Source organism: Gobio gobio (assembly GCF_949357685.1).
Source record: "Gobio gobio genome assembly, chromosome: 6".
Taxonomy (NCBI): Eukaryota; Metazoa; Chordata; class Actinopteri; order Cypriniformes; family Gobionidae; genus Gobio; species Gobio gobio.
Window position 1 is genome coordinate 39606937 of NC_137102.1, and position 144179 is coordinate 39751115.

The 144179-nt window shown below is 40.4% G+C and overlaps 4 protein-coding genes across 6 annotated transcripts in view; all 4 read left to right on the top strand.

Annotated features, from left to right (window-relative positions):
- Positions 1 to 14954: 14954 nt before the first annotated feature.
- dspa (desmoplakin a) lies at positions 14955 to 48083 on the top strand. 2 transcript variants are annotated; one of them, XM_079820385.1, is made up of 24 exons: positions 14955 to 15443; positions 16814 to 16904; positions 17020 to 17141; positions 18325 to 18493; positions 24323 to 24448; positions 25126 to 25185; positions 27311 to 27478; positions 27728 to 27832; positions 29005 to 29100; positions 31062 to 31187; positions 31343 to 31495; positions 34351 to 34505; positions 34590 to 34716; positions 35404 to 35590; positions 35705 to 35982; positions 36091 to 36269; positions 37927 to 38065; positions 38232 to 38425; positions 38539 to 38701; positions 38907 to 38990; positions 39084 to 39191; positions 39511 to 39609; positions 42979 to 44805; positions 45067 to 48083. In XM_079820385.1, exons 1-24 carry the CDS (start codon positions 15199 to 15201, stop codon positions 47518 to 47520), a joined length of 7455 nt encoding a protein of 2484 aa, XP_079676511.1. In that variant the 5' UTR covers positions 14955 to 15198; the 3' UTR covers positions 47521 to 48083. The 2 variants fall into 2 exon arrangements, with proteins under 2 accessions (XP_079676511.1, XP_079676512.1); XM_079820386.1 differs by having other exon boundaries at positions 42979 to 43476.
- Positions 48084 to 54025: 5942 nt separating this feature from the next.
- On the top strand, positions 54026 to 59844 carry higd1a (HIG1 hypoxia inducible domain family, member 1A). The gene is made up of 4 exons (XM_079820229.1): positions 54026 to 54186; positions 54907 to 54987; positions 58740 to 58874; positions 58956 to 59844. Exons 2-4 carry the CDS (start codon positions 54912 to 54914, stop codon positions 59039 to 59041), a joined length of 297 nt encoding a protein of 98 aa, XP_079676355.1. The 5' UTR covers positions 54026 to 54186; positions 54907 to 54911; the 3' UTR covers positions 59042 to 59844.
- A 4389-nt stretch (positions 59845 to 64233) lies between these two features.
- Positions 64234 to 108548, top strand: ccdc13 (coiled-coil domain containing 13). Of its 2 annotated transcripts, XM_079819442.1 has the most exons (15): positions 64234 to 64401; positions 64752 to 64947; positions 67539 to 67687; positions 68795 to 68937; positions 69021 to 69101; positions 69191 to 69304; positions 69382 to 69486; positions 74043 to 74204; positions 74295 to 74471; positions 74656 to 74862; positions 74938 to 75020; positions 86330 to 86470; positions 89517 to 89644; positions 89779 to 89875; positions 106777 to 108548. In XM_079819442.1, the coding sequence occupies exons 2-15, from the start codon at positions 64754 to 64756 to the stop codon at positions 106931 to 106933; spliced, it is 1938 nt and encodes a 645-aa protein (XP_079675568.1). In that variant the 5' UTR covers positions 64234 to 64401; positions 64752 to 64753; the 3' UTR covers positions 106934 to 108548. The 2 variants fall into 2 exon arrangements, with proteins under 2 accessions (XP_079675568.1, XP_079675569.1); XM_079819443.1 differs by lacking the exons at positions 86330 to 86470; positions 106777 to 108548 and adding an exon at positions 98048 to 99081.
- A 29161-nt stretch (positions 108549 to 137709) lies between these two features.
- tmie (transmembrane inner ear) overlaps positions 137710 to 144179 on the top strand; it is a gene marked incomplete at both ends in the record, with an annotated part of 68539 nt that continues 62069 nt past the window's right edge. Inside the window, one exon of the mRNA XM_079820456.1 lies at positions 137710 to 137856. Coding sequence (XP_079676582.1) covers positions 137710 to 137856 — 147 coding nt within the window. The remainder of the gene's footprint in view (positions 137857 to 144179) is intronic.

Here is a 144179-nt window from a genome sequence, read left to right on the forward strand (position 1 = left end):
ACTTTAAAATGTAATTTATTTCTGTGATCAAATCTGAATTTTCAGCATCATTACCCCAGTCTTCAGTGTCACGTGATCCTTCCGAAATCTTTCTAATATGCTGCTTTATTATGATTGTTGGAAACTGCTGTGCTGCTTAATTTTTCTTATAACCTGTCATACTTATTTTATTTATTTTATTTTATTTTAGGATTCTTTGATGAATACAAAGTTAAAAAAGAGCAGCATTTATATTTAAAATAGAAATCTTTATAACACTATACACTACTGTTCAAATGTTTTGGTCAGTAATTTTCTTTTCTTTCCTTTTTTGAAAGAAATGAATACTTTTATTCAGCAAGGATGTGTGAAATTGACAAAAAGCTATAGCAAAGATTTATATTGCTAGAAAAAGATTTCTATTTTGTTATTTTTATTGTTTCATGCATTAATATAGTAATGGCTGATAAAAATTCAGCTTTGATCACAGAAATAAATTACAATTTAAAGTATATTAAAATAGAAAATCTTTACTTTAAATTGTAATAAAATTTCACAATATTACTGTTTTTGTCTGTATTTTTGATCTAATAAATGCAGGCTTGATGAGCAGAAAATACTTCTTTCAAAAACATTAAAAAATAGTAACGTTTCCAGACTTTTGACCGGTGCTGTTATGTATAATTGAAGCCGAAACTGTTGGACTATTTGTGTACTAACATAATTTAAATAAGCCTGCCATCTAGTGGTGAAATAGTGTTACAGGAATTGTTTTTTTTTTTTTTTTTTTTTTGCAGTTAGTTTATCGTGGTTATGACTCTTATTAACACATGCTTACGCTTTATTTGGAGAATTTTACTTGTATTCATGTTCACTATGCTCAATTCATTGTTGCACTGCCTCTTTATTCACTGATTGAAAGACACCACATTAAAAAAACAAACAAAACAATACTCCCTAGTATTCCCTAGTCATTTTTAAAACATGATTTTTTTTTTTTATCTCACAATCATGAAAGAGAGCCTCGGGATCTTATTTAAATTTGGGATGTCAAAATTAGGAAGCATATATTTGCTTGCTAGTTTGTTTCACTTTCTTCAGTCCTCTAGGGACTTTGTTTATCGCTTTAACATTAGCCCCAGATCTTATGTTTGCGGTCAATGTGTGAACATTCACCTCCGATGATAGAAAAGAGAAACTGGTCACACCCTTTCATTAAAGTCTTCAACCTTCGATCCCAGCCGTGAGTCATAAACGCAGTCATGTGATAAAAAGCAGACACTGTGCTTATTTATTGACTTATTTTATGGTTTTCTCAACAGTCTCTGATTAAAAAAGACAAATACTGCATAGAGGAGGCTGTTGCTATTTGTCACACAGGGAGATTTGTATTTTTGATTCTTATTATTACGTCTCAGTGATGATAAAGTTTTGATTTAAACATCCAAATTAAATGCTTGTGGTTAGTATGTTGTTGATATTTAACAGATTAACACAATAAAACCACATTGGCAATAAGACAAATTATTTTTGTTTTTTGTTCTCAGGGCAAGGGTATTGCAGGTTGAGTATGAAATATAATTATAAACTCATTCATTTGCAACTACATGTCAACTAACTCTCATTCATTTGCAACTGCATGTCAATTAACTCTCATTCATTTGCAACTACATGTCAACTAACTCTCATTCATTTGCAACTGCATGCCAACTAACTCTCATTCATTTGCAACTACATGTCAACTAACTCATTTATTTGCAATGGCATGTCAACTAACTCATTAATTTGCAACTACATGTCAACTAACTCATTCATTTGCAACTGCATGTCAACTAACTCATTCATTTGCAACTACACTACCTCATTCATTTGCAACTATATGCATTTGCAACTACATGTCAACTAACTCTCATTCATTTGCAACTGCATGTCAACTACCTCATTCATTTGCAACTATATGCATTTGCAACTACATGTCAACTAACTCATTCATTTGCAACTGCATGTCAACTAACTCATTCATTTGCAACTGCATGTCAACTAACTCATTCATTTGCAACTGCATGTCAACTAACTCATTCATTTGCAACTACACTACCTCATTCATTTGCAACTATATGCATTTGCAACTACATGTCAACTAACTCATTCATTTGCAACTACATGTCAACTAACTCATTCATTTGCAACTACACTACCTCATTCATTTGCAACTATATGCATTTGCAACTACATGTCAACTAACTCATTCATTTGCAACTACATGTCAACTAACTCATTCATTTGCAACTGCATGTCAACTAACTCATTAATTTGCAACTGCATGTCAACTAACTCATTCATTTGCAACTGCATGTCAACTAACTCATTCATTTGCAACTACATGTCAACTAACTCATTCATTTGCAACTACATGTCAACTAACTCATTCATTTGCAACTGCATGTCAACTAACTCATTCATTTGCAAGTACACTACCTCATTCATTTGCAACTATATGCATTTGCAACTACATGTCAACTAACTCATTCATTTGCAACTACATGTCAACTACTCTAATTAATTTGCAACTACATGCCAACTAATTCATTAATCTGCAACTACTCATTAATCTGCAACTACCGGTCAACTAACTCTCATTAATTTGCAACTACATGTTAACTACTCTAATTAATTTGCAACTGCATGCCAACTAACTCTCATTAATTTGCAATTACATGTCAACTAACTCATTAATCTGCAACTACCGGTCAACTAACTCTAATTAATTTGCAACTACATGTCAACTAACTCTCATTAATTTGCAACTGCATGCCAACTAACTCATTCATTTGCAACTACATGTCAACTAACTCATTCATTTGCAACTACATGTCAACTAACTCATTAATTTGCAACTGCATGTCAACTAACTCATTCATTTGCAAGTACACTACCTCATTCATATGCAACTATATGCATTTGCAACTACATGTCAACTAACTCATTAATTTGCAACTACATGTCAACTAATTCATTCATTTGCAACTACATGTCAACTAACTCATTCATTTGCAACTACATGTCAACTAACTCATTCATTTGCAACTACATGTCAACTAATTCATTAATTTGCAACTACATGTCAACTACTCTAATTAATTTGCAACTGCATGTCAACTAACTCATTCATTTGCAACTACTTGTCAACTAACTCATTCATTTGCAACTACATGTCAACTAACTCTCATTCATTTGCAACTACATGTCAACTAACTCTCATTCATTTGCAACTACATTTCAACTAACTCTTATTCATTTGCAACTACATGTCAACTAACTCAACTCATTCATTTGCAACTACATGTCAACTAACTCTTATTCATTTGCAACTACATGTCAACTAACTCTTATTGATTTGCAACTACATGTCAACTAACTCTCATTAATTTGCAACTACATGTCAACTACTCTAATTAATTTGCAACTGAATGCCAACTAACTCATTAATCTGCAACTACCTGTCAATTTACTCTCATTAATGTCATTAACTTGCAACTACATGTCAACTAACTCTCATTAATCTGCAACTACATGTCAATTAATTTGCAACTACATGTCAACTAACTCTCATTCATTTGCAACTACATGTCAACTAACTCAACTCATTCATTTGCAACTACATGTTAACTAACTCTTATTCATTTGCAACTACATGTCAACTAACTCAACTCATTCATTTGCAACTACATGTCAACTAACTCTTATTGATTTGCAACTACATGTCAACTAACTCTCATTAATTTGCAACTACATGTCAACTACTCTAATTAATTTGCAACTGAATGCCAACTAACTCATTAATCTGCAACTACCTGTCAATTTACTCTCATTAATGTCATTAACTTGCAACTACATGTCAACTAACTCTCATTAATCTGCAACTACATGTCAATTAATTTGCAACTGCATGCCAACTAACTCTAATTAATTGGTAACTACTTGTCAACTAACTCATTAATCTGCAACTACCTGTCATCTAACTCTCATTCATTTGCAACTAAATTTAAACTAACCCGCATTAATCTGCAACTACATGTCAACTAACTCTCATTCATTTGCAACTGAATTTAAACTAACCCTCATTCATCTGCAACTACATGTCAACTATCTCATTAATTTGCAACTACATGTCAACTAACGCTCATTCGTTTGCAAATACATGTCAACTAACTCTCATTCGTTTGCAACATGTCAAATAACTCTCGTTAATCTGCAACTACATGTCAACTAGGCCTACTCATTAATCTGCAACTATGGCAACTTTCTCATTAATTTGCAGCTACATGTCAACTAACTCCCATTCATTTGCAACGACATGTCAAGTAACTATCATTCATTTGCAACTACAAGTCAACTAACTCTCATTAATTTGCAACTACATATCAATTAACTCTTATTAATTTGCAACATGTCAAGCAACTCTAATTCATTTGCAACTACATGTCAACTAACTCTCATTAATTTGCAACTACAAGTCAACTAACTCTCATTCATTTGCAACTAAATCTAAACTAACCCTAATTAATTTGCAACTGCATGTAAACTAATGTCAACTAACGCTCAATCATTTGCAACTGCATGTCAACCAACTCTCATTTGAGTATTATTAGAGGGTCCGGGTTAGTAGAATAAATTGACTTGTAGTTGCAGAGTTACTTACAGTCAGTAGAATGTATTGATGAGCATCAAAATAAAGTGTTAGCAGATATTAGGCAGACAATCTACTAATACTCTAATGACTGACATGTAGTTGCAAAGTTACTTGTACTGTAGTTAGTAGAATGTCTAATGTGGACCAGCGAAATAAAGTAGCTAAAATTTAATAAAATGAGCTAAAATAATGGCTTGATATTTTTGTGTGCTACCTTTACCATGTGCTGCTTCGTGAAGTGTTTTGTTTTAATTTGTAATTATGCGACTACTAATGGTTTACATTGTAGAATAGCTGTTAAATAGGCAATATAATTAGCTTTTTAATGGCAGGTTCCCATTGTGAATCCAAAAGTCAATGGGTCTTAAATTAATTTTCCTCAGTTTTTTTCTTATGTGATTGTGTTAGCGCGATATTCCACAGGTGAAAATGGGCTAGTCTTTGGTACTGTGGTTGATGAAATCATTAGGTGTGTGTCATCTTCTGAGATATCTGATGAGTTAGCAGCTGCTGGGAAGTTTTGCTGTCAATCACTGATTGGTTTATTCAAATGTTTCATCTGCATTGTGTCTAGACATATTCTGTACTTTGACCTTTTCAAGGTCCTCAGATACACAAAGTCACTCTTGCTTGTGAAGAAATCGCATACCTCCTTCAGTTGTCAGTCTCTAGTGTAATAAAAAATTAAATTAAATCAAAACCCATTCGAAATGCATGTATGTGTGCTCTTGCCAGGGAGTTTTGACGAGCAGAATTCGCTGCCAAGGGTGTGTCAGAATACAGTATGTATGAGTAATGTGTTGTCATGAAAAGCCTTACGCATAGAAAGAAAACACAACAAGTGGTAACAGAGCAGCTGTAGACATGGGGGTATTTGAGCAGCCACACCTGTATCGTAGCGACGCAGTGGGAAAGCAAGAGAGAGGCGTTGGCTCACCTTTGTGACCCATCCCTCGTGATTTCTGGAAGTTATGTTCTGTAGAGCAGTTACTGTATGAACATGTGTTTGGATAACGCAGATCTAAAGGGTTGATTCAGGTCCTACAATTAAATTTTAAAATAGTCTAAATGAATCAACTTTCTTTTGAATACCAAAATGTCTCTATTACCTGAGAAATATTACTGAAATGTTTACGATGGATAAAGAGTGTGTGGTTGAAGTATGCAAAATGATGAGCGTTAACAATTGACTGAAATCATGTTAACCCTTGCAGGTTATTAAGGGTAGTCACAACACTCTTTTCATTCCATTAGGCTCACTTAACATGCCAAATGCCTTGCCTTGAAAGTAGGCGAGAGTAGGCGGCGGCAGTCATGGGAGAAGTGAAATAAGTGCACTTAAAATGGACAGCTCTCACTTTTGGTAGTGGATTAGCCACCTACTGTACAAGACAAAAGACAATGTTCAAAGACAAATATTGTGTGATTCATGCTCTACACTGAATATAAATTAAATTTTGTTTATATATCAAAATAAATATGACAAGAAACCCAACACACCGGTTATTTAATTGACCCCTCCCCCCACCCCCCACATATTTTACTTTTGTTATATAATATGTCCACTATTCCACTAATTAGGACACACATGATATGATATCTTGTAATTTATTGTGGACTAAATCGATTCATACCAGTGTGTACCATCCACAGACAGATGGGCTAGTTGAACGGTTTAATCAGACCTGGAAGAACATGATCCGTTAGCTCATTCACAAGGTTGGAAAATCAACATTCTGTACATCTTCTACCTGTGAGCAAAACTCCACACCCTTAATTAAGAGACTTTTTGCCAGGAGACAAAGTCCTCATATTACCTCCCACTTAAAGCTCTATATCACTTACCAAGTGACGAGGGCCCTTCAAGGTTACACAGGGTGTTGGCAATCTAGATTATAAGGTTGTGTGAACAGATGTCAAATGGGGGTGTGCATGTCAAATATGCCATCTTCTCAAATTATGGAGTGTGGCAGTCCCTGTGTCTCTGTTGACATTGTCAGTGATGGAGAAGACGGAGCTCCAACCTGAGATGTGTTCCAACCCGAAATCAGTCATCCTGATCCCTTTTGCTTCTTTCCCTGTCCCAAGTCACGGAGATAGCCAAGTTGCAGAACAAGTTTGCAATTATATTCTCCTCCTTGCCTGGCTGCACACACCTCATACTGCACCACATCAAGACAACCCCTGGTTCATAGTTGAGCATACAGATTGCCGAAATATGGTGGATGTAGAATTAGAGGCCAAACCCGAAGAAGTGTGCAATTGGACGGGTGAAAGTACAGCATCTGGGCTTCCACTTGAGTCACAGGGAAGTAACTGACCAAATTAAAATACTGCAGTGATTGTGGCTTTTCCAAGGCCCAAGATCAATAGGGGGATGAAGCAGTTCCTGGGGCTTTAATACCTCAATATTCAGATATCACCAGCTCCTTGACTGATCTCACTAATAAGAGAGCGCCAGACCTGGCTTAGTGGATGGAGCTGTGCCAATAGACTTTTCCCAAAGTGAATGATGATTTGTGTTGCATACTGTCAGCTCATTCGTGCGGATTGCCCAACATCTTTCAGTGGCTGTGCTGCTCCACTTTGGAGTGAGAGACTTCAGTCAACAGCCTTGAACATTTAGTTCTAGGGGATGATGAACTCCTGAAACTGAGAAGGTCCTCGTAGTCTGGATATGTAGATGAATGGACCCATAGCAACATAGTGTCGGCCCAGATCCGGCCCTAATCCACATGTTTGAAGGTTTGAAGTCGGTGCAGAAGGTCATGGAGTCGTTCGGTTCTTTATCTTAAAATAATGTTACATCATTGTGGTTCATCCTGACTTACCAGCCATGCTCCAATTATGGGAAGCCCTACACAGTTAAGTCTGCATGTTGGAGTCCGTCGCCTGGGGCATTGAGGACTGCATCTCACAAGCCCCGACTCACTCCAGAGGGATGTCTTGCGGGCCTGAAGGAGAAAAAGAGAGAGAAAACAATATGCAATGCATTCTTTGAAGTAAACTCACAATAGGCCTATATGCAATCAGATATATATATATATTTTTAACTAAATGACAAAAAACTCTAAGCTGTCACAGTCGTGGAAAGCAGTGTTAAGGACTGTCACTTGTGCATTATAAGTACATTATACATGTACATATAATGAAATTGTTAAAACTACAACATTAAGTGTTTTCAAGTTTCCAGTTCACAAATACACATACGTTCTCAGAGAGAGTGTTTTTCTTTTGTCTAATCCAAAAACTTTAAAAGTACAGCCAAGTTGTGATATGCTCAATGCTAGTGTGGTATGTGAGGCTTGGGCGGTGGTTTTGTTTCTTGTTTTGTCAAGTGTTTCTTGTTTTGTCAAGTGTTTACTGTATTTGAAGCTTCTTAGTCGTTACATTTATAGTAGAGGCAAGTTTGTTCATGTGCAGGTTATTTCCAGAAGTGCAACTATTAACTGCACTAAAAGGAATTAAATCATGAAATTATTATGGGCTTGACTGGTGTGTCTGTATAGGTATGTGCCACTCTTGTTAAATAAGATTAAGAGAAACACTATGTCCCCAGTCAGAGAAAACAAGCCGTAGCATACAAGTATAAGTTTGCTCATTTTGTTTTAGGAAGTTTTTAGAATGAAACATTTACAATCTGAATTAAACAGAACAAATTATTTGCCAGTAAAAATAAATTACCTGCAACAGTGTTGCACAAGTCAAACCATTTAGTGTCTAAGATGTAAAAAAATTATACACATAACCCAACAGAGAAGCAAGTAAAGTTGTATTTATATAGGACCTTTTCAAATGGGAAAAATAAGTTAGTAAAAACAAAATACTTTATATTGATTCTTTACACCAGCTAATTAAAACCACACCAATCAGGCATAACATTATGACCACTGACAGGTGAAATGAATAACACTGATTATCTCTTCATCAGGGCACCTGTTAGTGGGTGGGATGTATTAGGAAGCAAGTAAATATTTTGTCTCCATGTAGATGGCTGCATCCAAAAACATAGGCAGCTGACTCGTTGCCTCGCTGCCTTATCAGACAATGGCTTGTAAGGCAGAGTTTGTGCATGAAGGCACCTCACAAAACTAATTTTGGACAGACTTCGTAGGCAGTGTAACCGTTTAATGATCTACAGCCAAATAGAGAGAGCTTTGGTGAGAACTAAACAAATATTTAATTACTACATTAGTAATTTCTTGCTAGAAATTACATCAGAAGTGGAAAATGTTGGTAAAAAAACGTAGGCTACATTTATACACAATCTGACCAGCAAATGCAACTTTCGGACGCCATCTTTTCCCCCCCCCTCAACTGTCACTGAATGGAAAGCACAGGATTGTGGGATATCAAAGGCAGAGAAGGATACGTAAATGCTGCCTTCGAAAATCAATCAGATGAAGTTATCTCAGGAGACAAGAAGTGAAGCAAATATTAGGTTTGGACGTGCCTTGATGCCTTCCTGCCTTGAAATGTGTCCTCCAAAGGCAGCATTTTCCAGGTTTCGGACACAGACGATGTGTTAGAAGCAGGAAAAATGGGCAAGCGTAAGGATTTGAGTGAGTTTGACAAGGGCCAAATTGTGATGGCTAGACGACTGGGTCAGAGCATCTCCAAAACTGCAGCTCTTGTGGGGTGTTCCTGTACTGCAGTGGTCAGTATCTATCAAAAGTGGTCCAAGGAAGGAACAGTGGTGACAGGGTCATGGGCGGCCAAGGCTCATTGATGCACGTGGGGAGCAAAGGCTGGCCTGTGTGGTCCGATCACAGACAAGCTACTGTAGCTCAAATTGCTCAAGAAGTTAATGCTGGTTCTGATAGAAAGGTATCAGAATACAAAGTGCTTCTCAGTTTTTTTGTGTATGGGGCTGCATAGATGCAGACCAGTTAGGGTGCCCATGATGACCCCTGTCCACCGCCGAAAGCGCTAAAAGTGAGCACGTGAGCAACAGAACTGGACCACGGAGCAATGGAAGAAGGTGGCCTGGTCTGATGAATCATGTTTTCTTTACATCACGTGGATGGCCGGGTGCGTGTGCGTCGCTTACCTCGGGAACACATGGCACCAGGATATACTATGGGAAGAAGGCAAGCCGGCGGAGGCAGTGTGATGCTTAGGGCAATGTTCTGCTGGGAAACCTTGGGTTCTGCCATCCATGTAGATGTTACTTTGACATGTACCACCTACCTAAGCATTGTTGCAGACCCTGAAAGGGTGTACATGGTCTGAAACAATGCTTAGGTAGGTGGTATTCTTTCAGTAGGATAATGCGCCCTGCCACAAAGCAAAAATGCTTAAGGAATGCTTTGAGGGGCACAACAACGAGTTTGAGGTGTTGACTTGGTCTCCAAATTCCCCAGATCTCAATCCAGTCGAGCATCCTTGGAATGTTCTGAACAAACAAGTCCGATCCATGGAGGCCCTACCTTGCAACTTACATGACTTAAAGGATCTGCTGCTAACATCTTGATGCCAGATATCACAGCACACCTTCAGGGGTCTAGTGGAGTCCATACCTCGACGGGGTAAGGGCTGTTTTGGCAGTAAAAGGGGGACAACACAATATTAGGAAGGTGATCATAATGTTATGAATGGTCTGTGTACTCTGTACAGATTAGGAGATCAGGGGTGTCCAAACACCTGGAGGGCCATTGTCCTGCAGAGTTTAGCTCCACCTTGCCTCAACACAGCTGCTGGAAGTTTCTAGTCTGCCTAGTAAGATCTTGATTAGCTGGTTCAGGTGTGTTTAATGGGGGTTGGAGCTAAACTTTGCAGGACAGGGGCCCTGCAGGAGCCGGATTGGACACCCCTGAGGCCCAGGACTGAGCCTTGGGGGACACCACGAGATGTCACATGACGCCTGGAGGTGTGCATACCCTCCATACATAGTTGTCCTTGTAGGACTGAAATCAGACAAATACAACACAACAAAATGTTCTGATCTATGTAGTTAATCTTGCCTGGAGAAAAACATATTCTGGAAAAATGAATGACATTTAAACATGACATACATAAGAAAACACACCCACAACATAGCAAAATGATTTCCTTATACTGTGTTAACTTACATATTTGATAAATATAGCGATATCATAGTACATAACCGTTTAGTTTTTCGACTAATGATTAACAGGTTATAGGTAAAAGTATAAGGGCTATATCTTGAGTGAGGCTGGATGAACCTAAATTTCAACGGTTAACTTAATTTGTTGAGATTTGAAAAAAAGGTTTTAAGTGTGTGTACCTGATAAACAGGAGTGGAAATAAAACTAAACTGGTTGGTTGAGATAAGTTTGTGTAAGATCCTTGCTGTGTTGCAAAATGTAATGATTAGAATACTAACAATTCATATTGCGCTATGTAATACGTAGTATTGCGTACATTTGGTTTCAATAACTAGTTTAAAATGCTGACATAAGCAACAAAATTATGACTCATTTTCATCAGATATAATATCTGTTCCTAACTTTCCCACACCAATGTTAAATTAATGCAATATATCATTATGAGTAGTACTTTACACTTGTCAACCAGGCTAATGGTCAATTATAAACTTTTTTGTTCTATCGTGTACTACACTTTTTTTCCAACATAAGAATCAGACTAAAAGAACCTGACGAACCTCCCTGTGCTCACAGAGGAGTGTGAAGGGTGTGTGATTTTGGGTGAGGCGGGTGTGGTGCTCTCCAGTGGAACACACACACACATGCAGGTGACGAAAGTCCTCCTCACACTGTGTGTGTGTGTGTGTTTGAGTCAGACAGGGCGTGCTTCTTCTGCTTCCCTGCGAGCACGTCATTTTCTTGCAATTTCATTTTAAACAAATGTAAGATGCGCATGCTCACAATTTCACTGATTATATGGGATGCATATATTATTATGGGATGCCTTGGATACAGGGTTGGGGAGTAGCATTTTCAATTTTAAATGGGTGGTAATCAAATTACAGTTACATCTGAAAAGTATTTTAAATTACCTAAGTGATTCACTTGAATTTTAATGTAATTTATTTCATTTAAACATTAATGTAAACTGTCACGGGCAATTAAACAGCAACTGGTGATTCTTAGACTCTGACAGTCTGCAAAAGCATCCTAAGCTACAGTCGTGCTCACAAGTTTCATACCCTTTGCGGAATATGCACATTTTTTATAATTTTAACAATATGAGAGGTAAAATTGCATGTTACTTTTATTTAGTACTGTCCTGGATAAGCTATTTCACATAATAGATGTTTACATACACTCCACAAGACAAAATGACATTCAAAAATGTACAAACCCTTGAATCTGAACTGTCTGTTGTTACCTCGCTGGATGATCCACGACTGTTCTCATGTTTCATGTTTAGTCATTTGTTTAGGTAATTGACTTTTTTCCTTGCAACTGCGAGATTATATCTCACAATTCTGACTTGTTTTCTGAGAATTGTGAGACATAAACTTGCATGCAATGTATAATTATGAGGGGGAAAAAAGACTAAGAATTGTTTTTTTCTAAGAATTGCAACTTTAATTTAAAAATAAAAAAGGTAATTGCAACTTTTATCTCACAATTCTGAGATGCAAACTCACAATTACAAGGAAAAAAAGTCAGAATTGTGAGATAAAAAAAAAACGCAATTACACTTTTTATTCACATATATGTAGTGGCGGAGATTCCATGAAACACTATGCATTAAGAGCAGGGGGTGAAAACTTTTAAACAGGATGATGTGAAGGCTACATTTTTCTTATTTTGTTTAAAGATCATATTTTTTCATTTAGTACTGCCCTTCAGAAGCTAAGTACATGTTTCCCAGAAGACAAAATAAGTACAATTTACCATGTTCATCCAATTCAAAAGTTTTACACACCGCCAATCTTAATGCATTGTGTTGCCTTTTTGAGCATCAATATATATATATTGCATCTCAATAAATTAGAATGTCGTGGAAAAGTTCATTTATTTCAGTAATTCAACTTAAAGGGTGAAACTAATATATTATATAGACTCATTACATGCAAAGTGAGATATTTCAAGCCTTTATTTGTTATCATTTTGATGATTATGGCTTACAGCTTATGAAAACCCCAAATTCAAAATCTTAGAAAATTTGAATATTGTGAAAAGGTTCAGTATTGTAGGCTCAACGTGTCACACTCTAATCAGCTAATTAATCCAAAACATCTTCAAAAGGGTTCCTGAGCCTTTAGATGGTCTCTCAGTCTGGTTCGGTAGAATACACAATCACGGGGAAGACTGCTGACCTGACAGTTGTGCAGAAAACCATCATTGACACCCTCCACAAGGAGGGAAAGCCTCAAAAGGCGATTGCAAAAGAAGTTGGATGTTCTCAAAGCACATTATTAGAAAGTTAAGTGAAGAAGAATAAGTTTTATTTATATAGTGCCTTTCCACAGCTCAAGGCCACTTTACATAGTGTTAGACAGTACATTTGTCCATATACACAATAGTACATTAACACAACACATATACAATATAAGCACGGGTCTTATAATCCACATTATCCAAAATAAAAATTAAATAGATATGTCTTTAGCTGGGTCTTGAAGGTAGACAGACATGTGGTATTTCGTAGAGGGGGGAAGTGAATTCCATAATTTAGGAGCATTAACACTAAATGATCTACCACCTACAGTGGACAACCGAAAACGAGGAGTGGACAAAAGACCAAGCTCAGATGATCTGAGGGACCGAGCAGGAGAGTAGTGGTGGAGTAAGTCAGACAGATATGGAGGTGCAAGATCATTTAATGCCTTAAATGTTAGAAGTAAGACTTTAAAATGAATGAGGTAAATTTGAATGTCATCAGCATAGCAATGAAACTGAAGTCCATGAAGTGTATGATGTTACCAAGTGGATGTATATAAATGATAAACAGAACTGGACCAAGAACTGAGCCATGAGGAACACCCTGTGAAAGTGGAGCATTGGCAGATGTATAGCCTTGTATGGTGATATAATATTTTCTGTCACTGATGTAGGAGATGAGCCAGGAAAGAGCTTAACCAGTGATACCGATATCAGAAAGGCGAGAAATTAGTATGTCATGGCAGACTGTGTCGAACAGAGCTAAGATCCAAAAGAATCAAGATGTTTATTAACCCTGAATCCATAGACAGAAGAATATCATTAGCCAAACGAAGAATAGCAGTTTCAGTGCTATGTGACGAGCGAAATCCAGACAGAAAAGGTTCAAATAGGCCATTTGCAAGTGGAAGGGAAAAGTGTGGAAGAAAAAGGTCCACAAGCAGCAGGGATGACCGCAGCCTGGAGAGGATTATCAGGTAAAGGCCATTCAAATGTGTGGGGGAGCTTCACAAGGAGTGAACTGAGGCTGGAGTTACTGCATCAAGAGCCACCACACACAGACGGATCCTGGACATGGGCTTCAAATGTCGCCAGAAGCATCTTACCCATGGGCTAAAGAAAAAGAGAACTTGTCTGTTGCTCAGTGGTCCAGTCCTCTCTTCTGATGAGAGCAAATTTTGCATCAAGTACTGAGTACATATGCATGATTATACTTTTCAGAGGGCCGACATTTCTGTATTTAAAATCCTTTTTTTTTTTATTGATTTCATATGATATTCAAATTTTCTGAGATTTTGAATTTGTGGTTTTCATAAGCTGTGAGCCATAATCATCAAAATGATAACAAATAAAGGCTTGAAATATCTCACTTTGCATGTAATGAGTCTATATAATATATTAGTTTCACCTATTAAGTTGAGTTTACTGAAATAAATGAACTTTTCGATGACATTATAATTTATTGAGATGCATTTGTATATTATTATTATTTATAAATACTCTTTTTTTTCTCCAAAGATTGTCTGCATTTTTTTGCTTCAAGAAATATTGTGGAAAACTGATGTTGTTTAAAATAATATGCAGAGGAAAATAAAGTCCTAAGTTTGGCGGACCCTTTGTGTTACATACCTTATTAGTATTCCAAAGTACAAAGTATTTAGATTAAGTTACAAAACGTGTATAATCGTTACAAATTACTTTTTAAATCATGTATTTTGTATTCTGTAGTGAAATACATCTTTAAAGTAGTGTTCTATACACAGTATTTGAAGCCTTGAAAAACGAATGAATAATTAATTAAAATGAATAAAAATAGGGAAATGCAGTAGCCTACATCTTCTATTTCATCTTAACAAAGTTGGGTGAAGTTTAAGTGATGAAAAAAAAATGTAGCAAGAAAAAAAAAAAAATTGACCGTATGAGAGAATTCCGTGGGAAAGTGGGGGGGGGGGGGGGTTGTCAGAAACACCTCACGAGCCGCACCTCTCATGGAAGCATGGGAGCTCAAGGCGAGCGGCAGTGAGTCTGTGCAGGTGTGGTCTAACTGCAAAACCGGAACTATCCAGCGCGCAAGGGCCAGTATCTCGAGACTCACGGACGGGCAAAGACGTGAAAGAACAGGAGAACTGGAGAGTAGGACTTTTTTACAGCTTTCATTGCGCTTGTTTCGCTGACACTACTCGTTGACGTGCTGCTGCAGTTTCTAAAGAGATGAGTTTGTCCGGATCTCAGACCAGGCTCCACCAGCTCAGCCGCAGATCCAACTCCCGGCCCGACCTTACCTCAGTGGGCTACGGGTTTCAGTCTATGAGTTTACCCCGCAATGACGGAGCGCAGCTGTACATGAGTGGAAACGGATACCATTCCGAATTCAACGATGGCGGCTACACACAGACCACTTCACGCACTTTCTCCAAAAACTCACAGGGAGGAGGAGGAGGAGGGGGAACAATTGGGTAAGTTTCCATTACTGAAGTATCAAGTATCAAGTGCTATTTATTAACAAAGTCTGAAATAAACTCGGATGTACAAGTATGAACTCGAGTATTTCTTATCTTATCCGAGTTATATATTCACCTTTACTGCATGTCAACAAGTGTTTATTTTATATTTTGCAATATAAGGAAAAAATGGTGAAACATCTAAGAGGTGGATACTTAAATGACACAATTAAGTGTCCAGATACTGTAAATGAAAGAGTAAGATTTTAACGATACAAAATATGATTATATTATAGCGCGAGACAGGAAATGCAGAGGAAAGCCAAGTCCTAAGTTTGGTGGACCCTTTGTACATACCTTATTAGTATTCCAAAGTATTAGATTAAGTTACAAAACGTGTATAATCGTTACAAATTACTTTTTAATGCATGTATTTTATATTCTGTAGTGAAATACGTTGTAGTCCATTAATCACACTAAGAAACAAATGACAGAAAAAGGTAACACTTTATTTACTTTTATTTAGTAACGTTACATGTACTAATAACAGTGAATTGTGCATAATTACAAGTAACTCTAATCAGACCCTATAGTAAGTACATGTAGTTATTAATATTAGCCTACTAGCAAGTAGGCTACAATGTTACTACACCACCTTAAAATAAAGGGTTACACTTTATTTTAAGGTGTCCTTGTTACAGTGTAATTATACATTAAAGTACTGTGCAATATTAATTAACTACATGTACTTACTATAGAGTTACGGTTAGGGTTAGTAATTATGCAAAATTTACTGTTATTACTGTAGTAAGTTCATGTGTGTCACCTTAAAATAAAGTGTTACCAAATAAAGTGTAATCCCAGAAGATGGTTAATGCACGGTGCATATGGACTTTGCATGTAAATGCATGTATTAAAATGAAATGTAAATTATGTAATTCATAAAGTATGGCTTTACAACATGTCAACTACTATTCCCATTTGAGGAAATGTTCTGTCTTCTAATTATGGAAGATGGAAATGATACATCTATTCAACAGAACATGAAATAGTCACACTTTAGTTTAGGGTCCAATTCTCACTATTAACTATGACTTTTTTTTTCAACTTAATTCCAAATGACTGCTTATTTATAGCTAGTAAGGTAGTTGTTAAATTTAGGTTAAGGGATGTAGAATATGGTCATGCAGAATAAGACATTTATATGTGCTTTATAAGCACTAATATCCTAGTAATATGCATTCTAATAAGCAATTAGTTATTAGTGAGAATTGATCCCTAAAATAAAGTGTTACCTATGAAAATGGAGTTTTCTTTTAAATACCTTGACTAATGCATTCCTGCCAAAGTGTAACCTCTTAAGAATATTATTTCTGTTTTCTTAGCATGTCATCGATGTCTGCTCAAAAAAGAGCTCAGATGCTTTCCCAGGATTGTTTTGGCTTCCTGACGCGAGCGCAGAACCTCCTCGAGAATGTGAGTGTGGTTCACACACACTTTCACTTTTATGCATGCGACTCACACACACACGCAGACAGTGATTGGAGCTTTTATTGACTCTTCTGGTGTTTTTATATGTCTTTTGCTGCAGATGGGACCGGCAGCTGAAGTGGACAAGAACATGATGGCGGCTGCAGAGGCCATAGAGCAGATGAAGATTTGTGCCATCGAGTTACGCAACGCCGGTCTGCCCTATGAGAACATTGTGCGCAGGTACATCAGTGTGTGTGTGTATATATGTTGTGACAAAAACAAACGGAACCGGCTCACTTCAGTAGATGCAGCCCAGCCCACTATGAGTAAACGTCAGTAACCAGGAATATATTGTGACATCTGTTCAGCAAGAATGGGTGTTTCTTCAACGACAGTTACTTTTAGAAAATAAACTTGAAATAAATTTGTCCAACAACAGTGGATTTACATGAATCATAAAAATAACCACTTTTTTCTGAACCAACAAATGCCATTTCCACAACATCTGGAATGATTTATGATGATATAAAAATAATATGGTAGAAATTACTTTTATTTTAAGAAGACAATGTCTGAGCCACTTGCTAACCCTTGTGACAACTTTAGCATGCTTATTATAGAAATAATACACTTTATAAAAATATACTTATATATAGTGTGAACATGTTATTTGCAGTTGAAATTAAAATGTATTATAGTTTAAATGTATATTATAGCCAATTAGTTGAACTTTAAAAGTGTTTTTTGACCCACTTAAGTACATGCATGCATATATATATATATGCATGTATATATTTTTATATATTTAAGAAAAATATATTGAAAAACACACTACAGTTCAAATATAATCAAATACACTACATTGGGCTTTAGTATGTTAGTCAACACATCAAAATAAGTGCACTTCTTTACAGCACGACAAATTATTATTACAACATAATGATTTAAAAATGCTTTAAAGTATTTTTTATTTGAAATTATTAGAAAGTGCACATTTAAAAAAGTCATGAAAGTGAATTTAAAATGTTTTTTGTTTGATTCATATTACATTATTTGCAAGTACAGATTCAGTAAATATTATATTTGAACACTCAATACAGTTAAATGCACTTCTGTTTCACAAGGGAAAGCTAATTTCATAGCTAATATTTTCACATTTTTGCATAATTGTAAAAATGACTTTTCAAAACATTTCAATGCATGTGTCATCATTCATCTTGCTACCGACACAAGTGTGTTCTGCTACAAAGAACGCAAAATATATAGTTTTGGTGGAAATTACATCACTAATGAGGGAGAGTCGTGATTGGCAAAAAGAAAATTACAGTTGTGATTCACAATGATAATCTCTTATTTTTAACGCAACTTGTTGAACAAATACCCAAATATTTTTGACATGATTGTTATTGATTGTGTGTTCCAGTGTGGACGAGTGTACAATCTTACACACAGAGATCCGTAACTCCATCACGGGCACGACTCTCCGCAGGACCAGCGGTATGGGTGGGATGGGTGGGATGAGCGGTATGAGCGGATGGGAGGATCCCAGCAAGAGCTTCCAAGAGGCAATGTCCTGGATCAACCAGAAAAAGGTCTAAAATAACCTTCTCTTCTCTGGCACAGAGTCATTCACTGCATATAGAAATGAACACAGTCAATCTACCTTCTAACGAGTCATTCATTTAGCTGTCGTGTCGTTTCATTGCATTGCACTTTTATAGGGCACGCAATATAGATTTTAATTCTCACACAGCAATGGCAGTAATCTCAACCTGGAGATATCAGTAGTTTTTTTGGGAAAAAAACACTCATTAATTTTATAGAACCATTGCAGATTATTTGTGATATTGGTACATTGGTGGTACTTGACCATCAGTTGCTACTGTTAACTAAAACTATAAAAAATTATGTTAACTGAAATAAAACTGAAATAAAATAAAATATAAATATTGTACCTTGGCAATAAACTGAAATAAGTTGTACTAAAATGATTTACTGGAAACTCATTAAAACTGAAACTGAAATGAAAATAATAAATGTACAAAAGCACATAACGAAATGACTAAAAAATGTGCAAAAATTAATATGAAAACTAGAAATATAAAGAATAAATGCTCATTCAAAATTCTGATAAAACAAACAAACAAACAAAAAAAAACTAAAATAACATTGGTTGTTAGACTTACACTACTGATTAAAAGTTTACTAGAATTAAGATTGTATACTGTTTTTGAAAGAAGTCTCTTCTGTTCACCCAGGCTACATTTATTTGATCAAAAATACTGTCAAATATTGTGAACAATTATTACAATTTACAATAGCTGTTTTCTCTGTGAATATAAAGTAAAGTGTAATTGTTATTCCTGTGATCAAAGCTGAATTTTCAGCATCATTACTCCAGTATTCAGTGTCGCATGATTCTTCAGAAATCATTCTAATATGCTGATTTGCTGCAAATGAAGATTGCATGTAAAATACATGCTATGCTCTACAGCATCTATTGAATATTTGCCAAATAAGCCTCCAATATAAGTGTAAAATGTTTCCTGTTGATTGACCCAAACCAATTCTAACTTAGAGCTTCCCTGAGCTTCTGTAAAAAAATACTTTAAAAAGGTTAACTCATAATTATTTTTTATGTTGCTGTAAATGTATGTATTTACGTTGATTAAGCAATATTAACTCATATTTTTGACTTTAATAAAACCAGTTAATTTAGATATTTTTAGGGTACCATATTTTTCAGTGTATGTGAACTAGCACAGCCGATCTCCTGAGCCGTCTGGAGATCATCAGTGTGATTTCTCTCACCTCGCTGATGACATGTGTAGGGTTTACAGACAGCACAGCCAATATTGACAGCACTGCTCTGGAATTCACTCTCACCTCGGCCTCCTCCTGTCCTGACTGGTTCAGTGTCTGCCGGAGTAATGAGATTCAGGCTTATCTCAGAGTCTGACCCTCTGAAGTGTGACGCATTTCCACAGAAAAGAGGGAGAGAGGGTAGGAGTGTGGGAGACTTCCTGACTTGTTGTTACTTGTGTTAGTGTAGCGAAGGACACACAAACACACACACACACCCACAGCAGGAGACACTCCCGGCTCTGCTGGGACACTCCCACACCACTGGCAATTTCAAAGTTTTCACTCTTTCCCTTTTAAACAAAGGAGTTACTTGAGCTGTCTGCATAGTCATACATAGTTCCTCCCCAAATTCACTCCAGTGATTAAGCTAGAGTTGAGCTCTTTGCTCGCATGATTGTTTTTTTTAACAGTAACTGTATACACTAAAAAAAATTGTAACCTATAAAGCTGCACAATTAACCTTTAAAAGATCTTGATCTCGAGTCAAACCATCTTATTCCTAAATGACAGTGATTCTGCTCTCTGTCTATTAGACCTTTGATGACTCCGATCACAGCAATTCAGATCTGATCCAGAGAGAGCCGTTGTCATGTATAGATATGAAACAGCTCTTTTCATTCACACAGAATCATTATTTCTGTCTTACAATCATTCAGATTATCACAGAAGAACTGGGATAAAAGTTTATAGTTCAGATATAAACACTGATGTCTACAATAGCGATCAAAGGTAACTCGATGCTTCAAATAAAGATTATATATCGATTACATCATTTCACCAGTAGGTGGCGACAGGTGTTAAAAATGTTTTTGTCATTGAATCATTCTCTCAAGAGATTCTTTTTAAAAACTCTGATTTATCTAGTAATGAAAGAAGTCAAGTCTTTATTAGTGAGTCATTGAATCATTCAGTCAAGAGATTCGTTCAAAAACACTGATTCGTCCAGCAATGAAACAAGTGAAGTCTTTATGAGTGAGTCATTGAATCATTAACTCAAGAGATTTGTTCAAAAACGCTGATTTATCCAGGGCTGCTTTCCACTACACTTTTAGACACGCACTTGCTAACTTCCCTAAGCACTTCCCCTCGGGGGAATCCCGTCGCCATTTTGAAGTGCGTTCCACTTCGTGAAGTGGACGAGGGAAGTTTATATGGACAGACCCTTGCTCCCTCGATTGTGTCTACTTCATATGTACACTTCAGGCAGCTTCATATACCACAATTCAACACGATTGTGACATCACCGCATATCACGTTTAATTTAGCCCACCACAAACAGCTCTATGATATTTAAATTATTTTTAAAAAACATTTAAAACAACCCAAACACCTATATACATATAGAATGCCACATTTAACTATTTCGTAAGGGGGGAAAAAAACCTTTATAGTGGATTCCAAGTGATCAAGGGCTTAGGACGTTCCAGTTCAGTCCATTGCAAAGGTTCCACCAGTAGTGGGCACTCATGCAACGTAAGCAATGACGCACATCGGATTTTAGCGAGTGAAGAGCATAATAAAAACAAACTGGAACGCAGCACAGTAATGAAAGAAGTGAAGTCTTTATGAATGAGTCATTGAATCATTCATTCAAGAGATTTGTTCAAAAACACTGATTCATCCAGTAATGAAACAAGTGCAGTCTTTATAAGTGAATCATTGAATCATTCATCCAAACCGATAAAAAAATTCCAAATGACTTAAATACTCTTAAATAGACTGCAGCAAATAACATTTTGTCAGAACCTGTAGTAAATTGCATGCTATTTTGTTTAGTTAGTCTGTTCAGAATTGTTGGAGAGTCATAATCTCAATTTGAAACAAAAATATTGTGATCAATTTATCCAGAATCCTGCAGCTTCAGAAACATAAAAAATGATACCATCTAAATTTACTGGTTTTATTCAAGTCAAAATTATTATATAATATTGCTGAATCAAAATACATTCATTTATACCAACAACAATTTTTTTTTAATAGCTTAAATCAAGTAAAAAAATGTTGCACATTTATCATCCACCTGTGACACACACACAAACACACACACACACACACACACACACACACACACACACACACACACACACACACACACACACACACACACACACACACACACACACACACACACACACACACACACACACACACACACACACACACACACACACACACACACACACACACACACACACACACACACACACACACACACACACACACACACACACACACACACACACACTTGTTGGGTTTTATGGGGACTTTCCAAAGGCGTAATGGTTTTTATACTGTATAAACGGTATTTTATATCCCCTTACACTGCCCATGCCCCTAAACCTACCCATTACAGGAGACATTCTGCATTTTTACATTTTCAAAAAACATCACTTAGTCTGATTTATAAGATGTTTTCCTCATGGGGACCAAAAAATGTCCCCACAAGGATGAGGATTTCGGATATTGCCATCTTTGGGGGGACATTTTGTCCCCATAACGTAGGGATTACCAGTCCACACACACACACACACACACACACACACACACACACACACACACACACACACACACACACACACACACACACACACACACACACACACACACACACACACACACACACACACACACACACACACACACACACACACACACACACACACACACACACACACACACAGAGTTTAGACAGAGAACACATTGTTTCTCCCGAGCAGGAAGGGGGAGGAGGAAAACAGGGAGTGTCTGCAGCAAAAGAAACAGGGACAAAAGCAGTGAGAGTGAGTCCGGTGAAACTAGCTTGCAGTGATTTAACATTCTGATCTCTGTCAGAGTGAATGCTTGAAATATCTCTGCAGGCTACTAAAACAACAGTGCCGCCACTCACCCGTCCCGCGGACCCTGAGCCTCATTCCCAGACATTATATAAGACACCTCTGACTGCTCTGAGATCAGCGTGAGCGAGCGCTTCAGTCCACAGCTGATGTTAATGAGCACTGACACCTACAGGGCATGAATGACAATGCCATAAAGCGCACTAATTATTAACCTGTTTTCAAACAGCTTTCAATGAAATAAGAGGATGAATCAGGATACATGAGGAAACCCCTACAAAGGAAAACATGCTTAGACAATTCCTGACAGTCAGCTAAGGAAAGGCACGCAGGTGAAGGCAATTTGTGCGCATGGAAACCAGTGAATAACAGGAAGAAAAACAGGACGTGAATATTACAACAACGGAACAGAACACCAGATAGTGCAGCGTCCCAGTTCGCATATTTGTAGTGTGCCCTATGTACTTCTGAGTGTGCAGCAGAAGAGTATTCAAGCTTCAGGACAAACTACCATGTCATATTTGCATCTGTCACATAGTTACACGAATTCTGTCACCGTAAACCGGCCTGTCAATCATCCTGACACAGTTCCCATCCTCATGTACACACTAAATGGTGTAAAGAGAGTAGCATTTTGATCTGCCAGTCATGGGTCTTATGCCCAAACTTACCTTTTGAAAGATTCACAAATGTTGTTGCAGATGACATTTTTCATCAGGTTAGATATTGATTTTTTATAAAGTCCCTTTAAGACAAGTCGTTTCACTCGGCGGCCATCTTTGAATCTCTTTGAATGGGGAAACATCAAATTCTCCAAACTGTTCGCCAAGCTTACAATTAAATTTCATATTTGAAATCCCCAATGAAATCTGACAAGAACTGTCTCATAAATTTGGTTTCTAAATGCTCGAATCATGACAAAAAAATGGACAAAGCTAATGCGCATGCTCAGTCCTAAGCGCATGACTCAGAACACTGCCTGTTTCTATAGCAACCGGAGCTTCTAACGGCAGCTGCAGTAACGCGATGACTTTACTAATCAACGATTGGCTCTTTCATTTGGAAGGTGGGGCTTATTCGCCATATTGGACATTGCACTTTCTCCCATTCATAAGTAATCGGAGTGCACCGTCTTCCTATAGATAAAGTCTTTGTTATTAATAACTCAAACCTCTTTTTCTAAACCTCTCTACTTAACCGTCAATCTCACACATCCACCATGTTTGTAGTTTTTAAACACTTTCTCTTTGTGTTTGTAGTTCTGGACAGATTCTGTAATTACTCTAATAACTCTTTCTGTGGCAACACTGTCAATGCCAAAATCAATCTGCAGTGGTCAGGTGGTACAAGTCGGAGCTTTCAGAAAATTCCCAGTTTACAAGCTGTAATTACGAGTACTAGTTCCAATTTGGGATGCAGAATAAGAGGCCTTGAAACTAATTGAAATAAGTAACAACAAAACAGAAAATACATGACTTGAATATGTAGTGCATTAATCATAATATATAGCAACAAAAAAAGACTTTTGAGTGCAGGTTTGAGATTTGTGAGGATAAAACAGACATTTCTGTAATTATATTGTGCTGTTAGAATTCACTGAGTAAGTTTCTGTGGTTACACTGAAGTTTAGGGTTATTTGCATTTCAAAAATGGAAGATTGCACATCAGATGGTTGTGTTTGTGGGCGTGTGTTGTTTACGTGTGTTTGTTTGTGTGTTGCAGAGACTCATCGAGACCGCACCTTTCGGCGAAGATACAGAGACCATCAGCCAACAAATCCTGAATCACAACAAGTTCCACAGCTCCATCCAGAGAAGCCTGGAGGTGGACAGAGCTCGGGATGAGCTGGTACGAGGACTGAAAGCTCTTTCACACATGCTCATGCGAATGTAGTCGCGCTTTACTGCTGAACAGAACTGAGAATGCCTTTAAAATTACAATTCAGAACCGTAACATGATGTTGTTTGAACTGGGATAGTAAAGGCCTGTTCACACCAAGAACGATAACTATAATGATAACCATAATGTTCACAGCAGGGTTTCTGATTGGCTGTTACTGATTTTATCATTCATTGTCATTCTGAAAGTGATTGTAGCTCATGAATGCTTTGAATCCAGACCTTAGCTTGTTAAAGAAGACACTTGTCAGATTATTGCAGAAGTGAAAGCGCTTACACAAATGACCATGTAAGAGGGTTATAGAAGTTGAAGTTTACTGTAAGGCAAATGTACTAAACTAAAGACAAATTTTATACAAAATATATATTTTACAAAATAACATGCTAGAAAATCAAAGCCAAGTTGTGTTCTAGAGTTGTTGATATCACAAAATTGAACTGCTAAAATGCAGTAAAACCCATGGTAACGCAGTGTCCAATATCAAAACGGTTTTCACAGGATGAATTTGAAGTGTTTAAGCATTTGAAATGAGATGCCTTATTCATGATTTATGATTATGATAAAATATGTGAAAGTATCTGTGTGTTGTTTTACTCTGAGTGTGACAGAGTGTGTTTGTGCTTCAGATGCAGAGCCGAGATAAGGGTGGACTCCACTCTCTGGACCAGGAGTGGGACAATTTACAGGTCAGATAACCAAACACTAAAACACAGATTCTCATTCTGAGCCTTGCCCAGCCATACACACGCTCCGTCTTTGATGATTTACCTTTGTCCATTGTTCTCAGCAAATTCTGAAAATATATACAGTGCATCCGGAAAGTATTCACAGTGCTTCACTTTTTCCACATTTTGTTATGTTACTGCCTTGTTCCAAAATGGATTAAATTCATTATTTGTTTCCTAAATTCTACAAACAATACCCCATAATGACAACGTGAAAGAAGTTTGTTTGAAATCTTTGCAAACGTATTACAAATAAAAAATGTACAAAAGTAGTCACAGCCTTTGCTCAATACTTTGTTGAAGCACCTTTGGCACCAATTACAGTCTGAAGTCTTTTTGAGTATAATGCTCAAAGCTTGGCACACCTATTTTTGGGCAGTTTCTCCCATTCTTCTTTGACCTCTCAAGCTTCATCAGGTTGGATGGGGAGCTTCAGTGCACAGCCATTTTAAGATTTCCAGACTCTCCAGTCTGGGCTCTGGATGGGCCACTCAAGGACAATCACAAAGTTTTCCCGTAGCCACTCCTTTTTTATCTTGGCTGTGTGCTTAGGGTCGCTGTCCTGTTGGAAGATGAACCTTTGCCCCAGTCTGAGGTCCAGAGCGCTCTGGAGCAGGTTTTCATTAAGGATGTCTCTGTACATTGCTGCATTCATCTTTCCCTCGATCCTGACTAGTCTCCCAGTTCCTGCCGCTGAAAAACATCCCCACAGCATGATGCTGCCACCACCATGCTTCACAGTAGGGATGGTATTGACCAGGTGATGAGCTGTGCCTGGTTTCTTTGAGACATGACGCTTGCCATTCAGGCCAATCTTTGTTTCATCAGACCAGAGAACTTTGTTTCTCATGGTTTGAGAGTCCTTCAGGTGCCGTTTTGCAAACTCCAGGTGGGCTGTCATGTGCCGTCTGGCCACTCTACCATACAAGCCTGATTGGAGTGCAGCAGAGATGTTTGTTCTTCTGGAAGGTTCTCCTTTCTCCACAGAGAAACGCTGGAGCTCTGTCAGAGTGACCGTCGGCTTCTTGGTCGCCTCCCTGACTAAGGCCCTTTTCCCCTGATTGCTCAGTTTGGCCGGGCGGCCAGCTCTAGGGAGAGTCCTGGTGGTTCCAAACTTCTTCCATTTACGGATGATGGCCACTGTTCTCATTGGGACCTTCAATGCTGCTAAATTTTGAGTGTCATGGCAAAGGCTGTGAATACTTATGTACATGTGTCACCATTTTACTATATAGAGTGTCTATTTACACTGAGTGCACATGGCCTGCCTTGTTGGCAGAGGCTATTTACACTCTCTCCGCCCACTGATGTCTGATTGGGCCTGACAAAAGACACTGGATTATCAACAGGATCAATAGTGTAGGGGTAAAGTGTTTGAAGGAAAGTTTTGATGTAAATCGACCCGAGTTTGAATCCGCCTTTTGCCGAACTCCCTTTTCCCATCACATCAGATCGGAAAGGCATTTATTTTCAATGAAAATGAAGAAAATATTTGATAAGTGTAAATAAAGTGTCTAAAGTGTTTAATAAATAAAGTTTGTATCAGTTAGGGTTAGGGGTTGGTGTAGGGAGGGCTTTATTGTCTGCTGCGATCATGCCAACATAAAAGAGCTGTCCGAACAGAACGAGCCATTTAAAGGTGACCAAAGCCTTTTGATCAGGGTTAAAGGTTAATTCGGTTAACTCGCTGTCACATAAACTCTAAGAGTATGCAAGTTTGTCTTCTAACCACAAGGGAAGATATTTGTACTTTTCTCTCATTATTTCTGTCCATCCATTGAAAGTCCACACAATAGTTGACGCACTAGAGCAAACCTCATTGGTTTGACCATATTTAATGTGCTTGATGTGTGTGTGTCAATCAGTGTTCAAATGTGAATGAAAGCCTAGAATTTACATTTTTTAAGGTGAACTAACCCATTAAACACCAGTATATTACTTAAGTCAAAAGAATCCAAAAGTAAACGTAAACACTATGAATTTAAATGCATTCATTTAATAAAAGCCCTTTGTTTAGTTTAGTACCTGCTGTTGGCTCAATGACTGCATTCACATGTTTGGATCTTTTCTCCTTCCCTACATGTAGAAAATGTCTCATTTGCGTGTGGCTCAGCTGCGAGACTTGCAGGGCATCATCGAGGAGATCTCCAGAGCCATCATGTGGGTCAACGATAGAGAGGAGGAGGAGCTGGTTTTCGACTGGGGTGATAAAAACATCGACACCTACATCCCCCGCAAGCAGGAGAGCTACTCGGTGAGCAGACGCACTCAATCCACTTACTTTGCATTGTAAGCCCATCTATTGGTGGTGTCGTCTGAAGTCTGTGCAAGTCAGGCTGGGTCTAACTATCTAGTAACCGTAGGATGGGCAATAAGGTTTAATTTGTTAACATTACTTAACTGCAACATGAAAAATACTTGTACTTTATTTATTCATCTATTTATTAAAACTGCGTGCAAGTGCCTGATGCTTTTAGCTCATAAAATGTGTCTTTCCTGCTAGAAACTGATGAGTGATCTGGAAGAGAAAGAGAAAGAGCTGAATAAACTGAAGACGAAAGTGGACAACCTCCTGAAGAACCAGCATCCAGCGTCAGATAAGATCCATGTAAGGAAACCTCTGCTCCATTAGTGATGAAGGAAGAACCGCCCACACTCGAGACACTTTCAGTTTCTGTGGCACAACGAAACCAGTGTTAAATCTTTCACCGTCATGTCAAATTTTCAAATTCCTGTTGAAATGGCCAGAAAAAGAGATTTTAACTTGTGAATCACAGCAGTGATTATTTGTAGCCAATCACGGCTCTCCCTCAGTTGCGATGTCATTTCCAGCAAAACTCTAAATGTAGTGTTCTTTGTTAAAGAAGAGACACAAGCGTGCAGGAGATGAATTATGACACATGCACTGAAATTAGTAGAAAAATATACAATCACTAGCAAACAGAACTGTTCTTATTGTGCGCCATTTCCAATCAATCACCAATCAATTTCCAATCAATCACAATTATGCAAAAATGTGAAAATATTAGCTATTTCCCATTTGAAAAAAAGTACACTTGACTGTATTGAGTGTGTTATATACTTCTGAATTAAAGATAATATAATATTAATCCAAAAAAAGGCCATTTAAGTACACACTTTTAAAAAGTTTTTCTTTAAAGTACATTTTAAATCATGTTTTAATAATCATTTGTCATGCTTTAAAGTGCACTTATTTTGATGTGTTGACTAACATACTAAAGCACAATGTAGTGTACTTGTTTTTAATTTAACAGTACTGTGTTATTTGATATGACGTTTAAATTGAATAGGTTTCAAATGCACCAAAATTGCAACTTCAACATTACAGATGTACAACATTAATGCGGCCACACCTTTAGGCTGTAAAAGCTTGTTTCATTTGTGCTGTAATACATCATATTGTGCTGCTTATCGATTGGAGGTTTGCTAGTGTGATTTTTCTCAAGCAAACAATAAAACGAGAGATAAAAGCCCATAGATGGATACTGAGCCATAAATAGAGGACAGAGAGACACATATAATGAGCTCTTTTCAATTTTTTGACAATCACATAGCAATAATTTTCCATAGTTTACCATTTTACAATATTTTTCATCAAATAATTTAGCTCGGACCTCTTAGTGTGCAGACTCAAATTTGTTTTAGATTGTTGTATTAGGCTTACAAAAGTAGGCTTACGTTAGTGTGTTGTGTTGAAGCATCTGGTTTACATAATGCTTTAGAATTCTGTGAATAAGCTCTTTGCTCTGCTTCTTTCAGGCTTACATGGACACACTGCAAACCCAATGGAGCTGGTTACTGCAGATCACCAAGTGCATCCATGTGCACCTGAAGGAGAACGCCGCCTACAGCCAAGTAAGTCTTTGGCTGGGATAGGGATCTTTGATTCACTGTTGGTCATTGCGAAGGGTTAGAGTTAGTGAATACTGAATCAGTGAATATTCATGTAAATATTCACAGCTCCTTATGAGAATGTGAACTGTAGAGAAACACGTCGGATGTGAGTTACAGCATCAGATCTGTACATTACTTAAAGTGACAGCAGCCTAAAATACCTGCTGCAAGTCCTTAATGTCCTCAACGCTTTTGACTAAATAAATTTGTGAAATTAAATAAGATTTTGGTCTTACTACACACCTCTTCTTAGGCTGAGAAATCTGACTGATCCATTGACTGTGATATTGAACAGATGCTGCACAGCAAACATGAAGTATATTATTCTAATATATATATATATATATATATATATATATATATATATATATATATATATATATATATATATATATATATTATGGGATCAATACAAGCTAAGCTTAATCAGCAGCGCTTGTGGCATAATGTTGAAAAAAAAAAATCTAAATCTTAAAATACGGTTTAAAAATTATAGCCACAAGACATAAACAGGTTTTTAATGTGGGAAAAACACATATTAAACTAATTCAAATAAGTTATATATCCAATTTTATGAATGTGTTGCCATAACAAGGTAATGGATGAGACCCTAAAATGTAAAAATAATAAGAAAAATAGATCAAATAATAAATAAGTTTTAACAGAATTTTAATGTTAGGGATTGTATACATTAGAAGCTACACATTTCTGCTTTTAAGGCGAGATACTACAGGCTGTTCAATTTTGAGATTTTGGCCTTTTTAGCTTTTCATAAAGTTTTTTCTCAGACTAGTGGGAAAAAAAACATCTCAAATACAGTGTTAAGTGTATCTTTTATAGCACTCTATCTATTTGCATCAGATTTCAATTAGAGTACATATTTTTAAAGACCCATTTTCTCAGAATGAGTTTTTCTCCACTTAAGCAGCACTTACAAACACCAAAACTCATATTCATATCATGAAGGTTTTTACCAAGGTGTTTGTTCATATACAATTTGCCTGATTTTATACAATTTATACTATTTTATTCCTACACAAATGTTTTTTTCTGTATTTTCTGATTTATGGAGTGATAAAAAGAGAAATCCCCTAAGTAAAAACCTTTGACTTTTTGTTCTAAAAATATATGCAAATAGTGCATATTTAATTATATAATGCCTCATTATCATATTTAAACATAACATTTTAGACAACTTTTAATACAAAAAGTGTTGGCAATTCCTAATGTAGTCAATCAACTGGGGAAGTATGGTGAATTTTTTTTTTTTTTACCCTATTCTTGCCTTAAGTCCTCCTAAAATTGGCCCAATTTACATGGCAAGTGCCTTGATTTATGCTCAATTATGTTTAGTTCTTTGTTCTCTTCAAGTATATTTACATGCAGTTATAATTAAGCTACTGTCTTAGTATAGATGACACAATGCACAACTAAATATTTGAAGGAATAACGTTGCATATTACAGGGTTACTGTCGTTAACAAAAACTATTAAAAACTTTTCTGTAAACTGTAAGCTAAAATCAAATAGATTATACTTATTAGTTGAAAAGGGTAAACGTTTTGCCTCTGCAATAAGCTTGAAGTTAAAGTGAAATTAACATCAATTAAACCTAGATAGCCATATTAAAAAACACTAATAAAATGACAAAAGCACATGATGAAATTAATACAAATAAACTAAAACATGAAGATATATAAATATAAAACCAAAAGCTAATTTAATATTAATAAAACAAATAATAAAGACTAAAGTCACACTTACAGGATTGTGTGTCTGAAAGCCCCTTTCATTGTAATTGCATGGAAAAGAGCAACCAGTCTGTTATTCAACATTTCTCTTTTTGTGTTCTATGGAAGTAACTAAGTCATGAAGTTGAGTAAATCATGACAGAAGTTTATTTTTGTTGTTATTCCCTTGTAGTTCTTCAAGGAGGCCAATGAGACATACACCAGACTGCAGAAAGACCACGAGGGAATCCGCAAGAAGTTCTCCTGTGACAAGAGCACACCTATGGAGAATCTCACAGACATGCTCCGAAACCTGGAGGTGATGCAGATATGACTGCCGAAAGCAACACAGTTAAACAAACACGTAGCATGTGAAGTTCTGTGATGCCGTTTCATGTGTAAATATGATGTGAATGTGCTACACAAATCCCTCTGTGCTCACAGAAATCTGTGCATTTTGGTGTGTTTGTGTAGAAAGAGAAGGAGAAGATGACGGAGAGTAAGAGGCAGGTGCAGACGCTGGTCAGCAAGTCCAAGAACATTGTGTGTCTGAAGCCTCGTTATCCAGAAGAGAAGAGCAGCGGACAGGTCATAGTGAAAGCTCTGTGTGACTTCAAACAGGATCAGGTGAGTCACATCCCTCATACATACATATATAACTGAAGTCTTTATGAGTGAGTCATTGAATCATTAATTCAATAGATTTGTTATATCTATTGAATATATAGCGAATGATTCAATGATTCACTCATAAAGACTTCACTTGTTTCATTACTGGATGAATCAGTGTTTTTGGACGAATCTCTTGAATGAATGATTCAATGACTCATTTTTTTGAGTCACTTGTTGCCACCTAGTTATTCTTATTCTTTATTCGGATCCCCATTAGCTTCCACAAAGTGGTTGCTAATCTTCCTGGGGTCCACACAGACATACAAGACCAAAAATATACAAATAAAATAAAATAAAACCAAAAATATGATTACACTAATCAAATCATCAAACTATACATCTTAACACCTACTGGTGTAACGATGTAACAATACAATCTTTATTTTAAGCATTGAGTTACTTTTTTAAAGGTGATTTGTTCTATTTTGATCGCTAACGTAGACATCAGTGATTATATCTGAACTATTATATCTGAAAAAACTGCTCGTGAAGCTGTCATATCTATACATGACAACGGCTCTCTCTGGATTAGATCTGAATGTTCGCTGTGATCGGACTTGTCAGAGGTTTAATAGACAGAGAGCAGAATCGCTGTCATTTAGGAATAAGATTGCGATCTTTTAATGATTAATCGTGCAGCTCTACCTTGGAGGACCCAGAGTTGGTGTGTAAAGTCCTCCTAGCAAGTTCGTATTTATGAGTTGGGAAATCGTAATTACGACATCAGTCACTTTCGTTGGAGCAAGATGGCGGTGTTCCTTTTCTTAATTCTTCCACCGCCAATGTTTTTTTTATATACAATTGATAATATAGTTGAAGTGTTACTTCAGCGATTAGCATTAAGCTTTGTATCAGTAGAAACCGGTAGTATATTCGAATTATCGTACTTTCCACCCTCATGTCCCCCTGAGACGAGAGAATTATGAATTACATTTCTGGGAAAAATCCTCCGATGATGCAAATATCGTCATTTTGCGTCATCTGAGGATTTTTGGGCCAGAGGCTAGAGACTACAGCCAGTAGCAAGAGCTAGTTCTGCATGTTTTCAACCTGCCCATAGGGGTGGGATCTCACTCACAGAATATAAATGCGCACGGCCGCTCTGCTCGGCCCGCTCGGGCATTCATAACGGAGTGGTGCGGAGTAAAGTGAGTGTTTCAACTTTTCAATGAATTCCTATGAAAGTTAAGCTTCCATAGGCATGATCTGAAAATGCGCCAGACTGGACACGCGTCTGAATGACTGCCGCGCTTACCTCAGCTCTGCTCAGCTCTTCTCTCTTGTGATGAATGAAATCTGAATCCTGCTGCGTTTGTGCCATGACTTTCGTTCGGCTCACTCACACTTTATTGAAAAGACACGTTCAGTTTTTTAATTGTAGTGTCTATTCTCTAACTGAACAAAATGATTTTATTACTATGAAAACCAAACGACGGTGGGGGCAGTGTCAAGGTGGGCAAGTGATAACCAGTAGCCGTAGCTTTGGGAGTGGCCTCGTTAAGCAGCGAAGCAAGTGCATTCTGGGAGTTGTTGTCTTTCATCCACATGAGACAAAAATACATTTTCTGTCTTTTCTCAGTCTAGAAGGCACCAAAAATTATTTCACAATTCTGCTATATAAATGACCCATTTTAAATACACATTCATCTTCCCAGCGCTGAAGTACCCCTTTGATAATTTTTTGTAAATGTTTTGTCGAATGAAAAATGTATCATTCTAGCTTAATGCATTCTTTTTTTAATCAACACTTGAATGTGGGTAAGTTTAATAAAAAAAACACCAGTTTGAACAAAAAGCTGAGAAAATCACTACACCATGTCTAAGCAAAGCTTTTATAACTTGTTTTTGCCTGTGAATTGATCCAGAGATTCTGTACTATTGCAGAAGTTGCACAAGAGCGCCCCCTACCGTATAAAAGTGAAAACATGAAAAGTTGGAAAATTCCTTCAATGGAACAAAAATAGAGCAAGGTTTATTGGTTTCACGGTTACACTTTATTTTTAGGTGTCTTTGTTACACTGTAATTATACATTTAAGTACTGAGTAATATTAAGTAACTACATGTACTTACTATAGGGTTAGGATTTGTTAGTTTGTTAGTTTCAGGTTAGTTGCATGTAATTATGCATAATTTATAGTTATTACTATAGTAACTACATGTAACGTGTAACAAGGACACTGTAAAATAAAGTGTAAAGCTGTAACTGTACAATTTTAAGGTGTCCATGTTTCAGTGTAATTATGCAGTTAAGTACTTTGTAACTTAAATGCATAATGTACTTGTACATGTACTTACTATAGAGTTAGGGTTAGGATTGGGGTTTGGTTTAGGGTTAGTTGTATATAATTATGCATAATTTACTGTTATTATTACAGTAACTACAAGCAACATGTGTAACAAGAACACTAAAACGAAGTGTTACTCTGCTCCTAGAAAATTGGTGCATATACCAAGCACATAATAACTATTTCAGTTTCTGAGATGAGTAAACATTCAATTTAAACAAAAAAAAAATGTCATCAATTACACGCCCCCAACTCGGAAATTTGAAGCTCATAGAAAATCCACGGTTTCCCACTCGTGATTACATGTTTTGACATGACTTGAACGCACCGTTAGCTCCAGCCCTAGTCCGACACACAGGGCAGGTAAACCCAAAGACCATGGTTAGTTGTTTCAGGTGTCGTTTTAAGCTAGAACTAAGTTCTCCAGAAGCAGGAACCCCCGTTTTGTATGTAACCGCACAGTGCATGTACATATATCTGATGTTTCTGCATGTGAAACACTGACAACCATGTGTGTGTTACAGAAGGGCATTCTGAAGGACAATGAAGGCATTCTGAAGGACAACACGCAGCGCAGCAAGTGGAATGTCACTGGACCTGGAGGACTGGAAATGCTGATACCATCCGTGTGTCTGATCATCCCACCGCCGAACCCTCTGAGCATCAGTCTGGCACACAAGTATGACAAAAACAGACATGCACACAGATCACAGAGCAATTGATAGTGTGACAGAAATGCACTAATTCACTGATTGGCTGACAGGAACGAGCAGTACTATGAAGCCATCATGTCCATCTGGAGTCAGCTGTACATCAACATCAAGAGTCTGATTTCCTGGCAGTACTGCATGAAGGACATTCAGCACATCAACTCCCTCACGCTCTCAATGGTAGGAGAAGCTGCAGCATCAGAGCTTAGTGCCATCCAGTTTCTTTTGGATGCTTACCGTTCCTTTAAATAAAAATACACCTGAGCCTCTTTGGTCAAAAATGACTGAACAATTTTTACGTTTTGAAATTAAATTTTTTTTTGCTTCATTGAAATGGTATGACACTTTTTGTCACATTAGCCATGTGAGCACACAAAACAAATCATTAACATGATTTTGATATGTTAAATGGATCGGAAAAAGTCACACTTGGCTACTTTGCGGTCAAAATTGACTGACATAGGAAATTAATGGGAAATCTGAAAACTCAGGGTGTTCAGGTTTAACTGTAGAATTAATGCAAAAACTGACACTTCAAATCAACATTTCAAACAAAACCTTGACAAAAAGTAGCCTTTGAGAATAAATCCAAATCCACAACTTAATACAGATAAGTATTCATGCCTAAATACACTAGATAATTTATAAGCCAGTTTATATAGAGCTATATAGGAATCTAGGGCATTACATAAGTTTTTATTTTTTTACTCCCACCAAATGACACTAATCTACCTTCAAAAAACATTATTTTAAATGCCTTGTCTCTATTTTAACAAAAAAATAGATTCCCATTCATTTCACATGGAATTATGTTTCACCAATGTCTCAATCAACAGCTGCTTCAGAGAATCATTTGTCTCCTTTTAGCTGTCACAAATGCGTCCTGAGGAGTATCGCAACATTATTAAGAACCTGGAGATTCACTACCAGGAGTTTATGCGTCACAGTCTTGGCTCTGAGATGTTTGGCGATGAAGACAAGAGAAGGATAGAGATGCAATACGCAGGAGCACAAACCTTTTATGACCAGCTGGTGATCCAACTGCCCACCTATAGTAAGACCAAAGACACTTGCACACACATGCTAGAACTAATATACAGGACTGAAGTTGCCCGTCCCTGATTTAGGATGACTGTCACTTTACAAAGGAGTTGTATTTATCTTTCAGGGCAGAATGGAGTGAAAACTGTGGTGAACGTGGAAACAGATTCTGCGCCACCTGGGAAGACGGTGGTGACGACTGGGAAGACGGTGGTGACGACTGGGAAGACGGTGGTGACGACTGGGAAGACGGTCAGCTCGGGGCTGAATGTCAATCTCATGTCAGACCTGAGTGTTCTTAGACGCAAACTAGAGGGAGCGGAGGCCGGCTTGATTCAGCATCTCCACGTGCCTCTTAAGGAGAACGGCGTACAACAGTGCTCCCAAAGGCTTGTGCTGCTGCAGGTACAATCCCACACTCGAACAAGTCTGATTATCAGCCAATATTTGGATTTTCAGCATTACTACATGAGTACATTTACATAATGACCTGTTTCTGGTGTGTTTTGTCAGGGTGTACATCGTGATCTGGACTCCATCCGGGACGAGTACCTGCATCTGAGGGAGAAGATTTTAAGAGAGCTGGAAGGAAGCACTAACCAAGAGCAGACCCGGTACCTGCGCTCTGAACTGGACCTCATCAACCAGAAACTGGGCAGTCTGCAAGGATTCTCAGCCTCATATATCCAGAGGCAAGAACCTATTCTGCTTTTCTCCATGTTCATCTTTCTTTAGTGTGTAATGTTGCTGTTTATGTCCCTCCAGCGGGAGTTCTTCTCTATATCAGTGTCAGTGTTTCCCTGAAACTCCCTGAAATGCCTCTATTGTTGTCTTGAGTTTTCTTTCGGGAACCAAAACATCACAATATTCCACATTTAAATAATTAATACGCATAATAAAGGGGCGGGGCCTGGTTGAGTTAGTTACGAGTGTGTTGAAGCTGATGGTTATGGTAAGGGGCGGGACATTTCCCAAACACCAATCACAACACACTGCTCCAGCCGACCAATCAGAGCACATTGTGCTTTTCAGGAGGGGCTTCATAGAGACAGGAACTAAACAGAGCGAAACTGACAGACTGGGAAGAGAGGAGTTGGAACAATGGAGAATATGGGGAAATAATCAACATTCAAGCAGGAAAACCTGCTCAAGTAGAGCACAAAACAAAATCTTGAAAATCACTTGTCTCTCTTCCTAAACCTGTTGAAATGCCTTGCTGTATTCTGCCTAAATAGGCAAGCTGGCAGCATTCTGAATGGAAATGGAACCTGATAAATGCTTTACTTAGTCATACAAATAGCTCTCATATACAAATAGCTGTCCGCATGTGAAGGGAACAGGAGACTTGACTCACAGATTTTAGTATTTAGTATTAACATGTTGCTGAGATAATATCGTTATACTGTACCATCTTGGTGTATCCACAATTCACATTGAAATGGACTAAAAAAGCAAAAGCAACATAGATGTCTGAGACCCCACAACTGCTTAAAGGGTTACTTCAGCGATTTAGCATCAAGTTTTGTATCAATAGAAACCCGGTAGAATATTAGAATTATCGTACTTTCCCCCCTCATGTCCCGATGAGATGAGAGCATTATGCATTTTATTTCTGGAAAAAAAAATTTTTTTGGCCAGAGGCTATAGACTACAGCCAGTAGAAGGAGCTAGTTCCGCATGTTTTCAACCCGCCCATAGGGGTGGGATCTCACTCACTGAATGTAAATGCACATAGAAGGCACCAAATTTCAAAAATAATTTCACATTTCTACTACACTAATGACCCAGTTTAAATACACATTCATCTTCCCAGCACTGAAGTACCCATTTAAGTGGAGCGAAAAGGATCTGAGTCCTCTTTCAGTCACAGGGACAGTGTGAGCACAAAGAGAACTGGGTCCACTTGAGCACTGGGTTTCACTTGATTCACCTCTTAGTGACTCAACAGACTGGGCCATCTGACCAATCAGAGCAGAGTAGACCAATCACAACAGGCTGAGCCATCTGACCAATCAGAGCAGAGTAGACTAATCACAACAGACTGGGTCATCTAACCAATCAGAGCAGAGTAGACCAATCACAACAGGCTGAGCCATCTGACCAATTAGAGCAAACCAATCACAACATCTGACCAATCAGAGCAGGTTCTCTGAAAGGCGGGGTTTAGAGAGACTGATTGTTGTAAGAGACTCCAAAACAAAACAAGCAACATTTAAAATAGCATAATAGGTGTTTTGATAGCTCTACAGTGCCTATATTTTTCTGGGGCATTAAGATCATGTGATAGGAGAAAGTATTACTATGAGAAATAATGAGTAGTGTTTCATAGGTGTTTGTCTGTTTTTCCAGGCTCACTGCTCTTCAAGCTCTGATCCAGAGCCTCCTTCAGGCTGAGGACATCATTAAAGTCCACGAGGCTCGTCTTACAGAAAAAGAGACTTCTTCTCTTGATCTGAATGAAGTGGACAGATACCGCACGACTCTGAAGGTGAACGTAATATTTGAGCTTATCCCCTGGTTCCACAGATAAGGCTTCAGCTAGCCCCAGACTAAATATCTTACAAACGCATGTCTCTACAAATGGCTCATTGTGACTCAGAATGATGGATCATGATATATATGTCTATTTGAATGTGATGTCTTGTGCCATCCAGAACATGAAAGCAGACCTGGAGCAGAAGAAGGGTGTTTTGAATACGATGGAGACAGAGCTGTCCAAGGCTGTGCACTGGAATGGCCAAATCGACAAATCTTTCCATCAGTGTGACGTTGACCTGTCCAAATACTCAGAACTGGTGGGACAGATGACCGACCGCTGGCGCAGAATCGTGACTCAGATTGATAGCAGGTGTGGAGAGATGCATACATTGAAATACATACATTGTATTGAATTTCAAAATGCTTATAGAAAGCATCAGCACTATGATTATAGTTTCATTCCATTCCTTGCTTATTTGTCAGGGTGTGGGACCTGGAAAAACAGGAGAAACAGCTGAATCACTACAAGCAAACCAGCTCCATGATCAACAAATGGATTCAGGAAACACGTCAGCGGCAGGACGCCCTCCAGACCACCAAATTCAGCAGCGTGGAGAGTTTAATGGGCCACATGAACCAGCAAAAAGTCAGTCCAATACACTCGCCGATCAAACACACACGTTTGGTCAAATGTCATTAGATCTGTTTCAAGACTGCAACATTTGTTTTTTATTCTAACATTCATTTAGGTTTGGGATGCTCCGATTTGAACATTTTAGTTTCAATTAATGATGTAACCCTGGCTTGGATAAAATATGTCCTATTGAGAAAAATATGTTGTCAATGAACAGGCGCTGTTTTCTGAGATAAAAGGAAGGAAAGAAAAAGTGGATGATGTGGTCAAGGACTCAGATACATGTGCTGCCTCCATTAAGGTGAGAATCATATTCTCTGTTTTGATTGTATTGATTAAGTATGTATGTACAGACGGTGCAGAAGGCTGAGGTCTCCGATCATTGTGTTCACAGGACTATGAGCTCCAGCTGGCGTCCTACAGTGCAGGACTAGAGACACTGCTCAACATTCCCATCAAGAGGACGATGCTGCAGTCTCCAGCCAATGAGCTGAGGCAGGAGGTAACCAAACCTTTCACATGGACCACTAAACACTGTGAACTAAAGGGATAGTTCACCCAAGGGGTTTACTCACCCTCAGGTTACTCAAAGCCTGTATGAGTTTCTTTTTTCTGCTGAACATAACAGTGTTTGGTTAACAACATTCTTCAAAATACTTTCTTTTGTGTTCAACAGAAGAAAGAATTTAAAAATTATGTCAAAAATGTAATTTTTGGATGAACTAACACTTTAACATGACAGTTTACTTGATTTGCCTTATGTCGAGTATATATATGAGTATTCAACATACCTTCACTGACTCATAACTATTTCCCTAAAGGCAACGGAGCTGCAGTCACACTACATAGAGCTATTGACACGCTCAAGCGACTACTACAAGTTCCTTGGGGAAATGCTGAAAAGCATGGAGGACTTAAAGGTAAACGTCATGTCTCAGACAAGATGTGTTGTGAATATATCTTTCCAAATAAAAATCTAAATCAGGGAGTCGAGACAGCCTGGAGTTCATGAGTTGCCAGTGCCAAATTACAGATAAATGAATAATTTGTATTATTATACTTAACATTAATAACCCTGCTTATAAAAGTACTAAGACATATATATATATATATATATATATATATATATATATATATATATATATATATATATATATATATATATATATATATATATATATATATATATATATATATTATATTAGTTGACAAACTAAACAAAAATTTGAAATGTTGCCTTGGCAATGGAACTATTAAAAAAAATGGAACCTAAAACCGAAATAAAAAACAAATTAAACCTAAAAATGTATAATGATATTAATAATATCATATATGACAAAAGCACATAATGAAATTACTAAAAATTAAACTAAAGTTGACATGAAAACTAAAAATATAAAAATAAAAACTAATTCTAAATATTAATACAGCTATTATAATACTAAAATAACACTGTAAGAGGTTGACATAATTTAAAGTTTAAAGGTCCCATGGCATGGCATTTTTCTATTATTTTATAATGTTTCCTGAGGTGTACTTATATTGTTAGTATGATTTTTACATCATAAAATGTCATAATTTAGAAATAAAAGGCATTTTTTCAATACTGATGTTTGCCCTGTGGCTGAATGCCCTGTTTCAAGAGGCGTGTCTGCTGTGAGACTTCAGTAAAAACGGCCACTGTTGTGATTGGCTGACATCTTTGCATTTGAAATGAGCGGAGGGGGCGTGGTTTAACGAGGTCTACGAGGCACGAGCTGCTACCAGAGAGACGGATGGACCGGAGTTCACTTCACATCAGTTCTGTCAGTCTCAGTTCAGTGAACTGTTGTAGTTACAGCATATACTTCAGGTTATTAGTCTATTTCTAGTCGGAGGGACTGTCACTCATGTCAGAAAGTTAGTAACTTTAGTAAATTATGGATCAGCGCTGACTGGAGACGCGAACCGTTTAGAACAATTCAGTCCGATTTGGTGAACTGATTCGGTTCACTAAAAAGAACCGGTTCAAAAGAAAGATCGTTCGCGAACCGGACATCACTAACGTACCAGAGACGGAGCTCAGCGATTGCTAACAAAGTTATTTATAGTAACTACTGAGTTATGAGAGCGCTGTCAGTCAGCGCGAGTTTATTGTGTTTGTATCTGAGAGTTCTGAATAAACACGAGTCCCAGTCACACCGAGTCCGTCTTCATCATTATTACCAACTTTGTAACACATGCAAAGTACCATTACAGCTGTCGAGATGAACGAGTTACGAGTAAGTGTTGATAATAGCATTATTTTTTAGATATGTTCCTATCATATGAAAAGCATCAGTGACGCGCATTGAGTACACAGCGCGAACAAAGACACAACAGCATTAATCGAATGTAATCCATTTTATTGTGGGGAAAGCTGCAAACCCCCCTTCTGCTTAATCTCGCGCCGCGTATGGCGCCTCCGCTGTGGGCCAGATGCAGTACTGGGGGTCGGTGATGTTGAAGGCCGACCGGCCAGTACAGCCCGAGCTTCGGCGTGTGTGAGGTTTATCTCTAAAGATGTTACTCTGCCGATGTTGAGCAGAAACGACTGTATGCACATTTTAGAACAGATAGACGCGACGAGGACGTACAAAAACACTGACTCACAAGATAGAAAACACGAAAACACCGTTCTGTCTAGAGAGAGAGAAGCCGCTGCGTGTGCACGAATAATAAATAATTAGCTACACATCAGAAATCACTGATCACAGATCAGAAGGAACTGAAAAAAGACTTCTGTTTTCATTTGTACATCCAAACACTGAGAAACTGCCAGCGTTCACTCGTTCAAAAGCAATGATCTCTCGAGCGTTTGCATGGGCGTGCCAGATTCTCTGGGTGGAGGAAAGGGAGGTAACCGTTCCTGTGTGGACGTCATAACAGGAGACTTCAGGATTGGCTAGTCTGGCCTGTCATTTTCTCAAAGGCAGAGAAAGACAGCCAGAACTCGGGTTTACACCGATCAACATTTCTATCCACTTGGGGACAATATTCAGGCTAGGGGAACTCATATTAATGTTGAAAAACCTCATAAAATAAAAATGTCATGCCATGGGACCTTTAAGTAAAAAATAGTATATGTAGGTACAGTATTAGTATTACAGGCAAAAAAAAGTAGTTTGGGAATCTCTGAAATATATATTTATATATGACTCGTGCTGGCAAAAAGAAAAAAAAAATTAGTTATTGTTATTTTCACATTCTATATTAAAAAAAACTTCAAAATGGTGTATGATTTGTTGGAATCAGACAAAAAAATTAGACAGCCAATATATTAAGACCTACTATACCGCACGGATCTAATATAATGTTACACATCACATGCTTTTCTTCAACAGTTAACCAAATGTTTGCTTAAGACATAACAGATCATGTTTGTGTGAATACTCGTCAAGACAGAGATATTTTGAAATATTGTAATTCTGTGTATTTTTGGATCGCACGCTGTCTGAGAGGCGTCTTTGTGCGCACGCTTCGGATCTGTCAGTCACCGCGAGTAAGAATGTTTTGTTTACATCAGCACTCATGACTTTGATAATTCACTATGAACATTCATAAAGTTGGAATGCTGCACTTTAAAATGATACCAAATTTGAGTTGAGGGAAAGCGGCAGTCGTAAAGAAGCAAGCAGAAAAACTGAATTTTTCATGGACAAGGGAAAGGTACTCCTCTCCGAAAATGTACAGATAAAGATCATTTAGATGTTTAATTGCTATTTGGAGCATTGGGATCGCTAGACGAGGGCTTAATTAACTAATTTTTTGTGAAAACCTCAAATACGTCCGTTTTCACTTTTTAAAGTTAAAATTAGTCAGTGCGCATTCTGACTCATCTTGCCAGCACGGGTCACATGATTTCTTTACATTTACAAGTCTTTGCTCGAAGACTATGAATGTGATGTATACTGAAGTGCACATATAGAAAAAGCTACAAATAGTACAACTGGTGGCTGATCATACAAGGTTAAACCTCAGGGTGCTACTACTATTTTTAATATAGTGCCAAAACTGTCACAGTGCTAGATTCAAGTCACTTTGTTCAGGACACTACAGATTAGTCGCTACATATGAGCCAAGTTAGCAGGTAAAGGGTTAAGGCTGCATATTAGTAGTGCTGATTACAAATGTAGTACAAATAGGAATGCTCAAAATGCTTTTTTACCATTGATAAATATTTGGCAGGGTTAAATTACATTCACTTGTTTAAGACGTGTTTTATTTTGGTTTACTACCACTACTCAACATGGAATTTTATTTTTTATTAGATGCGGAACACTAAAATTGACTTTTTGGAGGAGGAACTGAGACGTTACAAGGACAACCTCAATGATCAAAGCCAGAAGAACAAGTCACTGGAGGACAGTCTGACTAGCTATCGGCTGGAGCTGACTCGGTCCAAAGAGCAGCTCATATCTATGGAGGAGGTGAAGAGAACCCAGGCTAGGCAGTGCAGTTCAGCTCAGGAAAGTCTGGACAGCACCCAGAATCAGCTGAAGAGCTTACAAGATGAGGTGTCCCGTCTCACCTTTCTCATTGAGGAGGAGAAGCGCAAGCGGAGGCTGGCTGAGGAGCGATACACCAACCAGCAGGAGGAGTACGAGATCGCTATCCGCAAGAGACAGAAGGAGCTGGATGAGCTCAGCATGTCCAAAAGCCAATTTGAAAGGGACATCAAAGATAAAGAGCGGGAGATTGAGCGGCTGAAATTACAGCTGGATGATGAGGCTTCCCGGCGCAGTGCAGCAGAAGCTGAGACCTCAAAGGTAAGAATGCAGTTGAGCAAGGACATTAATAGCCTAAAGCAAACTTATGAATCTGAGATCCACATCACCAAGACCAGTGTGCTAAAGTCTACACAGCAGAAGGAGGAGGAATCGGCAACTCTAAGACTTCAGATGGATAGGTTAGCCTCTGAGAAAAGAGACCTGGAAGATGAGCTTAGAAAGGTGCAGCTTTCTTTCTCCCACTCAGAAGCGGCACGGAGGAAAGCAGAAGAGGACGCACTTCAGCAGAGGTCTTCGGTGACCGAGGAGAGCAGGAGCAAAAGGGAACTGGAGTCAAAGATTCAGCTCGTAATGCGTCAAAGGGAAGAGATTGAAACAAAACACAGGGTGGAACTGACAGAGGCCAACAGAGTTGCTCAGGAAAAGGTCCATGAGATTACCGTGTTGACCCAAAATCTACAAGACGAGGCCAGGCGGAGGAAAGCCTTGGAGGTCGAGAATCAAAGTCTCAGACAGTCTCAGGCTGAGATACTCGCTAAGCAATCTTCAACTACTGAGGTCATTAACAAGTTAAAGATCACTGAGCAAGAGATACTCGTTGTGAAGAGAGAGATGGAAATGCAAAAAAATGACAAGAGCAAGTTGGAACAGAATGCCGCCAGACTGCAGAGCAGCATCGGTGAACTGCAGTCCAAGGTGAATATGTTGCAGGCTGAACTGGAGAAGGAGAAGAGGAGTAATCAGGATGAGCTCACGAGGAGGAAAAGGGCGGAAACGGAGCTGGAGAGGGTGAACCAGATGTGCCGGGAATACACCACTACCATCAGCACTCTACGGGTCCATAAAGAGCAGGAAAGCGCTTCTGGACGCAAGTATGAGCAGGAGCTTCGCAGCTATAAAGAGGATTTGGAGAAAAGCAAGAAGGAGTACAAGATCACTATAGAGAATCTGACCAAAGTGAATGCAGAATTGAAGGCTTTGCAGCAGCAGCTTCTACGGGAACAAGCCCTTGTCCGTGAGGCCAATCAGCGAAACGATTCCCTCTACAAGACCATAGAGGAAAAGAGTCGAGCACTAAATGAGAGCACCAGCGAAATTGAGAAGTTGCAGAGCCTCACTCAGAATCTGACCAAAGAGCGTCTACGGCTAGAGGAGGAACTGAGGAGTGTGCGACTAGAGCGAGATGATGTAAAGAGAAGCCTGAGCACCATTGACAGTGAAAGTGCTTCCCGATTGACTGCCATTCAGTTCCAGTTACAAACTAGCAATAACAGAGCACTGGAACTGCAGGAGCTAATCAATGAACTGACTAAAGAGAGGGAAAGTTTAAGGGTGGAAATTGCCCGAATCCAAAAGCAGTTCACGGAGGTATTTTTTTCTGAGCGTCTCAGCTGATTCTTTTTCTAAATCAGTTGAATCAAAAATACATCATTTTAAGTTGTTGGCTTTGCTGGGTAACGCTTTGCTGCCTAATGTTTGACTGACTTTGAAAGCACTTTATCTGCATAACACTGCATGGTGGCAATCTTTTCTCTGGTCTAATTTTTGTTTTATTCTAACCATTTTCAAATCATAATTAAATTGTGTGATGCATACATCCTCTAAATGAATCTCTTTCTTTGTTTCCAGACATCCATGCTAATCCAGCGATCTGATGCCAACTACAAAGAGATTGTGCAAGAGAGAGATAGCCTTTTAATCAAACTGAAGATGTCGCAACAGGACAAAGACAAGCAGCAGCGGTACGAAGAGGAGCTCAGACGCATCAAACTCTCCTTGGAGTCTGAGTCGAAACAGAAGCAGCGTCTCCAAGATGAAGTTGATCGACTTACCAAGGATTTCAAGTACTGGAAAAGCCAATATGAGTTGAAAGAGGGGCAGATCAGACAGAGTGAGGTAGATCGAGACAAAGTTGAGAGAGACAGGGCCTCCTTCATGAGTGAGATCCAAAGATTGACCGCTGAGCTGAGGAGTGTGGAAGAACGCTACAAGAATCGCCTTCAGATTTCTGACAAGGAAATCTCAGAGCTCTCTCTGCGGAAGGAGACTTTGGAAATGGAACTGAGGAGGTTGCAACAGCGTCCATGTGCATCCTGTAAGCATGGACAGACTAATGAGACTGTGGATGGCAGCAAGAAAATTACAGTGAAAGGTCTGCGTGGAGAGGTCTCGCTCACTGAGCTAGTAGATTCCAACTTGCTTGATCAATCAGATTTGGATAAAATAAACCAAGGAAAACTAACAGGCAAAGATATCGAGTACAGACTCAGATCATACCTGGGTGGCTCTGCGTGTATCGCTGGTATCTATGATGAGGCCAAAGATAGGGTCATGCCCTTTTACCAGGCCATGAAAGAAGGTCTAATTCGACGGGGAACCACGCTGGAGCTCCTGGAGGCCCAGGCTGCCTCTGGTTTCGTAATTGATCCAGTCAACAATGTCTGCATGACCGTGGACGAGGCGTGGAGGAGAGCTCTTGTGGGAAAGGAGTTTAAAGACAAGCTACTGTCTGCTGAGAAGGCTGTGACAGGATACAAAGATCCTGCTACAGGAAACATCATCTCACTCTTTCAAGCGATTGAGAAGGAGATCATAGAGAAGGGTCATGGGATTAGACTGCTGGAAGCTCAGATTGCCAGTGGTGGCATCATAGATCCCAAAGGGAGTCATCGAATTGATGTGGAAGTGGCTTACAGGAAAGGCTACTTTGACCGTGAAATGACTGAGATTTTGTCATACGATGGTGACGACACCAAAGGTTTCTTTGACCCCAACACCCAAGAAAACCTCACATATCTGGAATTGAAAAAGAGGTGCATCACAGATCCCAAGACTGGGCTTATCCTTTTGCCTTTGAAGGACAAGCAGAAGCCGAAGCAGGTGACCTCTCAAAAGAACACACTGCGCAAGAGGAGAGTGGTGATTGTAGACCCCGACACCGGCAAAGAGATGACCGTACGGGAAGCGTTCCATCGAGAGTTAATTGACTACGACACTTTTCTGGAGCTTTCTGAACAAGAGTGTGAGTGGGAGGAGATCACCATTGAAACATCTGACGGAAGTCGGCGTTTACTTGTTGATCGCAAAACTGGAAACCAGTATGACATTCAAGAGTCCCTAGAGAGGGGACTTATAGATAGACCAACCTTGGACAAGTACCGTGCAGGGACTGTGACACTCACTGAGTTTGCAGCTCTGATCTCAAGTAAAAGCAATAGTTCGGAGCTCGCCATATGCTCTAGCAGTCCTGAGGATGTTGCTACTTGTCCTTCGCAGATCGCGCCATCATCTCCAACTATCCGCAAACGCTTTGCTAGTGTATCCATCACACTCTCCCCTCCGTCTGATATTTTCGATGACCATAGCCCTGTGGGAGCCATTTTTGATTCAGAGACCCTAGAGAAGATAACCATCCCTGAGGCACAGCGCCGTGGAATACTGGACAACATCACCGCTCAGCGGCTCTTGGAAGCCCAGGTTTGCACTGGAGGAATTGTCAATCCTTCTACCGGCCAGAGACTCTCTCTGAATGATGCTGTACAACAAAGCATCATTGATGAAGACATGGCCATCAAGCTAAAGCCAGCACAGAAGGCTCATGGGGGTTTTGAGGATGTGAAGGCCAAGAGGAAACTTTCTGCTGCAGAGGCCATGAAGGAAAAATGGTTGCCTTACGAGGCAGGGCAGAGGTTTCTGGAGTTCCAGTACCTGACCGGTGGACTTATAGAGCCAGAAAGTGGCCGCCGAGTGACCATTGAGGAGGCCATCCGAAGAGGATGGCTTGATGGCAAAGGAGCACAAAAGCTGCAGGATACGAGGAACTACATTAAGAACCTCACCTGCCCTAAAACCAAGCTTAAGATCTCATACAAAGAGGCAATGGATAACTGCATGGTGGAGGAGAACAATGGCATGAAGATGCTCCAGGCTACCTCTATGTCAACTAAAGGCATAAGCAGCCCCTACAATGTGTCGTCAGGACCAGGCTCTCGCACAGGGTCTCGTACAGGCTCAAGAAGTGGATCGCGCAGAGGCAGTGTTGACTACACCTCCTCTATGTCTTACAGCTACATCTCATCTTAGCTTTACAGTTAGTAGTGATTCCTATGCTTGGTGTGTACAATTTAAATTGAAGTGATTTTTTTTCTATTCAGAATGGGTTTGGGATACAGAGTGTAGATTGAAATATCTTCTTACATTTACTAGCACTGTTATATTTTCTGGGGTGTTTAAGATGTCTTTAGATTATTAATGTAATGGTATTTTTCATTATTTACACAAGGGGAATTTTAGATTTGCCATGCCATTTAATAATGTTTTCATAATTCCTTATTTGCTTTATTCAGTATATAAGATTGTTTTCAAATATTTTCCTTTGCATGTTTCATTTCGATTTTACATTACATGTATTCATTTAGCAGACTCTTCTATCCAAGAAATGTAACAAGCATTGCAGCACAGAGCCAGATTAGGAAACAAGTACTCTTTTATCTGAATCAGCCACTGACTTGGTAACGACATGCATTTACTAATTTCAAAGTAGAAATCATATATTTTGAGATTTGCCTTTAATTAATGAATATTTGATCTGATTGTGTTTATATGGAGCAATTTAAACAATAAAAACTATCAAAACATTAACTACCATTCTCTCTCTGTTACTTATTATCTTATTACTTAACTCTTTTTATAGCACAGCTTTCTTCGGTTTAATGATGGCTAGAATTACATGCAATATAGTGATTTTTGGGTAACACTATGGGTAACATATTTTACAGTGTCCTTGCTATATATGTTACATGTACTTACTCTAGTAATAACAGTAAATTATTTCTAATTACATGGAACTAACCCAAAACCAAACCTAATCATACAATAACCCCATAGGGTTAGTAAGTACATATAGTTAATTATTATTACTCAGCACTTAAATATATAATTACACTTGTAAGGCCCGCCCAATCGTCCCAATGAAGGCTTACGATTCGCAGGTGAAGGTCTCTTGCGCGTTTGGTCTTTTCAGCTGGGCAAAGGGATTTAATTCCAATTTAGTTTTATCTGACTCCATTTTATCATGACCTCAAATTTAGGTTAGAATGCCAATTCATTATTGACCATTTATCTAGACATCTGATTATTCTATTTAACTCTGTAGGCTATTCTTATTTAACTCATTCATTCGGTTCTCAAGGTCGCACATGGTCCTCGCACTGTGGCCATTATGCGGGCCCACCATCACAAATTTGTCAGTCTTGGTCATTTAGACAGAGGTAATTGACTATACTATTTAGAGGGTTGCTCCCATGCTTACTCACTCTACAAGTATTTTATTTAGTCCCCATAGATCTATGTACACTTGACCACTACTTCAGATATAAGCCGACCATCTCTAATTGTAGTTTTGGTATGGTCATGCCATGGTCATTTCCCATGTACACTTAGCTAGAGTAACTTTACATTAAACAGAGGTAAGGCTCACCCTATTTAGGTTGGCCGATCAACATTATTGTCGTCCTAAACGGAAATTCCCCTTTTAGCCTTCACAGTCTAAGTAACGTTACACTTGAACTAATGCCAAGCGTTAGGCGGAGCTCTAAAAATCTCAGTTGGCATGTCCCAATGCTCCACTCAAAACTGGACTATAGTCCGTTAGTAACCTGACACAGATTTGCGGTAACATCGGCGTTATCTACTAAAGTCAATAATTTCAGAGAAAGTCAGAATTAAATCAAATGTAACAATTTATTATTAGTCAGGTAAATGTATTGTGCCAATTACATAATCAATTCAAAGAAAATCAATACATAACATCAAATGCTCTGAAGTAAAGAGTAAAAGAAGCATACCTGAGTCTGACATCTGAAAATTACATAATGCTCAGCATTACGGGCTTGATCTGGTTACAGAATCGCCCCCTGAAGTTTCTGCAACATCTCCTTAAATACCAGACCAAAGATAGAAAACTCTTTCAAATGTAAACACGAGTTCACAGTGGGAATTAGCATTAATCAAGTCCTGTAGACCTGTATTGACAACAGGAGGTAAAGACCATTTGGCCGAAGACACACCCAATACATTTTGTAAATAAAAAGCATGGGAACACTTTATTTTACAGTGTCCTTGTTACATACAATAATTACAATAAATTGTGCATAATTACACGCAACTAACCCTAAACCCCCTAACCCTGTATACAATGTATGTAGTTAAATATTTTTACTCTGTACTTAAATGTATAATTTCACTGTAACACGGACACCTTAAAATAAAGTGTAACCAAAAGCAGCTTCTGTGCCACTTCTGCTGTGCAAAATTAATTTAGCTGATACTGGTTTCATTTGATTGATAACATCCCTATAGTTTCTTAATATTCTATAAAATACATTTATAGAATAAATTTAGGAATTTGACATAAATAATGATGTTTGCCTTAGATGAGGTTAGAAAAAAAGGCCTTATAAAGGTAAAAATACAAATTGGGCTGAAAAAATTGACCTTTAGAGGAAAAGTTGGTTTCTGTCGCTGTTATGAAAATCTTTGAGAGTCAGACTATTTTCCAATAGTCGTGTTTTTTAATAATCTGAAATGTGCTGGAATTTATATTCCAAAGTGACTTATATAATGATTTAACATCAAATAAGCCACATGTAAATAAGTAATGGAGGACACTTAAAGGTTGTTATTGATGTAATTCTCATGTCTGTTTGGCAAGTATTTGCTGAGTTTCGGTTAATTTTTGTTCTCTGAGACCGAAACGGCAGAAAGCGTACACTGTTTTTTTCTTTATTTTATAAAAGCACAAAGGTTTGTTATTTTGAATGTACACAAACATAGACCCTTTACATTTTTGAATGATGTTACTCTTATCTGTACGATCATAAATGATGGAGTATTTGGAAGTTAGCAACCCAGCAATTGGGTTGTTTTGAGCAAACATTTAACCCAAACGCTGGGTTAAAACAACCCAATTGCTGGGTTAGTCCATTTTCAACCCAGCAGGTTTTAAAGAGTACTATAAGGGAAAAAAAAAAATCTGTGCACAGAAAACAAATCAGTTCTAGCATTGCTAACTGGAGATCACAGCGTATTCATCATCAAAATTAAATACAGTCATTAAAACACAAAACGTTATTCGGCTAAATGTAAATGGTCTGTTGTACTATATGTAGGCTGTGAGCACTGCCTTACCATCACACTGGTGTTGTCCCAAACACATTTTTGCCCATGTGAAGGATGTTTACTGTTTTACGTGGATATTGGGACAAGAGTGACGTACAAAGCCTTGTTTACATAGTAAATAATAGTTTAGCACCCGAACACATGCTGAATGAGAGAGGAGCCCAATGCCAGTTTCACTTTAAATAAATTAGTTTAGGATGTAAAATAAATGTTCTTTGTAATGAAGGCCACTATAATTGATGTTTATTTCATAGGCTACTTGTATTTTTCATTCTTGTTTGGTTCTGAATACTTTTGATTCAAAGGATTTCTTGAGGGGGAACTAAAATACATGTACATATACGGTATTTTACATTCTTTTTGAATGTAATAATAAAATGCGACTGATACACCGATGTTTTTTTTTGTCAACAACTTAAGTTGACTTGGTGCTGGTATATTTTTTTAAAAGTCCATATTTAGATGGGTGTGCCAATGAAACAAGCATATTATGTTTATTACTCCCACCCACATTAACTTTGGGTTTAATCGCTGTTATAATTATGAGGAGGTCCTTTAAAACTTTTTATAATATATAATGAGTCCCTGGCCCCAAAAAGATTCAGAATCCCTGATTTAATTGATGTGCTCTGCGTGTGTGCCCGTCCTCTATGCCACTGGAACAACCTGTTTTTGCACATTTCACCATGACTTTGCATCCTATTTTTCGTTAAATCATCCTTACTAATATACACAGATCAGGCATAACATTATAACCACTGACAGGTGAAGTGAATAACACTGATTATCTCCTCATCGCGGCACCTGTTAGTGGGTGGGATATATATTGCCAGCAGCCATATCACCCTGTAGCCCAAGACTGGTTTCCCACTGAAGCTAAGCAGGGCTGAGCCTGGTTAGTACCTGGATGGGAGACCAACTGGGAAAACTAGGTAGCTGCTGGTAGAGGTGTTAGTGAGACCAACAGGGGGTGCTCACCCTGTGGTCTGTGTGGGTCCTAACACCCCAGTATAGTGATGGGGACACTATACTGTAACAAGCACCGTCCTTCAGATGAGACGTTAAACCGAGGTCCTGACTCTCTGTGGTCATTAAAAATCCCAGGATGTCCTTCAATAAAGAGTAGGGGTGTAACCCCGGCATCCTGGCCAAATTTGCCCATTGGCCTCCTAATCATCCCCATATATATATATATATATATATATATATATATATATATATATATATATATATATATATATATACGATTGCTCTGTCTCCTCTCCACCAATCAGCTGGTGTGTGGTGAGCGTTCTGGCGCAATATGGCTGCCGTCGCATCATCCAGGTGGATGCTGCACATCGGTGATGGTTGAGGAGATTCCCCCTTCTATGTAAAAGCGCTTTGAGTGAGTGCCTAGAAAAGCGCTATATAAATGTATTTATTTATTTATATATTAGGAAGCAAGTGAACATTTTGTCCTCAAAGTTGATGTGTTAGAAGCAGGAAAAATGGGCAAGTGTAAGTATTTGAGTGAGTTTGACAAGGGCCAAATTGTGATGGCTAGACGAAAACTGCAGCTCTTGTGGGGTGTTCCCAGTCTGCAGTGGTCAGTATCAAAAGTGGTCCAAGGAAGGAACAGTGGTGAACAGACGACAGGGTCATGGGCGGCCAAGGCTCATTGATGCACATGGGGAGCGAAGGCTGGCCCATGTGTTCCGATTAAACAGATGAGCTAGCTCAAATTACTCAAGAAGTAAATGCTGGTTCTGATTGAAAGGTGTCGGAAAACACAGTGCATCGCAGTTTGTGGCGTATGGGGCTGCATAGCTACAGACCAGTCAGGTTGCCCATGCTGACCCCTGCCCACCGCCGAAAGCACCAACAGTGGGCACCAGTGAGCATCAGAACTGAACCACGGAGCAATGGAAGAAGGTGGCCTAGTCCAGGGGTTTTCAAACTTTATGATGCCAAGGATCCCCAAATATGATGAACCTTTATGAAGTACCCCCTTCCTAAAATCCATCTATTTTTATGTACAAAAAAATATTTAAACTGTTAGATAAATAGTATGGGTGACATTATAAATAGAACATATTGTTTCCCAACTTAAATTGGCTATACTTAATGATGGATGTATAAACCTGAAAAAAACTATTTTCAATTAAAAATGATTTGTATAAGCAACTAACAAATGTATGTAAGCAGCTTACGTACTGCGTTAACAATACCGCCTTACAACCCCAGTGAGTGAGATAAAGGGGACTATAGTGAGAAAAACAAACTAAAGATACAAAGCAAACATATACAACTCTGTAATGTACACTGCAAGAAAGGAGAGAAACATTTAGAAGTGAAACGGTAAGGATAGAATTCAGGAGACTTTATTCATTTTTGCTTTGTCTTTTTATTCTCTGAAATTTTCTGGGGACCCCTTAGAACCTTCTGGAGGACCCCTGGGGGTCCCTAGATCCCAGTTTGAAAACCCCTGGCCTAGTCTAATGAATCACATTTTTCTTTGCCATCAAGTGGATGGCTGGGTGCATGTGCGTAGCTTACCTGGGGAACACATTTAGTACGTGCAGTACTAAATAAAGGCTACTATTTATTTGTGATTTGCTCTACAGGGAAATACCGCAATGAAATAACAGAAATATGTTGCTGCACAACCTTGTGAATTTATAAACAAATAAGAATGAACGTATTAAAAAAAATATATATAATAAAAAAATAAATAAAGGACACGTAGGGACAAAGATAAACGCCCTTTCCTGAAGATAAAATGAAAATTAAAGGGTGTCGTTGATGATGACGCTGATCTTCTGAACTCAACAACGGTGGTGCGTAGATTCTGATGACGCACTTTTACTGTCTGTGGTTGCAACTATGGCAGCTGAGAATGCCATTCTTTGTGTTCTTTTTAAATAATTTTCGGAGCCTGATGAAATCCGTATAAATATGCTACATGTTTAAAAACCTTCAGCAAAACACGCTCGATGTTACAATCACTGCCCTTGCTGTCAAGAATAAAAGAGTGAAGGGATTTGTGGAAACTGTGGTTCCTAATGATTGTGATCCAAAATTTGCCTCGCATTTCAGGATGAAAAGACAAATGTCTTCAAATATCTTCAATTGTTGCGTGCGTACAACAGTTAGTACAAAAACTGTAGCAAAATGTTGCGCACCGGTTTGAGCTTGAACGTTACGTGCCCCAGGAAGACAGCATGCGAGGGTCACGCCCCCTCACTGAGAAGGACTTCGTTTGAATCCTTCAAAATAAAATTACAGATGAAAATATGTGATTTCATAAACTCATAAATGGGTTTCTCAAGGCTCTCAATTTTTGGTAAAATAAATAAAATGTATACCTTGAAATCGTATCGTTATGGTTGTTTGATTTAACAGCTTCACCGGACAGTTATTTTAAAAAGACTTTTACTTTGTAAACTTGCCGGGACTGGAGCGTCATTATGACGTAAGACATTTTACATCATCGTGTTCCCGTGCACGCAGACAGTCACGCACAGTTCGAGAACCGACAAGCAAAAGCACTGTCAGTCCAGGGTGCAGCAGGAAACTACAACAAAATAGGTATGTTATGCGTTTAATCTTTTTGTTGAGTATTTTGCTGGTATAAATAGTATGTTAAAATAACATAGGACGACATTTTGTGTGTTTTCGGAGACTAACTATTTATTGAGGAAACGTCGCATCTTCTTTAAATACAGCTTTTAATTAGATCTACACCAAACGGCTGTCATGGCTGTTTATATTTCATTACACATATACGCTAATTACGAAATAAACCAGTGTAAAGTCACTTTTTAAGTAGCCTTTGTGCGTCATTTGACCTTGTCATATAACATGAGATGAGTATCACTTTTGCTCAGTGAATCAAACTAACTGACTGATTTCCTGGATCTTCACCTTCATACATTATTTGATGTATCATTAACCTCCTTTTGCTAATACTCACAAATTACATAAAGTTACACATCCATCTTTACAGTGGAGGGGATGGTGTCATACGTATAAACGCATATTAAAGTATAATATGGTTCGTATATAAATCTGTTAATATGTGTGTGTCTTTAAGAACTATTCAAAAGGTCAGTTGTCAAAATTAGTAAGTGACTCTTTTATTAGCATGTTTGATTAATTGGCTGATATGTAGCAATTTATCATTAGCCTTTTCTTTTTTTTAGATTACCAAATGTTTTATTACACTTGTCTGCAGTGAAGTATCAGAGAATGGCGCCGTGGCCTTTCATTTATGACATCTATTCTGGTTTTGTTGATTTTGCCTTTCAGCCAAGATGACCGCCGTGGAATACGAAGACAATGAATCCAAGTTCATCAGAAAAGCCAAAGAGAATCCTTTCGTCCCTGCAGGTAAACTTGCATCTTAAACATCTCACTCGCTCACATGTGTGCAATCTCTGTATTAAACCACATGGCTTTACAATTTATTATTTTAGAGATTCAGTTCCCCTCCTTCATTTTTTACTCTTAATAGTCTATTTATAACACATTCTATCTCTTTAATCAGAGGTACTGTTACAATCACGACCGAAAACAAAAGCAGCGTTCAATCTTCGTCCCTCAGCTAAAATGAAACGAGACTAAAACCACGCACCAATCGTTTTCTTAATAAGTGAGTCATTGAATCATTGAGTCAAACGATTCCTTCAAAACGGCTGATTCATTCACAAAGGGACAAAGCAGGGGTGATTCTCAATATCCCTCCTCGTTTCCTCGCTCCTCCATCCTCCATCCTATGACCCGGAAACCGACCGAGCTCAGCCATCTTGTAGGACATCTCAATTCTCTAATTGCACCTCGAGGAGTGAGGATACACAGGTGTATCCCTTACGGAAGTGTTTTATTGATTAAACGTGACGCACATATTAATTCTCCTCCCCCTTCACATCTTGCCACAGTTTATTCATTATAATTATTATGTTTACATGTAAAAGACACAAATGTATGTCAAATAACAACAACTGACTACTGTACAACAAATAAAAAGCAGTTTATAACCGGGAATAATTCGTTTTTAAAGGGATAGTTCACCCAAAAATGAAAATTGTCATCATTTACTCACCCTCAAGTTGTTCCAAACCTGTATGATTTTCTTTATGCTGAACACAAAAGAAGATATTTTGAAGAATGTTTCTAAACAAGCAGATAGAGCAACCATTTACTACCATAGTAGGGGAAAAAATACTATGTTAGTCAATGGTTGCTCTATCTGCTTGGTTACAAACATTCTTCAAAATATCTTTTGTGTTCAGCAGAACAAAGAAACTCATACAGGTTTGGAATTTGAGGGTGAGTAAATGATGACAGAATTTACATTTTTGGGTGAACTAACCCTTTTAATAACTGGTAATATTAGATAAAATATGGATAAATGTGGCATTTTGTGGAGGTTGAAACTATTACAATATAAATAGTCTCTAATGTTCAAGAATCCCGACGTGCAAACTAAATCCAGCGGTGTAGAGTCATCATTAATTGACGACGCTTTGAAGTGACACTAAAGGGAGTGAGGATATATCATTTCACTTGATTCAATTCCTCCGTCCTCGCGTCTTTTCCTTGCCTCCTTCCCTCGCATCCTGAAGGGGTGGAGCTAAGACTCGAGGAAAGGAAGCTAGATAAGGATACGAGGATGCACAAATAAGAATTGAGAAGCACCCCATAACCTGAGTGAGTCATTTATTAGAATGATTCATTCAGAAATGTGAATTCATTCAGCAGGACTTAACATTAAAGGGTGGGTTAGTTCACCCAAAAAAGAAAATTAGCCCATGATTTACAAACTATCAACTCATCCTAGGTGTATATGACAATCTTTCAGACGAACACAATCTGAGTTATATTAAAACATGTCCTGGCTCTTCCAAACGTTATAATGGCAGTGAATTACAGCCCAAAATTTGAAGCCTACAAAAGTGCATCATAGTCCATTATAAAAGTGCTCCATACGGCTCCGGTGGGTTAATAAAGGCCTTCTGAAGCGAAACGATGGGTTTGTGTAAGAAAAATATCCATTAACACGTTATAACTTCCGACGAACGGCCTTCCGTATTCTACAAAGTGTAACACTTCTCACAACTCAAAACGCTTAGCTACGTCCGATGTCATCGTTGCGCAATTGCTGTTTTCCTGAATAACATCACAATTAAAAATGTGACACTGTTTTCATACAACAGTTCATTATACAAGTAGTTAATTTTGAATCAAGTACACAATATTGACCGTTTTTGTTCTATTAGCAGTGAAAATAGTTCCAAACAAATATAGCACATCTCACATCTTGACCGTGTTTTATTACTGAATGATTCAGAGTTTTGAACAAATCTGTTGTCAAAGATTCAATGACTCATTCATAAACAACTGCCTTATTAACATGGTCACTGGCCTCCACCTACTAGTGGTTTAGTTATTTTATGTTTAAAAGTATAATATTTCTTATTTGCCTATTTAAAAAATATTTAAAATTGGCCAATAACGATAACCGATAATTCTTTATATTTGAAAGCTGATAACTGATATATTGGCCAATAAATCAAAACCCACATTTTTATATAATTTCAGAGCCTGATTACAAAAACAAAAGTCTCACCAATAAAAGCCACGTCCCAAACACACAATTATGATGTTCTCATAATTTTATGTAGCCTATATGACTGACTTGGCTGTATTTTCCTTTTTGAAGTGATTCCAATCATATTTCAAGCAATTCATAACCATCAAGGCGAACAGTGCACATTTGAAGTGTCTCAGCTGAAGGAAATAATACATAATTTATTGGCTTTAATATATCGGCTTAATTTTCTTATCGGGTCGATAACATTAAAAGTGGACATATATCGGCAGATAACGATATGGTGGCTGATATGTCGTGCATCCCTAATTTAAAACAATCTCAGAACTTTTTTTGCTCAGAACAATTTAATGCAGTTGTAATTTTTCAGTTTAAATGATTTAATTTGTAAATTAATATTAACGCCACTATATATCTAAATATTCAAATTAAATGCATTGATGGAATGTAAGAATTTGAAATGAAAGATGAGGTAAATATCACAGATAAACAGATTTAAATATGTCGAAGCAAATGAGAATATTAATATATGAGAACTGTTGCTCGGAGATGTGCAATGGCTCTATTATTTCCGTTGGCAAAATAGAGGAAAGACAAGCAATATTGTGTCTAAAATGTAAGTCACCTAATAACCTATTAAAGGCACAATGTGTAATATTTTAGGATTAAAATATCCAAAAACCACTAGAACAATGTGTGAAATATGTTTTGTTTACATTTGTATTATCCCAAATGTTTTCAAGAATGTTTAAATCCAGAGAAATAAGCAATTTGAACCAAGACACGGACTGTGTTTGCGCATCGCCTATCAATGACATCATACCCGTGTTACCCTCGATTTGCGGTTTTATTTTGTAGAAACCATGGAAACACCAAAGACGCTTTAATATATTGTGTTTTATTAGACAGGAGAGCAACTGTTTGGAGACATTCATCGACAGAAAACTAATCATTGTTATACAGATCAACACAGTTAGTCTTATTGTTAAAATCTGGTTTTCTTGATTTACCACGAGTTCCATGCCTAATATCGATCTAGCTTACTGCAGTGTGAACAAGTGTCTCATAGTAGCGCCGAGCGAACACACAGAGTAGCATTATAACATAACTTTCAACACACTCAAATGTGTGTAATATGATAAAACAGCGCTTCCACATACGCATGAACGTAAGAAGCGGAAGCGCTCGTCTGCAGCGTAATAAAAGCTCAGCCAAATCAAGCTATTGAAGAAGCGACATCTAGAGGTGAAAAATTACATATTGTGGCTTTTAACTTATTGAATTGTTGTGTAAAATCAATATCACATTTGCAAACATGCTGATATTGCTTATAAATATTAAAACTGAGAACTTATAGACTTTTTTTTTTTTTTTGCACCATTTCTTGGTTTTTAGAAGCATTTTTGTCCCAAGCCCCTGGTGTGTGTGAGCGCAAACGGAGGCCTCTTCTGTTGCGAGGCCCGTTTCAAGTGTATATTAAATGAGAGAAATGCAAACATTTGTTCTCCTGACATGATTGTTGTCTGTTCAGGGTTGGTCGGGTTCTTTGCCATCGTGGCGCACAGGCTGTGGAAGATGAAGAACAGAGGAGACACGAAGATGTCTGTGCACCTGATTCACATGCGTGTGGCTGCGCAGGGCTTCGTGGTCGGAGCCATGACTTTAGGTAAGGCGGCGCTCTCGATCTCACACACGCCCTCTTCAACAGTGACCCTGGTTTAAAGTTATGTTTGTGATGTTTCGGCAGGAGTGGTGTACACCATGTACAAAGATTACGTCCTGAAGCCGGCTGAAGCACAGAAAGCTTTGGAGCAGAAGGCTCAGGAGAAGTGAAGAGGAATGACCGGTTCCTGAGATGCCCTTAATACTGCCTCATATTAAGGTGTCACTTTGTATTTATTGCACACATAATTTAGGACTTTTTTGTTGTTTTTTAAATAATTTCTTTACACCTATTTAAACATTTAATAAACCTCTGTAAAGAGGTTGGTGTATTATGTTGCCTGGCCTGTTTGAGAAACATTGTAAAGTGATGGAATAGCAGCTATTTTTGTACCTGCCAACTACTATTTATGTATCATATAAGCAACAAACTGATGAACACTGTATAAATCAGTTGTTTTTGAGTGTATTTGGATTGATTTATGCGGAAGGCTGCTGCTCTTATGTCCATGTGGCATTAAGAACTTTGTACCTTGTCATTCAAGATTCATTCTTGTATCATTGAAGTAGACTAAAGAAATTCCAGGACAACAACCGTAACAAACCATCGTTCTAGTTATATTTGTGAAATGTATAACACACAAAACACTTCACCACTGCTGAATGAATAATGGTACTAGTTCTTTACAGAGCGTTCAGTAGTTGAAGAAACTCAATGTTTGCTCAGTCATTTTTAAAGTGTGTGTGTGTGAGTGGAAGAAACAAGAGTTGTTTGTTCTTAGAGAATGAGTGAGTGAAATAAGTATTGCACTTTTTGTTTCATATTTCAAATGAAATCCACAATATTACACTTTTAGAGTGACCTATATTTTGAGGATCTCCGCTACAGCTCTGTTTATCTTTGCCAATAAAAAACAATATTGTTATTCCAAATAAAGGCTTGTGTTTGTTTGACACTTATGTGTTAGATCTGAGATCTCTTGTTCTGTGGTGTTTATTACTATGCACATTTTATGCATGCATGAGAAGCTGATTTTGTGTTGATGGCCGATTATGTGGTCAAGCTGTGCAATACTGACATAATATTATGTGGTCAGAAATATTGGCACCCCTGGAAAATATAATCAAATACGGCTGTAAAAATAAATCTGCATCGTTTATCATTTTAATCTTTCATTCAAAAAATCTATCCTTTCATTCAAGTAAAAGTATTGAAAGTGGGGGGCAAATCTTTTTATGAAATAAATGTTTTTTCTCCAAAACACATTGGCTGTAATTATTGGCACCCAATTATTGCAACGTCCTTTTGCCAAGATAACCGAGTCGTCTTCTATAATGCCTGATGAGTTTGGAGATCAGAGAGCATTCCTTCATACGTAATCTCTCCACATCCTTCTGATTCCCAGCTCTTCTCTTCAGTTCAGCCACTCATCTTCTATAGGGTTCAAGTCAGGTAACTGGGACAGCCATGGCAGAAGCTTCATTTTGTTTTGATTTTTGTTTGGATCATTGTCCTGATGGAAGATCCAATCACAAGGTTTCGAATTTTTTTTTAATCTGCTGGTATTTGATAGAATCCATGATACCGTGTATCTGAACAAGAAGTATAGGACCTAAGATTAAACTAAACTTTGAATGTAATTTCACTTTTTTTCCCCATTATACCATTAACAAGCTTATGGAAAGTATTTCCATTATATAGGCTTCAGTATTCCAAGAATGAGTGAACTTTGTGTAAATCTGAACTACAATTAAAGTTCTCACAGATTATATTATTTAGCTTTCATCATGGCTTATAAACTCCAGAATCAGCCGGTCACACCCAGTAACTGCGATTCTCTGTCATATTTAGAACATTTCATCAGATTCATTTCACAAGACAAGTGAATAATACACTTGGCAGACACGTCAGTCTCCAGTGACTAATACACCCTGGGATTTGTAATAACCTCAGAGACTATTATAAGTACACATCACTGAACACACATCACTTTCTCTTGTCTTATCATAAAACGCACTGGTCAAGCGTGGGCTAGTATAACCTATCAATCCTGATCAAATATTTCACATTTACATGCAGTGTTGGGAGGTAACGCATTAACACATTAATTTTAAATTTACAGCAACATATCTAAGTTCCTTTTTCAAATAAGTAATGCAAGTTACGTTGTTTTCCCACGTATAGACTGACAGCTCTCCTGTCCTCATGTTAAGAGGAATTGTAAGTGCAGAGGCGTTGTGTGTGAACATGATGGACATTGTAGTTCTAGACTAAATGTGTGCATACTCATATCACTTGCACCAGAACAGATTCAGTATCCCTCAAAATTAATAAAATCAGGGAAATGCAAAATCAGAATTCTACGCTAACCTCCAATAATTAAATAGGTTACAGTTTTTTACAATCGCTATGACAATTTTTTCAAACCTTTTAACAAATTTCCTAAACTCTTAACGCACCACCACACCTACCACACACAAATGGCAAAACGGTTAATTTCATGTTCAAAATCACACATTGTAAACTAAACTCTAACACTTATTTTCTAAATAAAATAACACACTACAACAATACACTAACACATGTTCTCTTCCAACAGGAACATTCAGTCTATCATAGCACAATGTTATAAAAACACTAACACTAGATGGAATTACAGAAACTGCATTATTTTTTGTGTCAGGTCTGCCCTTATACAATAGACTGTATATTTTATTGATCATAGATTGTGTGTCTTTTGAAGACTCCACATTTGTGTTTTGTTGGGTTTAGTAAAGGCATGCATTTTGTTTTTTTGCTGCAGAAATTCAATACAAAAAATGAATGACCCATCTCAGAGTAGCTTTATAGAATGCCCTTCAGTTTTATTTCATTATCAGCAATCACCATGTTGACAATAGCAGGTTCCTGTTCTTCATTTAGGAGCTTTCCTCTGCCCCCTGAAGGAGGTAGATGTTGAATCCTAGACAAAATACAGTATTAGGGACCAGAGGCATACAGTCACTGTAATACATGGTCAAATTATTTACACTTTGCAGTAGAAGCCCTTATACAATATCATACCTGTTGGTTTCTTGAAAAATCTGGATAATGGATGCCACTGTGTCCCGGCTGAGATTTGGCTGTACTCGTTTACCAGTCTCTCTGTATGATAACCTGTTATGACATGGTCTATGATAGTAGCTCTTATTTCATCAGTTACCCTAATTCTGGCCCTTCTTTGAGCGTCACCATGCATTCTAACTCCTCAATCTCTACCTTGCCCTTGTCCCACTCTTCTCCCTTGTCCTGGTACTCATCTTCCTCTCCCTCATGAAGGCATTTTACTTACTTGCTTTGTGTTGCTCTATATTGTTCCTTTTCCACACGAGATTAGCCAAAGATGTCCTCTTTTACTTTACACCATATGGTCATGTGATTGAAAGAACATCAACACATGATCAATTCCTAGATGGGAACAGCTGTGATTTATATATTTTCACAAATTCAATTAGCTGTTTATCAATACCAATGGAATAAAATACAGGGGATATATTTGTGTTTCAATTCTCAATATAAACAGCTGTTTACCTTGACTTTAGCCTACAAAGTTAGGGTTTAGAACATGGTGTTATCTGTTCTGACATACAGTGTTAAAGCATTGGTAAATTTGGCAGTAAAAATCCATTGTTTTGGTCTTTATTGAACTTGTGTTTAAAAGAAGTTCAAGCATTTTAAATTTGTTTTAACTATATGCATTTTGTGTAAAGGCAACAATAAATGTGTTAATTGTACACAGACAGATGTTGTGCTAACTGTGTTAAGAGTATAGGAAATGTGTTAAAAGTATTGAAAAAATTGTCATAGCGATTGTAAAAAACTATAACATCGACGCCTGAACAATTCCTAGATGGGAATCAGCTGGGATTTATATATTTGCATAACTTCACTGTTTATCAGTAACTATGGAATACAATACAGGGGATATATTTGTGTTTCAATTAATATAAAAAATATAAACAGCTGTTCACTTTTACTTTAGCCTATAAGGTTAGGGTTTAGAACATGGTGTTATCTGTTCTGACATACAGTGTTAAAGCATTGGTAAATTTGGCAGTAAAAATCCATTGTTTTGGTTTTGGTTGAGCTTGTGTGTATAAGAAGTTCAAGCATTTTAAATTTGTGCTAACTGTATGCATTTTGTGTAAAAGCAACAATAAATGTGTTAATTGTATAGCCTACACAGACAGATGTTGTGCTAACTGCGTTAAGAGTTTAGGAAATTTGTTAAAAGTATTGAAAAAATTGTCATATCGATTGTAAAAAACTGTAAATAAAACAAATATTTTATGCATTTAATCTCACTTTATTGACCAATGTATTTGCTGCTGACCTTCAATGATTCAGTTAAACCATAAGCAAAAAATACATTGCAAATTAATATGGACAAACAGTGATCAGGTTTTTTTGTTTGTTTAAAAATTACTATATGGCTGGCTTAAAACGAACCCTAAATAGGTTGGAAATTAAAAATCAGACACATAATTACTAGAGGCAACAGTAATAATCAAAAGGCGAACATTTATAATAATAATAATGTTTAATTAGTATTTAATAAACTTATTAAAAAATGTTAATTTATTAAGCATATTAATAAATGTTAATTTCCAACCTATATTTTGCACTTGCCATTTCCAACATATATTTTGAGTTAATTTTGAGCAAGCAATATTAATTTTTAAACAATAGTTGAGCTACCCAGCAGGTTGGGTCAAAACAACCCAATTGCTGGGTTTGTCCATATTTAACCCAACTTGGGTTGTTTTAACAGTGTGATGCTTAATATTTCAATTTTGGTGTGAAAGCTTAGGGCCTTTACATTTGACCCAAAATAGAATTTCTTTCCCCAATAAGTTACTTTTAAGGGAGTAAAAATCCATTATTAGCTAGGAAAATTAACATTTAGGAAGAATTTAAATAGATAGGCCTATGTAAAATAGATAGGCCTATATAAAATATTTAAATGTCCAGTAAACAGGGATACAAATGGTGATACTGGTAGAATAAAGGCAAATCAGATTCGAGAACCAGAACGAACTGTTGTGTAATATAAAAGAATAATATAATTATTTTATGTAATTACAGATGTTATGACATCTGTGATGTTATTGTGCACTTGGTGGTGCTGTTATCCCACGAATGTGCCGGAGCGGCCAGTTTCCAGCTGAGATGAACTTTGTGTCCTCGTGTCCATCCGAGCTGGTTCTTCCCAGTTATCCTGGAGAAACAGGTCATGAGAAGCAGGACTGATGTGATGTCCAGTGACCCTCGGGAGGTTATCAAAACAAAACGCGTCTCTGAACGCGCTTCCTGGCGACGGGTTACCACGGAGACGGTCGCGTAAACAAACGGACGTAAACACCTCGAGAATCCTTTAGTATCTCTCTGTTAAAACGCGGACGATACTCTTTTTATTAACTGACTTAAAAACCGTATAAATTATAAAGCCAACTCTTAGGTAGGTTGACGGAAATCGAACTAAATTCGTCCGGTAAGTCTGAAACTGACTGCGTGTGAATCTAGTACAATAAAACGAAAAAAAATAAATTAAATACCAGTTTTTCTTGCATTTTATTGGCATTTATTTAGCACAATACAGTTCACAGTGCATTACAGTGGTTTCAGATTAGAATGTTAAATATTAACACCGATCAAACAAACTACTAAAAACGAAACAACACATCAAAATACAGTAACTGATGAGGAAAAGCCACAAAGCCATTGTGATAGACAAGCAGAAGTGAAGTCCAGATGTGCGTTTGAAGCAGGTCTGTTTCCTGTGTAACTGCATTAGTTAGCACAGGTTCATCAGATGTGTATCTGTTGTGTGTGATCTCTCAGTGATGGACGAGGACGGTGAGGATATAAAGCAGCACCTGAGGCTTCAGTTTCAGACTCTTCAAGAGCAGCAGGTGCAGCGGATCCAGAGGAGACTGGAGATGAAGCAGAGCGGATCCAGAGCTTCTCCTCTCAGAGGCCTGGACAACATCAACCTCACGGAGGAGGACGGAGACATGATGGAGCTGTTCAATGCAAGGTGACTGACTGACACATGGAGCAATGAGCTCACAAATATCAACACCATAGTCCATCATGCCAGAAATGAGACCGAATGATTCATTGGTAATTGAGCAGACCGCATTCAACAATAGACTTACTGTAGGGTCGGTTGGGTTGGAACAGCCTGAGGTTTAAGGTTTAAGTGCTCAGTAGTTCATGAATCAGCCCTTCTTAGGGAACCTACAGTACAAACGTTGGTTTGTTTTCATACCAGATCCACTGTAAAAAATTACATAGCAATTACATGTTTTTACATTACTTCAACTCATCAAAATAAGTTAAGCCATTTTAAACTTTATTTTTTAAGTTGTAGAAGATTCAACTCTTTTTTTAAAGCAGCACTAGGTAGGTTTTGCTCTCGGGGTCCCCCTACAGTTGGGAAACAGTATTGTCCTCTACTACTGTCGTAAACTCTGTCATTCTACATCAGGGGATGCATCGCATGTGCATTTGTTGACATGACAACCATGATAGCCCTGAACACTGCAGGAGTTCACATGCAGGTGTTCTGCTTGCGTCGCGTGTGAAATGTCTTCATCCCAGGTACAGTGGCATATGTTTCAGCATGTCATATGAATATAATTTCATGGGTTTTCATTTTTTTTTCAAACGCCAAATGATCGCGATGCTTACGTTTACAAGCCTGCGTCATTATAGTAGCCTAGTCTATTGCTTACCGTTTTACAGAATCTATATGATACTTCAATTCAATGTTTGAATGGTAGGTAATAACCATATATCGTCAATATTATAATATGAAGCTACCCTAGATGAATCTGCAAATTTGAAAAATCGATTTGCATTATAGCTTGAGGCAAGACAAATAAACAAATATCACAGACATGTTAGGTATCCTAAAATATGATTTTGTACGTCTTATGTATTTACTTGCAAGAATGTAGCCCCTCCTCCTTCAGCTCACGCCAACGAGCACACGCTGGCCCAATGTTGATCCTCGTCCTGCCTTTAATCCGATCACTTTCTTGTTTCCTCTTTTTGCTTTCCTCCGACAAAACCTTTGCTTTCTTATTTTTCTGTGCTGCTTCGGCCATGACTATAACATTCGGCAAACAAATGATAGTTGGGCTCGCACGTCCGAATTTAAGGAAGTGGGGGTGGTGGTGGAAGTGACGTATATGCCGTAAAGCGGTCGAATTTTGTAGTTCTTTTTGTTCTCGGGTTACTACCCGAAACCCGAAGTTTAAAAGTACGATTAAAAACGATACAGACCTTGTCAGGCTATGGCAGACGTGTCATTCAACCTATTGTAAGTCGATGTATCATCACAAGAGTCTTGAAAATATATTATAAAGGTTGAAAAGTTACCTAGTGCTGCTTTTTTTAAGTCAGTTTAATGTAATTTAAGTTGAAATTACTTACACAGCCGAGTTGATTGTACTTAATTTAAGGGATCACGTTTTTTTATGTTTCATCCAGTTCATGTTTATGGCTGCCAGTGAACAACATCTACTTTGACCCGCCCTCAAACACTACAGTTGTAGCTAGTGATGGGAGAAACAAAGCTTTTCGAAACTTTGAATCCATTGAACGTATTACTTTGTAAAAAGATTCTCTGTGATGAAGCGCTGGAAACGCCACACGCTGGTGACTCCTGCTGGTCAGAGCAGTTTAAACCAAAGACTTTATCTATAGGAAGATGGTGCACTCAGATGACTTATGAATGGGAGAAAGTGCAACGTTGTTGACAGTTGTCAGTTGTTGTCATTGGCGATTTCAAATATGACATGTAATCGTAATCTTGGTGAACAGTTTTGGAGAATTTGTTGTTTACCTATTCAAAGAGATAAGAGCTGCACTTATCTGCACCTAAAAGAGAGGCATTTCAAAGATGGCCGCAGAGTGAAAGGACTTGTCTTAAAGGGACTTTAAGTAAACTCAACCACAAAAACCTTTTACAAACCAATTGCAAACGTTTATTGAAGATGTAATCTATTCATTGTAATTAAGAAATCATTTAATACCATTAAATATCAAGTGTCTTTATAATATGTGCTATTTTGTTAAATTGTAGGGCTTGGGGTTAACTAAATCTCTTCCTTTTTTATTAAACCATTGTGTCATTAAAAATGACTAGAAGTGTATACAACTTTTAAAAAACCATATAGACACTGGTTCACTGCATCATCGCCCTCTAGAGGCAAACCAGTGATGTATTGAGACGGTTATGACATGCATAACAAAGCCTTGTTTACTAAAATCTATTGATTTTGCCAGTTTGGTACGTGCTCCAGAATCACAACTCAAAACAAATGCTTCGTAAAGGTTTCAAAGCTTCACAAAGTGTGTTTCGAAAGCGCCCATCACTGTTTTTATTCCCTCTGGATTGAACTTCCTTCCTTTTCTTCAATTTCTTACAGCTGTTCAAAATTACATATAGGCTAATTGACTAACTAATTGTCAGAACCGTGGGGTTAATGGGTAGTTACAGACAACTTGTGTTGTGTTCAAATCCAGTCTGGGTCACTTCGCAATTCCACCACACACTTAACATATTTACCATTTGTTCATGCCATGTATTATTAAGATAGTAATTGTACTCTAACTCAGAGTGATCCAGGATGAAAACAAACAGTTGCTTGATCGTGTGAGGGAGCTGAGAGATGAGAACGGCCGACTCCATAAACTGCTGAGTGAGAAAGACTTTGAGCTCAAACACCTGAAGAAAAAGAGAGAGGAGGATAGGCTGGCTTTAGCAGGTAAACGCTGCAGTATTTCTATTCTTTGTGAGGTTGATATACTGTACATACAATGGCCCAAAAAGGCATGAGTCTTACTGTCACACTTAAAAGTATATGAATGTCATCTGCAAACAAACGATAATAAAGCTTTTCTACTGTCCTTGACTAGTGTCAAGGTGTTTCAGTGGCTGTATGAAGTCAGACTATATATTTACTAGTAATACTGTTTTTATGTTTTTGACACAGTCTCTTCCGCTCACCAAAGCTGCATTTATTTGATAAAAAAAAATACAGTAAAAATAGTGAAATATTATTCAAATGTAAAACAGCTGCTGTCTATGTGAATATATATACTAGTGTAATTTATTTCTGTGATCAAAGCCGAATTTTCAGCATCATTACTCCAGTCTTCAGTGTCACATGACCCTTCAGAAATCATTCTAATATGCTGATTTGAGCTCAAGAAACATTTATGATTATTATCAATGATGAAAACAGTTTCATATTTTTGTGGAAACTGTGACACATTTTATTTTCCAGGACTCTTTAATGAATAGAAAGTTAAAAAGAACAGCGTTCATTTGAAATAGAACCTTTTGTAACATTATAAATCTGTCTTTACTGTCACTTTTGATCACTTTTGATGCACCATTTTTATTTTAGATTTATTAATATTTTGAATTGGCTTTTATTTTTATATTTCTAGTTTCCATGTTAATTTTAGTTACATTTTTAGTAAATATGCGGTTTTGTCTTTTTTAATTATTATTTTTTAATATTGCTAATTAGGTTTAATTTTTTTAATTTCAGTTTGTTTCTTTTATTTCCAGTTAATAATTTTAGTGCCTCAACTTATTTAAGTTTATTTCCAAGGTAATATTTCTAATTTACATTTCGTTTAAGGATTTAAACTAATGTTATGTATTTCCGCTTCATTTCATTTAACAGAAATGTTTAAATATTTTTAGTTTTGTTAATGAAAATTACCCTGATACTTGATGACTAAAAGTATTATTAGTGTCATGTCTTTCATGCATTAATTTCCCAAATAGTTTTGGGGGCCACTGAATATCTTTCTTGTATATAATGAGTGTGAATCCTTTTTTTCTTTTCTTTTTTACGAAGGTACTGCTGGTTTGGCAGGAGATGCAGCAGCAACCAAAATTGTGGAAGTGTCAAAAAAGAATCGAGAATTAGCTGCGGAAATAGAGCGAGAGAAGACCAAAACTAAACAAGCAAACAATCGGGTCAAAGAACTGGAGAAAGAGGTGAAGAACAAACAGAATTGGTAATTGAAAGTTGTTTTGGTCAGTGTGGTGTTTCATAATTTCATCAATATCTGTTTTATTAGCTTCAGGCCACACTGTTACTGAATCCTGCAAAGACGACAAACAAAAAGCAGACTTCAAAGACCGTGAACGACTATCTTGAGGTAATATTGTGTCATAACATATTCATCATCATTTGGTACATGATTAGACTGTTTTCAAATGACTTTATTGTCGATGTGTTCTTTTGCAGAACAGCCCGGTAGTGAAATCACTACAGGAGAAACTGTCTGCAGCCCAACTAAAGATGACTGAATACCGCAACCAGATCCAGACGTTCAAACAAGAGTTAAAAATAGCTCACAAGGTTTGTGCTCAACCGATCATGGCAGTATATGAGTTAGTTAGAGTGAACCCCATGACTCAGTCTGAGTGTTTCGTCAGGTGTTGAGCTGTGAGGTGGGTGAGGATGTCAATATCCAGCAGATACTGTATAACCCAGGAGGCTGGAGAGGACGATCTCAGCAGATCCTCGCCCTTCAGAACAGAGTGAGTCCACCTCACCTCTTAAGATGACATTGAATTGATTGATTGGTTTTAGATATTGATTTTTAACTCGTTTGTTTTACACGTTACATTAGTCCTTGTGCTGTGTTGAAAATCCTTTAACTAATTCGGTGTTCCTGGTTAAAATTACCCGCCTTTTAAATAGCTTGTAAATCTCTTGTTTTCTAACCTCATTGGCAGATCATTTTGCTTGTTTTAAGCAAAAACAAAAGGATTTTTTCCCAGAAAACAAGACATAATATCTTGGCATTTTACTACTTTAGTAAATGCATCTTGTTTAAGAATTCTTTGATATTTGGACTGGATACAAGACAAAAATACAAAGTAAGAGAAGCATTTTTTGCAATGTGAGGAGTGTAAACTCGGATCAAGGAGGCCTATGGTCAATCAGTTTCAAAAGTTCTAAATCAGTTCTAAAGAAAAGTACAAAACCTGTGCTAACTGAAAGACAAGTTGACAAATATGAATCCAATATTTGGCAATAACATAGCATAACGAGAGATTTATAAGCAGTTTTTTGTAAGCTGATTATTTTCCACCGGAAACACCACAAGTGTAACAATGTGAAAAAAAACCTCAAAAAGTACAAATGGTAAATGGACTGCATTTATATAACGCTTTCAACAGACACATGGCCATCCAAAGCACATATAGCCTCACATTCACACACCGAGGGCTGTGTCAGCCATGCAATGTCGGGAGCAGCTGGGGTTAGGTGTATTGCTTATGGACACCTCGACACTTGGTCTGGTGGAACCAGGGATTGAACCACCAACCTTCTAGTTTGTAGACAACCTACATGAACCACTGAGCCACTGCCGCACAAACAGTATCAACATTTTTTTGGGGGACGTTGTTAGCTTCCAGTGAGTGCCGGCGGTAACAAGACCCCTGTGTATCACAAAGAACGACATTCCCGTCTGAGGCCTTGTTTACACCTGGTATTAAGATGTGTATTGGTCAATCGGATAACAAGTGGATGACGCTAAATACAGGTGTAAATCATAGACCGTAAAAAAATATGGACGACGCAACTTCATTGACTTCCGCTGACCAGAGTTGAAGCTTTCGGAGGCCGCACACGGAGCTGACATCTTGGGACCGAGTCTGTGCAGTAGCGATCTCGGGACCGGAGTTGCACAGTAGAGAGCAGGAAGTAGAGGCGCGACTATCAAAAGCCCGCCCACACTCTGACAGATGCAGAACAATTCATTATGATAGTGTGAAATAAACAGTTATGGAATTGTAGAAATGAAAGCTAAATCTCCAATCTCCTCCCAAAAATCCTGAAAAAAGTCAGTTAATGCCTCAGTGACAACTTCACTCAGAGAAGCCGTCAATCTCAGCTGTCAATCATGACGTCACACCACCTGTTTTTATAGTATCAAATAACTCACTAAAGCTAAACTTATTTAAAAAACGAACACTTGAAATGAAATCATTGTGATAAAAACTGCCTAAAATGACAGAAACCATCTTTAGGAAACAATTATTTTAAGTGTAATTGAATTGTTTAGTGTGTCTCGCGTCCGATCTAATACATGGAGAGGTGGAGTTTATGAGCTATACTGGGACCGGCCACCGGGGGAAGATCGAGGCGCGGAGGCTTCAGTTTCTAAGAGGAGCACTACAGGCTTGGTGTAAATATGGTCTAAAACGTTTTGAGCTCCACTTTCCACCACTTCCAGAGATAGTCAAAAACACATTTGACAGGATTGCTTTCGTAGTGTAAACGCTCATGTGGTCAAATGCTCTCGAATAGCCACTAAAAGACCCCCTACTCACCGCCTACTGACCTAATGCATAAACATTATAGGAAGCGTGCTAGCCAGATGGAATTTAAACTTTGTCGACTGAAGACCCAAGTTTGGTTTGAAGATGAAAAACGTACCAAGCACTATGTTCTTTCATCATTCCTGATATATAACACACACTCACAGCGTTCGGCTGGTCTTGTGTCTGTCAGAGCAGAAACTAAAGCTTATGCTATCCGTGTGTTTTTCCGTCGTCTCAGTGACGTGACTTTCATATGTAAATTGCACAAGCTTTTTTCATCCAGTAGAACTGAAAAAAACTATACATTTACCCACCCATAGACTCTCCCCTCGAAATCAGGACAAAAAATGGTTGAAAGTGGACAAAAGAGATGGATTAAACACCAGGTGTAAACAAGAATGTGTCTCCCTCGTCCACTTGTGATCCAATCGACCAGAACACATCTTAAAGGAACACTCCACTTTTTTTGAAAATAGGCTCATTTTACAAGTCCTGTAGAGTTAAATAGTTGAGTTTTACCGTTTTTGAATCCATTCAGCCGATCTTTGTATCTGGCGGTAGCACTTTTAGCATAGCTTAGCATACATCATTGATTCTAATCAGTCCATTAGCATCTCATTCAAAAAATGACCAAAGACACTTTCAATATTTTTCCTATTTAAAACTTGACTCTTCTACAGTTCCATCGTGTGCTAATACCAACTGAAAATGAAAAGTTGCGATTTTCTACACCTTTATGGCTAGGAACTACTTTCTCATTCCTGCGTAATAGTCGCGGATCTTCGCGGCTGTACCATGGCTGCAGCGGCGCAATGATTTGTTGGTATTCTGTGAAACATGGTGGTAGTATACACCTTCGACTTACTATCACAGCCCTTTACAACACACAGAACCATGGCTAATCACACAGGTAAATCCACAACACAATTTGTCGGCTGCAAGCCTGAAACTTTCTCTGCAACTACACAAACTTAGTGCCGGTCACATTGAAAGTTACCTAGCTGGGGGCTACTTTCAGGCGCTGTGTTCCATCATTGCGCTACTGCAGCCATGGTACTACCGCGAAGATCCGCGACTATTACTTAGGAATGAGAAAGTAGTTCCTAGCCATATAGGTGTAGAAAACTTTTCATTTTCAGTTGGTCTTTGCACACGATGGAACTGTAGAAGAGTCAAGTTTTAAATAGGAAAAATATTGAAAGTGTCTTTGGTCATTTTTTGCATGAGATGCTAATAGACTGATTAGAATCAATGATGTATGCTAAGCTATGCTAAAAGTGCTACCGCCAGATACAAAGATCGGCTGAATGGATTCAAAAACAGTAAAACTCAACTATTTAACTCCAGGGGACTTGTAAAATGAGCCTATTTTCAAAAAAAGTGGAGTGTTCCTTTAATACGTTGTGTAAACAGCCTGTGTCATTTGTGATGAGGCAATCTAATAATGCACCTTGACTCAACAAACCAATCTGTGGAAATGAGTCAGACAGGGTCATAAAACGCATATGGAAGTGCCCGTCCAGTCCAGTCTGTCCAGATGCAAGTTAACTTGATCAATTTAGATATTATATGCATATGGTAGCAAATACTTGGGGAAAAAACATGAAAAGGACATGGAAACGTGTACTTCTTGAAAATGGACAGCAAGCAAGCCTCTTGTGTGCAACACCGCAGCTCCCCTTTGGATTCATTGATTGCTTTTAAAATGATATGACATGAAGATTATCACAGTGTAAAACTTGGCTATATTTACTGTTTGTTGTTCATTTATATAACATCACCTTTCCAATGGATTATGAATGCATGGTGTAGAACCTTGTTCTGCCTCCCGAACAATGCTAGAAAGACTGTTCCAGAGTTTAGGTGCTAAATAGGAAATGGATTGACCGCCAGCAGTTGATTTTGATATTCTAGGTATTATCAACTGGCCAGAATTTTGAGACCACAATATACGTGAAGGAGTATAATGCGTTAAGAGCTTGTTCAAGTACTGGGGAGCTAAAACTTTCAGTACTTTGTAAGTAATTAGCAAGATTTTAAAATGTATACAATGTTTAAAAGGGAGCCAGTGCAGTGTTGACAGAACAGAGCTAATATGGTCATACTTCATGGTTCTAGTAAGAACTCGAGCTGCTGCGTTTTGGATCAGCTGGAGTTTGTTTTTTTAAGCATACAGGGCAACCACCCAGTAGAGTATTAAAATAATCTAGCCTTGAGGTCATGAATGCATGAACTAACTGTTAAGTATTTGTCATTGAGAGACAATACAAGAGCATTGAGAGCATATGTTGTAGTTTAGATATATTTTTAAGATGAAATAATTTGGTTTTACAGATGCTAGAAAAGTGGCTTTCAAATGAAACATTGGTATCAAAGAGCACACCCAGGTTCCTAACTGACGACGAAGACTTGATAGAGCAGCCATCAAGTGTTAAACAGTATTCTAGGTTACTACATGTAGAGGTTTTTGGTCCAATAATTATCAACTCTGTTTTTTTTTTTTTCAGAATTATGTAGTAGGAAATTATTAGTCATCCAATTTTTATGTCAGCTATGCATTTCGTTAATCTTGTGAATCGGTAAGTTTCGCCGGGGACGCGAAGTAATATAGAGCCGAGTATCATCAGCATAACAGTGAAAACTGTACATGCTACCTTTGGGAGATATCATTAGAAAGCATGGCAACAGCAACATTACACACTAAAGAAAGCTGAACATGGAATAAATCTTAATAGGTTCTCTAAACATTTTATACTCTGAAGGTGCGAGATCTGGAACAACAGCTGAGCCAATCTCACAGGAAGCAGTTATGTGACCAAGGCCTTGAGGAGGACATCACGAGAACGGGAGGCCTACCAAAGACACAAGACAGAAACATCAGCCACATCCGTCACATAGAGAGGGAGAGAAAGGAGGCGCTGGAGGTTCTACACACTGATTAAACGTCTTTATGGGCCTGAGTATGTCATAACTTTTCACATTATCCACATATTAATAATGATGTCTGTTTTCAGAAGCTCACTATGGATTATGAGGTTCTGCTGGAAGATAACTCAGACGTAAAGAAGAAACTGGAGGGCTCCAGAGCCAGGAACAAAGTGTTGAGCACAGAGGTCAAAGCCCTAAAGAGCCAGATCAGCACTCTACTGGATAAGGGCAAACATGATGATGAGCTGGTCGACGCCTTATTGGTAAATATAATATCTAACCCAATACAGAATATATAAACTAATGATCAAAAGTTTGGAATAGTTAAGGTTTTTTTTTTTTGTATGTATAAACCAGGAAGAACATGACATTCTTAACAGACAAATGATCTGAAGATGATATTGAGATTTTTAGGCTGGGCTGATCTCTCACTTGCTCCTCCAACAGAAGCAACAGACGAATTGGCAGGCCATGTTCGGTCATCTCAGCCAGAAAGGGTCCCAGCGTGAGGAGGCTCAGCAGGGCCTGGAGAGACAGCTCCACAACGAGGCCCAGCAACACGCCTCGCTCGTCCAGCAACTCAAACTCATGGTGTCAGAGAAGGAGAACAAGGTCAAAGAGCTGGAGCAGGAGATCCAGCAACTCGCCCTCGTGGTATGACACATCTCATCAGATCATCATCAGCGTTTACTTTCTCATGCTTATGCTCATTTTGTGTGCCTGGTGCAGAAGCAGTGGGAGGGTAAAAGCCAAACTAACATCAGGTCTTTGACATCACGACAAGAGAACAGCAGGGAGTCCAGCTTTGCCAGGTATTGACATTCTTAGCGCCAGATTTCCCAGCTAACAGGGAATGTTCTGGCAAGGTTCTCTCAAAGTTATGAACAAATATTCTTCCAGTAACTTTCGTTCAAAATGATCTGGTCTTTAATAACGTTATCAAAACGTTAGCACAAAAACGTTATTTATACATTGTTCATAAAGTTTTTTTTCTGATTTGTTTTAGTTGGACATTTGTCTAACAATTTTTTCAGAACGTTCAGAAAACATTCCAAAGTAACGTTCCCATAATGTTTGAACACTGTGGAATGTTTCCTAAATGTTCGTATAACCAAGAGAAAACGATTTTAAAACACTTGTACATTTTAACATTCAGAGAACATGCAGATATAATATTTTCCACAACATAATGGGAATGTTAGCAAAAATTCTTAGAATATATTCTGTTTGCTGGGTTACAAACAGCTTGCGCCAACACAAACCTTCTTTTGCCATTAAAAACTACTGTCAGGATTTACTAAAGACATGCAGTGAGAAATTAGTGCTGCAAAGACATGGACAGTTATTTTTGCGGCTGGTCTTACTGTATATGCATTTGTAGGTGTTTCCCTTTCAGACGCACAGAAAACAGAGAGTGTGAGAGAATCTTCTCTACTTGTCTTAATTTATTTGGATTGTCAGAGGAAGCTGTTATCCCAACATTTAGTAAATGTTTAGTAAATCTGGCCCTTAGTCTACAACAATAGATAAACTGATTTTCTTTATATTCATGAGCATGCTGATTTATAATTCAGGAACACTAGCATCATTTTGAATCCTGTTTTCGTCTTTAATATTTGTGTTTTCATTTATATTAGTCAGTTATTTATTATATTAGTTATTTATTAGGGCAGCTCTAATCTGCACCTCAGATCTGTAATCTGTTTTATGAACAAGAACATGACCTTCAATGGTGTGGTTTGATGAGGAGAGATATGCTATTACTTAACTACATTTATGATCTTCACCTTTCACATGAGGAAGGACTTGAGACATAGAGACTAGATTATCATAGACAAAAACATATTTAAATAAATAAATACATAAATAAATATACAAAGTGTATGCAAAATGTGTATTTATACTTTTATTTCCTTATTTATTTATAATTGTATTTTTCCAAATTTATTTATTCTTTCATTTATTTATTTATACATTTATTTCCACTTCTTGTTTTGGGCGTAATGTGCAATAAACCAATCAGAGTCTCATCTCCCATTCCCTTGACCAAAACCAGTTGTGCTTGCACCTGTCACTGGTGGTTGCAGGCAAACCGACGATGATGAATGAAGATGATGAATTTTAATAACATGAATAGTTCTCAACAGGACAGGCAGACAGACAGGCAGTGGCAACACACACTATACATAGACGATACCCAACGAACAGAGAATGAAACAGAATAACATATATCTGGTACTTTGGTGATGAGGTGAATGAAGACAGCTGGTGGTGATTGAAGAATGCGTGCAGGTGGAACTTGAGCAACTGAGGGTATTGAGCCAAACTGAGCCGTAGGGTTGGAGGGTCGAAGCAAAGTGGACGACCCACAAGTCCGTGGCGATGTACTGGCGATGTCTGACCCAGGAGTAGCCGATTTTCCGAGGGTGACCAGTGGAGGCAGGCAGGCGGGCACAAACCTCAGGCAGGCAGGCAAGCACAAACCTCTTGCAGGCAGGCAGGCAGGCACATACCTCTTGCAGGCAGGCAGAAACAAATTACCTGCAGGCAGGCAGGCACAAACCACGTGCAGGCAGACTGGCAGAAACAAACCTCAGGCAGGCAGGCAGGCACAAACCTCTTGCAGGCAGGCGGGCAGAAACAAACCTCTTGCAGGCAGGCACAAACCTTAGGCAGGCAGGCAGAAACCTCTTGCAGGCAGGCGGGCAGAAACAAACCTATTGCAGGCAGGCGGGCAGAAACAAAACTCTAGCAGGCAGGCAGGCACAAACCTCAGGCAGGTGGGCAGAAACGAACCTCTTGCAGGCAGGCAGAAACAAACCTCTCGCAGGCAGGCGGGCAGAAACAAACCTCTTGCAGGCAGGCAGGCAGGCACAAACCTCAGGCAGGCAGGCAGGCAGAAACAAAGCTCAGGCAGGCAGGCAGAAACAAAGCTCAGGCAGGCACACTAGGTTTGTGAAAATGCCTTTGCAAGTCACACAGGGAATGAATGACTTAGATATGGGCAATATGGCCAAAATCTTATATCACGGTTTAAGTCATTTAATATCACCGTAACTGTATGCATATTCGGTGACCATACATGGGCATAAAACAGTCTGGTCAGGATTTATGGCAGGCAGGCACAAACCTCTTGCAGGCAGGCAGGAAGGCAGGAAGGCAGAAACCTCTTGCAGGCATGCAGGAACAAACCTCTTGCAGGCAGGCAGGCAGAAACCTCTTGCAGGCAGGCAGGCAGAAACAAACCTCTTGCAGGCAGGCAGGCAAAAATAAACCTCTTGCAGGCAGGCAGGCAGAAAGAAACCTCTTGCAGCAGGCAGGCAAAACCTCAGGCAGGCAGGCACAAACCTCTTGCAGGCAGGCAGAAACAAACCTCTTGCAGTCAGGCAGGCTGGCAGAAACAAACCTCTTGCAGGTAGGCAGGCACAAACCTCTTGCAGGTAGGCAGGCACAAACCGCAGGCAGGCGGGCAGAAACAAACCTCTTGCAGGCAGACAGGCAGGCAGGCACAAACCTCTAGGAGGCAGACAGGCAGGCAGGCACAAACTTCAGGCAGTCAAAAACCTCTTGCAGGCAGGCAGAAACAAACCACCTGCAGGTAGGCAGGCAGGCACAAACCACTTGCAGGCAGACAGGCAGAAACAAACCTCAGGCAGGCAGGCAGGCACAAATCTCTTGCAGGCAGGCAGGCACAAACCTCAGGCAGGCAGGCAGAAACAAACCTCTTGCAGGCAGGCGGGCTGAAACAAACCTCTTGCAGGCAGCCAGGCAGGCAGGCACAAATCTCTTGCAGGCAGTAAGGCACAAACCTCAGGCAGGCAGGCAGAAACAAACCTCTTGCAGGCAGGTGGGCAGAAACAAAACTCAAGCAGGCAGGCAGGCACAAACCTCAGGCAGGCGGGCAGAAACAAACCTCAGGCAGGCAGGTGGGCAGAAACAAAACTCAAGCAGGCAGGCAGGCACAAACCTCAGGCAGGCGGGCAGAAACAAACCTCTTGCAGGCAGGCAGGCACAAACCTCAGGCAGGCGGGCAGAAACAAACCTCTTGCAGGCAGGCAGGCACAAACCTCAGGCAGGCAGGCAGAAACAAACCTCTTGCAGGCAGGCGGGCAGAAACAAACCTCTTGCAGGCAGGCGGGCAGAAACAAACCTCTTGCAGGCAGGCGGGCAGAAACAAACCTCTTGCAGGCAGGCAGGCACAAACCTCAGGCAGGCAGGCAGAAATAAACCTCTTGCAGGCAGGCAGGCACAAACCTCAGGCAGGCAGGCAGAAACAAACCTCTTGCAGGCAGGCAGGCAGGCAGAAATAAACCTCTTGCAGGCAGGCAGGCACAAACCTCAGGCAGGCAAGCAGGCACAAACCTCTTGCAGGCAGAAACAAAGATCAGGCAGGCACAAGAGATTTGTGAAAATGCCATTGCAAGTTACACAGGGAATTAATGACTTAGAGATAGGCAATATGGCCAAAAACTTATATCAAGGTTTAAGTCATTTAATATCACCGTAACTGTATGCATATTCGGTGACCATACATGGGCATAAAACAGTCTGGTCAGGATTTATGGCACAAGTACCTGCCTGTCTGCAAGAGGTTTGTTTCTGGCAGCCTGCCTGCAAAAGGTTTGTTTCTGCCCACCTGCCTGCCTGAGGTTTGTGCCTACTTGCCTGCCAGCAAGTCTGCCTGCAAGAGGTTTGTCCCTGCCAGCCTGTCTGCCTGCCTCAGGTTTGTGCCTGCCTGCCTGCAAGAGGTTTGTTTCTGCCCGCTTGCCTGCAAGAGGTTTGTTTCTGCCTGCCTGCAAGAGGTTTGTGCCTGCCTGCCTGCCTGCCTGCCTAAAAGAGGTTTGTTTCTGCCCGCCTGCCTGCCTGAGGTTTGTGCCTACCTGCCTGCGAGAGGTTTGTTTCTGCCCGCCTGCCTGCAAGAAGTATGTGCCTGCCTGCTTTCAAGAGGTTTGTGTCTGTCTGCCTGCAAGAGTTTTTTGCCTGCCTGCCTGCCTGAGGTTTGTGCATGCCAACTGCAAGAGGTTTGTTTCTGCCTGCCTGCCTGCCTGCAAGAGGTTTTTGCCTGCCTGCCTGCCTGCCTGAGGTTTGTGCCTGCCTGCCTGCAAGAGGTTTTTGCCTGCCTGTCTGTCTGCCTGCAAGAGGTTTGTCCCTGCCAGCCTTTCTACCTGCCTGAGGCTTGTGCCTGCCTGCCTGCCTGCTAGAGGTTTGTGCCTGCCAGTCTGCAAGAGGTTTGTTTCTGCCTGCCTGCAAGAGGTTTGTGCCTGCCTGCCTGCCTGCCTGCCTAAAAGAGGTTTGTTTCTGCCCGCCTGCCTGCCTGAGGTTTGTGCCTACCTGCCTGCGAGAGGTTTGTTTCTGCCCGCCTGCCTGCAAGAAGTATGTGCCTGCCTGCTTTCAAGAGGTTTGTGTCTGTCTGCCTGCAAGAGTTTTTTGCCTGCCTGCCTGCCTGAGGTTTGTGCATGCCAACTGCAAGAGGTTTGTTTCTGCCTGCCTGCCTGCCTGCAAGAGGTTTTTGCCTGCCTGCCTGCCTGCCTGAGGTTTGTGCCTGCCTGCCTGCAAGAGGTTTTTGCCTGCCTGTCTGTCTGCCTGCAAGAGGTTTGTCCCTGCCAGCCTTTCTACCTGCCTGAGGCTTGTGCCTGTATGCCTGCCTGCTAGAGGTTTGTGCCTGCCAGTCTGCAAGAGGTTTGTTTCTGCCTGCCTGCCTGCAAGAGGTTTTTGCCTGCCTGCCTGCCTGCCTGCCTGCCTGTCTGCAAGAGGTTTGTGCAGACAGGCTGGCAGGGACAAACCTCTTGCAGGCAGACAGGCTGGCAGGGACAAACCTCTTGCAGGCAGGCAGAAACAAACCACTTGTAGGCAGGCAGGGACAAACCTCTTGCAGGCAGACAGGGAGGCAGGCAGGCACAAACCTCTTGCAGGCAGGCAGGCAGAAACAAACCTCTTGCAGGCAGACAGGGAGGCAGGCAGGCACAAACCTCTTGCAGGCAGGCAGGCAGAAACAAACCTCTTGCAGGCAGACAGGGAGGCAGGCAGGCACAAACCTCTTGCAGGCAGGCAGGCAGAAACAAACCTCTTGCAGGCAGACACAAACCTCTTGCAGGCAGGCAGGCAGAAACAAACCTCTTGCAGGCAGGCAGGCAGGCACAAACCTCTTGCAGGCAGGTAGAAACAAACCTTTTGCAGGCAGGCAGGTAGGCACAAACATCAGGCAGGCAGGCGGGCAGAAACAAACCTCTTGCAGGCAGGCAGGCAGGGAGGCAGGCACAAACCTCAGGCAGGCAGGTGGGCAGAAACAAATCTCTTGCAGGCAGGCAGGCAGGCAGGCAGAACGAAACCTCTTGCAGGCAGGCAAAAACCTCTTCCAGGCAGGCAGAAACAAACCTCTTGCAGGCAGGCAGGCAGAAACAAACCTCTTGCAGGCAGGCAGGCACAAACCTCAGGTAGGCAGAAACAAACCTCTTGCAGGCAGGCAGGCACAAACCTCAGGCAGGCAGAAACAAACCTCTTGCAGGCAGGCAGGCAGGCACAAACCTCAGGCGGGCAGAAACAAACCTCTTGCAGGCAGGCAGGCACAAACCTCAGGCAGGCAGACAGGCTGGCAGGGACAAACCTCTTGCAGGCAGACAGGCTGGCAGGGACAAACCTCTTGCAGGCAGGCAGGCACAAACTTCTGGCAGGCAGGTGGGCAGAAACAAACCTCTTGCAGGCAGGCAGGCAGAAACAAACCTCTTGCAGGCAGGCAGGCACAAACCTCTTGCAGGAAGGCAGGTGGGCAGAAACAAAACTCAAGCAGGCAGGCAGGCACAAACCTCAGGCAGGCGGGCAGAAACAAACCTCAGGCAGGCAGGTGGGCAGAAACAAAACTCAAGCAGGCAGGCAGGCACAAACCTCAGGCAGGCGGGCAGAAACAAACCTCTTGCAGGCAGGCAGGCACAAACCTCAGGCAGGCGGGCAGAAACAAACCTCTTGCAGGCAGGCAGGCACAAACCTCAGGCAGGCAGGCAGAAACAAACCTCTTGCAGGCAGGCGGGCAGAAACAAACCTCTTGCAGGCAGGCGGGCAGAAACAAACCTCTTGCAGGGAGGCAGGCAGGCACAAACCTCTTGCAGGCAGGCAGGCAGAAACAAACCTCTTGCAGGCAGACAGGGAGGCAGGCAGGCACAAACCTCTTGCAGGCAGGCAGGCAGAAACAAACCTCTTGCAGGCAGACACAAACCTCTTGCAGGCAGGCAGGCAGAAACAAACCTCTTGCAGGCAGGCAGGCAGGCACAAACCTCTTGCAGGCAGGTAGAAACAAACCTTTTGCAGGCAGGCAGGTAGGCACAAACATCAGGCAGGCAGGCGGGCAGAAACAAACCTCTTGCAGGCAGGCAGGCAGGGAGGCAGGCACAAACCTCAGGCAGGCAGGTGGGCAGAAACAAACCTCTTGCAGGCAGACTGGCAGGCAGGCACAAACCTCAGACAGGCAGGCAGGCAGGCAGAAACAAACCTCTTGTAGGCAGACACAAACCTCTTGCAGGCAGGCAGAAACAAACCTCTTGCAGGCAGAAACAAACCTCTTGCAGGCAGGCAGGCACAAACCTCTTGCAGGCAGGCAAAAAACTCTTGCAGGCAGACACAAACCTCTTGCAGGCAGACACAAACCTCAGGCAGGCAGGCACAAACCTCTTGCAGGCAGGTAGAAACAAACCTTTTGCAGGCAGGTAGGCACAAACATCAGGCAGGCAGGCGGGCAGAAACAAACCTCTTGCAGGCAGACTGGCAGGCAGGCACAAACCTCAGACAGGCAGGCAGGCAGGCAGAAACAAACCTCTTGTAGGCAGACACAAACCTCTTGCAGGCAGGCAGAAACAAACCTCTTGTAGGCAGAAACAAACCTCTTGCAGGCAGGCAGGCACAAACCTCTTGCAGGCAGGCAAAAAACTCTTGCAGGCAGACACAAACCTCTTGCAGGCAGACACAAACCTCAGGCAGGCAGGCACAAACCTCTTGCTGGCAGGTAGGCACAAACATCAGGCAGGCAGGCGGGCAGAAACAAACCACTTGCAGGCAGGCAGGCAGGCAGGCAGGCACAAACCTCAGGCAGGCAGGCGGGCAGAAACAAACCTCTTGTAGGCAGACACAAACCTCTTGCAGGCAGGCAGGCACAAACCTCAGGCAGGCAGACAGGCTGGCAGGGACAAACCTCTTGCAGGCAGACAGGCTGGCAGGGACAAACCTCTTGCAGGCAGGCAGGCACAAACTTCTGGCAGGCAGGTGGGCAGAAACAAACCTCTTGCAGGCAGGCAGGCAGAAACAAACCTCTTGCAGGCAGGCAGGCAGAAACAAACCTCTTGCAGGCAGGCAGGCACAAACCTCTTGCAGGAAGGCAGGCAGGCAGAAACAAACCTCTTGCAGGCAGGCAGGCAGAAACAAACCTCTTGCAGGCAGACAGGGAGGCAGGCAGGCACAAACCTCTTGCAGGCAGGCAGGCAGAAACAAACCTCTTGCAGGCAGACAGGGAGGCAGGCAGGCACAAACCTCTTGCAGGCAGGCAGGCAGAAACAAACCTCTTGCAGGCAGACACAAACCTCTTGCAGGCAGGCAGGCAGAAACAAACCTCTTGCAGGCAGGCAGGCAGGCACAAACCTCTTGCAGGCAGGTAGAAACAAACCTTTTGCAGGCAGGCAGGTAGGCACAAACATCAGGCAGGCAGGCGGGCAGAAACAAACCTCTTGCAGGCAGGCAGGCAGGGAGGCAGGCACAAACCTCAGGCAGGCAGGTGGGCAGAAACAAACCTCTTGCAGGCAGACTGGCAGGCAGGCACAAACCTCAGACAGGCAGGCAGGCAGGCAGAAACAAACCTCTTGTAGGCAGACACAAACCTCTTGCAGGCAGGCAGAAACAAACCTCTTGCAGGCAGAAACAAACCTCTTGCAGGCAGGCAGGCACAAACCTCTTGCAGGCAGGCAAAAAACTCTTGCAGGCAGACACAAACCTCTTGCAGGCAGACACAAACCTCAGGCAGGCAGGCACAAACCTCTTGCAGGCAGGTAGAAACAAACCTTTTGCAGGCAGGTAGGCACAAACATCAGGCAGGCAGGCGGGCAGAAACAAACCTCTTGCAGGCAGACTGGCAGGCAGGCACAAACCTCAGACAGGCAGGCAGGCAGGCAGAAACAAACCTCTTGTAGGCAGACACAAACCTCTTGCAGGCAGGCAGAAACAAACCTCTTGTAGGCAGAAACAAACCTCTTGCAGGCAGGCAGGCACAAACCTCTTGCAGGCAGGCAAAAAACTCTTGCAGGCAGACACAAACCTCTTGCAGGCAGACACAAACCTCAGGCAGGCAGGCACAAACCTCTTGCTGGCAGGTAGAAACAAACCTTTTGCAGGCAGGTAGGCACAAACATCAGGCAGGCAGGCGGGCAGAAACAAACCACTTGCAGGCAGGCAGGCAGGCAGGCAGGCACAAACCTCAGGCAGGCAGGCGGGCAGAAACAAACCTCTTGTAGGCAGACACAAACCTCTTGCAGGCAGGCAGAAACAAACCTCTTGCAGGCAGGCAGGTAGGCACAGACCTCTTGCAGGCAGGCAGGCAGAAACAAACCTCTTGCAGGCAGGCAGGCAGGTAGGCAGTAACAAACCTCAGGCAGGCAGGCAGAAACAAACCTCTTGCAGGCAGACAGGCAGGCAGGCACAAACCTCTTGCAGGCAGGCTGGTAGAAACAAACCTCTTGCAGGCAGTCAGGCAAGCACAAACCTCAGGCAGGCAAAAACCTCTTGCAGGCAGGCAGAAACAAACCTCTTGCAGGCAGGCGGGCAGAAACAAACCCCTTGCAGGCAGGCAGGTAGGCACAAACCTCAGGCAGGCAGGTGGGCAGAAACAAACCTCTTGCAGGCAGGCAGGCACAAACCTCAGGCAGGCAGGCGGGCAAAAACCTCTTGCAGGCAGGCACAAACCTCAGGCAGGCAGGCGGGCAGACACAAACCTCTTGCAGGCAGGCAGGCACAAACCTCAGGCAGGCAGGCGGGCAAAAACCTCTTGCAGGCAGGCACAAACCTCAGGCAGGCAGGCGGGCAGAAACAAACCTCTTGCAGGCAGACAGGCAGGCAGGCACAAACCTCTTGCAGGGAAGCTGGCACAAACCTCTTGCAGGCAGGCAGGCACAAACCTCAGGCAGGCAAAAACCTCTTGCAGGCAGGCAGGCAGGCAGAAACAAACCTCTTGCAGGCAGGCAGGCAGAAACAAACCTCTTGCAGGCAGGCAGGTAGGGACAAACCTCAGGCAGGCAGGTGGGCAGAAACAAAACTCTTGCAGGCAGGCAGGCACAAACCTCTTGCAGGCAGGTGGGCAGAAATCTCTTGCAGGCAGAAACAAACCTCTTGTAAGCAGGCACAAACCTCTGGCAGGCAGGCACAAACCTCTTGCAGGCAGAAACAAACCTCTTGTAGGCAGGCACAAATCTCTGGCAGGCAGGCACAAACCTCTTGCAGGCAGGCAGGCAGAAACAAACCTCAGGCAGTCACAAGAGGTTTGTGAAAATGCCTTTGCAAGTCACACAGAGAATGAATGACTTCGAGATGGGCAATATGGCCAAAATCTTATATCACAGTTTAAGTCATTTAATATCACCGTAACTGTATGCATATTGGGTGACCATACATGGGCATAAAACAGTCTGGTCAGGATTTATGAAATTTCTTGGCACACTTGAAAAAAAAAAAAAAAAATGTGTATATAATATATATATATATATATATATATGAGATGCCACAATTCTCAATATACACTCACCTAAAGGATTAGTAGGAACACCTGTTCAATTTCTCATTAATGCAATTATCTAATCAACCAATCACATGGCAGTTGCTTCAATGCATTTAGGGGTGTGGTCCTGGTCAAGACAATCTCCTGAACTCCAAATTGAATGTCAGAATGGGAAAGAAAGGTGATTTAAGCAATTTTGAGCGTGGCATGGTTGTTGGTGCCAGACGGGCCGGTCTGAGTATTTCAAAATCGACTCAGTTACTTGGATTTTCACGCACCACCATTTCCAGGGTTTAAAAAGAATGCCTTGTTGATGCTAGAGGTCAGAGGAGAATGGGCCGACTGATTCAAGCTGAAGAGCAACTTTGACTGAAATAAGTACTCGTTACAACCGAGGTATGCAGCAAAGCATTTGTGAAGCCACAACACGCACAACCTTGAGGCGGATGGGCTACAACAGCAGAAGACCCCATCAGGTACCACTCATCTCCACTACAAATAGGAAAAAGAGGCTACAATTTGCACAAGCTCACCAAAATTGGACAGTTGAAGACTGGAAAAATGTTGCCTGGTCTGATGAGTCATGTTGAGACATTCAGATGGTAGTGTCAGAATTTGGCGTAAACAGAATGAGAACATGGATCCATCATGCCTTGTGCACGGTTTTAACATGCGCTTTTCCGAGCGTGCGCACTAAACGCCTGTCAAATACGTGATTACTGGACTAAGTAGTCTTACTGCGCTAATACTGTCAAATACACACAAGGTTAACATAAACACAGTTGGTTATGTCTAAAGTGAAAGTAAAATTGGCGTGTGTCTGTATATTAGATGCACGCAGGTCTTACATTGACAGCAGTGGAGCCTAGTGAACACACTGTCCTTAAAGGGACAGTTCACCTCTAAAAATAAGTCATTATTTACTCACTCTAATATTGTTCCAAACCTGTATTAATTTCTCGATGACAGAATTTTCATTTTTGAGTGAACTATCCCTTTAATGTTTATACAATAACAAAAGACAAAGACATATATATATATATATATATATATATATATATATATATTATATATTATACAATACACTAGGAATGTGTACAAGGATTTTTTTTTAAAAGTAAAGTTAAGTTTAAGTAAGGTTTTTCAATTATTTTAAGTAAAATAAAGAAAGAAAAAATAGTATTTTTCTCCTTAACCTCTTGCTGTTCCTGTCGCCTATAAGAATAGAATAGCATAAAACTGATGTGACAAGCCATCGGTACAGTGTATATATATGTGTATATATATGTGTATATATATGTGTATATATATATATATATATATATATATAAACTTCGCAGACAGTCTACAGAGTGAAAGCATTGCATGTTATTTCAGAGATGCTCAAGCAGCCTGTCCAGAGTGTGCTGTTAAAGTCCCATCGCTCCAGACTCAGTGTGCGGAGTATAAGGCTCTGTATCAGGCTGCAAGTGTGGAGAGAGACCGGCTGCTGGAGCTCACCAGAATACAGCAAACCAGGTACATTCAAACTTTCTGCATAACATCTTCATTTGGAAACTATTAACCAAGGAAAATACAAAAGCATGAAAGGAAAATCAATTATTGAGGACATTTTAATTTGAGTAAAATAGAGGAAGCCTTGACTGATAATATCTATGAGAATAAAGCATTTATTCAATCCAGGTTAGAATAAGAGAAAAAATACAAATAAATTATTAAAAAATAAAAAAATATTTGGCCTTGAAAAAAAAAAACCGGACTTTGCTCTCAAAATCAATGATTAACATCAAAACAGTTGACAATTCTTCAATTATTTCAAAAATTTTCTTTTTTCTTCTTACTAATTTGTATTCTTCCACTTTGGCTACTTTCAACATTGATACTTTTTAAAATAGTATAAACTACTAATACTTAGTAAAGAAATAATACAAATACTATATAAAACAATAGTGGATTTAACATTAAAATGCAATGTTTAAAGGGGTGGTAAACCACGATTTCACTATTCTAACTTTAGCTAACGTGTAATGTTGCTGCTTGAGCATAAACAACATCTGCAAAGTTACAAAGTTTAAAGCAAAGGGAGATATTTGCTTTTAAAGAAATCAGTTTCTAAGAACTACAGCAAACGGCCAGTAGGCGACTACACACATTCCTCCAGGGTTGGTGACATCAACAGGCTCAATATTTACATAAACCCCTCCTCCGAGAATATTAAATAAGGGGGGGTGAGGCCATTTTGTATCGCGGCGCTGTTGTGGTATAGTTAGGCTGGAGTGTTGTTGCCGCGATGCCAAGGAAACGCTGTTATTTTCATCCGGATTGCAGGTCTGGAGTACTTGCTCTGTTCAGCCTTCCTTGGGACGGGGGTGCGTTGCAGAGCGTTTAACACACAGCATGTTATATGCACGTGTGTTTGAGTCAGCGGGGAATCAGGCGCGCGCAGGGCTCCCTGCAGCACATCTAACAGAGGAAAACATCCACCGTCTTCGCGATTTCAGTGCCAGATTTGCACAACGTCAGCTGCGTGAAAAAAACACTGCCGGTGCGTGGATGCACGACGCGCGCGCTGCACATTTCACGGAGGACAACACAATCTTCCACAAACTTCGCGAGTTCAATACAGGATATGCACAACGGCTTGTCCTGAAAGCTGGATTTACAAACAGAAGCTGTTTACGGGCCACAACCTGTAAATCTGATTTATTTTTCATCGATGTGTTTTCCTGTAATAGGTTGTAGCAAGGAAGTAAACAGATGACAGCGCTGTTCTGCAAACCAGTCTGTTAAATGCTCATTCATACTTAACGTTATCCGACGAACACCTAACGTTACAAACACAAACGTTAAAATCTCAACAGCGAACCTGGCATTAGTGTAAATGATTCTTTGATTAGAGCTTTTATGTATTGTTTATCTACAGGCATGCTAAACATGGTTCTGTGTGTGATTTGGCTAACTTACTAGTTAAAGCCAGTGCTTAGTGTTCGTTTTGGGTTAGTTCTTGCGACAGATATTTGGCTATAATCGTTCTAAAAATACAAAAGTTAAAGTGCCATTCAGTAGCGATCATTATAGATCCGCAGTCTTTACTCTTGAGGACTGAACAGGTTCTGCTCGATCATCTTCACTCAAATGTTCTGGGTCTGATTCGGGCTCATATGGTTTTATTGACGCCGTTGTTTCTAAAACTGACCAAAGCACAGCCTCCGGTAAGGGGCGTGACGTTTCCGACAAACATGCACTGCGGTTAGCGAATCACAACACACTGGGCCAGCTAACCAATCTGAGCCCATTGCGTATTTTTGAGGGACTGGCTTCATACAACCCGGAAAGCATCAGACCGTTTTACAAGGAGGGACAGAGCAGTGTAGAATAAAGGTCAAATATATAAAAAATAAGGCAATTTTTTTTAAAACGAAGCATGAACACATGTTACAGTGCACCCCACAAACACAGTCAAGCCTTCAAAAGAATGTTTTTTACCACCCCTTTAATGTTAAACTAAATGTTTTTAATGTAACCTACCTTTAAATACTTTGGTCAGTTCAAGAATAATTTATGCAATTTTATATTGTTTATTTGAAAGAGCAGTTTCATGTCTATCCTTGTAATGTTCAACTGGTTGAGGTTGATATGGGATTCAGAAGTAATTAGTAATCAGTAACGCCGTACTTTTTACAGAGAGTAATTAGTACAGTAATCTGATTACACGTGTGAAGAAGTAATTATTGTATTGAATTTATTGTCTCTGTGGGGAAATGTTGTTTCAGTGTGTTTCAATACACATGGATAATTAGTAGCTCATAATTAATTACTTTTTTAGAGTAACGTATCCAACACTGTTAATTTATACAGTGAAGACTGTTATTTTACATTTGATTATTCAATTTCTCTACCTGAATACTGCTAGACTCACCTGAAAAACATAAAACACTTATTTCATTTGTATCTTTATTGTAATAGCTTTGCTATTTGTTTTTTTCACCCCAATTATTCTAGAATGATTCATTCTTTACAAATAGAGCTATTCAAGTCATCTGCTGAAATTATTTTCATATCGCAGAAAAACTAAATATCGCAATGTAAGTTGTTTTCCAATATCGTGCAGCCCTACATTAAAAAGTAAAAACATAGAAAATAGAAATTCAGGAATGATACAAAAAAAAAAAGCATAATATGAATGATTAAATGAGAAAATACATAAATCATGAGATTTGAAGAGGGTTCAGTGTTATAAGACATGAAAGCTAGACTAAAAAATATTTTCTTAATTTCCTCTGGAAGCTTGTTACACAAAAGATTTTTAAAATCAGTACAAAAACTAACAGGTAAACAGTGTAATGACGTTAAGGTATACAGACCTTAAGATAAGCGAGCAGCATCATGTTATTATGTTGGAATCATGCATTTAGAGCACATCATATACCAAACAATAGTAAAAAATGGCTGACTTTTTGTAAAGTCATTGCAGTTCTGTTTGTTGACGCTATCGGAACAGAAATTGCAAACGTAATTGCAGTCATGGACGGCTACACTTTATATCCTTCAATGGTGTGTACAGGGAAGAAGAGGCCAAGCGTCAGTGTGCAGAAGCTGCGCTGAAGCTCAGAGAAGAACGGCAACGTTCAGTGTCACTGGAGCAGCAGCTGGATAAAGCCAAACTGGACTCCAGTCATCGAAGCAGGACAGGTTCTGCATGCCCTCATATTGACTGAAACATCCATCTCAATTTAATCAGATAATTCATGTCACTAGAACCAGTTTAAGGTCCATAGAATTTTTGATATACTAGCAATCACTTGTATTGCCTTGTATTGATGTAGGAAGCACTCTGAGTCTCCCTGAGAAACAGGACGGCTTGTCTCCCAGAAGCCTCTCCGAGGCCAGCCGTGACACTCAACTCAGTGATCTCAAAGCACGGTACGGCTTCCGTTCCTAAATGTTAAAATACTCACTTGTGTTCATTTCATTAGCACGAAAATTTGCATGACTAAAGGTGCGGTCGTTCCATTGACTTTCACTCATATGCATACAAAACCTGGATACCAGAAACATAAGCTGATGAGAAAGTTTCAGTGCACTCCAGAGGTCAAGTTTGGTGAGATACAAATTCGTATTGCGTGTGAACAGTAGAAGATAAACCACGGCTTGTCCTCTTGGCTGAACAGATAGAACACATTTTTGCATTAAAGTGAAGTAGATTGTATATTTTTACTTTCTGGATTTATTTTTATTTGTTATATGTTGAAAGTATGTTTATAAAAAAGATAGTTTTACTTAATCTCTGCAATCTGGCAAGCACAGATGAGCTGAAAACACTAACAAACAAGTAAGCTGGTGTTTAGTGTAGGGATGGGGAAATGAAGGCTCATAAAGCACTGAGGCTTTCCTCTGACGGAGTCAAAGCTCTAGAGTGTTGAAAACAGTGCCATCCTGTGGTTAATAAAAAACAAACCAGCCAAAAGAGTGTGAAAGAACATCCATCGGATGAAACAGCCACACTCCATAGATAGTTTCAATGTTATATGCACAAATAAAAGCCTAATATGTGTGTGTTTTCGTGTGTGTGTGTGTGTGAGAGTGTACAGGTATATGTGGTTTATGAGGACACAAATGTGTATAATGACAACATAATACACTTCCTGTGTCCTCGTAAACCAAATGGCTTAAAAAACATACTAAACAGTGTTTTTTGAAAATGTAAAAAGGCCTGTAGTTTTGTGTGATGGGTAGGTTTAGGGGTAGGGTTAGTTTAAGGGGAGATAATATACAGTTTGTGCAGTATAAAACCCATTACATCTATGGAGAGTCCCCACAAAGATAGAGACGTGTGTGAGTGTGTGTTGAATTTCTCCCTCTGATAAATTAAGTGTGGGAAAAAATGCTAGTATGAAATAATATAATAATATAATATATAAATAATATAATTTTAAAATGATGTAATAGAAGAAGAATAAAGACATACACCAATCAGACATAACATTATGACCACCTTCCTAATATTGTGTTGGTACCCCTTTTGCTGCCAAAACGGCCCTTACCTGTCGAGGCATGGACTCCACTAGACCCCTGAAGGTGTGCTGTTGTATCTGGCACCAAGATGTCTGCAGCAGATCCTTTAAGTCCTGTAAGTTGCGAGGTGGGGCCTCCATGGATCGGACTTGTTTGTTCAGCACATCCCACAGATGCTCGACTGGATTGAGATTTGGGGAATTTGGAGGACAAGTCAACACCTCAAACTCGTTGTGCCCCTCAATCCATTCCTGAACCATTTTTGCTTTGTGGCAGGGCGCATTATCCTACTGAAAGAGGCCACAGCAACCAGGGAATGACCGTTTCCATGATACGGATATTCCGTATCATAAGCAAAGTAAAACAAAAAAAAAACTCACAGGGAGGCGTTGTCAGCAGAGTGCCTAGCGCTTTCAGCTGGATAAAAACGCTTTGGTGGACACGCGGCCTTAGTCTTTGTCTGGTCTCATTTGCACTAAGAAGCTTATCTTCATGCTTACCTTACGGACTGCCAAAACCTACTTACCGGTCTCCTGTGTTTCTCCAAGTCTCCATTGTGTTCCCTCGTCTTGTGTGTGATCCTCTAGAGTCTCCTTTGTTCCAGTTCTGTCTCCAGCCCGTTGCATCTGCAAGTACAAAGACTGTGTCATTCAATTATCCTCATCAGACTTTTACCAATTCCAAGCTCACTCACCTGCACTGCCGTCAACTCGATCGATCGATCGATCTGCTTCCGGGTGAGTCAGTGCCCCGTGGGGGATTATACCCTCTGTCACTACCGGAGGAGAAGGCCATGGAAGAATACATCCAGGAGGCACTAGATCAAGGTTACATCCGCCCGTCTACTAGTGTTGCTTTCGTCAACGAAAAGTATGACTAAATATCGTCGTCAACGAACCTTTATCACGTGACGAAAACGAGACGAGACGCAACGTAAATGCTGGTCATGTGACGATAACGAATAAAAACGAGACTAAATGTGGTTCACAAATTAAAAACTGTGCTAAAATGTCTCTTCATTTTTGTTGACGAAAATGAGACGAGACGAAAAGTTGCGTTTTTATTATTATTTTGCAGTATTTCTGTGCGCCTCATTCAGGGGCTGCATCAGGTCTCACTGCGCAGATGCAGGCGACATCACTCTCTTCAAGCCCCACTCACGCGGCATTATAGAAGATGCTCCGGTGAGTGAACGGGACCGATGGGCGGCCAGTCGCCGTTTGTAAGCCCTATTCGGACGGTAATTGTTTGTCCTGCGGTCGTAAGGTGTTTTCATCATTTACAGGGGCTAGTCAGTGATTTTATTCTCATCTTAATCCAGAATATCAGTGTTTTCTCCCACCACCCGTGTAAAAATCTCCGGCCGAATTACCTAACTTACTGTTTGACAAACACCAAGGTCGTGTGCCGTCTGAATCCACATCTCTGAGTTTTCAATAATATATCACTTCAGAATTTACTGTTTATATCCTTTTTGGCCACTGCAGAGCACCGTGCGGTTGTGCTTCGCTGTCATTTGGCTGCATTTCAAAGATCTAGACTTGTATTACTGAAATGCTGGCAAGCATTTACAAGAGCAAGATATTTCATCACCGCTCAAAAAGAAAGAAAGAAAGAAAAGCACGTAAGCATTTGAAATGTGCCGTTATAACGGCAGCAATTATATATGTTAAAATAACCGCAGCATTATGATTACCTCATAAGCGAATAAGAGGCTGTTTTTCACTCTCATTTCCATGTGGAATAAAATTACATCCTTTATTTTGAGATAAAATACAAGACAGAAAAACTAAATTAAATAAATAATAATTAAATAATCATTTGGATAATATTTTTCTATTATTAAATTAAATATGCATTTATTCTTATTAAGACATTTGGAAAAACTTTTATTACATTGAAGTGGAAAATAAAACGGGTGTTGTGGAAAAAGATGGGGAGAAATGTGGCCACAGAAATCACAGGACAAAACACCACAAACCTTAAGAGACATCTCAATATTTTTATTTATTTAATTTAAATGTATAGCCGCGTTTCCACCGAAATTACCCGGAACTATTTGTACCAGGAACTTTTTTCCCAGGAACTTTTTCTCCCCCAGACCTGCTACAATCTGCGTTTCCACCGCGGTCTAAAGTACCGGGGAGATTAGGCAAATTAGTCCGGTGACGTGGGAATGCGCGCGACTGCTCCTCCCAGTCACCGACGGACATGAATCACTTTTGCGCGATACTGTCTGCAACAATAACAAGTGTAGGTGATGCAAGCAGCGCTGCTTTTGCTGATTATATGTACACACATTACCAACACTGCTTATTTAAACGTGCACTTTCACCTGGTTTGACCATTTTAATGCAAAATGGGATGACGGGCAATCCAAAATCTGAATGTGTTGTAATAGCTCAATTCCAAAACAAAACATTTTCTATAAAATGATAATGAGGTTTCAGTCATTCATGACAGATGTGTGAAAAGTTAATTGAATGAAAACAATAGACTGAATTAAGCAGTTGAAAGATTAGGTACTAGACTGCAAGTAGGCCTATTTTATTTTTTATCACAATAACATCTCTTAACATTCACAAAAAAAAAAAAAAAATCACATGACTAGTATTACAATATGCTTCATTAAATGCATAATATTAGAGACTTCTTCCTCAAATTTGAAATGAAGTAAGACCACACTTATGGCTTCACTTAAGTTGTGGTTATAAGTTATTATACTACATTCACATAGTTATACATTTAAAAATATAATATTTGGGTTTTCTAGATATGTTTATGTGCATATTCAGAAAGACTTGCGAGCAGCAGCCCTTTTATTTGCTTCCTACACTATATGAATACAATTAGAATGTGGTTAGAATGTGGAAATTAAAGACACAGTGACATTTTACACATTTTACTTTATTTTAGACAGATTAGTTCTTACAAAATTAAAATAAAAGTGTGCAAAGACAAATAAATTACTAGAACAATAAAATGAAAATATAAAATGTGAAAACAACAATATAAAAAAAGTGTATTTTTCAGTAACCTGTCCAAGAGCTGTGCCAACACGTACAATATATAAAGTACAAATGTGGTATTGCAAATGCTTCATTCAAGCGGCTGGTCATTGTGGCTACTTCTTGAACAACTGGACAAACTGTCCAAGAACAGACAGAAACCCGGTCTGAAAGTCCCTCTGCTTTCTTCCGCTTCTGACTGGTGGAATGCCAAATCTTGCCTCCTCATCTCTCCTCGGCCTGGCCATCCAGTAACAGCTGCATATATTGGTCAGTTCTTGTCCATGCTGCAGGGTTAGCATCATCCTCCATGTCCCTCAGTGCATCAAGAAAGTCACAGTCCCTTTTCCTTTTCTCTAAGTAGAAAAATTGCACAGAAACACATGGAAATTAATACACAAGGCAACCATGAAACAATAGAAACCATCAATTAATTATTTAAAGTGTTTTCACTACAAATAATGAACAATTGTTTGCCCAGCTTGAACAATGCCCAGTGTGCAATTTTTATCATGGGCAATTTAAGTTTACAATTAAAAACAACAAAACCATTAAGGATTACACATCAGTTTTTAAATATATACACATTTTTGTCAGCTTTATAACGTACTGGTGACCGCGGGGGAAAACACGCTGGTCTCCGTTGCCTGCGATTCATCAGGGCCACTCGTTACGTCTGGAAAAGCACGTTGAAAAAAGTTACTGCAACGTGTTTAAACACTGCAACGAGTTTAATAGATGATACCAATATGATATATTTACCTTCAACCCACTCGGATTCCTGGATGGTTTCCAACAACGCACTAGCCGAGTCTTTCGTTACCGCTGCGCCAGAAAAGGACGGTCTGTGTCCCAGCAACGCGTCCAGGCGGTCGGAACCGCTCCGGTTGTTATGATCCTTTAATTTCTTGTAATCTTGTCTAATTTCTTCAACTTCTCTCTGCGCTGTTTTCCAGTGTGACTGGAACCGAGTCGATATCTTCAGTTATACCTTTTCATTGCGGGTCGCCGTTTCCAGTTCCCGCTGGATGTCCTCCTCCGCATATATGCTCAATAAAGCCTGAACCTCGTCGTCGGTCCATCTGTCGAATTTTTTGTTGAACTCCATTGTTGCAAAAAAAAATATTTACTGAACGCAAAACCCACGGAACTCACCTCGCAAAAGACTTGTAAATATGGCGGTGGAAAAAAAAATAGCTGCGAGAGCTCAACCAATCAGCATGTTCAGCGCCCAAGTCCCACCCCCGAAAGTTCGGGACTTTTGAAAAGTCCCACCTCGCAAGCAGGGCCGTTTGGAGGGGGAAATATTTACCCGGAACTTCATTTAGACCCTGGTTCCTGCGGTCGAAACACACCGAGTTCCCCCCCAAAGTTCCTGGTTCCGGGGTAAAGTTCCTGCGGTGGAAACGCGGCTTATGTGTGTGTACTTCTAACATGTTTAGTTGGTAAAATAAATATGTTGTAACTTCAAATCAGAGCGTCTTCCCTGTCTGGAATGTATGTATTCTTGAGTCTATAAGGTAACAATAATATAATATGATAACATTGTTTGAAATAGGTTTGGCTAAAAGAAGATTTTGGTTTTGTCTATAATACGTACTTATACTATATTGACTGGGTTAAAGAGAATTGCATTACTAAAAAGAGACTAAAATACAATTTTCATTGACTAAAACTTGACTAAAATGTCATCAGTTTTTGTCGACTAAAACTAGACGAAAATAGTCATAGATAATTCTGACTAAAATAAGACTAAAATGCTCAGACTTTTAGTCGACTAAAACTTAACTAGACTAAAAAGAGTATGACTAAAACTAATAAAAACTAAAATGACAGCTTGACACAAAGACTAGACTAAAACTAAAATTAAAACAGGCCGCCAAAAACAACACTACCGTCTACCTCCCCTGCTGCTTCCAGATTTTTCATCATGGCTAAGAAGGACGGAGGTTTGCGGCCCTGTATCGACTACCAATCCCTCAACAAAATTACTGGGAAATTCCGTTATCCACTTCCTCTCGTCCCAACAGCGCTGGAACATATCAGTTGTGCTACTGTCTTCACCAAGTTTGACCTCCGCAGTGCCTACAACGTCATCCGGATACATGAGGGGGATGAGTGGAAGACAGCCTTCGTGACCCCTACTGGATACTACGAATATCTCGTCATGCCATATGGACTGGTCAACGCCCCCTCCGTATTCCAGGATTTAATTCATGAGGTACTCCAGGAGTTCCTCCACAGGTCCGTATTGGTGTATATAGACGACATCCTGATATACTCCCGGAGTATGGCCGAACATCGCCACCACGTTGCGGAGGTCCTGCAATGCCTGAGGGAGTTCCAGCTGTACTTAAAGGCAGAGAAGTGTTCTTTCCACCAACCCTCAGTGCAGTTCCTTGGTTACAACATCGACAGCAGTGGCATCCAGATGGACAAGAGGAAGGTGGATGCCATTCGGAACTGGCCCACACCCACAACCATCAAAGAACTCCAGAGATTCCTAGGATTTGCCAATTTCTACCGTCGATTCATCCAAGATTACAGTATCATCTCAAATCCACTCACTCACCTCCTATGCAATAAGCCCAAGTCTCTGTCCTGGAACCCCACTGCCACTCAAGCCTTCCAAACCCTAAAGGAAGCCCCTCGTTATCGAGGTCGACGCTTCGACCACAGGAGTGGGAGCGGTCTTGTCACAGCAGCAGGGGACCCTGAGTAGACTCCACCCATGTGCCTTCTCCCGCAAACTCAACCCGGCGGAGGTCAACTATGACATTGGCAATAGGGAGCTTCACTTGAGAAGTGGAGGCATTGGTTGGAGGGTTCCTAACATCCGTTCCTGGTTCTGACAGATCATAAAAACCTTCAATACCTCAGAGATGTTAAACGACTCAATCCACGACAGGCCCTCTGGGCATTATTCTTCACCCGTTTCAATTTCTCCATCTCCTACCGTCCTGGGTCAAAGAATATTAAGGCGGGTGCCTTATCCCGTCTCTACAGTCCCAATGAAGTTACCAAGGAATCTGAGCCCATTCTGCCAGAGAAACTTTCCCATCACCTGTTCAGAGGAAGCCATGCCCTCCTCCAATTTCTCCACCAACACTCCGCCGGGTTGCCCACCAGGTTTGCTTTACATCACACAGACATGGCGCACTCCCCTCATCCACACTTCCCACACATCATTGGGCACTGGCCACCCTGGGGTCAATGAAACCCTCTCGCTGCTGAAGGAGCGCTTCTGGTGGCCAAACATGGCATCTGACGTCAGAAGGTATATGAGGGGTTGCAAGGAATGCGCCATCTCCAAGAGCCCTCGACATCTTCCCTCCAGTAAACTCCATCCTCTGCCCATTCCCAACAGACCCTGGTCACACCTAGGAGTCGACTTTATCACCGACCTCCCTGCTTCTGATAAATGCACCTGTATCCTAGTGGTGATTGATAGATTCTCAAAGTAATGTCGTCTGATTCCTTTGGAAGGACTGCCTACAGCCATGGAAACTGCCAAACTAATTTTCAACAAGATCTTCAGATATTACGGGATTCCTGAGTACATTGTGTTGGATAGAGGGCCTCAATTCATTTCCAGGGTTTGGAGGGCCTTCTTCTCACTCTTAGGTGTGACCGTCAGCCTCTCCTCTGGGTATCATCCACAATCGAGGATACTAGAGATCGGTTGCTTCCTCCGTACCTTCTGTCACGGCCACCAGGACTCTTGGAACCAGTTCCTGGGTTGGGCCGAGTACGCACAGAACTTCCTACGTCAACCTACGTGTTCGATTACCAACCCCCATTGTTCCCCTGATCCGGGGAACCGTCGGATGTTCCAGCGATCGACTACTGGTTCCGAGAGAGCGAGAGGGTCTGGGACTCTGCACACCATCAGCTTCAACGTGCCCTGACAGCCGACCTTCGCCGTTCCAACACTCCCACGTACCAACCAGGACAGAAGGTCTGGATAACCCGGTCACTTATCAACTCCAGCTACCCCCTCAGTACCGAATCCATCCCACCTTCCATGTATCTCTGTTGAAGCCTCACTATTCTTCTATTTCTGTCTCCACAGAGCCTGGCGCAGCTGCTGAAGCCACGGTACTGCTTACCAGGTGCATGACATCTTGGACTCCCGGCGCCGTGGTGGTCTTCTGGAATACCTTGTGGACTGGGAAGGATACGGTCCCGAGGAACGCTCATGGGTACCCAGAAACGACATTCTTGACCCTAACCTGCTCAACACTTTCCACGCTACTCATCCCAATAGACCTGCGCCTCGAGGCAGAGGCCGACCACCATGACGTCTGGGTCCTCGGCCCTCAGGAGCGGGCCGTGGAGGGGGGGGGGGGGGGGGGTAATGTCACAGACACGCCAGGCTCCACCATCACCCAATCACAGCGCACTCCTTCACCAGAGTACTGATCACTAACACCTGCACCTCATCAGCACAGTAAAAAACAGCAGCACAAAAGACACACTCACGCGGCCTTGGTCTTTGTCCGGTCTCGTTAGCACCAAGAAGCTTCCCTTCATGCTTACCTTATGGACTGCCAAAACCTACTTACCTGTCTCCTGTGTTTCTCCAAGTCTCCATCGTGTTCCCTCGTCTTGTGTGATCCTCCAGAGTCTCCTTCGTTCCAGTTCTGTCTCCGGCCCGCTGCATCTACAAGTACAAAGAATGTGTCATTCAGGTATCCTCATCAGACTCTTACCAGTTCCAAGCTCACTCACCTGCACTGCCGTCAACTCCTCTGGTTGTTCAATAAACACCATTTACCTGTATTTCTTGTCTCTTTCCCTTCTGCTATGTAACAGTACTGATGCTGCTGTATGAGAGCAGAACTGAGCTAGACGATGACATCACTATTTTCTACAGAGCTGCTGAATTAAACTCATTTCATAATTGATTAATTGTACACCATTATTGAACTGTACTGAATTAACACTGAACTGACTTCAGCTAAACCATGACACTTTTGTCTTTTAGAGCTGTTTTACTGTTTGTATCATTGAATCATCATTTTCCTGTTATCACTGTAAAGCTGCTTTGAAACAATTTGTATTGTATAAAGAGCTATAGAAATAAAGGAGACTTGACTTGAAGTCAAATGAAGAAAAAAAGTTCCCTTTCGTTCAGTCACTACGACGTACGTTAGTGACTAACGAATGGGGGTTTCGCTTAGAAGCCAATCATCTTCGAGTATTCAACAGCGCCCAATGGCAGTGCCAATGCCATGGGCATGCGGAATTTGCATGCGTAACTCCGCCCCACCTCGTGGGTATATAAGGAAGTACGCTGGCAACATCGCATTATGTTTCTGCTTTGGAGCCAAGAGGATCTCTTCACTCCTACAAGCCTGAATTCTGAAGTCTTCTCTTCAGTCTTCGAGACGAGCGGTTCTCCAGGGTGTTGGTGTTACGGCGCGTTCCAGCGATCTCATGCTGCCTGCCTGCTGATCTGTGCAGTGATCTGCAACAGCTGTGTGTGTGTTTCCCTGGGCGCTTCGGCACTCTGCAGAGCTTTCCTCTCACAAAAAGAGCTTGCGCGTGGCACGTCTTTTTCAAGACGGTTCGCCCGTGCACTTCCGGGTGCGATCGATCTCCGTTGCTGTCTATGGGCACATTCACTGCTCGATGTGTTTGGGCTTCAGCACGTTCGGGCAGTGTTTGTGGATGCGTCATGTTCCCACTGCGGGAACGTGACCATCGCGATGTTGCGGTCGAGACTCAGTGATCTCCGTGAGGAGAGAGAGTCCCCTCTGCCACACCCCAATCTACCGTCTCCGAGTGAGGTGGTACTTTGGCTGGTGGCCAGGGTGACCTGAGTGCGGTGCCGTGGTATTAAGAACCCCGACGATCATTCCTCGGGCCACGCCCCCTCTCACACATTGCTTAAACCCGCGAGTGTTGGACTGAAACAGCGGCCCGTCTCTGACGCCTCGTTCGTTTCGTCCACGCTCCAGATAGCAGTGAGATGTCGATCGCCGCATCCCAAGGTGGGCTGGAGTCCTTTGGGGATGACGATTAGGAGTTGTGCTCCGCCTCCGGGTGTGTCAGCGCTGCCTGATCCGACCTAAGGTTGACAGCCATGTTATCTCGGGCAGCCGCGAGTCTCGCGCTGGTGTGGAACTCCGCCCAGTCGCGAGTGCTCGTGGTTGCGCGATTGGTTTTTGGGGACGGCACCCGCCAGCTGTTGGGCCCCGCCCCCAATGCCTTTCGCTCCCGAGGTGCATGAGGAGATCACGCGGTCCTGGAAGTCCCCGTGCTTCCCGCGATCGTTTGGTGGCCTCCTCCGCCTTCTCTGCCCTTGATGGGGCCGCGGCCTAGGGTACACTGGGGCCCCCTCACCCCCACTGTTGAACTTTCTGTTGCGCACTACGGTGTCCACAGAGGGCTTGACGTGGCGTGGTGTGGCTGTCCTAAGCACCCTCCCAAAGCCTGTGGGCTCGTCTACTTCGGTGGCGTGGTCCCGCAGAGCTACGGGCAGGCCGCCGCCCCGTTGCACATGCACAAGGGTGGAGCCGACCCAGGGCTCTTCATTGAGCTGCGTGCCGCGACTGATCCCGCCCCCGGGCGGTGAAGGTGGCCACACGCTCCCTGGGTCGGGAGATGTCCACAGCTGTGGTCCGGGAGAACACCTGGCCTTACCTGGTGATTTGGAGGATGTTGAGTGGGCCCGCCCCCTCAACTCACCCATATCCCAGGCTGGCCTCTTCGGCGGCGCGGCTGGGAACTGCGCCCAACAGTTCTCGGCCGCCCCAGAGCAGACTGAGGCTGTAACACGTACTGCCCCGGCGGCCAGCTGCTGCACCAGCCGCCGGCTCAGTCGCCTCAGTCCGCTCGCCGCCGAGGGCGCCCTCCCTCTTCCCGCCCGGCCCCAGCAGCAGCCTTAACCTGGGCCGCGCCGTGGAGGTGGTTGAGGATGTCGCCCAGTCCGCTCCCCAGACTGGTTAAACGCCACGCTGGAGGTGGACAACTCAGAGATGGGTTCCAGTTCTTCCCAGGGGATGGTAGCAGGGCCTCTCCTTCCCCCGGTGGAGGGCCGGGGGAAAATTCTTCCGCTGCTGGCCCCCGGGCTAGCAGCGCTTGGGAAGAACTCATGTTCCTGTCTCTGAGGACCCAGAGACCGGTGATGACAGTGCACGCCACCCACGGGTCCCGCCACTCGCATCCCTCTCTGTCGCCAGCCTCCTGGCAGAACAGACCCCAGTGGAACGCGCGTCCTTCCCTGGTCTCCTCTGTCAGGACGCAGCCGTTAACCGCACCCCCACACCGGGACGCCCAACAGCCTCCCTTGTCCGGGTCGGTAACGCTGCATCGCTGCCCCACCCCGGGTACACCTGTAGTCCGATTGACCCCGCTGGTGCAGTTCCTGGGAGCCTGGCTTCAGATTCCAGGGCTGTCCCGCTGGGTCGCGAAAGACAGTCAGGTGCGGCTACGCGATTCAGTTCGCGCAGGTTCCTCCCTGCTTCCGGGGAGTCCGTTCCACTATGATCGGGGCTAATGCCCCCGTCATGCGAGCGGAGGTTGCCACCCTACTGGCGAAGGGTGCGATCGAACCTGTCCCTCCAGCCGAGGTGAATTCCGGGTTTTACAGCCCGTACTTCATTGTACCCAAAAAGACCGGTGGGCTTGACCGATCCTGGACCTGCGCGTCTTGAACCGTTACCTCCACCGGTTTCCGTTCAAGATGTTGACAGCGAAACGCCTTTTCGAATGCGTTCGTCCAGACGATTGGTTGCAGCGATCGACCTGAAGGACGCCTACTTCCATGTCTCCATTCTACCTCGACACAGACCGTTCCTACGGTTTGCTTTCGAGGGGCGGGCATATCAGTACGCAGTTCTACCATTCGGGCTATCTCTGTCCCCTCGCGTCTTTACGAAGATTGCCGAGGCAGCCCTTGCGCCCCTTCGGCAGCACGGGGTTCGCATCCTGTATTACCTCGACGACTGGCTCATACTGGGTCACTCTCGAGAGCAGGTTTGCGGACACAGAGATTTGGTGCTCCATCACCTAGCCCGTCTGGGCCTTCGGGTCAACTGGGAGAAGAGCAAACTTTGCCCCGCGCAGAGGATCTCTTTTCTCGGTATGGATCGACTCGGTCGCCATGTGCGCGCAGCTTTCGAGCGAGCGCGCGCAGTCTCTGCTGACTTCCCTTCGACAAGTCGAGAGCAAGAGTGCGGTTCCACTGAAACTGTTTCAGAGGCTCCTGGGGCATATGGCATCTGCAGCCGCGGTAACGCCGCTCGGATTGCTTCATATGAGACCGCTTCAGCACGGGCTACGCGATCGAGTCCCGAGATGGGCATGGCGGTCTGGCACGCTCCGGGTACAAGTGACTCAGGCCTGCTTACAGACTCTCTCCCCGTGGTCGAACCTCAGTTTTCTACGGACCGGAGTGTCCTTAGAACGAGTTTCCAGGCATCTTGTTGTATCAACAGATGCATCATCCACGGGCTGGGGTGCCATGTGCAATGGACAAGCAGCCACGGGCTCCTGGATAGGACCCCAGCGCCTTCTGCATGTCAATTGCCTCGAGTTGCTGGCAGTACGGTTCGCCCTGCACCGCTTCCGAGCGTTGCTGAAGGGTCAACATGTACTAGTCAGGACAGACGACACGGCCGGGCGGTCTACGCTCCCGCCATATGTCTCAACTCGCCCGCAGAGGTGGACAGTAACTAAGTACATTTACTTGAGTACTGTACTTAAGTACACTTTTTGAGTATCTGTACTTTCCTTGAGTAGTATTTTTTCTGGAAACTTATGACTTTTACTTCACTACATTTGAAAGACAAATATTGTACTTTTTACTCCATTACATTTCTGTCAAGGCTCTCGAAGTAGAAAGTCGTAGCCGCTTTTAAGGTCAGTGGATGATTTGTTTTCTTCTTTAAAACGTGATAGGCTTTCTGCAAAAAAAAAAAAAAAAAAAACCTATCAGTAATCACTCTTGTAGGATCACATGAAGTTCAATGATTTCCAAGTATTTTTTGAACACCAATCAATTGATGGCAAAATAGAAGACGGCAGTTCGCGCAACCATAGTCATACTTAAAAGTAAAAATTCAGAAGAGCAGACGTGGATAAGTCTGAAAAAGTGGGACGACACGAAAGTGCACACAGAAAGCTGCCTCTCAGACGCCAGACCACAAGTAGTGAATTTGAGTCTATTGAAAACCAAAATTTTAGTATAGTCAATTAAAACCAAACTAAAACTAAAACAATTCAGATGCCTAAAAAGACTGACTAAAACTAAATCCAAATTTGCTGTCAAAATTAACACTGGTATGAAGTATGATGATTGGTCAAATAATTTTTTATAGATTTACCCGCCAAGTTGCCATAGCCTTGTGGATAGAGCGCTAACGCATAGGTAACGTTCAACAATGGTGTTAGTTAGCATGCAAAAGCATAGTTGGGCTAATAATGTTAACTGATGTCCTTTCAGAAATATGTTTTTACATAATCCTGTCAAATAAACACAATGTACAAACCTTTCTTTTCTAGTATGATTTTGACTTTGATAAGAGCTTTGTACCTTTTAAGCAAGTATTTAAATGAATTCAAGATATGCTAGCATGTCAGATGGAGCATGACTGGCTTAAACCACCATGATGGAACAGCGTGCATTCATACAACAATGCAATAATAATAAAATAATGCATTTACTTTTACTTTTGATACTTAAGTATTTTTAAAAGCAAGTACTTCTGTACTTTTACTTAAGTAAAAATCTATCTTTACAACTTTTACCTGTAATGGAGTAATATTTAACCAATAGTATTTTTACTTTTACTCAAGTAATGGAGTTTTGTACTTTGTCCACCTCTGCTCGCCCGCCATCTCGTTTTTTGGAGTCAGAAGCATCTGAGGTCCCTTCATGCTGTCCACATCCCGGGAGTCCTGAACCGTGCAGCCTACGAGCTCACGGCTTCAGCCACTTCCTGGAGAATGGAGACTCCATCCCCAGACGGTCCAGCTGATATGGGAACGGTTCGGCGACGCACAGGTAGTCCTGTTGCCTCCCAGGACTCTTCCCATTGCTCCCTGTATTATTCCCTGACCTATGGTCGGCACGGATGCACTGGCGCACAGCTGGTCGTCGGGGCTACGCAATTATGCGTTTCCCCCAGTGAGCCTTCTCGCACAGGTACTGTGCAAGATCAGGGAGGACAAGGAGCAGGTCATGTTGGTCGCCCCGTTGGCACGGCCGGACTTGGTTCTCAGAACTGCTACTCCTTGCGACAGCCCCTCCCTGGCCTATTCCTCTGAGACTCCTCACTCAGAGACGGGGCACCTTTTGGCACCCGCGTCCAGCGTTCTGGAAGCTCCACGTGGCTTCTGGACGGGACGCGGCTGGTTTGAGTAGCCCTCCACCTGCGGTGGTCGCTACCATCACTTCCGCTAGGGCAGAGTCTACACGACACCTCTATGCGTTGAAGTGGGACCTCTTCGTCACATGGTGCTCTTCCCGCCAGGAAGACCCCTGGAAATGCCCGATCGGGTCTGTGCTTCGTTTCTCCAGGAGGGGGTGGGACGAAGGCTGTCTCCTTCCACCCTTAAGTGTACGTGGCCGCAATATCTGCCTACCACGATCTCCTGGGAGACAAAAAGGTAAGTAGCAGCACGACCTGATCATCAGGTTCCTGAGGGGGGCGAGGAGACTGAATCCTCCTCACTCTCCTCTCGTTCCCTCTTGGGACCTCTCAGTAGTCTTAAGTGCTCTGCAGAGGCCTCCCTTTGAGCCTTTGCGGTCGGCTGAGATTAAGTTCTTGTCTATGAAGACGGCTCTGCTGACCGCATTGGCCTCGCTTAGAGGGTCGGGGACCTGCAAGCATTTTCGGTTGACGAAGCGTGCCTTGAGTTCGGGCCGGCTAACTCTCACGTGATCCTGAGACCCCGGCCCGGATATGTGCCCAAGGTTCCCACCACTCCGTTCCGAGATCAGGTGGTGAACCTGCAAGCGCTGCCTTTGGAGGAGGCAGACCCAGCCTTGGCATTGCTCTGTCCAGTACGCGCTCTCCGCGCCTACGTAGACATGACGCAGTGTTTCAGGACCTCAGACCAGCTCTTTGTCTGTTATGGTGGAGAGCGGAAGGGAAGTACTCTCTCAAAGCAGAGGTTGTCTCACTGGATAGTGGACACCATTGTTTTGGCTTACCAGCAGCAAGGCCGACCATGTCCCCTTGGTGTGAGGGCACACTCCACCCGGAGTGTGGCCTCCTCTTGGGCTCTAGCGCATGGCGCCTCGCTAACAGACATCTGCAGAGCTGCAGGCTGGGCGACACCTAACACATTCGCCAGATTCTACAATCTCCGAGTGGAGCCAGTGTCCGACTATGTACTCGCCCCCCGAGGGGCCGGTAATGGACCAGGCTCTGGTGTCTTCGCTTGCTCGCCACTCCACTCCCAGGACTGGATACGTGCGATATTTTCCTCAGGTGAGCTCCCCGAGAGCCCTGAGCTCCTCCAGCACTGCTTACGCCGACATCAGTTCAGTCTGCCCTTTCGAGCCCAGACCCTCATGTCCGGCCAGGTGCTCCGTGTGCATGGTTCCCCTCCGGCGACCCCCACACGAGTATTTCCACCGTAAGCCTCCTCAGCGAGCAGGTGTCTTTCCCTTGGCAAGTCCCTGCCGCCCCTAGGGTTAAAAATCCACCTTCGGCTGGTACCCTAGAGATCTTCCATATGCAGCCCTTAGCGGGTCATATGTGTATTCTCTAAGTCCTCCCCACGGGTAGGCATCTTGGCATTCCCTCACTGGGATATGCTTCCCAGTGTACCTTGGTAATCCTGTGATAAGTGGGAGTCCTTCGTCCTTACTAGTCTTACGACAGGGTACTCACACTTACGCAGGGCACTGGATGACAGCTGAGTGGCGTTGTTGTATAGGATCCCCCATTCGTTAGTCACTAACGTACGTCGTAGTGACTGAACGAAAGGGAACGTCTCGGTTACGTATGTAACCCTCGTTCCCTGAGGAGGGAACGGAGACGTACGTTTCCTTGCCACGTCAGCTGTGCTGCCTGGAACGCGGAGTTCAGTCTTGGCTCCTGCAGCAGTAACATAATGCGATGTTGCCAGCGTACTTCCTTATATACCCACGAGGTGGGGCGGAGTTACGCATGCAAATTCCGCATGCCCATGGCATTGGCACTGCCATTGGGCGCTGTTGAATACTCGAAGATGATTGGCTTCTAAGCGAAACCCCCATTCGTTAGTCACTAACGTACGTCTCCGTTCCCTCCTCAGGGAACGAGGGTTACATACGTAACCGAGACGTTTTCATTGACTAAAATTAGACTAAAATATCCTAAATTTGATGATGATGAGGTGAGTGCATTTGACACAGGACAAAGATTTTTTTTTTTTAAAGCTGTCAAAATTAACACTATTATTACTAAAAGATCTTTATCTCAACTGTCACATACACATGCCCGTACCTAGAACACATAATTCATCCATTTAATCACATATTTTGCCCTGATTGTGAGAGGAACTATGCAGAATTCTTTGCCATGGATGTAAATACAGTAAAATATGCTGCGTTGAGCTGGAAGTCTGTACACCAACAGCACATGTTTCCAAACTCTCCTGATTTAACTCATCAGCTCATTAGCTATAATGGATGGGTCAGATGAGGGAGACCGTGTGCTGTTGGTCTGCCTCCAGGGACAGTGCTGGGAAACTGGCTTATAGAGCATAACAGCACATTTTCCCTAAACCAGCAACACTATTTGGGTATAAAGTTAATTCCAGACCAGTAACTAAATGCACACTGGTATCTTGTCCATGCAGGCTGGCGCTGCAGCTAGAGGAAAATGAAACCTTGAGAACGTCTTTGAGGAACACCTTGAAGGAAAAGAAAGAAGACTTGCAACTCTACAAGGACATGATGGCCAGAGCGAAACAGGGCTTCCAGCAGGCCCACAGAAAGCCTGAGCAGGGGACGTAGAGAAGACTCTTTGATAGCAAACAGAGATCTCTCTAAGACAAAAAAAATCATTCTATATGTGTCCAAGTCTGCTGTTGACCACACACACGCATAATTACTTGCTTCATGGCTCCCAAACTTCATCAAGACTACATCAATCCAACCAGCATTGTGAGATCACTAGAAATAACATAAATGACAGACGATTCATGTTTCAGAAACAGAGTGCCACGCTTCCTGTTGGAGAAGTTATGAATAGAATAGAGTAATAATGAGAACCTGTAAATAGTAGTTGGATGCTATTTTCTATGGAAGCTTGTAAAAAAAGGTAATTGCAAAACAATTATCTCAAAATTCCTTTTTATCTTAAAATTCTGACTTTTTTTCTTGCCACTGTGAGTTAACATATCACAATTTTGACTTTTTCTCAGAATTGCGTGAAATAAAGTCGCAATTGTGAGTTATAAAGTCAGAATTGTGAGATATAAAGTTAGAATTGTGAGATATAATGTCAGAATTGAGTTATAAAGTTAGAATTGAGTTATAAAGTCAGAATTGTGAGTTATAAAGTCAGAATTGTGAGATTTAAAGTTAGAATTGTGAGATATAAAGTTAGAATTGAGTTATAAAATCAGAATAGCAAATTATAGTCAGAACTGTGAGCTATAAAGTCGCAATTGTGAGTTAAAAAGTCAGAATTGTGTGATATAAAGTGAGAATTGTGAGATATAAAGTCAGAATTAAGTTATAAAGTCAGAATTGTGAGATATAAAGTTAGAATTGAGTTATAAAGTCAGAATTGAGTTATAAAGTTATAATTGAGTTATAGAATTGAGTTATAAAGTCAGAATAGCAAATTATAGTCAGAACTGTGAACTATAGTCAGAATTGTGAGATATAAAGTTAGAATTGTGAGATATAAAGTTAGAATTGAGTTTTAAAGTCAGAATTGAGTTATAAAGGCAGAATTGTGAGATATAAAGTTAGAATTGAGTTATAAAGTCAGAATTGAGTTAAAAAGTCAGAATGGCAAATTATAGTCAGAATTGTGAGCAGTCAGAATTGTGAGATATGATTGAGTTATAAAGTCAGAATTGAGAGTTATAAAGTCAGAATTGTGAGATATAAAGTCAGAATTGTGAGTTATAAAGTCAGAATTTTGAGATATAAAGTCAGAATTGTCTTTTAAATTGTTTAATTCTGTGGCAGAAACAAGCTTCCATAATTTGCACCTTATAAAACAGTATGCAATTATAATAACATATTCAGTGGATATGATGATATATACAATTATAAATGGATGCTGCCTTAAAGCTCTCATCTAACCTTACCCGTTAGGTTAGATGGCACTTTACTAACACTTTTCAAATATTTTCTTAATATTTTTTTTAAATAAATGCCTCTCTGATCTGATATTTGATGGGGAAAGTGAAAAGAGTGTCTAACCCTACAGCCCTGCTTCTGTTATCAGACAGGTTTCTTTTGCAGGTTTGTCTGGCTCAATCAGACACTGGTGGGCGGAGTCAGTGTAAATATCCTCTGCCAACAAGGTGTAAATAGGCACATTATCAAGGTAATCCAAGTTTTTCCTCTTGGCACTCTAAAGTGGAAATAAACTTCCCTGCCTTCTGTTCTGACGTACATTGCTCATTAATACTTGATTTGTGTGCCGTGGTGTGAAACCAAAATGAAAAGCAAAACCAAAATAAGCTGGGCAGAATGTGAATCCCCTGCTGAAACGATATGTGTGCGATGACTTGACCTCTCTCTTACCGTGTCTCTCCTCTTGTTTACATTGACCGTATCAGCCTCGGCATTCATGCTGCCATGCTTGAGTTATTCTCTTTCCTGTGCGGCCGGAGGGGGTTTGAGGCGCTGTTCCACCACGCTTAATTTAAACCTGTGGCTGAAGCAGTGTGCTCCTCCTGAAACAGCGCACTATTTCATCTGACCACAACCCTCAGGGACACTGGCTGCTACCAGAGCAAGTATACCACACGACAAAAATACCATCCGGAAAAAACAAAATGCCTTGTTTACACTGAAGGAGTAGAAAGAACTTGTGTTTGAGAGGAGATTTCAGATAAGAGATGTTCAAGGAAAGAGTTGCCGTTGTAAAGGCTGGTACGGTTCACACCAAAAATCAACATTTGCCTTGTGAAAAAGAAGCTTTAGGACACTTTTTAAAAGAGTACTTATTATGGTAATAATACACATTATAAGAATACTTTATAAGACACTTAATTTCATGTTATTTGCAGTTGAAATGAAAATGTATTAGTTTAAATTTATATTAAATGCAATTGGTGTGAATTAAAAGTGCTTTTCTGACCCTGTTAAGTAGGACATGAGAACATTTTTATATGTAATTTTATAGTTACTTTTTTTTTGTATTGTATTTGAGATATGGTTAAAGTTACTGCTGAATGTACTGACAAGCATTTATGATAAACTAAAATATACTTTAAAGTTGTTTCTGTTAAAACTTTTATGTTATCTTTTTTAATATTAGTGCTGTAAAAATCAATTAATCGCATCTAACATACAAGTTTGTTTATGTAATATATGTGTATACACACACACACACATCAGTGGTGTACGCTGGTGTTTTAAAATGAGGAGGCAAAATCCACTTAATTTTCCTGGTTAAATAATCATTACATAAAAAGAGAGACCAAATACAAAATCTAGTTTGTATTTTTACACTAACTGTAATGCTAGTTCTTCTATTTATTAAACCCAAGTATAAACTTCATCAAGTTTGTATTTTTATGCATTTTTACATATATTCCAAAATACTATCTAAAGGTAGTAACAATTTAAACAATATACATAATTTGTGAACTAATGTTCAGCTTTTCTTTTTAATAATCTACTTATTTTCATCAGTCATCAAGCTTGTACACAGTCCCAGACAGGAAGATGTACCTTCAATTTCCCTGAGCTGATCGCTCACTAAAACCCCCACAGTCATCATGTTTTCAGCCCATTTCAAGTTTGATTTTGGACTGACATAAAGCAGTGATATCTAAGTGGCTAAATTGTTTACTTACTTTTTAATTAGTCTTCTCATTAACGCCATCATTGTCTTCATTCAGGCGATTCCAGAGCGTGCACGAAAACAAGAGGCGGGAAATCATATCTAATCATAGGGCGATGGAGCCAGTACCTCCTCTCACGTGACTTTTTCCCATTCATTTCAATTACCCTACACAAACTCACAGTACGCTTTAGGGGTTCTGTTTTTCTTTCTGGTTCTGGAGCCTATTCCAGCCATGCAATATTCCCCCAGTATCAGCATTGGAAGCGGTTCACCGTTTGTATCACTCCGCTTGCACGACTGTCATGGCGCTTGAGCAAATCCACCATATTTTTTTTTACAAATACTACTGTTGTTGTGTCACAAAATGTACTTTTAAGAGTTTTTTTAAGCAAGACCTCAAATATGTAATTCATATATAAACATAGTGCCTGTTTTAAAATCTGTTTTGCCGCTTTCGCAGATGTGAGCTCCAGGCCGTCAGTGGCCGTTCAGCGCTCAGAGAACCAACAGAGAACAGCTTCATCTCAGACAGCCCTTCGGAAAGCGTACCTTCCATAGGCGCGGCCATTGCTAACCAAGCCATCACCTGCTGTTAGCATCCCATTGACTCCCAATCATTTTGGCCTCACTTTGACAGTGAATATCTTTACATCTGAGGCGTTTAAAGACTCCATTCGTCCATTGTTTATTTCTAAACAAACAAGACAATGTATAAAAGGCTCCATTACCTTGTATCTTACACTATCGCCCTGTTGAAGCTGTTTGTGTAAAATATAGGCTAACGATTGCGTCATAACCACGCGACTGTGTCGCGCTGTTGAGCAAATTACTGTATAGACCCGAGGAGACGCTCATAGGCAATCTTTTACTGTCTATGAGGCAATCGGGGGGACGTGGAGGCATAAACGCAGATAGAGACAAAGTGTTAGAAGTTAGTGTAAGATACAAGGTAATGGAGCCTTTTATACATTGTCGTGTTTGTTTAGAAATAAACAATGGACGAATGGAGTCTTTAACGCCTCAGATGTAAAGATATTCACTGTCAAAGTGAGGCCAAAATGATTGGGAGTCAATGGGATGCTAACAGCAGGTGATGGCTTGGTTAGCAATGGCCGCGCCTATGGAAGGTATGGTTTCCGGGGGCTGGATTACCCCCTTGCAAATTGCAAAGGGCTGTCCGAGATGAAGCTGTTCTCTGTGGGTAGCCTACATGAGCGCTGAACGGCCACTGACGGCCTGGAGCTCACATCTGCGAAAGCGTCAAAACAGATTTTAAAACAGGCACTATGTTTATATGTGAATTACATATTTGAGGTCTTGCTGCGCAGTACGCTCAGCCATCAGGAAGTGAATGCTTCTATCCGACTTCAATTATCTCCGTTGAAGTCTATGCGGTCGCTCTGTCCATTTCTTTTACTGTCTATGGCAATTTGCCACTGGCTCTTATTGTATGTAGATAGTGGTTAAACATGATATATAATTCATTTAGGGTATATCAAATGGGCAATCTTTGGGTTAAGGGGAAAATTACGTTTCATAACTTTATATTTATTCTATACTTGAATCCTGTAATAGAGTGCTGCTTTTGTACGTTTGACTGAATTGTTTGTTTGTTTGTCTTTTATAATGAATATTGTTGTTAATTTAAATGTTGTTGTTCAATAAAAAATATTTTAAATAGATAATATATCATATTTGGTATTGAGAAAGGGTCCACCGTTAGTGTTCGTGATATTGACTTCAGTTACATTATGACACCATTAGATGGCAGTAAAGATCAAGGAAGTTGTTTGAGCGCTGTCATGGGACTAAATGGAAACTTGGTGTATGTCTCAATCAGCTCCCTAGTTCAGTAGTCAGGGCACTGATCAGGACTTAAGTCAATGGGCTGACACCCTGATCAGTGCCCTGACTACTGAACTTGGGAGGTGATTGAGACGCACCCTCAGATAAAGACAAAGATATGGCTTTTCTCAGTGGACATTCAAAATGTTTTTTTTATTTTCTTTTTTATAATGGATATAATATTATGGACATCGAGCTGAAGGATGAATGCTATATCAGATGCAGGTAATACTCAGTTTATCTCTCTCTCATAATAATACTCTACACAATAATCTTTAATGAAGCGATTCAACGTTCCTTCATTAATGTTACTTGTTCTAAAGAGATGTTTCAGAATTAGTAACGGAGGCTGGGGCTCGACTGTCAAACTGTCAACTTGAGATGTGAATCTGTGGCGGAAGGAAGTAGTTCTGTGCGCGCACACACACACACACACACATACACACACACACACACACACACACACACACACACTATACTGGGGTGTTAGGACTCACACAGACCACAGGGTGAGCCCAGCAGCCAACTAGTTTTCCCAGTTGGTCTCCCATCCAGGTACTGACCAGGCTCAGCCCTGCTTAGCTTCAGTGGGAAACCAGTCTTGGTCTACAGGGTGATATGGCTGCTGGTTACGAGAAAATGTAAAAGTGTCGTACATATGATGTGACTATCAGCTTGAAGCACAAGCATGAGCCCAGCACTTCCCATCATGAAATAAAGAAGACTTTTGAATGTTTTGTACATTAATAACCACACGCTTTATGTGGGTATGTGATCGCTCATCGTGAAAAACTGCTTAAACGATAAATTGAGTCCCGTGACAAGTATGACTTTATTGGCGTTTTGTTCAACACACTTTTGCCATTGCAATGAATGAAATCTCTTTTTTCATCTTTACAATAATACCAGCATCATGTAGTGCAAATGTTTAATTGTAATGGACGTATTGCAGGCTTTCTGAATTGACGAACGGCTCCGTCTGTTATAAAACTTCAGATCAGGGTTTTTTAACTTACTAGAGGTGCAGAACGTCACATGGCAACTTTTCGGGACTGCACCAAGCAAAAATAAATCGTAATCATTACAAAGAGTAAAGATAAATCGTCTAACAAGGTCTACATGCATTCATTCTAATGGCTTGTTTTCCCCCATGGCATATGGTGGATATGACGTTTTGTGGGTGTTCCCATTGCCGACCAAGTCTATGCCACGATAGCAACTGTCCAGAACACCCTAGCAAACACTAATGGTGCGTTCACACCGGACGCGATTCGCGCGATTCGCGCGAGTGATTTACATGTTAAGTCAATGCAGAGACGCGAAATGGCATTCTGCGGCGCGATTCGCGCGAATGAGGCGGCGAGATTCGCGCGATTCGCGCGATTGAGGCGGCGAGAAGGACGCGACTTGAGCGTTTTGAACGCGCGATTCGCGCGAATCGCGTGAATCGCGCGAAACGCTCAAGTTGAAAAATCTGAACTTTGGCGGATATTTCGCGCCGCGTTAACCAATCAGGAGCTTGCTCTAGTAGTGACAACAATGAAGAGAAAATCTGTATATTGATATCTGGTTCAGACAATATGATTATCACTGTGATAACATTAAATTACATGAAACACAACCCAGTCTCTTTTTGTTAAATGCAAGTTTATGTATGATCAATAATACAAAAGTATCAGTAATGTATAACAAGCTATACATGAAACAAAGCAACAATGCAGTCAAACATTCAGAGTCAGTGCTAGTAGGCTAACGTTACAACTGCAACGTACAGTTATAGCCTAAAAATATAAAGTAATGAAACTTATCTTTGCCCTCAGCCTAAACGATTTGCCAGGGAACAAATTATAGATCCATGAGACCAAAGATCGGCCGTTACAAGACGAATTATAGCTCGAGACACACGCCACAGAGACATCAGAGCCAGCGGGAGACGGCAGAAGGACTGGCCGAGGAAAGGTTGCCCTCGCCGGCTTTCACGTGCGCTGAGCGCGCTGTCCACTGGAGCTCACAGCTCCGACAACGGCAGATAAAATGTTCAAATAGGCACTGTTTATGTAAATAAACCACAGATTTGAGCTTTAAACAACTACATTATCGACTGAAAAAGTCTTAAAACTACGTTTTGTCACACATTAACAGTAGATATGAACAAAAAAAAAGACATGTAAACACAGCCCATGTCAGCCATTTCTCAACGAGACGAGCTGCTGGCGGAAGCCCCGCCCATGACGCGAATTCGCATCTGTTGTGCAGTGAATGTCACACGCGATTCGCGCGAATTTCACGCGCGATTCGCGCGAGTAAACTCAAAATGTACACGCGTCCACCTTCGCGCGATTAGCGCGAATTATTCGCGCGAATCGCGTCCGGTGTGAACGCCACATAAGAACACCCTAGCAACCGCATAGAAACACTGAGCAACCGAGTTTTGCGACGTCAAGCACCACTCGCGATTTCTTCAGGAATAATATAGTATCATATTATTATCCACCTTATTTTTCACCCAAAATCAGGCACAGCCATTTGTAAATTAAACGTACTTCGAGCTTGTTGTGCTGCTTGATATAAATTGGAAGTCTCGCACATTCACAGAAAATAGCTTACTTCCGCGTAAAGGCTGGATACTTTATACTATTTGATATTATAAAGAAATAATAAGATACTAAAAGAATTGCTAAGACAATTTTAGATGGCAAATTATTTCAGCTTCAATTCTTTCGATGTTACAGACAATTTCAAAACACTTTGTACAAAATGTAAGAACCAGCGAATAAGCATTAGAAAAACCATCACTTTGAAATATGTGGCTTTAACCCAAACAGATTGGCATTGTTTTGCGGGACCGCATAGCTCTGAAAGGTTGAGATTTATTCCCGAATCCCAAGCAATAACCCATCGAGCCAAACGCATACCTGTGTCAACAGCGTGTACGTAAACAGACTCACCTATTTGTCATTCCATCTTTGAATGGGCCCTTTCTCTGGGCTGCTCCTCCAAGGTATTCCCTCGTTCCGGACCAGTGCTTCCTCCACACCATTGACTACATCCAGGAACTCGGGTAAATAAGTCCCGCTGTGCAGGCAGAGGTTAAAGTGGACTGTGCCAGTTTTGACGGCCTTGTGAAAGAGGTGAGAGCAAATCACGGCCGTGTGAATACATGCATTCATTTTGCGCCATGATCATGAAAGACATTAAACTTGCACGTTGGTTAACTTCAGGTCGCATTTCTGTAATCACAGAGTGCGAGTAACCGGTAATGAAATAGCTTGTAATCAAAAAAGGTTAAATGTAGTGCACATTAGCTACTATATTATAGCCACTTGTACAGTGTGAGAGAAATAAAACGAAACAACTCAGGCCTATAGCACTAGTTGCTCTGCATAATGAAGCTTATTGTAATATGTGGCAATAACTGCATTTGAAAGTCATTTTTTATCTTTTATAATGGGACTGTTTATTGAACCTTTAGACAAAATCTAAAAATCAGTACGTTTACATGGACAACAATACTCCGATATTAATCTGATTAAGACCATACTCTGATTAAGAAACTACCATGTAAACAGCGATTTCTAATTACCTTAATCCGGTTAAAGCCATACTCGAATTAAACAAAAATCGAATTAAGACATGTGGAGTATGCCTATTTTAGTCGCATTATCCAAGTGCATTGTAGACATGTACACACCTTAATCTAACTATTAACGTTGTGTATGAGTTTTCGCCGCATTTTGTGACAGGACACACACACCAGGCACACACACCAGGCAAGTGCAGAGGGGAGGGCTTTGGGGGCTCGTATCAAACGTATATAAAGTGCCCCTCTAAACAATCATCAATAATATTGTGACAAATAAAACAGAATTTGGATTATAATTAATATAACCGCGCGTACAAAACAGTAACAATGCGCTCAAATTCCCGTTTATCTTTTACGTATCTTTCAGTCTGAAATGTCGTTGCCATGACGTGTTGCTATGGTGCGTGACTGCGTGTCTTGCTTGACTGCTCACTCGGACATGGCCTCCTCTATATTTTTTTTCTTTGTGTTGTAATAATTCTGCTCATTGTAAAAGTCAAATACAATACGTTTGTATCTGTAATCCCAGATTCATAATTGTCTGCTTACAACAGCGGTCGGGAACCTCTAGGCTCGCGAGCCATGGCCATTCAGTGAGCGCTTGTGGCTCGATGGCAGAAAAAAAAAATCCAAACAATCACGATTTTGAAACCTTAATTTTCATCATTAATCAAAGCTATTATTCGAAATGTTGGCTGTCAAGAAGGAGGCAAGATGGGCAGTGTCTTTTTCAGTCAAAAAAACTGAAAGACACAATATATACAAAAAATAAAACTAATATATATATATATATATATATATATATATATATATATATATATATATATATATATATATATATTACATTAAAAAGTATAAAAGTCACTCGTTTTTATAAAGTCACACTGTCCAACAGCGACACCCGCAGGTAAAGTTACAGCGGGTTGCCTGAGCCCATTGATTTGAACAGACCTACGAAAGTCGCGCTATGATTGGACGCCGGACAGCGTAGCGTGGCATGGGTACGTAATGACGTACTATTAATCGAGCTATGTTCTGTAACATGTAAAATGGGAACATGAACGTAATATTCTAAAAGCAACTCATGTAAACGCCTTAATCAGATTATTGTCTTATTCAGAGTAAGGTCAATAATTAGATTACTGCTGTCCATGTAAACGTAGTCAGTGTTTGCATGTGTGTTTAATAAAAATGCTTGCATCATGCATATAATCATTCATGCACATACTATGCACATAATTTATAGCTTATACTATGACATGTAGCCTAAAATCACCTCAGTTTTAGCTGAGCAAAAATATGCAATTTGTTGCATATGCTTATATGACCAAAAAGTGAGATGAAATTATGATGCTTGTAATGTAAATCAATGAGATCTTTGTAACAGATAAAGCTAAAACTTTATGTTTTTTACATGTACTTACTATAGTAGATTATGCATAATTACTAGTAACTAACTCTAACCAAACCAAACCCTAACCGTAACTCTATAGTAAGTACATGTAGTTAAGTAATATTACTCAGTGCCTATTTAATGCTTAGTTTTATGAATAAAATCTGTTTTAAAACATATAATGCAATGCAATACAGGTAAGCCTTCCTAAAAAGCAAGATGATCATATTTGACACTCACATTTGGAGAAATGATGGGTTAAAAAAATTATTTACAGGGTTTATCACCTAACTGTGAGGTATAAGTATGGAGATAAGATGCTTTCTTCCTGTATTGATGTTACCCAAAACATAGCAAATACCACTTTTCATTTGAATTGGTGTTGTAATCATTGTTTGAACCACAAGATGGCAGTGCATGTCAAACTGGAGCTGAATAAATGCCTGAACAGTCTTTCCAGCCTCTCACTGTAATTAAGACTCAAATAAACGATGTGGCGCATGAAGACAGACTATAGGCAAGAGCTTGCATAAATTACATCCCTTCACGTGCACATCAGTCTGGCTGTCATTACGCATTAAATCATGAGTGAATTTGCATGCGATTATTAAGGGATGGGGGGGTGGGGGGGGCATGAAATACATGTGTTACAGCCAAACTGTTTATCAGTACACAGTAATAGCAGAAATGTTATTTTCCTGACCCCAAATCCTGTGAAAGTAGCAGAGTAAAGCAGTGGGGTATAGCGTTTGAGGATTGGAGCCGCAGCACGTCTCTCAGCGCTACGGTTTGGCAGAGGCTTTTATGAGAGGCCTTCTGGGTGGCAGCTCATGCACCGCTTTAACGCAGATACGCCGTTTTTCCACAATCCCACGGGTGTAGCTCTTTCTTTTAGCTTAATTACTTCTAATGAAACCATTGAAAAAAAAGGGTCAGTTCCTATTACTAGGCCATTTAAAAGAACTGTGGGGAGTTCCTATTTTTGGATGAGCGAAGGATCTTGAGTCATGGTCTGTATATGTATGTCCTCTCAAAACTCGTATCCATCACTCTCACACGGTTTTTCCATTACACACTTATCTCAAGATTGCGCTCTGTGCTTCCAGCGACTACGAGTCTGAACTTGGCTTGAGACTACAATTGTAAAATAATAGCTGGATTGGATCTATCATAGAGAATGACTGCTAATACCACACTGTTCACTGGTCTGTAATCCAAAGCATGCAAATGAATTACAGTTATCGAGCACCATCTGGATTTTCTAGGTCTGTACCATCACAAGTGCATCATGGTACAGGTGTAGCAGGTGGTGAATCAGTGATGTTCAGTTTTCTTCATCGGCCAAGATCGGCCGTGCACTTATACTAAGACCTAAAAGTACTCTTTTTGAGAGATAACATCATACTTGCATCTGTGAATTCTGTCACCAACCGGCCTGTCAATCATCCTCTCACAGGTCATATTCTCAAATACACACTCCACATTTCATTTAACTCTTTTGCATTGTAACCTTAGACTGTATGGATGGTTCCACTTCCTTCCACTCTAGAAAAATGAAGCCAAAATGTCCTAGAAATGACCGTTGACATCTTGACCCGAGTCTGTGCAGTAGTCCTGTGGTATCAAGGTCCCGCCCATACTGTTACACAGCTGTCAATCATGAGGTCACACCTCGTTTTTATAACCACAAATAACTAACTTAAACCAAACTTACTGGAAAAATACAACACTTGAACATTCATCAGCGTGATAAGAACACAACCTAAAATGAGAGAAATCATCTTTGGACAAAATTATTTGAAAAAAAAAAGATGAAAAAAGTGTAATTTGATTGTTTAGTTTGTCTCGTGTCCTATTAGATTATATGGAGAGGGTGGACATCTTGCGCCAATGACATCATTTGGAGCCAGAGTCTGCACAGTAGCGATCGTGAGGCGGAGCTGCAGTATCAAGGTCCCGCCCACACTCCCGCTCCAGCTGACTTTAATCGCAAACACAGCTGTAAATCATGACGTCACACCCCATTTTTATAGCCACAAATATAGCCACTTATTTCAAAAAATGTAACACTTGAATATTCATCAGTGTGAAAAGAACTACCTAAAATGACAGAATCCATCTTTGGGGAAAACATTATTTGAAATGTAATTCGATTTTTTTTAGTTTGGCTCATGTCAATTCGATTACATGGAAAGGACAGGGTTTATGACCCATGCTGCAGCCAGCCACCAGGGGGCGATCAAAATGTTGTGGCTTCACTTTTCAGGACGTGTGCAGAAAACTTGATTGCAACCCTGGCTCAATTGACCGTTCGCAAAGTTCACAGCATTTTTCAAGTTCAAGTCCACCGACTTTAATCTACTAACTCTCTTGACTGCTTTCTCGGACAAAAACAGCTGATTCGGCAGATTATGATTGGTAAGATCGCCTGTCAATCAAACTCCCGCCGAAGGGTGAATCAAAAAACGTGTCTGCGGCAAAATTTTGGCAAATGGATATTTTGTTGCTTCTTGAACTAAAAGCATGTTCAGTTTTATCCGAAACAGATGAATGTGAAACTGCCAGTTATTTATTAGATTGGTTGTAGAGGTCGAAAACCCAAGGTCCAACCTGAGACTCGAGCGGGTTCGGGTAGGGTTCAAAACTTCGAAGAGAGTCTTGGACACGGGTCAGGTTCGGTATCAGTGGTCTCTGGTCTAGGGTTATTTCAAATAAATGTGCTTTTCCCTAATGGACCCAAGAAGACCCAGAATTCTTTTAAACTGTGTCGGGCATTTAACATGATTTTATTATTTAAAACAATTCTATGACAATGTTATTATCTCACAGTTTTCTCTGAATCTGCGCTTCCACAAGCAATGGACTCTATGGCACGGTTGCCTCCACATTTATACTCAGTTGCTCCACATTTTTGCCTACCATTTCAACGAGCGCCATCAGCATGGATTAAAATTAACTTCAATCATGAGGTAAATTACATTATGCAAAAAGTTATAGCGCATAATGAGGTTACAGTGTTGAGAGATTGACATTTCAGCACTTCAACATGTACTTGTGCGTTCATGTCAAGTGCATTTCCTACAAACGTTTGTAACCTCGCACACAGAAATACATCTTATAGCTATGAGATCCATCACTCGCACCATTATGCTACATGTTCATACAGGGTTTTTCTCGGGTCGGGATTTTCTTAAAAAAAATATTGTATGCATTTTGGGTTTGGATAAGATCTGGGACCTCTAGTTGGTTGTTGTACATATCTTGGCAGTTCTGAAATTAAATGTTCAGTAAGTGACGCTAAAAGGTTAATGCTCTATCTTGTTAGAAAAAATAACATAGCATATACACAAAACCTAACCGATAGTGTTAAAGGTCCCATGACATGAACATTTCACTTGGTTTTTTAACATTAATATGAGTTCCCCTAGCTTGTCTATGGTTCCCCAGTGGCTAGAAATGGAGATAGATGTACACCACGCCCTGGGTATCCTGCTCTGCCTTTGAGAAAATGAAAGCTCAGATGGGCCAATCTGGAATCTTCCCTATATGTCATAATAAGGTTACCTCCCCTTTCTCTGCTTCACCCGCCCAGAGAATTTGGAGAAAATGGATTCAGTTTATTTTTTTTTTTACATTTAATTCAGTTGTAATGTCAGCACAGGCTTTACAAACAGACTTTTACGATATGGATTTGACAGTACCGCCACAAACAGTAAGTAAGTGTTCATTAACCCTCTGAACCCGAAGAAGGTGCATTTTGGTGATTTTTCCTCATGACAGTGTAAAACAACTTAAAATACTGCGTCATTTTTGGCCTCCCAGAGATGAAAGATTATGTCTTTATGCAGCTTGAAGTGTCTACTTTTATTTGTGTACACGCAAAATAAAAACTAAATGTTTTGCTTTTCGCTAAATAAAGAAAACAAACAGGACGCACATTCTCCCGTCTGTCTCTCTGTGAAATGCGTCTGAAAATGAACTGTAACTCAGCGAATCCTTGCCACACAGACACGACAGATATCTCTTTGAAGCTTTGAATGTCTACTTTTAAATGAGGTAATTTATATAAAAAACGAATATTCTCTGTTGATGTAATCCGTATGAAAACAGCGAGAGGTACAGTTCCTCAAGCGGAGCCTCATTATCTTTAATGTGACCACACCCACGGGCACATAGCGATTCACATGCAAATCGTCCACGAGGAAGGAAAGCAAACCTGTAAACATCCCCCATCATTTCAAAACAAAGACTCATCTTCATCATTCTTCTGCTTTTCATCGAGAAGACACACTGTTTACCTTGGATTTACCTCAGAAGAAGAAGAACACGATTTTAAAGGTCCCATGGCATGAAATTTTCATTTTATGAGGTTTATCAACATTAATATGAGTTCCCCTAGCCTGAATATTGTCCCTAAGTGGATAGAAATGTTGATCGGTGTAAAACCGAGTTCTGGCTGTCTTTCTCTGCCTTTGAGAAAATGACAGGCCAGACTTGCCAATCCTGAAGTCTCCTGGTTTGACGTCCAAGCAGGAACGGTTACCTCCCTTTCCTCCGCCCAGAGAATCTGCCACGCCCATGCAAGCGCTCGAAAGATCATTGCTTGTGAAGGAGTGAATGCTGGCAGTTTCTCAGTGTTAGGATGTACAAATGAAAACAGAAGTCTTTTTTCAGTTCCTTCTGATCTGTGATCAGTGATTTCTTATGTGTAGCTAATTATTTATTATTCGTTCACATACTGCGGCTTCTCTCTTTCCCGACAGAACGGTGTTTTTGTGTTTTCTATCTTGTGAGTCAAGTGTTTTTGTACGTCCTCGTCGCATCTATCTGTTCTACAATGTGCATACAGTAATTTCTGCTCAACATCAGCAGAGTAACATCTTTAGAAATAAACCTCACACACGCCGAAGCTCGGGCTGCACTGGGCGGTCGGCCTTCAACATCCCCGACCCCCAGTACTGCATCTGGCCCACAGCGGAGGCACCAAACGCGGAGTGAGATTAAGCAGAAGGGGGGTAAGCGTGAGCGTATCCGGCTAGGCTAGCCAGCTATCCCCACAATAAACTGGATTACATTCGATTAATGCTGTTGTGTCTTTGTTTGTGCTGTGTACTCAATGCGCGTCACTGACGCTTTTTATATGATAGGAACATATCTAAAAATAATGCTATTATCAACACTTACTCGTAACTTGTTCATCTCGACAGCTGTAATGGTACATTGCATGTGTTACAAAGTTGGTAATAATGATGAAGACGGACTCGGTTTGACTGAGACTCGTGTTTATTCAGAACTCTCAGATATAAACACAATAAACTCGCGCTGACTGACAGCGCTCTCATAACTCAGTAGTTACTATAAATAACTTTGTTAGCAATTAGTGTTGTTTTTGGCGGCCTGTTTTCATTTTAGTTTTAGTCTAGTCTTTGTGTCAAGCAGTAGTTTTAGTTTTTATTAGTTTTAGTCATAGTCATACTCTTTTTAGTCTAGTCAAGTTTTAGTCGACTAAAAGTCTGAGCATTTTAGTCTTATTTTAGTCAGAATTATCTATGACTATTTTCGTCTAGTTTTAGTCGACGAAAACTAATGACATTTTAGTCAAGTTTTAGTCAATGAAAATTGTATTTTAGTCTCTTTTTAGTAATGCAATTCTATTTAACCCAGTCAATATAGTATAAGTACGTATTATAGACAAAACCAAAATCTTTTAGCCAAACCCATTTCAAACAATGTTATCTTATTATATTATTGTTACCTTATAGACTCAAGAATACATCCATTCCAGACACGGAAGACGCTCTGATTTGAAGTTACAACATATTTATTTTACCAACTAAACAAGTACACACACATACATTTAAATAAAATAAATAAAAACATTGAGATGTCTCTTTGGTTTGTGGTGTTTTTTCCTGTGATTTTTGTGGCCACATTTCTCCCCATCTTTTTCCACAACACCCGTTTTATTTTCCACTTCAATGTAATAAGTTTTTCCCAAATGTCTTAATAAGAATAAATGCATATTTAATTTAATAGGAAAATAATATCCAAATTATTATTTAATTATTTATGTTTAAAATTAGACCCACATTATAGTTAAAATGTTTTTCTGTCTTGTATTTTATCTCAAAATAAAGGATGTAATTTTATTCCACATGGAAATGAGTGGAAATAAGTGAATATAGCCTCTTATTCGCTTATGAGGTATTCATAATGCTGCGGTTATTTTAACATATATAATTGCTGCCGTTATAACGGCACATTTCAAATGTTTACGTGCTTTTCTTTCTTTCTTTGAGCGGTGATGAAATATCTTGCTCTTGTAAATACGTGCCAATATTTCAGTAATACAAGTCTAGATCTTTAAAATGCATCAAAATAACAGCGAAGCACAACCGCACGGTGCTCTTCAGTGGCCAAAAAGGATATAAACCGTGAATTCTGAAGTGATTGAAAACTCAGAGATGTGGATTCAGACGGCACCACACGACCTTGGTGTTTGTCAAACAGTAATTCAGTTAGGTAATTTGGCCGGAGATTTTTACACGGGTGGTGGGAGAAAAACACTGATATTCTGCATTAAGACGACAATAAAATCACTGACTAGCTCCTGTAAATAATGAAGACACCTTACGACCGCAGGACAAACAATTACCGTCCGAATAGGGCTTACGAACCCCAACTGGCCGGCCATCGGACCCGTTCACTCACCGGAGACGCCGCGCGAGTGGGATTTGAAGAGAGTGATGTGGCCTGCGTCTGCGCAGTGAGACCTGATGCCGCCCCTGAATGAGACGCACAGAAATACTGCAAAATAAAAACACGACTTTTCGTCTCGTCTCATTTTCGTCAACGAAAATGAAGAGACATTTTAGCATAGTTTTTATTTTGTGAACCACATTTAGTCTCGTTTTTATTCGTCATCGTCACATGACCAGCATTTACGTTGCGTTTCGTCTCGTTTTCGTCACGTTATAAAGGTTCGTTGACGAAGATATTTAGTCATACTTTTCGTTGACGAAAACAACACTATTAGCAATCGCTCCGTCTCCGTGATGTCCGGTTCGCGAACAATCTTTCTTTTGAACCGGTTCTTTTTAGTGAACTGAATCAGTTCACCAAATCGGACTGAATCGTTCTAAAGGGGTCTCGAGTCAGCGCTGACTGATCCATAATTTACTAAAGTTACTAACTTTCTGACATGAGTGATAGCCCCTCCGACTAGAAATAGACTAATAACCTGAAGTATATGCTGTAACTACAACAGTTCACTGACTGAACTGAGACGTGCTGAGAACTGATGTGAAGTTAACTCAGGTCCATCCGTCTCTCTGGCAGCAGCTCGTGCGTCGTAGACCTCGTTAAACCACGCCCCCTCCGCTCATTTAAAATCCAAAGATGTCAGCCAATCACAACAGTGGGCGTTTTTACTGAAGTCTCACAGCAGACACGCCTCTTGAAACAGAGCATTCAGCCTCAGGGCAAACAGCAGTATAGAAAAAATGCCTTTTATTTCTAAATTGACATTTTATGATGTAAAAATCATACTAACAATATAAGTACACCTCAGGAAACATTATAAAATAATAGAAAAATGCCATGCCATGGGACCTTTAAGATGAGAATTTTTAAGGTAAAACATATGTTCTCACTTATATTAGCGTTATTGATGCATAAAGTTCACATTGTAAGCTACTAGTTGAACTAATTGCTAGACTAAAATGTGTGAAATCAACAGAAACATGTTGAAAATGAAATATAGACGGGTAGGCAACCTTTCAATGCTAGATGAAGATATATGTACGACACAAGGGTATTTTATGCTCTATAATATTAAACACAGCATGATCTAAAAGTAGGGTTGCCAACTGGGCCCAAATGTCCCGTAAGTAAGTAATTGCGCTTAGGGCATCACGATGGCCAGCAGCAGGACTGGAAATAAGCACAAATGTCAGGGCATGTCAAATAACCTACAGGGCCCAGAAAACAGCTCAGGGTTCAGAGGGTTAATGCCTGATCTGTGATCAGTGATTTCTGATGTGTAGCTAATTATTCAAGTTTAAACAGACTTTCTTTCTGAATCGTTTAATACTGTTTATGCATCAGTGAATCAAGCCAATGACTAAACGATCAACTTCACATTGTTTCTCTTAGGAGCATGAAACAAATCTGTTATTTAAATTGTGATTAAACAACAGAGAGCGATCAAAGAACACTCTCTTTGTGATGTTTTATTAACAAATTTCGGGAGAAGCACGTTCAGATAATTAAACCTAATTAAACACAAGTGGAGCACCCTCACTGCTCACTGATACTCTGGGTTCGGGCCAAAATTCAGAGCCCGGAGCCCTCCCCCGGACAGCACGCCAAATACGCATAATCTTTACTCTATTTAATTTGATGTAAGTGTGAACTCGTGAAATAATGTTTGATGCTGTCAATCACACATCGCAAGTGTATCTGCACATTTGCCCAAACTGCTCATGCCCAGTCGCCCCTTAATAAACTCCGGTTATGATGAATGACGCTGTTATGCTACACAACGAAGCTCTTACTGTATTCATATCAATATTGTGTTTGCTGTTAGTTGTTGTGAAAGCATTTTGTGAGAGAAATAGCGTTGCAATGACGAGATCACTGCATTCACTTGCATGTGTGATGCAAACCTCAAAACATAATAGTTTACAAATTATGTACTATGGTAAAAGTGATTTGAAGTCATAACATAGTATTGTGCAAGGAACCACGTGACAATAAGTCTATTAATCAATAATCTGCCCCTTTAATCATAATTTCTATGAAAAGGAATAACGTTTATGCTGTTTTTACGCTTCTAGTGTTAATTTCAGCTGGAAACTGCAATGATTTGTATGTATTGGTACATGTTTTTTGCAGAAGTGTTGAAAGAGGCAGTTTTTCCAATGAGCCTGTGTCGGGTGCATTAGGCTACATATAAAATATATAAATAGAAGAAGGTTGTTTACACAAATGCCCGCTTTAGCACTGTTACACAACCTTGTGACAACACTGAGAATGAAACCCATGCTTGCTTTGCAACAAGAATTGCATTGCGAAACGTTTTGGATTAGAACAATGTACAGATTTCCATAGTTTTCACTTGCTTGCAGTCTGTTTTGAGTCTAAGAAATGTTTGAACGATGCCTGCTGGACCTGACCTTAAACAAACATGCATCCTTAAGATTAACTGCTTGTTCAGACCACAGAAAACAAGTGTGTCCCAGTTTCAAAGCAGCTCCATTATGTGGTGCAGAATCACATACTCAGATGTAATATCTGACTGAGATAGAATCGATAATTCAGCACGACATTCACATCTAATTCCTAGCCCCCTGCGTCCCTCTTTTCATAACAGCAGTATAGGTTGGGCTATTAGTACCCATCACCTAATCCCCAAATCTTAACATTAGCATGACATTTGGCTGTGTTTATTCATTATCTTCTCTTGCAGCTCTCAAAAGGAGTAGAGGAAACCTCGTCAGTCAAGCTGTGGAGATGTATAGGCTGTATTCTCACCACATCCTCTCACGGTCTGAGAAGATCACAGCACAGAAATGTCAGATCCCCTGAAAGAAGGATGGAAAATCCAAAAGTAAAGAACAGATTTGAATAACATATTCTCTAACTCATCAATACTTTTTAGTGAGTAGATGGAGCTATGGTAGTGTCAGTCAGATGTGGATGGAATTTTTATCTTGTGTTGGTCTTATTAATTAATACTTGATGTCAGCATAATTACTATGTGATTGCTTACTGGCCAAGTTAACTCTTTACCCATGCACCATTGACGAGATTTTCTATTAATTATGACACAAAGCTTCCAGCAAGATTTTTCATCAGTCCATGTTTTCATTGTTATACGACAGGAGGCGCTGTTACACATGTTCTGAAATAGTGCATCTCCGAATTCTTAAACAAGCGTAGAAACAGATTTGCGTAAACCAAGGCTGCGTTCCACTCCACTTTTAGATACGCACTTGCGAACTTCCCTAAGCACTTCCCCTCAGGGGAATCCCAAACTTGTCCATGCTTATTGCAGAACCATTTTCATTCATTTATATTTTTACCTGGCTCTCTGCAATCCTCAGTTCTGATTCTTCAGTCGCGACATCTAGTGGTCTGTAATTGCACGACAACAACCGCTAAAACTGATAACAGACCACTCAAGCGGATAGACCTACTGCGAGTCATCTTGAGGTAATATAATGTTGAATTAATATTTTGTGTTCAGTTATTCAAGTAGCCGCTAAAAAAGTGGGATAATTTTGTGTATCACCCTGAAGATGTTTCTTTCCGCTGAACGTACACTGTCCCTTAGCCTTGCCGCACCCCCTTTTAATGACTATTATGTAGATATTTTTGACCATTTAACCCAACCCCTTCCTCTCAACCTAACTTCTCAACAACATAAAACGATACGCATGCAGATAAACCGCTGAGTTTGGCTGGCCAATGGCAGATGGAGAGAAACCTTGATTGTTTGAAAATAATCATTATTTGCTAACATTAGTGGTTTAGAAATGATATACAGTACGTCATCTTTAAATGCACAATGTTTTAAAATTTAGAGTCCATTTTTATTTGTATAGCCCTTTTTTACAATGCATATTTTTTTTCAAAGCAGCTTTTCAGAAATTCATGATGTTAATGCCAAATTGTCCACATTTATCAGAGTAGCTGTTATTTTATTGAGAGACTATCATTTAATAATACATTTTTTATGTTTTTTTGATAACATTTTGACTTTCCATTTAAATTTTAGTTAATGCTTTAGTGATTTTGTTGTGTTTTTGTCTTTAATTTTTTGTTAAAAAAATTTCAGTTTTGTTTTTAGTTATTTCAGTCCATCAAGTTAAACTAAATTATAAAAATAAGATATGCTGCCTTGGCAACTAGCTGAAATAAAATAGTTTAAGGTTTTTTATATTTTATTTCAGTAAACTTTTTTTATGGTTTTACTTTTAGATTGAGTTTCAATTAACTACAATAACCCATTACATATTTTACATATGATGATTATATAAATAATCAAGCAGTTGAGATTTGCTAAATAGTATTTATTGAGTGTATGTGGCTAAAGCTGGATATATAGCAGTTGGCAGATTTGGATATACGAATAGGTATCAAATCTGTATTTTGTGTACACTGTTTCCTTCTGGATGACTGACAACTTCTATCCCTCTTAGTCACACCAGCCATCTGCTCATGGCCTGCCAATGAGGATTTAATGATTAATGCAAATATAGCTCAATAATGACTCAGTCGTGCTGAGGGAGTAGGTATAGAAAATTTCAAAAATATACGGGGGGCAAGACCATAGAGTGCTTTGAATATGAGAAGGAGTATCTTACTGAATACGAAAGCGAATGGGTAGCCAATGGAGTCTGTGTAGAATAGGAGTAATTTGGGAAGATTTCTTCGTATATGTGAAGACCCGTAGTTCTGAATATATTGAATCTTATTTATTGATGTATTGGGTGAGTCATATAAAAGAGAATTACATCAAGCTGTAAAGTGATGAAAGCATGAACTAGGGTGTCAGCATCGCTGACATTAAAAACGGACATAAGCGAGTGATATTAAGGAGGTGAAAGAAGGCAGACATAGTGAGTGAGGAAATGTGAGGAAGGAAAGAGAAAAAGGAATCAAAGATTATAGCAAGGTTTTTAACAGTGGGGGATGGTTGAACAAAGACTCCAGCAATGTTAACATTGTCAACACAGAAACGGGATGATATTTGAGGTGAACCAACCAGAAGTACATAGCTATTCAAAAGTTTGGGGTCGGTACGTTTTTTAATGTTTTAAAAACTTTAAACTTTCATTAATTATTTTCTGCTCACCAAGACTGCATTTATTTGATTAAAAATACAAAACTTGGGGACTGTTTTATATATATATATATATACAAAACATATATATATATATATAACATATATATATAACATATATATATTACATATATATATTCCTCTTTTTTAGTTTGAATTAAATAAATGCAGCCTCAGTGAGCAGAAGAGACTTATTTTAAAAACATAAAAAATCTTATAGATCCCAAACTTTTGAACGGCAGTTTAGATCTGTTTTATCAGTGTTGAGTTTAAGAAAATTAATGGTCATTCAAGCATTTATATCATCAATGCAAGCTGAAATGTAGTTAGTGGGGAAAAGACCATTGCGTTGAGAACGGATGTAAAGTTGGGTGTCTTCTGCGTAGCAATGGAAGTTAAAGCCATGATAACGGATGATGTGACCTAAGAAAAGCATGTAGATGATGGTAAAGGTCCAAGTACAGAGCCCTGTGGAACACCATGTGAGACGATGAAAAGTAAAAGTCCAAGAACAGAACCCTGTGGAACACCATGTGAGACGATGAAGAGTAAAGGTCCAAGAACAGAACCCTGGGGAACACCATGTGAGATGATGAAGAAGAGTAAAGGCCCAATAACAGAACCCTGGGGAACACCATGTGAGATGATGAAGACTAAAGGTCTAAGTTTAGAACCCTGGTGAACACCGTGTGAGACAGGGGCAGTAGTCGACTTAGCCTGGAGGATAGAGATGTAATGCTGGCGGTCAGACAAAAAGAACGTGAACCAGGATAGGACAGTTCCAGAAATACCACGAGCAGAGAGTTGTGAGATACTGGAGCCTGAGTCATTGGCCATAAGGAGATCATTGACAACCCTAAGAAATGCCGTCTCAGTGCTGTGAGGGTGCGAAGGCCGGATTGGAAACATTCATAGAGGTTATGAGATGATAGATACGTTTGAAGTTGAGCAGCGACCACTTTCTCAAGCAGCTTAGAAAGAAACTGAAGATTTGAGGTCTGTAGCCATTTTTAATCCCAGAGAAACAGCACCAATACTAATTAGTTGGGAAATTAGAAGTGAAATAGGCAATGAAATAACAGGTGCACAGTTTTTAAGTAAAGCAGTAGGAGCAGATCAAGATGACAGGGAGACACATTTGATTTGTTGATTAGCTCAGGGATATAAGTAGGGTGGGGAGGGGTCTGCTGAGTTACTCATGACTGGTGCGGGAGGGTTGGTGAGTTTACTGACAAGAGGTTGAGAGGATGCATTACTGATAAGGTTTGAGTAGTAACTAGAGCGTGCAGTATTTAGAGCAGATTTGTAACTGAATGAGGTCCTTGTAAGCAGTAGCTAAGGTACACAGTTAAACCAGTTTCGTTTTCGAGGGAACTCTTGCTGCATCAATAACGCGTTGGGAACGTCTCTGCGTGATTGCGTCTGAAGCACGTATGTCAACTAGTCCAATGGCGAGAGCGAACATCACGGGCGGGTGGCGTCATGAGCAGAAAAGCACATCCAGAACAACCGGCGTCAGCTTCTGTGCCTCAGCAAGCGCTCTATGTCAAACGATTTGTTCTATTTTCTGTTGTTTGTCACGATATTGTACAAAAGCAAAGTATGTCGACATAAGCATTCAAACATGTGTGTTTTCTTGCCCTCGTTTCATCATGGGTGGAGACACACACAAGTTATGTGTGATGTGTTTTGGAGTGGATCATGCGATGTCAGCCTTTGAGGAGGCTGACAGTGTGCATTGTCTCAGTATGCCACTTCGCATGCAGCAGTACTAATTAGTTGGGAAATGAGAAGTGAAATAGGTGATGAAATAACAAGTGCACAGTTTTTAAGTGAAGCAGTAGGAGCGGGATCAAGATGACAGGGAGACACATTTGATTTGTTGATTAGCTCAGAGATATAAGCAGGGATTGGGGGGGGGGGGTCAAAATCAGTGAAAGTAGCAGGGGAGAGGGGAGAGGGGAGAGAAGAGATCATAGGTGGGAAAAGATAGGCTATTGATTTTATTTGGGAAGAAGTGCAGGAATGACTCACAGAGGTCTGTTGAGTTACTCATGACTGGTGCAGGAGGGTTGGTGAGTTTACTGACTAGAGAAAACAGTATTTTAGGTCGAGAGGATGCATTTGAGGCCCTATGACTGCGTGCATTGTCTCAGTATGCTTCGCATGCTCTGCTCCCGTCTGTCACTCTTTGAGGAGAATGATAAGACTCACGTTCCTCACGGTTCTGGCCCCGCTGTTGCAGAGGCAACACGGTTGATCGCAATTGTGGGGATCGCAAATGGATCTCTCGGAGAGGTTAGAGACGGGCCTGGTCTTTTCTCTGCCTTTATTCGGGGGATGTCGCGCTTCCTCTCCGGTGTCAGGAAGCCCGTGCTGTGGCTTCTTCCGCCCAGGGAGGAAGCCCGGTACTACACATGTCAAGCTCTGAGGAGGTAGATGTGTTTAGTCTTCCCCCAGTGCATGAGGGGCTGGTGGAGGTGGTCACAAGAGCTGTAGAGAAATTAAATATTGAGTGACCAATAGAAAAACAAGGCGCTCGTCCAAAGAGTAAACTGGACGAGCGTTTTCTATCACCCGATATTTCACCTCCACCATGGGGCCTACGTTTATTCCAGAGTTATCGAGATTGTGGAATAAACCATAAACAGCACGTTTATTCAGTCCCCAAGTACATGTTTATTCAGAAATAAGGGGGCTGAAAGAGTATGGCTTTGGGGCGATGCCCAGGATTGAACAGACACTCGCGAGCTATCTGTCACCTGGTTCAGCATTGTCCCTGAAGGCCCCAACGCTTCCCAAAAAAACACTTAAAACTACATCAACACTTGTGGGAAAAGCGTACACGGTAACTGGTCAGGCTGTTGCATGTCTGCAGTATGTTAATAGTATGTTAATGTTAATTCTGCAGGCTCATCAGGCTGATCTGATGAGGTAGGTGAGGTAGGGCCCGACGCAATTCAAGATTAGCTTCGGGCCACAGACTTGTCTCTCAGGGCCACCAAGGAGACCGCCGGAGCAATAGGGCAGTCTATGGCAGCCCTGACGGCCACTGAGAGGCATTTATGTTTACATTTGTCTAAAATAAAAGAAATGGACAAAGCCTTTTTGTTGGATGCCCCGCTATCTCCATCTGGCCTCTTCGGTGACGCAGTTAACACTGTCGTCGATAGGTTTCAGAAGACTAAAAAGCAAGCGGAGGTGTTCAAAAGGTCCCTTCCTTGCCATCCACAACCCTCTGGGGCTGCTGGGCATGTGCAGCCCCAGCCGTCTAGCTCCTCATACAGAGCGCAGCAGAAGTAGAGTGTCTCTTCCCGTGCCTCTCCACTGAAATAATCTTGGGGGCTAGGACGATATTCTCAGCCTAAATCTTCAAAGCAGAAGCCTGATCTGAGAACAGTGCTTCTCGCTAAGAAGGCGTCAGCTCAAAAGAGGTCCTGACGCTACCAGTGTCAGACCTCTGAGGGCAGCCCCCCAAGGGGTGGAGCGGTGTACGCCTCAGCAAACGGTGCCCATCCCACTCTGTTGCCCTCTGGAGGCTGGTCTGCCAACCCCGCCACCCTTGGTCCACAGCGGTTTCCAGCTTGGTTTCAGCGCAAGATCTACACAACATCAAAAGCAGCTAAATCGGGTGTGTTCTGCCAGTAGGTTTCAGGCACCCGAGGTAGCAGCTACCAGTACACCAGAGGCCAGCCCTGATCGACCGGCACCTCGGGGTAGAGGTCGACCACCACGGCGTCGGGGTCCTCGGCCCTCAGGAGATGGCCGTGGAGGGGGGGGTAATGTTACAAGCACGCCAGGCTCCACCCTCTCACAGCCACAACGATCCCTTTCACCTGAATACTGAGCACACACACCTGCACGTCATCACCACAGCAATCACCACCTGCACTTAAGCACCACGCTCACACTCAGTCACTGTCCGGTAACGTTTGCACATGACCCTACATGCTTGCTTCCTCTGACTCACCTGAAAACCTACCTGATCTCCAACGAACTCTGAGTGTCTCCTCGTCTCGTCCTGTCTCCTGGTCCTCGTCTCCTTCGATCCATTGTTCCTGTGTTCAAGATTCAAGAAACATATCGTATCACCAGCATATCCAGCATTAACCAGAAACACTCTCTCTGACTCTCACCGCACCTGCTCACTTCCTGGTTCAGCAATAAACTCTGCTTTCACCTGCCTTTGTTATCCGTGTCACCTCTGTTTGTAACATAGACATTCCAAGCTTTATAAAGAGATATGTCGTGTATGTGTGGCAAGTATTTCGCTGATTTACATTTTCAGACAGATGTCAGAGGGAATTTCACAGGGAGACAGACGGGAGAACACTTATTCTGTTTGTTTTCTTTATCCAGCGAAAAGTACAACATTTAGTTTTCATTTTGAGTGTACACAAATAAAAGTAGACACTTTAAGCTTTGTAAAGACATATCTTTCATGTCTGTGAGGCCAAAAATGACTAAACTAAAAGTATCAGAAAAATCCAGCCGAAGGCACAGGCGTGTTCGTTGGGTTCAGAGGGTTAAAAGAGTAGATCTTCAGGACCTGTCAGTATCCCCTACATGTCTTGAGTTTGCACCTGGGATGGTCAAAGCATTTCAGTGCCCTAAACCGGGCTATGTCCCGAAGGTGCCGACCAATGTGCCAAGGCCTGTTGTGTTGCAAGCCTTCTGTCCTCCTCCTTTCATGACATCGGATCAGGAAAAGCTGAATCTCATTTGTCCAGTTAGAGCACTGGATACTTATGTCCACAGAGCTGTCCAATCAAATTGAAGGATATGGGATTTACTGTCCACAGCAGCCGAGCAGTGCAGCACTTGAATGCAATCCGAGGTAAGATAAACTGCTGAATATGACAAGTCAATAGGATACAGCTATATTTCCCGACTGTTAGCGATTTTAAAAATGTTAAACGATGGACATTAATTTCCAGGGATGTAAACTACTTGCAACCTTTTAGAATTTCTCAGATTTTAATGCCTTTTACGTTCGTCACACAATGCACAAAGAAACATTAACGTAGGTGTCACAGTTTTCGGCATATCAGAGGGAATGTTTGTCTTTCCGTTTCTAGGCTTTCTTCAATAATTTCACAATAATTTTAAAATGATTCATAATACTCAAAATATATTTCTGAAACATAGGCTTAGCCTACACATACATGGTAAAACTGTCAACTTTCATATTCAAGTAGCCTATGTCCCATGTAGGAAAGTGTCATATATTAAAATAAATATATAATTTGCTAGTGAGTGCATTATTTTACACACTGGTAATCAAAAGTTTGAAATAATTAAGACTTTTTAAAACGTTTTTGAAAGAAGGCGGCTGAATTTATTTGATCAAAAATACAGTAAAACCACAAATATATAGAAATATTAATACAATTTCCAATAGGCCTATTTGTTTTTTTTATGAGAATGTATTGTAAAATGTAATTTATTTCTGTACTCCACATTTCAGTCAGTGTCACATGATCCTTCAGAAATCATTTTAATAATCTGTATTTTTCATATCATTTTTAAACTCTTTTCCAATATTTGAGCTCTATTCCATAAAATTACAGATGTCTAGATACTATAACCACTAGAAAGGTACCCTAAAATAGTCTGCGCTACATTCTAAGTCTTCTAGACCATAGCATTCATTGTATATGGTTTGATTTTATGGTTGGTATTGAACTTAGTGATTTTAAACTTCAGTGTATGGAAAAGAGAATTCAAAATTTGTATATAAAAAAAAACTATTTGCCATGTGCACCAGGAAAGACAAATTATAACCTAAAGAAGTATGCCAGTCATTCAGTATGATAAGCATTTCAATAAAACTGTTAAAGGGTTAGTTCACCCAAAAATGAAAATTCTGTCATTAATTACTCACCCTCATGTCGTTGGACACCCGTAAGACCTCCGTTCATATTCGGAACACAAATGAAGATATTTTAGTTGAAAGCTGATGGCTGAGAAAGGCTTCACACAGGCCTCCATTGGCATTCAGTACATTGACACTTCCAAGATCCATGAAAGGCACTTAAAACGTCGTTACAAAGTCTATCTCACCACAGTGGCTCTACAATAATCATACAATGCGACGACAATAGTTTTTGTGCGCAAAAAAAAATCTAAATAACACCTTTATCCAACTTGTTCTCGACTTCCGTGTATGCCTCCACGACGCATGCGCGAGAATATGACGCAGATCCGGCGTTCGGACATATGACCCAGAAGCGATTTGTTTACGAGCAGAGGAAGACGCGCGTGTCTAAGCTGTTGGATTCTACATTGATCGTGCTTTAGGTCTCGGCGTAGTGCTCAAAATGGGGTTAGAGTGTGCATTTCATGGAATCCCGAGCCCCGGCGCTACGTCATATTCTCGCGCATGCGTCGTGGAGACACACGCGGAAGGCAATAACAAGCTGGATAAAGGTGTTCTTTTGATTTTTTTTTGCGCACAAAAACTATTGTCGTCGCATTGTATGATTATTGTAGAGCCACTGTGGTGAGATAGACTTTGTAACGACGTTTTAAGTGCCTTTCATGGATCTTGGAAGTGTCAATGTACTGAATGCCAATGGAGGCCTGTGTGAAGCCTTTCTCAGCCATCAGCTTTCAACTAAAATATCTTCATTTGTGTTCCGAATATGAACGGAGGTCTTACGGGTGTCCAACGACATGAGGGTGAGTAATTAATGACAGAATTTTCATTTTTGGGTGAACTAACCCTTTAATATAATTCATATTTTTGTATAAATATCTTCGGTGTTTAAAATTGTTCTGTGTATAATGAGCTGGTGGGTTTATGGTGAGGTGTGTTGCAGACCGGGTGTGATGGGCCGCTTTGTACGAGAAAGTCCAGGGCCACTTTTTTGCCCCAGTCCACCCCTGACCACAAAGGTAAAAGAACAGATTAAATAGCTAATTAACCACAAAGATTAATAATACATCAAGTTGGATTTATGACTTTTTAAGTACATATGTTAAACTAACTGAAAATTGTAATTTTAGGGTAAAATATGTCTAAAAAGCAAATAAATAAAATTTACATTATTCAAAGAAAATATTCAGCCTAATTTTGTATTAACCTGGTCTATTGTAGAAAGTTTGAAGATGTTTTGTCAAGCCAACCGTTATTTAAATATTTGTTTTATAGATGTCAATAAAAGGTGGATCTAAAGAAAAGCTGTTGATTTTTTAGAAATTAACAAATCATTTTTACTGGTCTTTGTCTGGATCAGGTGATACCTTCACAACTGTGTCTTTCTACTCAAATCAATATCTAATTTTATATTATTTTATATTATGTAGCCAGTTGAGCTTTATGGTGGAGAAAACTAAAAAAAAAAGCAGTTTTGAGTCATAGTACAAGTTCAGTGTTGTAGCAAAGTCTTGGTGTTGTTTTTGGGCTCTACTAGAGCAGGTTTTCCTGCTTGATTGTTGATTCCCCATGTTCTCCATTGTTGCAGCTCGTCTATTCCCAGTCTGTCAGTAACGCTCTGTTTAGTTCCTGTCTCTATGAAGCCCCTCCTTCTGAAAAGCAGCTCTGATTGGTCGGCTGGAGCAGTGTGTTGTGATTGGTCAAGCACTTCCAGCGTGTTTGGGAAATGCCCCGTCCCTTACCATTACTGCCAGTTTCAGCACACTACTAACTAACTCAACCTGGCCCACTCCTTTATTCTGCGAATTAATAATTTAAATGAGGAAAATTGTGACATTTCGGTTCCCAGAAGAAAACTCGTACACATCTATTTACAGTGAAAGAGTAACCCTTGACGCATGCATATTGACGAACGTGAAAGCGCAGAGGATAGAGCAGAACAAAACATGAATTAGAAGTCTTAAACAAGAATTTTTAAAGAGAAATGCGGAAGATTTCGATATAAGAGAAGAGGGGCTTGAGTTTGTTGCCCAGCACTATCCGCAAGAGGCGTCAAAGCTTGCGATGCTTCTACATCCTGCGTCATATATCACGTCAGGCGTTATTCTTTTGCCGTAAGTCAACTTGCATACGGCAGTCCACCGGAAGTTAGTTATTTTATTCTATTAGGTTTTAAATATGGATATTTTTCTCACACAAACACATCACTTTGCTTCAGAAGGTCTTTATTATATGATGGATAGATGCACTTGGATTTCAAAAACGAACCAACAAGTCAGTGCCATTATAAAGCTGGGCAGAGCCAGGACTTTTTTAATATAACTCCGATTTTATTCATCTGAAAGAAGAATGTCATATACCTAGGAGGACTTGAGGGAGAGTAAATCATGGGCTAATTTTCATTTTTGGGTGAACTATCCCTTTAAGGCCGTGACACACCGAGTCACACCAACTTATTTCTAAGAGTGTATGGAGCTGGTTATGTGATGCAAACAGTCAAAAACATATTAATTTTCAAATCATGCACAATGATTTGAGGTGTTTTGAGGTCATAAGATGTGCAAGGAACCGTGCAAAAATACATCTTATTTAATCAAAAATCTGCTGCTGTCAGAGGAAATTCAAGTTAAAACTTGGTATTTTGCTGCCACTACAGTCCATTTCAGATGGAAACTTCAGTGAAGATGTAGGTAGAGGCACATTTTTCCAATGAGATTATTTTGGAAAAATGTACAGTAGACATTTTCTTTCAGTAAATTCTTCTTATCCCGGTGGACAGCTGAGCAACTTTCTTCACATAATTATTGTGAACCACCTGTTGGCGGGGGATTGCATAGCAAGCATCACGTATTAACATGAAGGAGTGATCAAAATACAGAGTGTCACACAATTCCCCTGTCCCATTGTGTCCTTCCGTGTAACTCCCTTCCCCCCTCAACTCTCGTAACCTCTCTGTGCTCCGGGCGGCAAGGCTGTAAACGACACCAGGGCTATTAATTAATTAATGGCCTGTAGCCGAGTGGCTGTCCAACTGCAGCGGGGAGCGTAGTGTCTCTGTGGAGGGCTGGATGACAGGGAGCGTTAAGACAGAGACCAGAGCAGCATTAATGTAGGGGAGGCGGTGGACATTTCGCACTGATCGACTATCAATCACCTGCACTATTGTGGTCCTGCGCAGTTTTCCGGGCAGAAGCAGCAGGGGGAGGGATGAGGCGCGGGAGAAGAAGAGGGAAAATGGCGATCGAGGGGCCTAGGCGTCAACCGCCGACCCTCGTCCCATTGCTGATGAGCGTCACGGCGGTGTTGATCTCACACCATGTCTTCAACGCGGCCGCCCAGATACCAGACCCAGAGGTAAGAGCTGGTTGGATTTTATGGCCCTTAAACGGCACTGTTGCTGTGGTTCTCTTTGTATCAAGCGTGAACTGCTTCAGTTTTATGGCACTGAATGCATTGACAGACACAACTGCAGCGATCCGCATGGCTGTTTGAAAGCACATGTAGTCCGGCAATAGATTTCTCTAAATACATCTCAAAGTTAGCACTTAAGGTATTTCTAAAACATTTATTGACAGTCAAACACCGCTGTTTATTTATATTGCTGTTAAAAGCTAAGTGCAGTAGTACAAGGACACTGTTGCATCTGTCAGACTAAAAGAAGATTACTTGCTTGAAAAAAAGATGTAAATTGAAGCAACCAAGGACAATTTTATTTATAACAATCCAGCCAGATGATAAACCTCAGAGACAAGCGTGAGCTCAGTGACATAAGAGCTCAATTTCATGAAAGGTCACTTCCTCAGAGTTCCCAGAATGACTGATAGATAATAAATGACTAGATTCATGATATGCATAGCAAACATAGAGCATCATTTATGTTGCTGAAAGAAACTAACGGAATAGGATAAATGGATAATGGCTATTTTGAACATCAACTTTTAAGGTCATTAGTCGCATTAACACAAAAACGATCTCACCAGCAGCATCTTTCTGTAGGACTTTGGAAGAATTATTTATTATTTCCATTATAATATAAATTATTATATTATTAATTACTATCGTAATTGTTATATTGGAATTACTCCATAGTGATAATGATATACATTGAATTGATTTTAATAATTTTAATGTACTTTAAGTGCACCAAGTATCGGATCGGGAATCAGTATCGGCAGATATTCAATATTCAATAACTCTGAAAACTCAAATTTGATCGGAACATCCATAGCCTCTACACACATTTCTGGAAATCTCCAAAAACCTACCTATACACACAAATCACTGCATATTCCAGCTGAAATGAGCACTACTTGCAGTAAAACACTATTAACTTGTATTCATTTTCACACAAAATATGATTAAAGGGGCAGATTATTGATTAATAAAAACTTATTTCTGTGTGGTTTATTGCAGAATACTATATTATGACTAGGGATCCACTGATATGAAAATGTTGGCCCATACGATAACCGATCATTCTTTAGATTTGAAAGCCGATAACCGATATATTAGCAGATAAATTTAAATCCAAATTTGTATATAATTTTTGAGAGACTGATTAGAAAAATCACCATTCTCACCATTAAAATCCATGTCCCAAACACACAATTATAATTCTCGTTATAATTTTATGTAGCCTATATGATAGACTTAACTGTATATTCCTTTTTTAAAGGTCCCGTTTTTCCTGTATTTTTGAAGCTTTGATTGTGTTTACAGTGTGTAATATAACGTGTTCATGTTTCGCGTGTAAAAAAAACAGTATTTTTCACACAATTTATTTATCTGTATACCGCTGTTTTCACTGTCCTAAAAACGGCCTGATGATTTCCTTGTTCTATGAATTCCCTCCTTCAGAAATACATAACGAGTTCTGATTGTGCCAGCGGTTCCCGTGTTGTGATTCGACAGCAGCTTAGCGCACATTGCCCGGAAAGATCACGCCTCTTACCATAACTGGGAGATGCATGCGCTTAATGTTATTGTAAACATGTCTATATTACCGTATCAATTTGAGCCGGAATCAGACCCGGGATGAAAATAACAGCGTCTCGATGACATGGCGACAAACACACTCTACAAACGCAACACTTCCTCTTCTCCACGTGGGAGAGCAACAAGACCACGCCCCATTTTTTGCATATTCTTGTGGGCGGAGGTTAGTCAACAAACTGTTCTATTGATGTCATTAAAGTAGGAAGTACAGGGATGTAGTACAAACCGGCCGTTCACTGTAGGCTTTGAAAGGGAACTTCTGTTAAATAAAATATCTCGCTTGGCATTGATATTTGAGCTTTATAATTTTACAGGTATTATTTATGCTCTAACAGCAACATTACACACTAACTAAAGTTTGAAAAATGGGATCACGAAGAACAGGACCTTTAAGAGATTCCAACCATATTTCAAGTAATTCAAACCCGAACAGAAGTGTCTCAGCTGAAGGAAATAATACATTTTCTTATCTGGCCAATAACGATAACATTAAAAATGAACATATATCGGCTGATAATGATATGGTGGCCGATATATCGTGCAACCCTAGTTATGACCTCAAAACAATTTTACCATAGTGCATGATTTGTAAACTAATAAATTTTGACATTTGCATCACATAAGCAGCTCCATATGTGTGACTTTTACTTTGTTAGCACACATTACTAGTCTTAGGGTGAACAATTAATCCTTGCAAGTTAATACACAGAAATAAAATGTTTGCCGTGGTAATGTTTAATCAAAATCTGAAAAGTTACTTCCGGTCTGGAATGGCGTTCCTTTTACGACGATGTCAGTTGGACGGCTTGGGTTGAAAGTGTTTAACCACTCCCCTCCAACCGTCAGTCTGCTATGGAGCGAGAGATGGAGAGGAGGTGTGCTAAAGTAAAACCCTGCCCTCTATTCAATATTCTGTTTCACTTAGAAATACATCACAGCACTGAAGTAAAATCAGTTACTTCCGGTTCATGGGGACTTAATATAAAGTTTATCATTAAATTCATACAGTAGTTACACATGCCTGTGTTGTAAATCTGTGTCTCACAATAAGGGGAGATATTCCAAATGCATAATACAGCACTGGTATTGCAATGCCTCTATGTGTTTACATTGTTCCCTGATAATGTGATATTGTCAGTAGCGAGGAGGAAGATTTGCACCATCCAACAGCTCCCATTGTTAAATCATTCATGATTGGTTTACTTTAGACAATGAATGACATTAAGTTTCATTATCTCCTTAAGTACATCCTGTTCATTACTTCAAGCAACACATCACTGTTGTCATGTGATAAATGGTCTTCTCTGGCCAACAATGTAACTTTCACTTTTGTTTGTTCTCTGAACGTTCTGAAACAAGTGGCAACATTTAAAAAAACAGACAAAGTCCAACTAAAACATTTCAAGTAAAAACATTCCATGAACGATGTATAGATAATGTTTTTCTGCTAATGTTTTGAGAACATTATTAAAGACCAGATAACGTTGAACAAACGTTCTGTTAAAGTTAATGGAAGAATGTTTGTTCATAACTTTGAGAGAACTTTGCCACAAAGGTCCCTGTTAGCTTGGTAAGGTGGCTTGGTTGATTTGAGGCAATTTGGGTTGATAATCGTTCATATTCAGTAACCCAGCAGTGCTGGGTTAGGAATGTGGTGTGAAAGAGCGTGTGCACCTCATGTTCCCACTACTCTTCACTTGGCCTATCTGTGTTCACGGCGCTCATGACAGGAATATGTGTGGAAACTATTATCAAAGTGAGATGTGAATGACTGGTGAACAGGAACTGAACAAGCAGGAATAGCCCTTGAGAAGAGTGATTAAAAATGAAATTTAATCATGTTGACTCTGTTTATTAGCTGCTTTAAGTTTATGTCTTCCTCAGTGACTTTTTTACCCTGTGTTTTTGTTTAGTTTTAGGTATTCATGCTTATCAGTAAATTTCACCTTTTGCACTAAATGGGTCAAATGACACCCAAACGTTGGGTTTAAAATTGTAATTTTATGGTTTGTCCATATTTGACCCAAGCATGTGTTGAAACAACCCAGCATTTTTTATAGTGTGATTACTATTGCTTGTGTTGTACTGTAGTAGCGTATCTTAAAGCTACACTTTTTTAGTTTATTCTTAACTAAAAACAGTTCTTTCAAAAATATATGTGCTCATTAATGTATATTTACTTCTTTCAAGTAATAAAGTATTCTCGTAAGTTTATAATATGCCATTGAAAATACATACGGGTAAGGGGTTTGAATGCAGGTCGCCATGTTGCCTCACCATCTTGAAAGTACATTAGCCAAAGAGGGACATACCAGTGAATTCAAGCTTCGCCTTTCGTGTTTTAACACTCGATGGCACGTGTCGAATGTGGACGAGGTCGAACTGGAAGTTATGTTAATCTTGGGCTAAATCGGCCACCGTAGGAGTTAAAACGAAATCGGAATTGAGAGGAACAGAAACGAATCTTCACTGAATGGTCATATACATTTTCACTGCTAGATGGGGGAAAATATCACACAGTGTAGCTTTAAAGTGATTTTAATTTACAACCCATTTTGGGTTAATTTGAATTTATTGAAATAAGTCCCTTGAGATGTTACATCTCATTTTCAATGGGGTTCTAGAAACACATACAGAATATTACAACACATACAAAACAAAACAACCTTACAAAACCTACACCACACACCTCTCCCCAACACCCACAAACCACAGCTAATGTACAAAACATAATTATATCACAAAGACTCAACACCATACACATGCGAGATCAGCATGAAACCAATTAATTCATTAAAAATACACAGATTTAAGACATAATCATAAAGTTGTTTTTAGATATGAAAATAAAGCCTACGATCGACTTCGATAAGAAATTTAGAATCAAGAAAAATGGATATTGTCTATGTCTAAGGGAACGTGATGATTTTTAAGGAAAAAGGACAATCAAAATTAACACTTCTGAATAAACAGAAGCCAATAAAATTGCTTTCTAGATTTGGGTTGCAACCAATTAAGCAAGTCATACACAGTGTTGGGGAAAGTTACTTTTAAAAAGTAATGCATTACAATATTCCGTTACTCCGTTAAAAAGTAACTAGTTGAGTTACTTAGTTACTTTTTATGTAAAATAATGTGTTACGTTACTTTTGCGTTATTTTTTCTCACCTGGGATGGGCTTGTTTTTTTGTAATTTTTTAATAACAAAAAAGTTATATTTTTGGGCAAACATAAAGACCCTTTCACACTAAAATTGAAATAAGCCTCAGGCTGAAGGAAATACAAATCCATGTGTGTACAGTAGAAGGGCGCAGCTCAAATAAACCTTTCAGCTGTGCTGCATTCTGGATTACAGAAGAATAGACGCAGGAGAGGAAAGCTGTTTTTTTTACTTCAGCAATAAAAACAAAAAATTAATACTGAATCTTTTTTTTGTGCAAGTGAGATAAGTAATTGCTCACATCTAGTCTAGAACTACAATATCCATCATGTTTACACACAACGCCTCTGCATTTTTCTCAACATGGGGACAAGATAACTGTCAGTCAATAAATGGGAAAACAAAGTAACGTGTTACTTATTTGAAAAAGTAACTCAGATATTTTGTTATAAATCTTAAACGTAATGCGTTACTTTACTAGTTACTTGAAAAAGTAATCTGATTACATAACTCAAGTTACTTGTAATGCGTTACCCCCAACACTGTTCATACATGATGAGTTTGATACGGCCACGTTATGACACATCTACACAAAGAGTTGTAAACAACATTAAGAGGCTTAAGATATTTAGAAATATATAGAGCAGCAAATAGACAACAGTGCAGACGAACCACAAGGTGTGCTATCTAAAAGACCACTGTCAAAACAGTCGCCTAAAAGTTTAGGAGACAGTTTATATTCATAACTGATAATACTGCAGGTTTCGTCCTAGTTGACTTTGACAGCAGCGGTTTTCTACACCCACTGCTAATTAAACACTCATTACAGGGTCAATTACCAGGTGCCTCCAATTTCTCCTGCCTGTGCAATGTTTAATTCCAACATGAAACATCTTAAGGAACACAAATTCATGGTTTGGTAACATTTTGTGCTCCAGTTGGCTCTGCAAGCAAACCAAGTCGAATTGGAAAACAGGATGACGCTCATTCATATTTATAGACACCTATATTAAACACCCACATGATCAAAGAGATTTCTTCTTCAATCAGCTGCAGGAAATCTGTATTATAAGACACAATTATGTCATGCTGGAAGAGCAAGCTCTTCATGCTATTTAATATAATATACGAGCACATTTAAATATATGTCTAATTAATTTTTACATACAAACTGAGACGTTTGAAGTCCTAGAGTAGAGCTTCAGCCTGTCTGATGTCTTTGCTTGCTGTTTGTCTAGAGTTGTACCTTAAATAAGAGTTAACAGCTGTATTTCTCTGGAGGATAGAAGAGAAGGGACATGAAGTACATTACAAAAGAAAAATATCAATATATGATGTACTGGCAGTTGAACTCTCCTAGCAAGCTGCGTCTGTGATTGATTGGCTGTCAGGAACGTTGAATGACCCAATAAATCTTCTGCGCTAATGCTGATATTTAACATGATTTTATTTCTGTTTTCAAATAGACCTACTTGTTTCACTCAAAACCTCTTCGTTTAAAGATTTATTTCGTTTAGTCAGC

Bases quoted from the DNA above. Each gene is read 5' to 3' on its own strand.
- ccdc13 (XM_079819442.1), top strand. From the start codon at position 64,754: ATGGACGAGGACGGTGAGGATATAAAGCAGCACCTGAGGCTTCAGTTT. The intron at 86,471-89,516 runs GTACATTCAAAC...TGGTGTGTACAG, and splicing joins ACCAGAATACAGCAAACCAG to GGAAGAAGAGGCCAAGCGTC. The intron at 89,645-89,778 runs GTTCTGCATGCC...GTATTGATGTAG, and splicing joins CAGTCATCGAAGCAGGACAG to GAAGCACTCTGAGTCTCCCT.
- dspa (XM_079820385.1), top strand. From the start codon at position 15,199: ATGAGTTTGTCCGGATCTCAGACCAGGCTCCACCAGCTCAGCCGCAGA. The intron at 17,142-18,324 runs GTACATCAGTGT...TGTGTGTTCCAG, and splicing joins TATGAGAACATTGTGCGCAG to TGTGGACGAGTGTACAATCT. The intron at 35,591-35,704 runs GTAAGACCAAAG...TTTATCTTTCAG, and splicing joins GATCCAACTGCCCACCTATA to GGCAGAATGGAGTGAAAACT.
- higd1a (XM_079820229.1), top strand. From the start codon at position 54,912: ATGACCGCCGTGGAATACGAAGACAATGAATCCAAGTTCATCAGAAAA. The intron at 54,988-58,739 runs GTAAACTTGCAT...TTGTCTGTTCAG, and splicing joins GAATCCTTTCGTCCCTGCAG to GGTTGGTCGGGTTCTTTGCC. The intron at 58,875-58,955 runs GTAAGGCGGCGC...ATGTTTCGGCAG, and splicing joins GGTCGGAGCCATGACTTTAG to GAGTGGTGTACACCATGTAC.